Here is a 144,179-nt window from a genome sequence, read left to right on the forward strand (position 1 = left end):
CATATCGACAGGAAGCGGAGCGGCTGGAGCTGTGGTGCGGCCGACACAACCTGGAGCTGAACACGCTCAAGACTGTAGAGATGATCGTGGACTTCAGGAGGCATCCTTCGCCATAGCTGCCCCTCACGCTGTCCAGCTGCCTTGTGTCAACCGTCGAGACCTTCAAGTTCCTGGGAATTACAATCTCCCAGGACCTGAAGTGGGCGACCAACATCAACTCCGTCCTCAAAAAGGCCCAGCAGAGGATGTACTTCCTGCGGCTTCTGAGAAAGCATGGCCTGCCACCGGAGCTGCTGAGACAGTTCTACACAGCGGTCATCGAATCAGTCCTGTGTTCTTCCATCACAGTCTGGTTTGGTGCTGCTACAAAAAAGGACAAACTCCGACTGCAACGGACAATCAAAACTGCTGAAAGGATTGTCGGTACCCCCCTACCCACCCTTGAGGACTTGCACGCTGCCAGAACTAAGACAAGGGCGTGCAAAATCCTCTCGGACCCTCCCCACCCTGGTCACCAGCTCTTCCAGCTCCTTCCCTCAGGTAGGCGCTACCGATCAATGCAAACTAGAACTAGTAGACATTCCAACAGCTTCTTCCCTCTTGCAATCAACTTCTTGAACAGCTAACTTACAATTCCATTACAACAAGCTGGCAATTTTTTGACTTGAGTTCGTTGTCACATTTCTGTATTATGTATTACTCGTGCACTCACTGTAGTTGTCTCGCCGTGCTGCACTATTTGCATATAGTGGCCACTCATGCCAGAGTAGCATCTGCTCCATTTGCACACTGATTGAGGAGTATCTGTAACATTTGCACAACCATTGTCCCAGATTATCGCAGTACTCGTCACTTTAAACCGCATACACTCCTTGAAGTCTCAGTGCCCTTTGCACAATGGTCATTGCACCGGACTATTGCGATATTAGCCATTCGAACTGAGGACTCTACATCTTTTTGCACAATTGTTGTTTGTTGTTGTTTTTTGTCAATGTCTTTATGTCTCCAAAGTGTTCTGTAAATTGACTGTCTGTTGTACTAGAGCGGCTCCAACTACCGGAGACAAATTCCTTGTGTGTTTTGGACATACTTGGCAAATAAAGATGATTCTGATTCTGATTCTGATTCTGATTATCGGAAGCTAACGCTCATCTGTGCATCCAAGAAATCTCGATGGAGCTGTCCCTACTTTTTGACTTTGACAAGATAGTGTAGTAGTTCGAGCGCGGCTTGTCGGCCGAGTCATGGACAGAGAAACTTGGTGTGTGTGGGGCGGGGTGTTATTATGTAAATTTGCCAAATTGTTACATAACAGTGGGGGAACACTCAAATTGTATATTTTTAGGTGAGAAATGAACTATTTGTAATCTGATTTGCACAACATTTTATATGAAGCAGAGGACAAGATTCACCAGCCTGTTTAAGTGTTAAGTGTGGAGTGTATTTCCGACCTTATTGCCTCGGAATATCTTCCCGTATCTGACAATGGCAATCTTGCCAGTCACATTGATTCCCATCTGGCTCTTCAACTGGAAAAAGTCTTCAGTGCGGCCATAGTTGACGTACACCAAGTCCCCCTGGACACAATGGGAGTGTGGGGGTACTTCTAACTGACTGTGCTTGCTTTTTGTCGTATCAGCATGGCAATGTTAATTTTCTTCTCGTTTGTGTGTGCACCTCGGGTTGTCCTTTGGCAGAGTAGGCGCTGTAAGGAGGCACAATGTTGGCAACATCTTCATAACCCTCAGGAGTGGGCTCGGCCAATAATGTGGTGAAAACCTTAGTAACAAAGATCAAATCAGGTGACATGTTACTTGCTTAAAAAAAATTTGAAAATAAATAAATAGTCTACAAGGAGTACATTTGGAAACTATACATCTTAGATCTAGGGGAACTGGATTTGTATTGTGTGTGTGTGCGCGAGGTCATTGCCCTTTTATTGATTTTGGCAATGGAAAAAGGGGTGTTCCCAGGGCAATTAGTTATTTACCAATGTCTCTAACACAGGTTGATATTATTGGAAAAGTGATGTTAAATTCATATGAAAGAATGGTGTCCTTTCCCATGTCCAAAAGGCAGCACCTTCATCTCTCCTTGACCCGATGACGTTTCCCACAAAGGTTAAGGAAAGGTGGTATAAAGGTGAGTACATCTGGCTTCCCGAAGAGACCCAGAGTTTTTATGATTTTGCCATTACAATAGCAGATATAAATGCAAAACCATAGAATTTCTGTAACTGTCCAAATATTACTGGAATGTCCACATTATTCAACATCACAGGTGTCACATTCACAGTGTATGAATGCACATTACCTCATGGCCTTGCGCATCAACTATTGCAATGTAATTGGGTTGCGATACGTTGGGGTAGGACAGCAGGACATCGTACGGCACCATCTCTACTGAGTCCAAGCCAAATTCCTGCCACTCTTTCTGAACCTGTTCCGCATACCTCAGATTCTGCTCTGTGCCGGACAGGTGGGGGAGACGCGTAAATTTCCTTAAAAGGGGGTAAAAAAAAGTCATTCCTCATATTTGTCTTGGTCTGATCACTGATAGATAGATGGCTTCTTACCTGAGATGCTCTCTGATCTTACTAGGTAGCATTTCATCCAGAAACTCACGCATATATTGCCCGGAGGCACTGCTTGCATAGTTTGGATGAGTGGACTTTGCAACCCAACCTACAGTGTGGGCACAATATGTGTTTGGCAGTTGATAAATACGACACCTACATAATATGCACTTAATAAATAACTTGTTCCTCCTGTTATTTTGCAGGCCAAATTGAGCAGTGTCGATATTTTTAAAATGCCTTGTTTTCTATATATACAGACCCTTTCCAAAAAAATTGAATATCATGGAAAAGTTTATTTATTTCCATAATTCCATTCAAAAACTTAAACTTTCATAAATTATAGATTCTGTTTTTTTTTTTTTTTACATCATTTGGGCTTCCAGCTCAGATATACATACGATTAAGTGAATCTAATGGTCATAACATAGCAAACTTTTTCCTATCCTGTCACGATGAGTAAATCCTAAACCATCGCGATACAGTGTCTCGCGAGAGGACTCGCCGCGCAGGAGCCTTCTGTTCGATTCCGGCCTAGTGCAACTATGGATTATTTAAAAAAAAACTCAATTAAGTTTTAATAGGAAACTGAAAGCATGACTAAACCGGTTTTATTTTTATATGGGCCAAGTGTACTGCGTCCTCCTCGTTAGTATAGTGGTAAGTATCCACGCCTGTCACGCGGGAGACCGGGGTTCGATTCCCCGACGGGGAGACTGCCTTCCCCCCACCCCTCCTCCTAACCGTACGGGCACCTGAATCATACCAAGTGATTAAATTCGGATGGAGTACACACGCCCATCCAGCAATTGTGAAATGTACACGAGAGGAGAAACCTCCAACCATGCATCCTAAACTAGCTTGTGCACAGTATGTATTTTTTAATAAATTATTATTATTTTTTTTTAAATAATCTGCGTTCGCGTGACTCACCTGCGATAAAACCCAAACAAAACAAAGCTGCCACTGCCGAAATCCACCGGATGCAGCGAACGTATCTGCTACTTTTTGTCATGTTTTGCTGGACCGACACGCTGCACAAACTTCAATCCAGACAAGTGGCTCATACCCTGGGATTCATTTGACCGACTAAGAGGAGGGTGGCGAACCATGTAAGCAGCCTTTCGCCGCGTGATTCAGACTGAGAGAAAATGCCGTGGACACCGCGAACGACTTTTTTACGTCATATTACGTCACGAAAGAGAGACACAGAGAGAGAGCGAGAGAGACGACCACTATCAGTACCACTCGTTTATGGCCACTAGAGGGCGTCATTTCCCCACTCAAGTCGACATCTTCGCTGTCTATTACGTACATGTACTAACTAGTACGCCCTTTGTCCTTAACACAATTCATTTTCAACAAACCAGGGAGAGACTAGTTAATGTTCGGACTTGAAACGTTTCCATAGTTACGCATACAGACACAAAACAGGCTCAAAGTAGGCATACAAGATGAGTGTTTCCCGACCCTTTATCGAACCAGATACACATTTTACATAAAAAAAAAAATTAAACAAAAATGTCACAAATAATATACTATGACTACCTGTTTACTAGAACACAAAACTGATATACTCACAGGAAGACAACAACAATAAAATGGCAAATCTGCTTTTAATTATTAATTTTCAGTCTGTTATTGTCTTTTCACAGTAGTTTGATAAGATGATAACATATTACAAACGATCAGATTCAAAGAAATATAACCACTTTTGTTATTGTACCTCTTTACTGTTAAAACGTTTGACAGTCCTGCTGTGTTTTTCTCCCTCGGTCTAAAATATGCAGTCCCGGTGTTAGGGTTCAACTGGCTGCCATATTGACTGGCTCGAGATTCCAGCTCTGGTCGTTGGGGGCAATGTCAAACCAGTAATCTTGTCCAGCCTGTCTGCACATTCGTCACACCGCTACAACAAATTTGTCCAACCGTGTAAGTGTTCAGGTTTTGAATAAATGTGTAACACATCTCCTCTCACCCAAAGTCATCTGAGATAGGCTCCAGCATACCCGCTACCCTAGTGAGGGTAAGCGGTATAGAGAATGGATGGAAAAGTAAAATACAAACAGGGATACTTTGAAGCTGTGATGAAAAGAAGTAAAGCTAAGTGATCGGTGCAGCCACCTTAGCCTCTACGCCACAAGTTGCCGCACTCTGAACAGCTCATATTATGTATCACGCTAACCAGGTACAGCGGTGGGGTGGCACGAGCTAATCTAAAAAAACTTAACATGATTGTGTCGGTTTCACCTCATCAAAGTTTGTAACTGACACTCCCACGGACTTCACAGTGCGCCGAAACCAAAGATGACACTTGCAGCTGTGCATAGATGTGAAAATAATTGATCTAAAAATAAGCATAAATGTGTTTGAAGTGATATTGTTATCCACCCATAATACATCTGACACGGAGGGGACAATCTGCTTAAAAATTTTTAACGTCGGTTGATGTCAGAAAATTTTGATCAAACGTCATCCCAACTTCAACTTCCATGTTAGCAACCCCAAGATGCTAACAATAAGTTTTCAGACACTCTGCGTATGCTGCGTATGGCTTTCGGTTAAGAATTTCGATTAAAAATATGTCTTTGGCACCGAACTGTCGGATTCTAAAAGACGTATAAATACGTCTTTAGCCCTGAATGAGTTTGTATCAAACTGGTAGTCCTTTGCATTCATCGCTACACAAGAAGTAGCTCTGAGTTTCAAAAGGGTTGGTGACCCCTCAGGTACATTATCAAGAGTCCTATAGAGGGTTGGGAGGATTACTTTCAAAATGTCTTCCGATACAGTTATTAGTTACCTGTTAAAGAAAGTAGTAATGTAATCCAAGTACCAAAATATTAAAGCAATGTAACTTGATGGATCAATGCAATGAAAAGCTTTTGTCTATCTGTATCTGGGACGAAAACTTTAAACAGACTGATTGTGCACCTTCAACAATGTCCAAACATGACACACAAATTAAAAGACAAATACATTCTATGTTATGACAGTAGTACGGGTATATAGAAATTCAGAATTATTGTTGATATATTTTTAATGGAATGGAGATTTAAAGGGTAAAACATAAACCTACTCCTCCTCCTACTCCTTTTCGAACATGTATACTGTATACGTCAGTGGGTAATTTATTACCAATAATTGGGTTGACTACTGACTATTTTACCTTCTCTTTTGTCTTTTCATTGGTGCTTGTTTTTTAAATTATTGTTTGTTTTATCTTTTTTTTTTTATCGAGTTGACTTATAGTAAATATTGCTTTATTTTTTATTCATGTTTAAAATAAACAAAAAAGTAAAAAAAGGTAATTTGCTGCCAGTGCCATCTTGTGGTATTTCTTGGTAATTACAAACATTTCTGGTGCTGTTCAAAATTGTATGCTTTTTGCAGCTATACTGTTTTGTTGGATTTTATATATTTGGATTTGATTACTCCAATACCAAATCTGCTTTAAAAAAAAAAAAGACAAAAATTAAATATCAATACAACTTCATATATTTATATATATATCTGGTCTCTGGTTTTTATTCCCACTTCTTGGATCACTGTAAATATTCACTGACTACTGTGCATCTGCACAGTGATGCTTTTATCCCACTTTCCAGTTTATTTAACAATACTTGTGTCTGTAAACTAAATGCACATGTATGCAATGATGATGATTCCTAACAGTTTTGTCAAGTTTGAATCCGAATTGACAAAGGGTCCTCATTCAACAATACTAGACCTGAATCACAATTGCGCTGTAATGTATATTGCTATTATTAAAGCTGTATTTCTCCCAGACTAAGATAACACCCTTGACCCAACCCAGCTGTGTAAGTGGAGGTGGTGTTTCATGTCGTGGATTGGAGCGTGAAGAGAGGGAGGGGTGGGTTTGGGGTCTCTGTGCACGCAGGAATGTAGGGAGGTAACAGCTCTCTGTTGTTTATATACTGTATAGCCATGGAGAGAACCACCTTTCAACCTGCCGCCTACTGATAAGCTTATATATATATATATACATATATATATATATATATAGTCTGATTTAAGGGCTCATTCATTTTTGTGTTTGGTCCATCTTTTTAAATTCATGCGTTATTTATTTTTTATTTTTTTTGTATATTATGACACACATGCAGATTATAAAAAACATGTAGATCTCACATATTTATGTATTGAGCTGTTCATTTCAATGTCAAATCTACTTCCTCAAATACAACAGCAATGACTGAGCTTTAAGTGCTTTTTTTGGTCATCATATAATAAAAGTTTGATAGTGAGGATACTAAATAGGTAGGACCCTGTCTCGCGAACATGTGGTGGATATTTCTACAGGAGGTGGCATTGCCGTCACACTTGTACATGTTGAGTCTGCTTTGAGCACTGCTCTCTTGGTGTTGGAAATTGATAATCTAACGTCAGTGTGCTCAAGGGTCCAAGTGATGTGATTGGGCCAGCCAAGTGCCATTTACAGTTTAGTTGAGGGTTGTCCAACTCATTGTTGGTCAGGGGTCGCATGCAGTCTAATTTGATCTCCAAGGGGCCGGACCACTAAAATCATATAATACTAAATAACAATAAATTGTTACGTTTGTTTGAATGCAAAACAAAACCCTTTTACACTTAATGTCATTTTTAGTAATTTTGCAAAACAATCTTATTGCAGGCGGCACGGTGGCCGACTGGTTAGAGCGTCAGCCTCACAGTTCTGAGGACCCGGGTTCTATCCCCGGCCCCGCCTGTGTGGAGTTTGCATGTTCTCCCCGTGCCTGCGTGGGTTTTCCATCGGGCGCTCCGGTTTCCTCCCACATCCCAAAAACATGCATTAATTGGAGACTCTAAATTGCCCGTAGGCATGAATGTGAGTGCGGATGGTTGTTTGTTTGTGTGTGCCCTGCGATTGGCTGGCAACCAGTTCAGGGTGTACCCCGCCTCCTGCCCGATGACAGCTGGGATAGGCTCCAGCATGCCCGCGACCCTAGTGAGGAGAAGCGGCTCAGAAAATGGATGGATGGAATCTTATTGCACTTTAAAATTAAATCAACTTATGAAGACCTAGGAATTGAATTGCTATTCCACTTTCTACATGAGCATAATAATTCTTAAAATTATCCTTAGCCCCCCCCCCCCCAACCACAATGTCTTATGCATTATTTCCACTTCATATTCATCCTGCGGGCCAGATTGTATTCTATAGCGGGCTGGTTTTGGCCCATGGGCCATATGTATGACACCACTGGTTGAGCCCAAGTCACTGCTGTTATTGGTGGCCATTTTCCATGGGGTCCTAGTGCTTGTCGTGTCTCCGTTTCTTATCGTGTTACATTGTTTTTGGATGGTAAAAACACAAACTACAGGGGTGCTCCCGTGTCCCCCTGTAAAGGAAGCCCATGTACAGCACAAGTACCAAAAGCATTGGGGTTGGATGCGAGAGGCAAAATCCTGGTACATCGTCGCCGTAGGAAAAGAAGCAACACAACATACAGTACATGTTACTATGGGCAATAGTCAACTAGTGCACAAGTTTGACTTCATTAATAATTTGTAGTTTTCTACTAGTACGCCAAAGTTGTCCGACTAATTAGGACAAGGCGCGTACTAGCACATGGACGAAATTGATAGCGAAGATATGGACCTAAGCGGCAATATGGCGCCCACTGGTGGTCGTAAACTGATAGCGTTCGTCTCTCTCTCTCTCTCTCTCTCTCTCTCTCTCTCTCTCTCTCAGGCAAACATATACACGCGCACACACACACCGGCACTTTGGAGAGAGGGTCGGGGACATCATGGTCGTGTCGGCGCGGAGCTGGCTCGCAAACGAGGGAGGAAAACACTTGGTCCTGGTAGGGAGGGAGACACCTTTGTCAACCTTTTCCGTGAAGTGACTTTATACTGTGGTTAAGGCTTGAACTGTATTTTTGTCTACATGTAGATGCTGTGGTTGGGAACTAATACCTGGCTCTTTGTCAAAACATTCCTGATGTACTCTGGTGGACAGCAGTATCACTACCTCTACAAGATGCTTGGGGTAATCACACACATACACGCACGCACGCACGCACACACACACGGACACACACACACACACACCGAGGTAAGAATTTGATGCTCGCAGGCCCATGTGAACGTCGGTGTAATTGTTGTCACACGTTCATGGCAGTGCGGCTGCGTGTGTTTTTGATCACCACAGACAATGTCAGATCAGGGTTAAAAGAGCACTCAGTGTGTTTATGTACCTGAGTTAGTGTAGTTTAAAGTGAGGCCCTAGAGACCTGTTTTCCGACAGAAGTGGAAAAACACTCAAAATCAAACCAAAATCCGTGCAGGATTATTATTATTTTTGTTTGTTTTTGTTTTAATAATGTGGGAAAATAAGACATGGCAGCAAGCAGCATGTGCGAACTATTCATGTGCGGCCTGACCGGTGGGAAGTACGGGGGAAATAAGGGCAAGCGTGGGCATGCCACTGGCTTTGACTAAATGCCTTGACAGAGGGCTTCAGTCTGTGTGTGTGTGTGTGTGCGTGTGTGCGGGCACAAATTAGGGCTTCAGTGTTTTAACGCTACTGAAAGAAGTTGCGATTTAACCTCAAAATCATCTTATTTGATTCACCTGTATGGTGTGTATGTGAGATCTTAGCTCCTTTTGAGGTTTTGCCGGCAGCTGTTTTTTTCCCCTTCTTCTTCCTCTTTGTGAAATACCTTGAAAGAAAAAAAGAAGTACAGAAGTAAACTCAAGATCATGTTCACTTTTAATCATCACAAACACAACCCCCCCCCCCCCTCGGTTACTTCTCTTTATCTGTGTACCTTTGTCATCCGGCGGCTGTAATATGAAGAGACGGCACCTGTGGAGAATGGCTTTAAACGAGCAGGCTGACTCGAAAACCGATGCCAAAGCACAATAAACGGTTGGCGTCAAAAAGCCCTAATTACTGATCGGTGGCTGGTTGCGTGGGGCCAGATTACACAGCTGACACCCGTCATGTATCACTTTAGGTGAACAGCACCGTTTTCACCCTGGTCAGGCGATCCTCTGCTTCACAGAATCCTAACGTAGCGTAGACACTGACTGGCGATAAACATTTAAAAAGTGGAATCTACCGATTTTCTTCACCAATTATTCACAAGGTGCTGGAGTCTATCCCAGGGTTAGAGGTGGCATCTACCGGGACTGATGACCTCACAAATCACAAATGGGGAAACATTCTTAGGTCCCCGCTGGTTTAGTTGTTTTAACGTTTTTGTTGCAATCATTTTGACATAGTACATCAGTAAACAGTAGGACAGTTAATAACAATAAGCTACAACAACATCTCAATTTTGCAAAATCACCTCCACAGGACAAACATACTATTAACTTTGGGACAGTTTTGACATTTGGCCAACCAGAAGCGACACACAACATATTAGAAAACTTTGTAGAGGGGTGTTGCATGGGCCAAGAAAGAACCCTTTGATTTGGGGGATACAGGAATTTATTTGCACTGTTACTGTTACTATTGACATAAATGGAATCCCTGAGCCGTCACAATCATTATGGTACTGCAGCTTCTGCTCGTCTGTTCCAAGAAATTGCCTGCTAAGTAGCAAACAGATGGACAAAGTCCGCACATTATATTGTCACTATAGCATTGCTGTTTTCTAGTGGTTCAGATTTTGAAATTACACTGTGTTCTCTGTATCGTGAGGATTGCCAGTTTAATGTATCAAGCAGGAGCAGGTTGTCAGCAGGTTGACACAATTGGCAGCTGTACAGTGGAGCATTTTTTTCCCTCATTTGTTTGCAAGCACATTTGCCTCAAAATCAAAGCGTTTGAATCTCGGCTTTGACCTTCTCTGTGTGGAACTTTTGCGTCTTCACCCCGTGTTTGCGCGGCTTTTCTTGGATGGATGGACGGACATCTTAGAGACAAGCGCCCTTACATGGCCACTGGAAATGTTAGTAAAATGTGCATTCAAAAAAAACCGCGAAAATAGAAATCAGCATCACCTGTCTGTCCATTGCACCCTCTGACTAAAACCCAGTTTCAGGAACCTGCATTACTATGCGTGTGTGTGTGTGTGTGTGTGTGTGTGTTTTCCTCCAGCTCGGACTGTGCATCAGCAGGGCTTCTGCATCCGTGCTCAACCTGAACTGCAGCTTGGTGCTGTTGCCCATGTGTCGCTCTCTGCTTACCTTTGTCCGAGGAACACACGCGGTAGGAAGCGTCCCATGTCATGACTTTACATCAGATACTGGACCCAGTATTTTTTTTACACTTTGCTTTAATTTCTCACTGCATAATACACAAATCTTAGCGATCGGGCATATGCAGGGGTATCAATGAAGTGTACAATTTGGTGCTGAACCAAATAAGGATTGTTTAGGCAGAGGTATGTACTTAACTGAGTCTCATTGTAGTTGGGACACCTGACTCGCAATCCAGTTCATCCCAAATGTGTTTGATGAGTTGGTGATCATCCACACCAAATTCATCTGAGCAGGCCATTATGGACCAATGCTGGAACTGAAACGAGCCTTCCTTAAACTGTTACTATAAAGTTGAAAGCAAACAACTGTCCAATCTTAGTAATGTTAAGTACTCTAACCGCTGCTTGATTAAGTCACCAGTGAGTTTATGTGTATACATTTGACATACTCGTTCTCAAGGTATCAACTAGAAAGACCCGCCGACTGCTGGACAAGCGCAAGACCTTCCATGTGGCTTGTGGGGTCGCCATCTGCATCTTCTCAGGTAAATACACAAAAATCAAAGTATTCCAACTCATTTTCTGTATGTGTGCGTGTTTGCGTGAGTGGATAATTGGATGCATGCTGGATCAGCATTCCTGCAGTACCATCTACACGTCCCTCCAGCTGGTTGGGCGTGTGTTCTCAGTTTTCAGTATGTGTGTGTGTTCTTGTGAGTCTTCTCCCAAGACATCACTGGAGCTCCTCGGAGCTTTGTTGGTTGCTTTCTCTTAATCACCGTTGAGTAGTTTGTCCTGTTCCATCTGTGTTTTCACTGTTTCACGGCAAGCTTTGCTTTAAAAGAAAAGATAACCTATGTGCTGTGTGTTTGTCCGAGGTGGAAGCTACCTTTGGCCAAAGTGCCAAATGCAATCAGACGACCATGCTCACAATAATTAAACTACATGTGGCAGAAATTTGACCAACAGTATTTTCAAAGATTTAAAGACCTGCAGAAGAAAATGTTTGTTCGACTCTTCTCATTTTTTTAAGGTCCCATATTTTGGCCATTTAGACCTCCAGAGTGACTTTCCAATATGGACGTAGTATAAAAGTGTTAATTTCATTAAAACCCCCACCTTGGTTTCGTCATAAGAGTGTCCAGAAAAGGCCCCTCTGACAGTTACTTCTGTTTGACCCAGTTTTGTATCTGCTTTCTCCATATTTGGCTAAGACGGCCCCTTTCCTCTGATTGGTTGTGTCCGTGTAGTAGACCCACTTGTGAGAGCACACGTGTTTATTATGTTGACGCTGCTGACTCGGGGGCAGAGAGGTAGGCGGAGCTCTTCGCTAGTGACGTAGATAAGCTCAAGAAATTTGAATGACCTGATTTCAGGCCTCTCGGCAGAAAATTCATCTGGATCTCAGGAATGCGTGGATGATTTTAATTCATATTTCACATGTTTACTGAGGCACCATTGAGGCAATATATCATCCCAAGTATTTGAAAAAGTTGGTTTGGTAAAATATGGAACATTTGGGTTGACTGTCTTGCTCGGCTTGTTTACTCAGAAATTAACAATGTCTCATATAAGTAATATATACCGGTACTAGTGAATACAGTTATATGGCAGTAGAAAGAAATTGAAACATTTGGTTAGCCTGATCAAAACTGGACTATAGAAGGAATGCATGCAGCATTTTTTTCAGTCCTGGCAGGGGGCTTTTTTTTCAATCCCCTAAAGAGAACATTTCCGGGGGAAAAGGATGTCACAACATGACACTTGGATAACGATATATAGTTCCAAGGAGCTATTGCAGTATGTAAACTGGACCGGGAGAATAAAAGTTATAGTTCCTCCTCACACAATTTGGACGTGAGAATAGAATCAATGCAGCTGGCAGACCAGGAAGGACATGGTCAATTCCTACAACACACTTCCCAAAACAGATACTGTACCACTGTCCATGTCAATGTTCACCATGGTTTGCCGCCAAAGGGATATTTTACATTTTGTGACACAGTTTTTTTTTTTTAGCTGGAAAGAACCCAATACTATGAAGCAAAAAATGGGTGTAGTACTGAAAGTGAATAGCTGATGTATCGTCCGGTTATAGTGGTAGCTTAAATGTAGGCTCCTAGGTGTGAATGAAGATAGAATTCCATACACCAGCATTCCATGACCAAGGTGTGAACAGTGTCTCCTGCTGGCTTTATGGAGTTGTTTCAGTCTGGGAATGTTACGCCATTGTTATGTCTCACCACTCACACACTGCAGCAGCTGTGTAGAAGCGGTTCTATTGTCATCCTGGCCTCTCATGGGTACATTTACACCATCACATTATGCAGACATTACTTGAGTGCAAGGACTGCAAATATAAAAAAAAAAAAAAAAAAAAAACCTGGAAAAAGTCTACCATTATGGTGAATGAGCCAAAACTTGTAGTTTGAAATATATCTTTTGTGACACATCTTGTGAGTAAACTAATAATATACAGAACTTTTCCAGCATTTTTAATTAGCTGTTTTTCATAAACCTTTTCAAATAGGTTTTTGCAAAAGGTTGATTAAAACAAGTGGAATGGAATCACAGATGAGTGTGTGTGTGTGTGTGTTACTGTGGTTAACTGATTTCCATGAAACTTTGAAGTAAAAGGAAAAAAAACCTTTTTATTTATTTAGGTGGCTCTATGATTTGTTTTCTTCACGTGTTTAGTTGTTGACAGGGTGTTGGCAAGACTACAATTTTGAAACCATAGACGCATAAAAAGGACCTGCAAGGACAGACATCTGCTGTTCAGCATGACCTCATCTCTAAATCCTGTCACCTTTCTTTACACTTCATCAATTACACACACACACACACACACACACAACTCCCTCAAGGCAAAGTTCTTGCGTTCTAATTGAGAAATTCCAAAGTTGTGAGCCAAAAGACAATGAGAACGAAAAGGGGGGTGAAAAGTGAATGAGGAGCTTTGCACTGAGGGAAGAAAGAATGTCTGTCTGTGTGTGGAGGGGGGGCTGTGGGAGTGGGAGAGGATGTCTGTTTGAGAAAAAGGATCCTTGTGTCTCATGATTACACCCTCTAATACCATCAGCTGTTAAACGGCTGCGTGGTTAGCCTATGATGTCAGGGAGTGTAGGTGTCTAGATGTGATTGTGTTCAAGTGAGTCAGGAGAATGTTTTGCTGACTTTCTGCTGAATGGACAAAGAAGTGTGTGTTTGCGTGTCCGCTCCCACTTCATTTGGACCTTCTCTGTGTGTGTGTGTGTCTGTAAAGCAGAGACACCCTCCATGCCTGCGCTGATGCTTGTGAGTGATTGAGCTCCAACATTATTGTATAATCTTCTCGTTCTAGTTGTTCACGTCTCTGCCCACCTGGTGAACGTTGTCAACTTCAGTAGCAGCTACTCAGAAGACTTTCCTGCTCTTAATTTAGCTCGCTACAAAGGAGAGGTGAGAAACTTAACATCTTAGCACGCCGATGTATTGCAAACAGCTATTGAGACCATATACTGTATCTTGTATTTACTGTATATCTGCATGGTTGAGCCACAATCCCAATCCTCATCCTTCTCAACAAAAATGAGTTAATTCATACTGACCACATTTCCAAAAGAGCATAAATACCTTCACGTGATGAATTATAAAAATAATAATAATGCATTTTTCATTGAGGAAAAAATAAAGAAATAAAACAAAACATCGGGAATCTTTCATAAAGGTGGCCAATCAGATAACTCTATTATACAGATAATAATAATAGGCCGATATAGTGAATATAAAACGTCTACACACCCGTGTTAAAATGCCACGTTTTTGTGATATAAAATAATTGAATTCATTTCAAAACTTTTTCCACCAGTAATCTGACCTATAACCTGTATAACTAAAATTTTCAATCTTTCAATCAAAAGGAGGAAGTAAAACCACAGTGAAATGATGTGGTTAGCACAGAGCACAGATTTTGTCAATTATTTTTTACTTCCTCTTTCAAAAAGAAACGTTTTATCAATTGAGTTGTGAGGGTTATAGGCCAAATTAATGGTGGAAAAATTTTTGAAATTATTTCTTTTGGGTATAATTTTTCTGCATCGCAACACCTGGCCTTTGAACAGGGGTGTGCAGACTTTTTATATCCACTGCATCTTGCAAGGTTCTCCTTGTTGAGGAAAACATTTTCAAACAAAGTGTTGTTTTCCTCCAGTCTTTTTGCATCTATTTCCCATTACGGTATTTTAATAAGCATAATAAAAATTAAAAAAATGGAGTTGCGCATTTTTTGCCGAGGTGGGTCGATGTTACGCTATCACTTATGACTGTGACTCGAGTTTATAGTACTTAGTGTAAAATTGTAAGTAATTAATTCCTTATTATAAACATGTAGACTTCAATCTTCTTGACGAACACATTTGTCGGCAAATGAGGCTCAAAGTTCTGATAAAGATGATTATTTATATTTTGACTGTCGCTATCTCCCTAGGACCCAAAAGTAATTATTCTGACCACAGGTAAGACAATACTATTTGTTGTCTTCATGCAGATCACGGATAGACTGTATTAACTGATCTCATCGGCTCTGATTGGCTGTTTGATTGACTTTTAGTTCCAGGAATCACTGGTGTTCTGTTGGTTATCATCCTTTTCTTGATGTTCACATCCTCTTCCCATTGCGTACGGTAAGTGATCATCACAGCATAATCCCTTTTTTTTTTTTTTTTTTCTTAAAACTTTCCAAATCTAGGCAAACGTCTTATCAGCGTCTTTACTTGCTTTGTCTGTCTCCATCTTTTCTTTGTTGTGGCGTCGCTGACTCACATTGCGCGTGTGCAAAAGAGAACAGAGGTCTGTTACCGAGCAAATCTCTATCTACTAAGTGTTTCACTCATGGCGCTGTCATTACTGAGGTCACAGTGGGTCACTCGCTCTGCGTGTGTGTGTGTGTGTAAGTGCGCTCTCTTTGCTGCCTTCAGCAAATGAAGAGAGGTTAAGAGGAATTTCCAGACTACTTAAGGGGAGAGATAAGGGTTTTGGTTAGTGGACCGAGATGTAGGATGACACCACACAAACCTGTGGAATAACCCACGTAATTATTCCTAGTCGTCTATTGTCTTTAGTGGACTGTATTATTTTTATACTTAAATCGTTGATGTAGACTTAAGATAAGTATGAATGAAAATGTAAAATCCTCAGTGCAGTAAACAAAGAAATATTTTGAATTGCTAACCTAAAGCGAGGAAGACAAAGTGGGTAGCATTTTGACAAACAATATCTGCTCGTGACTTATGTTGACAGTATGTGAAGATGAAAGAACAGCGGTTGAAGCTTCTAAAGGAGTTGAATTCAAAGCGGTGACTGGGGAGTTTGGAAACACTCATTGTGTGCGGTGTTTATGGACCCTGAGGGTCGTTGTGTGTAATGACCCCTCTAATATTGACCTCTGATGTCTTGCTTACTCAGGCTCTGAGCTGGGAGTCTGTGCGTTTGCTCGTGAACAAACTCAATTCGCTTCCTTCTTTTGTTGTCTTCGCTTTTTTTTTTTTTTTTTTTTAACTTCTTTGTCCCTCATTCAGCCCCTCCACCCCCCCCCCCCCCCCCCCCCAAAAAAAAAAAAACCTACAAAAAAATTTGAACAAATGTCTTTGGACACTACTTACTTGAAAATACAACACCTACTATTTTGCCTTCTTCATTATTTCAGAATATACAACTATGAGATCTTCTGGTACACACACAACCTGTTCATCATCTTCTACATCATCCTTATGGTGCACATGGTCGGGTAGGTATCGATTAGTTTCAGACCACTGAGTGTACATATAACACGACCTGTGTTTTTCTACAGTTATCTCCAAAGAAAGTATGTATGACTATAAGCAAATACAGAACCCCTTCAGTCAGAAACGTTACTACATTTACTAAATAATGCCTTTCTCAGCTTTTTATAGACGCATGGACGGCTGTCATGCAAAACATGACAAAGCACATTTCTTGCTGACTTATGGTGCACAAAATGTCATGGCAACATTAACATGATGAAGAGTAAGTGGTTTATTTTGGAAAAACAGTCCATAACTGCCTCACATCAAATTTACTGAGGTACTTAGTATTAATTTCCAAGATTACTGTACTTGGTATTTGTTGTATTTATAGTACACGGACACTATTAACAACCTGTAATCAATCTTCTAACATATGCATTATGATACAGAATACTGCAACATGATTCCTGATTCGTGCTAAAGTTCAGGAGTGTGCAGAGACCTTTGGAGGGGCAGGTGCTCAAAATTAAAAGGGGGGCACATGGAATAAGAGTTTGTAACGCCTTAGCATAGCATTGCAGGCTATTAATGAAAACGGAATAAGAAAAGACACTTGGCTTAAGGACATCAGGAATTGCAGTTTCTAGCAAAGGTGCGCACCATTTGCTTAGTTGTTAATCAGAATGATAACAAACCCAGCAATTAGTATTTTGTGTGCAAATTACATCTATTTTGTGGTCATATATTAGCATTTTGTGTGCATGTCACAACTATATCGTGGCCAAAATAAAATTCCCAAGTCATGGCCGGAGCTCTGTACAGGTTAGTGGCTTTATTCTCATTGTTCAATGAAACACAATTGAGAAAATAATTTTAGAACGTGGTCCACCTCACATTCTCCATCCGCAGCATAACATTGTTTCTCTGCCCTCAATTACTTTGTAATTATAGATTATAGATTTTGTTTCAAAGACTTTTATTAAGCGTCGTCTGCAGGACAGTAAATAAAATATCTCAACAACACATTCACAACACTCCGGATCGTGACTGAATTTATCAAACACTAACCCAGTCATTCCCAACGAATGCCCGGTCTGCCCAGTTTGAAATCCTAAAGCTGACCAAAACCTTAAATCAAAACTCTGATCAACGTATGAGGCAAGGATCAATAATTTTCCAAACAATGTTCCATAAACATGTGCAAAGCAGTGAGTGGCTTTGTTTATTACATTCAAATAGTTGGCAGGCAAGCTAATATACTGTAGGCAACAACATCAGTCTTTCATCAGGGTTCCGATTTGACCTTATGACACATCGTGTATCAAAATGCAAACTTTTGATCAAGTCAAAAAGGCAGGTTCCCAGGCACCTTAAGCCCCCCTTGCATGCTCCTTCTAAGGTTGTTCAGTCCAATCCATCTATTTGTGTGTACATTGGATTCCATTTTTCAATGACCCACCCAAGTGTCATTGAAAGAAAAATACTTTTTTTTATATTGTAACAACATATTGCAATTTGTTGCACATATTGCACTTTGTCTTTGTTTTGATCATGAAAGCTCTCAAAACTACATTTTGGCGTGTGAACGCCATGTCTTTCTGTTGTGTGAAGGTATAAAACTGGCAAAACTGATCATCTCTATTTTCATCTTCCAAAAAGAGGCGCACTAAAATATCAGACCAACATTGGGGCCCATCCCCCTGGGTGCTTACGAGCCAATCACAGCAGCTCAGAGCAACAACGGGAGGAACTGGAGCAACGCGATGATGCGGAGATGCGGTGCAGGGAAGAGGCTCACTTCCAGCCCCACTGCCCTCAGGTCTGTGTTTGTGTCTGGGTCTCCGTCTGCGTGCATTCCTCTACCATGTGCTGCACGTTTTTGCATGTGCGTCTCTTTTTGCAGTGAGCGTGTGCAGTGTATTTTCTGTCGCGAGTGTTTGAGGGAGTGGGTCCTGTTTATTAGAGGCGTGGGGATGTTAGGGAGGGGGAGTCATCCTTTTTTTGTTTTTCTTACATCAAGGTCTCTGCTTGTGAATGTACTTCCTCCTGTGTGTGATTATGTGTTTGCACATGGTCGTTAAGCTGCAAGGCAGCTCCATAAAATCCCAGTGAAAGCCTCCTCAGGCTTTGGGGGAGCTGAGAGCAATTAGACTGCAACAGGTACCTCCCAAAAGAGAGAATAGGTAACAGCACACGCATTGTTTTAACAAATGTCATCCATCCTTTTTGCCATTGGGGCTGTTTGAATATCGACATCAGCTGGTTTGGTCACAACAATCTGCTTCTCCTGATGGTTTAAGGAATCAAAACATACACCCTTGGCTAATTTACCATTTGAGTGGAACAGTGTTTTAATTTCTACCAAAATTTGGGGAAAAATATGCCCCCCCATAAAAACGTAATGCATGCGGTCCCACAATATTGTATCAGCATATCTCGTGAGACTTCAGAAGTGTATTTTTCACCTATTTTTTCACCTTTTTAAATGATTTCTAATAATATAAGCAGATACATACCCAAATTAAATTACATATCATATTGTGGTAAGATTATATTTAATACTCATAAAAAGTTCTCTTGTAATAATAGTAGAAATACAAAGCGGCTCTTTGTAACACTACATATGACACTATAAACACAGCGAGTGCAGCGAGCGTGGCTTCAGTTCCCGCTCAGTGACAGCACATACGTGTCTTTATATGCACCCTGCAACCGGTTTAAGGGTGTACGCCGCCTTGCGCCCTAAGTCAGCTGGGATAGGCTCTAGCTCGCTGTGACCCTGAACAGGATAAGCAGTATAGAAAATGGATGGATAGATATAAGTGACATGCAGTCCATAGAAAGGCTTTCTGGTTAATTGACTACAATGCGTGCATGTGTGTGTGTGCGCGTGTGTGTGCCCATAGACATGGCTGTGGGTGTCGGGTCCTCTGTGTCTCTACTGTGCGGAGCGTTTGTACCGCTACATCCGGAGCAGTGAACCGGTTACCATAGTGACTGTCATCAAGCACCCGTGTGATGTCATTGAGTTACGAATGCTTAAGAAGAACTTTCAAGCTCGTCCGGGTCAGGTACGATATGCGTTTGGTTACACGCTCTTGTATTCATGTAGTGGCAACTTCCTCATCTTGTCTCTTCATGCTCTTCCTCTTGCAGTATATTGTTCTCAATTGTCCCAATGTCTCATCATTTGAGAACCATCCTTTCACGCTAACGGCGGTAAGCTTCTTCCGACACATTCCTGACATGTGACATTTAAAAACACAAGTACATGCCTATGTATTCACTTAGGTGTGTTATCATAGTGTCTCATTTTTGAAAACATGCTCTTCTTTGCCCCCTCTGCTACTTGAATTAATTTGAATGACAGCAGGAACATCCTGTGACTTGGCCGCACACATTATTTGTCGGGTTCCTGGGAACACACACACTGTGAAATGACTGGTGTAGGACGGTAGAGAGAATCACTCTGACAGAGAGCAGACGGACCCCTGGGGCCAGCATCTGCCAACAGGAAGACTGTAAATGTGTATCTGTTTGTGTGTGTGTGTAATACACTAGGATTAATGGAAAAACATGTTGCTATAGAATGCTATTGCACATGTTATTTATTTGTGTGTTTTGTAGTACTCCCCAACAACTGAGTCATCTGTATTTGGGTCTGTGTGTGTGTGTGTGTGTGTGTCTTAGTCTTTCTTTCCTTGTAATTCACTGTGTGCTTTGTAACTTTGCAGTGTCCCACGGAGAACAAAGAAACATTTGGCATCCATCTACGAGTCGTGGGAGACTGGACTGGTGAGTATACGTATGCGCACACGTACACATACACGCACGCACACACCCACGCACACATTCTAGAAGACAGCTGCGCTGATCAAGCAGGATAGAGATGTGCACAAACCTATCACGTACCTCTCTGTGGTGGCACCAGACACAAACAAAGAGTAAAAAAAAAAAAAAAATTCATGTCAAGTAAATCTGTTCCTTTTCACATACATACGGGGCAATACCCATGCCTTAGGGAGACTGTGACAAGTGCAAACGTGTTGTTTCCACATGCACGCTTGCTTTGAGAAGACAAGAGGGGAAGTCAATTTATTTGTGTTGGCCACGATGACATGTGAAAGTACAACACAAGAAAACATTGCACTAGAAATGTAAAGATACGTACTGAAGCATTTTGATGCTTCTTCAATCAAATATTACAGCATTGCTTTTGTACGTGTTGTGTTTGGATTCCACTAACCAATCTTCGAGTTTATTCGGGGGCTAAAATAATTATTTTTCTATTTTTCTCCTCAGAGCGCTTCACGCAGCTGTTACTTCCTGACATGAGGAGAGACTTGGACATCCTCCCTGTGGTTCATCAGAGGAGCTATCCCAAGTACGTGCGTGTGAGATGTGTGTGTGTGTCTGAGAGAGAGAGAGAGAGAGAGAGAGAGCGAGGGAGTTTTGAGAGTGTTCTCGATGACACCAACTGTTGTAGAGATAATGAATGCTGGTAGACACGCGCATCCACACACATAGACAGACAAACACAGTGAGATTTCAGATGCAGGATGTTTATCTGAGCATGTGTACTTAACTCAGAGTAGGAAGTCAAATTCATTGTGTATGTGTGTGTTTATTTGTGTCGTAAATTGATGTTGTCTCCATGTGTATGTTCAGGCTTTATGTGGACGGTCCGTTTGGAAGTCCTTCAGAGGAAGTGTTCAACTATGACGTCAGCCTTTGTGTCGCGGGCGGAATAGGGGTCACGCCGTTTGCCTGCATCCTGCGCGCTCTGCTGTGAGTACTTCCTAGTCCCCACTGTACGTCACATGAATGGTGGCGATTTTGTTTCAGCTGTCATTTGAACGGTTCTACCTGTCTCTCCTCGCCATTGTGGACCCAGTGACGGCTGGAAGGGGTTCAGGTTGAAGAGGTTATACTTTGTGTGGGTCTGCAGGGAGCTCCAGTCCTTCTACTGGTTCACCGAGTTGTTGTGTGCCCTACATCTTAAGGTTGGATCACACTCACTTTTGTTAAGCGCAACATGGTTGGTCCACTATTGGCTTTAAAATAGTTGTATGTCACTTCAAGTGACTTGAAAACAGTCCATTCCACTATAAGAGATTAGCCAATTCCCCCAAGTTGTTTGGACTTCCCTGTGTTTATATTATAAATATATATATATATATATATATATACAGGTCAGTGAAAGTTTTCCAGCTTTCAAGTGACAATAATTATATAAAAAAAATAGATATAGGGCGTGTAAAGTGTTGTATAATTCTTGAACCTTGGGGTATTTTGATGAAAGCACATGACAGACGTCATTTGTGAAATAAAAGCATAATGTTTCCTTTAAAGTGAAGAGGGAGGTTAGAGGTGGGGGCTGTAAATGCGCTTTTGAAGTCAGTTGTGACAGTGCTGCCACCGTGTGGTCAATGGTTGACATAACAAAGGAATTAAATGAACACTCTCACTCTTTTTGTGTCATCTAGTTATGGCATGAAAACAGACCTGACTACTTTAACTTGAAACTGTACATCAGCCAGGCGGACAACCAGCAGGTAGGCGACGCACATACAAACACAAAACACATACACAGTGTTGATTATTTCCATGAATGTCGGTTGAGCTCAAGATATCCTCTCCACACATCCAGAACTGAGGGCAGAAGCCACGCGTTTAGATGATTTTTCTTTTCTAAATACTCTTTTTACTTTTCGTGAAGTGCATATCTGAGGAGAAGTACCGTCTGCTTGCGTCACGGCTGCTGGTGGGTCGACCCAGGTGGAAGTTACTATTAGATGACATCGGAAGGACCAATAAGCAGTGAGTATGAAGAATGATCATTTTCAGCTTGCTTCAAGGAATGACATTTCTAATTGTGTTTGCATGTGACTTTTCAGTAAGCGAGTGGGGGTGTTCTGTTGCGGACCCAAAAGCATCTCCAGGACTCTTCACAGACTGTGTAACTCGGCTCAGTTCCCTGGAACCACTTTTGAATTTAACAAGGAGTCCTTCAGCTGATTGGGCTTCAGCGAGAAAAGCATAGCTGCATTGGATTTAATCACTCAACATTGGCTTTATGTAATAGAGCCACTCTAAAAGAAAGGTGACTTAAACCTTGGCTATTTACAGCCTGACTGTAGTATTACTTTCCCTGGGGAGATGGTCTCACAGCCTAAACCTGATGCGTTGCAGAGGTCTCTAGAAAGGGATCAGCCTCTGAAGTTCACCGGGAATTGTGAACAACCCATGTCACTATGAACCAACGAGAATGCGCTTCATTTTGGAAGTTGCTATTGGATTTAGCTCTTTGCTTGGATAATGGAGGGATCGACCAAGTGAGGACCACAAGCACAATTCGATGAGCGCATCATACTGCGGGTGTTCCTCTCACTGTGGATCAGTGTGGACATGTCATATGAAGAAGAATTGTTAAATCATCCCACGATGGGAAATTTGTATTATTATTATAATTTTTTTTTTACACTTTATATGCATACCAACACAATTGTATTTATATGCACAAGTGGGGAAAATATTTCATATGACCGTGGAAGAAGAAGAAACCATAAATTGTAAGAAAAAAAAAACTATACACATCTCAAACCAGTTGTTCGAATTAGTTCTTGTTTTCATGTATTTATTTTGTTTCAGCGTATTTTATCCATGGACGACATGGTGCTTTGTGGTAAGCATGTCTTCCTCACAGTTCTGAGGTTCGGGGTGCGAACCTCGACTAGGGCATTCCCGTTGCAGTTTGAATGTTCTATCTGTCCTTGTGTGGATTTTCACCGGATTCCTCCCACATTCCAATAATTTGCTTGTTAGGTTAATTGAAGATTCTAAATTGTCCATAGGTGTGAATGTGAGTCTGATTGCTTTTTGTCAATATAGGCCCTGCGATTGACAGGCAACCTGTCCAGGATGTACCGTGCCTCTCGCCCAAAGTCAGCTGGGAAAGGCTCCAGGTTAACCAAGACCGTAATGCGGACAATTGGTATAGAAAATGGATGGATGTTTTTTTTTTTTCGATCTTAAATGCCTATAGCTCTAGAAAAGAGATGAGGTCATTTGTTTGAAGCAAAAATATTGAAAATATATACAGTAAATCTTGGTTCCCTTATGGGGTATGATGATGCAAAATGTGTGAAATTTAAATTTTTCAAAAATAGAAGGACCACATAGAACATTAGGATCAGGTATAATTTTAATGCAGCAACTCACATACATTTCATGAGTTTGTGAAAGATCACCTGCATTACGATCCTTTAGCACCAGTGCTTCGGTCATTGTGTTCACTTGTGTAAAAACAGGGTCGTTACCTTTCAATTGGTTGATAATAACGTCAATAATAATTATACATTTAATAGTAATTTACACCCATTTAATGTCTGAATATTGAGAATGTTAAGATTCAACAAACATCTTTTAAGGTGAGCTTTTCCACCCAACCCAAGCATGTGATTTATTATTATTATTATTATTGTTTAATTATCATTATTATTGTTTTATTATTATTATTGTTTTCTTTTTCTTCTTCTTCTTCTTCTTCTTATTATTATTATTATGTGGACCTTTATGAAACTTGGTTGCCAGTGTGCAGGTGCATGTATACCCGCACATCCTCACTGTATCTGATTCCTGAAAGTTTGAAATACAAGGGACATCTTCCTGAATGAATTCCAGCTTGGTGTTTCCAAATTTCATGAAGGGTTGTGCACCCAAATCAACCAATTTACATAAGACGCTTTATTGTCACCTAGAACCACTGCCTGCGCAGTGCATTCTAAATACTGTATTGTATTAAAAAAAAATCCTAGGTGATGTTTGTGACATTGAACCATTACAGGACTTTTCACTTCATTGACTAAATCTTTGGTTTTGGTATTCACAAAATACAAAAATTTAGTTTTGCAATGCTGCTAAGACTACAATCTAGATTTATATCACCTGTAATGTGATGGAAATTAGTTCTTTTAATGAGTCGAAACTTTTGATTCAGGTGCATTGACGCTTCACCAAATATGATCTTACGTAAAAATGGAATTATGTAAAATGTCCCATTGTTGTTACTTAAACTCCTGTGTATGTATAGCCAGAATATACTGTGTGTGTGTTACAGAGTAGTCTGATAGGAAGCTGAACCTTCCTCCGAGCTGCTCTGAAGAAGCGGCTGTCGTTCTCCAAAAATGGAGGCCCGCTTCCTCCTCTGGTTCCGTCTCCATTTCCTTCTTGCTACGACAGCAATGACCGCAATGACTGCCGCGATGAACGCACCGATGAGACCGGCTCCCAGCAGCCACTGCCAGATCTGCTGGGCCTGCTGGAGGTAAGGCGTCAGGATTTCTTGTACAAATCTCTGGCCTGTGGAGGCAGAAAGAATGACACTAATTCATATCTACAAGGCTGAAAAATGGATAAGTCACACTTATGTTTTTGACTGACCTGGGTCCAACAAATAGGCATATTCGTATCCCATTGACTTGGTGGAGAGGAAATTGTCTCCATTTCTATAAAGAGGCAGGAATGGCACCATGTAGTAGCCATCATTGTGGCCAATGGGAGCATTGGCAAATGGATAGAAGGCCCGTTCAGGCTGGTGGTTTCGGAGCCAGCGCTCAAAGATGCTGTTCAAAAGAAGATGGTTGGTTACATTGGGTTACAGTGAAGTGAAAAACAAATGGAGTAATGCGTGTGTTCTGGATTTACTCCACCTATCTATGAAAGCGTGGTGCAGGAGGAATATGGGGTCATTGGCGGAACCTTGCACAGAGGACATGGAGCCGTTCATGAAGACGTGCAAGGCGTTGTGTATGGTGCTTTGGCCTTGAACTGCCATGCCTGTGACTGGGCTGGCAAAACCTGAGGGAACGAAGGACCGTGAGGGCAGTTTTTTATATTATGGACAAACGTATCGGGACACCTTACTATTACAACTACAGGAATGTATACATTAGAGATGATCAAACTAGTGGACCCGTTCGGTGTGGACATCGGATTGCAAGTAAAAAATGTAAAACATAGTATGTATTGAACATATTGTGTTTTAAAATGTTGATTTTCTTTTACATTGATTCATAGATTTTCCATTTCCTACACTTTGATACTAATTTGTGATCTCCTCCCTCAGTTTGTGTTCCAAATACAGAAAAGTGATATGTCTAATTTTGTGGCCTTATTTATTCTGAGTTTGTGTTGAAACATTTCGGTAAGTGGGGACGAGCACACTGTTAGGGGGGCATTGACAGGTCATTGTCCGCTGTGCCAGGCAGGACATGTTAAATTGTTGTAGAACTGAAACAAATTGTTATTCTATACCATCTTTTGAGTCTTTCTGACTGTTACAAATTGCAAGTCTATAATAGTGCTGCTATGAAATAAAGTCACTTTTGCAAAGCAGCAATGGGCTCAAGTGGCACGAGTGCTAATTACAGGCCTGTACAATTCAGTTCTTTAGATAATATAAAGTAGTCGTACAGCAATGTTCTAACTACCGTATAGTCCCTGATCAGGTAGTACCATATTTGGAACATTAATATGCTTCCTGTCATTTCCCTTTAAATTAATGTTCCAAGTATGGTACTGCAGTACTATTGTTATTTGTACTGTTATTAAATTTGCTTCATCTTTGTTGCATAGGTGGCTGTCACAGCACATGATTTGGATTCATGGATGGATGTATCGATACATAGATGTGTCAGGCCTCTGATTAATTGTACCCCTCCTTTCATGACCTCATTCAATATAATTGGTGTAGGAAATGGATGGGATCGATTGAGGGACGGACATTTTCACCATCATGAATATCTATCCCTGTGTGAGCTTGCAAATGGGCCAAAAATCCCCCTCTGGATTAGAGAGATTAGCCCGAGGATTATGTTCACCTTCATTTGTTAGGCATGTGAGTACTGTAATACAAATGTATGTGTGTAATTGTGTTTTTTTTTTTTATTTTTTTTATTTTTTTACGGATCTTACCCTCAACAACGTTCCTGAAGCTCATGTTGGCGAATCGGTCCATGGGTCCGGTCTCGTACTCGCGGAGGCCCAAGGCGAAGTCGACATCAGCTGATGTCGGCAGTCGCCGCACTCGGTTCGTATCGTGGTTGCCAGGGTTACGCAGCAGTGGTCCTTCCACTGTAGCATTGCACAATGCCTCGCGACTGTTGTATTCCTCAGGCTGAGTGCAGATCACCTACAGTACATGTAAACAGACAGATACACCAAGTTAATTCAACATTTTTGTACAAACCCAAGATCGGTTCCTAGTAAGTGAGGATGATGGATAGAAATCAAGAAGATGGTAAACGTTAAGTTGTTCATCATTGTTAATGTAACAATACTGTAATATTGTTGTCCTCTTCATGAATGTAAACTAATAGGGACTGAGCCCTCCTAATTGACATACCCCACAACAGTTTATATTTGCCCATTTTAAACTGCACATACAAGCCACAAACTACAACCCGGCAATTTAATATCGTTTCAAATTCATCTAACATTACCCTAAAAGATAAATGGCTTATAGATAATTTGATTTAGAAAAAAATCCCAAAAAGTGAGCCTGACGACTCGCTTGTAACTTCTTCCGCATCCTTGGCTAAATTTAGCTCCACCCCGACATACAAGGCTTGTCTCAGTCCCTCGGCATCCAGATGCCACAAGATGGCGCCAATTCTTTGGCTATTTATGGGCGTTTCAGAAAAAAAAAATACACCCAAAAAAAAAACAACAACAACAAAAACCAAAAACTGCAAATAGGTGTGTTTTTCAGCAAATAAAAAAATTCAGCGAGAAGATTAATTTGTGAGTAGGTAGGCAAATGGCGTATATCAAACATTGTATATCCATCCATTTTGAATAACACTTCTAGTTATTATGGTCATGGGTGAGCTGGAGCTAATCCCAGCAGACTTTGAGCCAGTTAATCAAGGGGCACCAACCATTTACACTCACATTTTCACTTTGGACAATTGAACCTTTTCAGTTAACATAAGAAGCATGTTTTTGAGATGTGGTAGTAAGCTGTATGTAATGTATAGTGTATGTAAATGTCAATTGTATCCCAATTCATGATGTATTTTAGTCATTTAGTCTAATTGGCTTGTTGATCTGATTTTTTTGTGTAAACTGTGCTCTAAAAAGATGACTGAACTATTTTAACTGGATAAGTAAGGGGAAAATTATTAACGTAAATTAACATGGAGAAGTTCATTAAAAATATTCTTGCCTTCCATGATGAAAAGACCGAGGCAGGGCTGATGAGGTTTGGATTGAAGGGGCTGCGGCCCCCCATCAAACTATCTGTGCACACCTCACAGGTTTGGGCGTCCCTCCAGTCCCAGTATGGGATGGTGAAGTTAAAATCTCCTGTTAGCTTCCTTATCTCATTCTCCCAGTGAAGCAGGTAGACTCGATGCCAGGGCAGAAAGGCTGCAGATTCATGGGCGAAGTCGATGTCCGTCCACACGTTCCCTGGCCCTCCCAGGAAGGCGTCCCGCGACACGTAGTAGTGCATCCAGACGAACAGATCATAAGTGTTGATTTCAGCGAACATAGGATTCTCACCATTTTCGCCCATCTCTGCTCTGGTTGCCGTCGTGATGACATAGTCAGGACTGACAGTGTTCTTGGCCAGGTTTAAGTAGGAGATGAACTTTTGTCGGTCAGCAGCTGACAGCTTCAGGATGTTTCGCCGCACCGATTCCCTGTATTCTGCACAGTTTGCTCCCCAGTAGCCAAACTTGCACTCGCCGCAGTTAAAACCGCCGTAGTTTCCCGCACAGCGACAGGTTCGGTTGTAGAAAGCCAAAGGCCAGCGCTCCCTGTCGTCAATCCCACTGTGGGGGTACTGCGGGCCGTGGGGCTCTTCTGACACTTCCACCTCTGTGCAGAAACCGCGGCCCGACAGGGCGCCGCACGCTGAGCCGTCTCCATCCCACACGGGGCAACACTCTTTGGTCCGTAGGGCCTCTGTGTTGGCACAGGGGCGAGGGAATTGGCAAAAGCAGGCCCCGAGAAGCTGCAGAAGAAGCACGGCCGCAAACAGGCTCCTCATGCTCAAGTATTGGCAGTCAGTCGGTCACTGTAACACCCGTCGAAAAGATAAAGTTACCCCGGCTTAGTCAGCCACACACAAACAAATTCATTTGCATCTTTGAAATCCACATTTATTAAAACTACCTTTTGTGCTGTTTGAGAATGTGCTCTGCCAATGTGTTCCCCTCCAAGCCTCCAACCTCCTTCCACCCTCGCTGTCTCCACCCTGCCCACAGTAAACTGTTCGCTCCAAACTCATTGAGCTGATTTAGGGGGCGTCCGCGGACGCAGTAAAGTGTGATCTCATGCACACGCACTCACGCGCGCACAACTTTGTGTCTGCCCTCATACAAAATCACATGCTTAGGATAATAGTCCAGATTCTTTTATTCTGCCTTGAGACCAACTGACCTCTGATGCACTATACCTCAGGCACAAATGTATGACTCGGCGTGCCTATCCAACTTTTTCATAGGTTCCATGTTTATTCATATTGGCAATGTGTGGTTGCAATGGCAGAAAAAAAATTAAAATAAAGTTCAAATTTTGTAAATGTATAGGTCAGGAAAATTTTAGTATTGGTACAGCGGTTCAATTTGAATCAGTGTGAAAGTGTAGTAATAAGCGTGTTAATGGTTGTCAAATATGTGTGAGCATTATGTTTTATGAGGGGCCATTACAGACATTATTTAGGATTAGCTGTCACACTATTCAAATGCTCTCTTACACACTACTAAAAGGCTCTATTACACAATACTGAAATGTTTTCGCTCATAAACGCTTTTCAACTGCTCGTACAAACACGAGTGAAATGCTCTCATACGCAGGACTGAATGTCTTGCGCTCATAATCACTCCTCAAACGCTCTTATTGTCAAACTCGCCCACTCGTGCATGTCAACCGGACTCACACGTGCATGTCAAAAACGCTCGAGCTAGTATGTCAATTGCTCTTACGTGCGCATGTCAAATGCTCACATGCAAATAGTGTCAAGCTTAATTTCGTTAGGTAGTTCAATTCAAAAAGTGAAGTGCCCGCTGAACAGTATTTTCCCAAGTGTTTAAAGAATCCACATACTGTATGAGTACTGAAATAAATGGATTTTTCAACCATATTGTAATCTATTGCGATGTAAGCTAGGTATTATTTTAGCTTGTAATTTAACAGGAAGTACTACCTGTCACAGACAGGAAAGACTTTCTGTCACAAGCTAGAAGACCCCTTCATACCCGAAAAAAGTTAAAAAGCATGCTTCACCATGTCATCAAACTCACTAATGATGGCTCAACAACTCACAAATAGCTTAACCGAAGCAGCAGTTAGGGTCGTAATATTCTGGTTAGTAACATCGCATCGCTATTTGCGATTTCCCCTCCACACACGGACCGGGCAGCGGCACAGCTCCACGGACACTTCCCACCAGAAGAGCAAGTGCACCGCGGTATATGGCACAACAATTAATGTCGAGGTTGAGAAGGTAGTTATAGCTTTATTATCTTTTAATAAACAGCTAAACGGTTAGCTTTCTATAGCTCCACTCCCAACGGACTGTTTGCGCCAGCTCACCACTGACCGTAATGCAGCCAAGCGGTGCTAAATATGGATGCTACATATAACTCGTTATTGTATTTTTTTTCTAAATACACTTTATTACGTCAAGCATACAGTACTCACAAATGGTTAGAGATGTATTTGACTTTGGGGTGACATTTCAGGATGAACCTAAAATTCACTTTACAGATGAACTTAATTTGACCTCTAAACTTTCGAAGGCACGTGTACAGATGTCGAATGTTTCAGTAGTTTTTGTTCAACTTGCTTTTCTTGACGCCTAATGACTGACCAAAAGTACGTGGCCAGTGCGTGGCTTCAAACAGAACTTCTCAGGTGGAAGTAGAAATTTCATCGATTTCAGAAAATAATTCCACCCCTAACTTATGAAATGTGTATTACGCCCGAGCAACAAGGGAGCGGAAAAATCAATTTACAGATTATAAAATATGAGGTCCTTATCATCTACCAAGTTTTGACAACCAAATTCAGCAATCTTCAGATGAATTAGAACATCAAAATGAATGGACCATACAGAAGTCTCTGAAAGTGTCTCTCTTCATGAGCTATACCGCGTGATTCAGCGTGACGCTCGCTTGCACAATGCAGGAATAGGCCTGCTTTCTCCGCTCATGCACTTGACCTCCGTCGGGCTCACGGGGACCACTATACAGGCGGTCTCAGTCTAGAGGTTTGTGCAGACCTCGAGACCTCAAAGCGGTCACATGCTGCCGCAAACCAGGCACGGGATGCGGCTTATCTGCGGCAGCAACTCGCTCGAGCGCACAGGAATGAACATCGCAGGCTAGATCTGACCGCAAGGCTCCTCTGGGAGAACGCGTGTTTGTGCGTGGGAGAAAAAGAAAAAGCCAGCTGTCTATTTTCCCAAGAATGATTCTCTAAAGCACCGGTTCAACCCCGGCAAATGTGATCTCATGACGCACGGCTCAATTGCAAATGTTACATAAATAAGTACTTCTCATATGTCTTGTCTTTGTCTCCAAACAGACACAAGAGGGCAGCGTGGGACACGTGAAATATTCTGAGCATGCTCCTAAAAGCCCACACAAGCAAAGTGCGCCATATTTATTCATGTTCTATCAACATTAAATTTTTTATTGAACTTTTTACCATATGTGCCATAATACTCTTTTTAAGGACAGGAACATTTTGATAAGCACCCAGCGAGCCCTGACGATTGTTTTTCAGGCGGTAAAAAGTGCCACTAGTACTATAAAGTGCCCCCAAAGTACTGGGCCCCCTCACTTCTAAAGTTGTTCCGCCGGTTAATTATTGCACGGGTCGTGCAATTTCTGTCCCCTACGCACGCACGCGTACACATTCACACAATGTTGCTTTAAACTGCTTTGGATTAGCAATTCTTCTTTTCAGTCTTAGCATTTCATTGGCTACATTCAATATGCCAACATCAGCTCTTTTGTTGTAATAATGTATTACAGGATCGATCTATCTATCTATCTATCTATCTATCTATCTATCTATCTATCTATCTATCTATCTATCTATCTATCTATCTATCTATCTATCTATCTATCTATCTATCTATCTATCTATCTATCTATCCATCTATCCATCCATCCATCCATCCATCCATCCATCCATCCATCCACTCACCCATTGGTTTACCTGTTCAGTTTAAACTGGAGCCTACCCCAGCTGACTTTGGGCAAGGGGAGAGGTAAACTTGCTGAAATGATTTCACTGTTTGGTGAGTGTTTTTCTCATTTTGTCTCACTTCAAATGCCAATACAGTATGACGGATGAGTGGCAACCCTGTAAATCAGCTGTGTGTCCATGGCAACTCCTCTTATTTTAAAACAGCCTTGCCTAATTGATGTGTCACCCATGGCACTGGCTGTTGTGGTTGTGATTTGCGGAGGAAGCAGAGTGGTGATAAAGCTTTACACTGTATAGATATTTATATATGCATGCCACTATACAAATTTATTTTACACACATGCACATTCAATGCAGCTGTTGGAAGTAATGACCTTGGGAATATGTGATACACACCAATGTGGTTAATTCACTCCTTTACAAAATATCATGGGCATGTTTAGACCCACAAGCATGGTGAAGTAGTGGATACGGTTAGCATGTCTGCTTCACAGTGGAGAAGTCCTGTGTGGCCAAAATGCAGTGTCGACACCGAGCAGTGACATCACTAAGGTAAACAATATAAAATACAAGATACACCTGAAAGCCAAGCTACTGGGAGTATTATATTTTGGAGTTTCCCAAGTGTATGACTAATAAAGACCTATTCTATTGTATTCTATTCAACGTTACATATTGTTACATTGACAGCATAGTGGATGAGTGTTCTGCGATTGGGGGTTTGAATCTCAGCTCCAGCATTCCTCTGCGGAGTTTGCATGTCTTTACCGTGGTTGTGTTAGTTCTTCCTCCCATATTCCAAAAACATGTTAGGTTCATTGAAGACTCCAACTATTGTCCACAGGTGTGAATGTGAGCGTAAACAGTTGTTTGTTTGAACTGTATGTACCCTGTGATTGGCTGGCAACCGGTCAAGGGTGTACTCCGGCTTGTGGCCATAAATCAGCTGGGATAAGCTCCAGCTCACTCATCCAATTGAAGACGAGCACTATCGAAAATGGATGCATGGATATTGTTAAATCAGCCTGGACTGACTATTTCCCAGACCTTTAAATGAAGGTCATCATTCATTCATCCATCATCCTAAAACAATATTATAACAGAGGTCCGAATAATTTTTTTTTACACAGTACAACAGGCAACTATAACTAATCGATTGATTTTTAAAGTAACAATGTGACATGTCTAATTGAATAGAGCTTTGGAAAGGTCAAAAAGGTTGAATATGTACCCGGTATTGGATGCATCCATTTTCTGCAGTGCCACATGTACTGATGATGCATGATGCACTGCTATATATTATGGATTTACTATAGTAACTTGGTAATGTTCATCTATCATACATCTTAATCCAGTTCCGTTAGGATCAGCACATGCTGTATGATAGTACTGTTTAATCTTCACTCAATTAACAGCAATCCAATTATTGATCCAGTTTTGCATTAACCACAATTCAAGCATCTATAAGTGTGTGTCATCCGTGTGTGTATGTACTGTATGTGAGAGTGGCACAAGTGGAGCAGATTGATTGCCTGTTGGCTGATCTTTTTTTTTTTTTTTTTTTTTAACTCCAAGAGCCAATGGTTGCTAGGGAAACGGGACCCTCCAGATCATTCTTTCCTTTGAGCAGATGAAGTATGAAAAACAAAGACAAGATGTGATGTGACAACAGACCGAACTTCAATCATGTTACGTTATGGGGGACTGTTAGGGAATATTTGTCTTTGCCGTTTTTTTCCACCAACATCTGGCAAGCATCTAAAAAATGGATGATTAACTGTTACTGTGATTAGCCGAACTGTGATTAGTGTAGAATTGAAGATACATTTTCAATTGTATATGAAACAACTTGAAGGCTGTGGCATCTCTAAAGGGCAGAATGATCCATATGAGGGTCTTCAATTGCCTCAAAAGTATACCTTTGTTCCTCCTCATTCACGTAATATATGTATGTATTGCATGAAAGTTGTACACGCGAGTGTGATAAGATGTTGCTTTTATACAACAGTTCTACAAGCACCATTTATGAGTTAACAGTAATAAGTGACAACAAATTATGATTTATTTTATTAATTTTTCGACTCCGCCAACACAAATTGTTCCGCAACTACTGCCGTTGGCTGCGGAGTTAGACATGCTAACTAGCTTAAACGTCAGCGTTAATATTGACAAAAACATTCTAAACAAATCAACTTGTTTTACTGTGTCACTTTCACAGTAAGAGTTGGATGACTCGTCCACATCACGTGAAGTCGCATCACGCTATTACGTCATTTAGTGACCGGAGGGGGGTGGGGTGGGGGAATAAAAAAAATTAAAAGCCATTTGAAGTGATGACTGTGCACTCGATATCTGTGTTCCCATGTTTGCCGAGTAGCTGCTCCTGTTTGGACACTTAAAGTGTCATTAATGTGTTATTTAACGACATGAGTACCCATGGAGGTTTGCAGTAACATTTGAGGCCTTCTCTTCTTGCATTCATCCTCATGTGATGACCATTCATACTTTAAATCAAATGTTATTTCCGGAACTATGTCCATATTTGGGACGCTACGTTTTTTACTTAAATAACCACTGACCATTGATGTAGGCCAAATTAACGCTTGTCCCAGTGCTTTTGCACTGTATATTTCTTCACTCATGGAATGAATGTTGGCCAATCCAATTTCTTGGTTGCCACTAACTGTTGTATAACGGACAATCAAAACTGCTGGAAAGATTGTCGGTACCCCCTTACCAACCCTTGAGGACTTGCATGCTGCCAGAACTGAGACAAGAGCATGCAAAATCCTCTTGGACCCTCCACATCCTGGTCACCAGCTCTTAAAGCTCCTTCCCTTAGGTAGACGCTACCGAACAATGTAATCTAAATCTAGTAGACATTCCAACAGCTTCTTCCATATGGTTTTCATCGTAGCCTATTTGTTGGTGTCAAATCAAGATAAAAAACTAAAAGGGGAGGGAACAAGAGATAGAGGTCAGAATTAGTAAGGCTATCACTTCATCTCAACGCCCAGCCTGCTCGTGTGTGTGTGTCCATGTGGATGTCTATGCTCTTTTAATGGTCCACTAATCTCAAATGCATTTGGCTGGCAAATTAATCCAAGCCTTGTCATAGCCAAGCTCTGAAATCCCTTCTATCCCATATTACCCATTCCCTGTCACTCCCTCATGGTTCCCTCTCACTCTTTATCAGTATCCATCTCCAGATGGTATAGTGGAGGTAGGTGTCTGTGTGTGTGAGAGAGGACGAGAGACAGAGACATTGAGAGAGAGAGAAATAGAGAGAGAGTAGGAGAGGTTGGGTGGCCTGTAATGTGATTGGAGCCTCCTCATTGGTGCATTGAGAGAGAGAGAGAGAGAGAGAGAGAGAAAGAGAGAAAGAGAAGGGGGTTCATTTGTTGCCATAGTGAAAAAGTAGATTAACCACAGCGAGCAGCGATGCCTTGATGTACGCATGAGGCATGTTGTTCTTCTCCAAGTCCGCACACCTGTCCTGCAAGCAGAGGTATGCTTTCCGTTTATTGAACATATATTTATTGGAATGTCTCGGAATGTTATCTTGGACCAAAATCTCTCATCTACGTCGCTGAAGTTGACATATTTCTAATTTGCACCGCCCCCACTCATGTTTGCGTTAGCATGCGTTTTAACACTGCATAGAATGAAAACTAAGCAAAATAATTCCAAATTGAAGTTGGAAGCACACGTACGTGTTCATTTGCACTGCATTGCATGTCGAGGTCAGCGGCTTCTGCTATGACACTTGAAACACTATCCATCTATCATGATCTTTCACGTATAGCGTCACCTCTCGTAATCCGAGGGACAGAGGCACGCATGTCAAGTCTGCCTTTATTTCTCACGGAACATGCAAGAAAGGGCACACACACATTAAAATATTCTGAATGAATCACTTTAAAATCAGTTTTAAAAGGACTAAGTGGGAATATGCAAGGTTCTATCAGCGTCATTCTCCGGGCATACATTCAAATACTGACATACTGATTTCAAAACTAGTTATCCATCAATTTGTTGTGTGTATGTAATTACATGGACGGCACGGTGGGCGACTGGTTAACACATCTGCCTCACAGTTCTGAGGTCCCGGGTTCAAATCCGGCCTCCCTGTGTAGAGTTTGCATGTTCTCCCCGTGCCTGGTTTTCTCTGGGTTTTCCTCCCACATTCCAAAAGCATGCACGGTAGGTTGATTGAAGATTCTAGATTGTCGGTAGGTGTGAATGTGAGTGTGAATGGCTGTTTGTCTATATGTGCCCTGCGAATGGCTGGCGACCAATTCAGGGTGTACCCCACCTCTCGCACGAAGTCAGCTGAGAAAGCCGCCAGAATGCCCTCGACCCGAGTGAGGATAAGTGGTTAAGGGAATGGATAAATGGATTGATGTAATTATATGAGGTGATATAAAATATAGGCGGCACGGTGTACGACTAAGCACATCTGCCTCACAGTTCTAAGGACTGGGGTTCAAATCCCACCTCCGCCTGTGTGGAGTTTGCATGTTCTCCCCGTGCCTGCGTGGATTTTCTCCAGGCACTCCAGTTTCCTCCCACATCCCAAAAACATGCATGCTAGCTAGGTTGATTGAAGAATTTAAATTGCCCTTAGGTGTGAATGTGTGCACGAATGGTTGTTTGTTTCTATGTGCCCTGCGATTGGCTGGCAACCAGTTCAGGGTGTACCCCGCCTCTTGCCCGAAGATAGCTAGGATAGGCTCCAGCATGCCCGCGACCCTAGTGAGGATAAAGCGGTACAGAAAATGGATGGATGGATAATTCATTTATATGGGCTCACAGTCATAATAGCCCTCCGAGGGAAGTTATAACTATAAGGTGGCCCGTGACAAAAATGACTTTGACACCCCTGCTCTGAAAAATGTGAATTTGTTATCATACATTACAACATTTCTTTTCGAAAATAGGTAAGGTTTTAATTCCTATGGCAAATGGGGTTAGAGATGACAGTTATGTTTAACGGGCTTTATGATTATGAAGAGCTCCTTGGAAAAACGTATCTCCTGTAAGGGGTCCCAGGACCAAAAGTGTTCGCGAAACCCTGCTATCGGGACTGTGCCCACGAAATGACATCACCAACTACGCCTCTTGCACAGGTGTTTTAGAGTAATGCTTAAGCCATGCCCCTTGTGCGAACAACAGTTAAAGTTATGACAGACTCGATTTAGACTTGAATTTTATGACTTGGCAAGTCTTGTCTGTTAACATTTGCCATTCATACAACAGAATAAGTCATGTCTTAAAGGTACAATATACAGTTATCCAACTGCTAGCAAGGTTTGAATGTAGCTTCACTTCAATCGCCCCCTCGCGACACGTCCCCAGCTCACTAAACCTGAAAAAAAAAAAAAAGATCCAGGAAGAGACTGGCCTGTCATGCTGTCGTGGCTGCCTCATAGTGCACCTCGGTCAGTCACGAGCGTGCAATGTTACACGGAATGTTACCAGGGTGATGTAATTTTTTGAATGTACAATCAATTAAAAATATAAAATAGGTGATCAACTTACCTGACAACTCGATGAGAATGGTGACGTGACGTATGTGGTGGTTTTCCAACATCAGCCATGTTGACATCTCAGCTCAGATATGATTGCCTCGAGAGAGAACTGTCCGATTCCTTTTTTTTTTTTTTTGCTAATTGGAGTTAAATATTGTGAAGTGAAAATTATAATAGTTTTATTTGCAAGAGGCTGTAGTGCGTCCCCGTGAGGCTCCACATGCGCAGTGAGTGTGTGCAAATGATTGACAGATTAGTTGGTCACGCCTGCTATCTCTACAGTCTCTGATTGGCTAGTTTTGTCACGCCGTGCAAAGTTTTAAAATAATAATCAATATTAAATTAGAGGCATCAAATGGGGCCAGAGAGGGAAGATTTTTCAAAAGTGATTTTAATAATATTCCGCTGTCGGGTCATAGAGACACTTTGAATATAGGCCTATCGACGTAAGACGTATCTTCAGGATTCATACTTTTTGTGACATTTTCGTTTGGTGATGTGCCTTGAGATTTTTCTAATGTAAAATGGGTGCCTTGGCTCAATACAGGTTCAATCAAGGACAACATGGAGACTGGTTTGGTCCCATTAAAAACTGTGTCTGTACAGCTAAATAATGCAAGTACAGATACTAAGTGCAAAGTGGCTAATGCATGCATATACGGTATGTGACTTACTCCGACCTGTAGTTAAGTAGTCTGAAGTGGTTGCCTTAAATATGTTGTATGTGAGTCAACATCACCATGAGGTGCCTTTGAGACAGTCCCATTACACGTCCCAAAATTCAAGATTTTCCACTAAACTTCAATTACACTTTTTCTTTCGTTCATTCTTTCTTTTATTTTATTATTATTACTTTTTAAATTAACTGAAAGCAGACAATATACATACAAACAGGTAAATATTTGAGCTTGTTGACAGGGAGGACAATGACAGGGTGGATATTTTTGGTTAATGTTAGCATGTAATAAGCACATGGTGGACCTTCCTCGAGCAACATGATTCCATTATCAAGCTGACTGTGTACTGCTTAACAAGTATATTTTGATTTCTGAAAGGTATTTATATCAATGGATGACAGAGTGGACATGTTAAGCTTGAGAAGATCCAACTATACAAATAATTATGATAAAAATTATGAAACGTGTACGTATTTGTTCTCCAAGTATTACTGTTCGAGCCTCCAATGAAGAAAGATGAAATGCTTACAGTAACGTCACTGAGAACATCAGAGGGTTTCTTAAAGGGGAAGTGACCGCATAATGACAGGGTGGACAGTAATTTCAGATACACATGGAAAATAATCAATAATATTACCAAAAAGAAATATCCGTAATGATCAAAATGACTTGTTTCATCAATAACTTGTTGTGGACAATCAAACCATGTAAAATGATTTAGTATCGTTTAACCACTTATACAAACTTTATTTAGTAGAGCAGTGTGCGGGACATGCCCAAATCACTCTTAGCTTAGCTTGACCTCTTAGCTTAGCTTGACTTCTTATGTTAGCTTGAACTCTTGGCTTAGCTTGACTTCTTATGTTAGCTTGACCTCTTGGCTTAGCTTGACTTCTTAGCTTAGCCTGACCTCTTAGCTTAGCTTTACCTACATTCAAACTTGGCGCACCTGTTCGACGGCTGGCACTTGTCTTAGAACTTTACGGTAATGAGGTGTTCCTCTAAAATCTAAAATCGATATCGACACAGCGTTTGTTGAACAGTGTGAAATGGTGTGTTGTGTTTGTTTGTGCGAGCAGCGGGTGAAGGAGATGTGTTTAGATGGACAGGCTCAGGTGTGCGTGACTGGAAAACGGAGGAAGCGGTCGCAGTCAGATGAGGCAAAGCTGCTGGCTTTGACATTCAACTGAGCGTCACCGCTGCGATCTTTTTCCCTTCATAGATTGCAAAAATTGCAACCGAATTATCACGCGGAGTGACACGCAAGGAAGGTAAGACTTCAGCTCTTGCAGAAATAGCAACGTCACTTGTAATTAATTTCATATTCACGTGGAGGCTCGCTCTTCTACGCACGCCCAGACTTATTTGACCGTAGTTTGTCGTCACCTTCGTAAAATCAGAATGGGTACAGAAAGGCATAATTGTTAAGAATTTGTATTCGTGTGCAGCTTTACACTCTGTGATGTTGTGCGCCGAAGTGGCACCCAAGTGTGTGTGCAGGATTCCAAGGAGCTCCTCTCTCCCATTGCGGCTGGTTGGGCGCAGCGCTGCACCAGCACCGAGCGTCTTTATCGTTATTGTCACATGCACGGATAAGACGCCTCACGATGAGTTGATAATCACCGTTAAACGTGTGAAATTGAATTAATTGCTTCCAGCTAAGAGGGCGCAAAGAGGGCTTTGCTTGGCTCTCAAACATTTCTGCATCAAGTGATTTTTAGGATGCGATCAAGTCAGGTGGACTCGCACCCACCTTGTCTGATCTTGCTGCTGCACTGTGAGCAGTTCAAGTCCACTCAGCTTTGGGACTTAGTGGAGACAATGCCTGTACGTTGTCCTTTATTTTTATAGTCTTTCTTACATTCCCACGGGGGGCATTTCCCAGTGTGTTTGTAGGACTCTGGTGTGTCTTTTATAGAGACACAATTCTTGGTTATCCTTCAGCAACTTGTTGAATAATAAAAAAAAAAAAAAAAAAAAAAAGGGGGCAAGCAATTAGGGATAATTGCAAAAGACAGAAAACAAATTTATTACTCAATGCTGCAATGTGCTCGGTGGTCCATATGTGTAAAAATATGGGGCATTATTGCGCTCACTCGGCAAAAGGCTTGTGCAAAAGAAAACAGACTGTGCTTATTTTCTCCATAATATTTCCCGAAATGCTACATTATGTTAATTGTTCTCCCTGTGTTTGTGTCGTCTGTACATGTTCCTGTGACTTACTGTTTATGATGCGTGGCGTTCATTTTCATCATAGGTCATAAAAATATAACGTTTTATGTATCACTGCTTATGTTGATTTAAATTCAAATAATTAGTAGGTCCCTCACATTTAAACACTTGAATAGACAGACTGTAAAAGTAATCAAAATGGATCAAGTGGAATTATCTTTATTTTACTGTGTGATTGTGTTTTTTTTGTGAGCAACTGTTCTATTACCCTTTAAACTTGAGACCCCAAAGGAGTCATGTGTTGCATAAACACCGATCCCTTGCGCAGGGTGACAGTTTCATGCTTTAGCACAAGCGGCATTTACTCAGTGACTCATTGGCATGAAATGTCTCAAATAGGTAGTTAAAAGACATCGCACTGTATCTGAAGACACAGAGGTTACCTTGTATTTCCAATTGAATCACAAAATAATGTATACATTTTAATGTAATGTTGACACTTTTGTACCCAACAATATAGTAACACTCTTGACACATCAACGAACAGCCGGAAGTGTAATTTCAGTTATTATTATTGTGGTATGTTCTTTTTCTAAATTGTATTTAGAGGGTTTGGTGATCATCTTGTGTTGCGTTTGAATGTATTTGTCAATGCATAATGGTGTGTGAGTAGTTTGTTTTGGGGGGGGGGAAGGATTAAGGACTGGATTTTCTCTTGCTGTCAGCACCAGCGAGGCCCACGTAACGAGACAGAGACACAAAGGGGGAGTGCAATAGAGAGACCCAGCGTGTATGACTGAATGTGTGAAAATCTTGGAGATGAAACACTAGTAGTTTGTCTTCAGTGAGTGAGTGGGCCTGTGTGTAAGTATGTGAAAGAGGAGCTGTTCTGTTTGACTTGTTCATTACGAGAGCAGCAGTTCGCCAGGCTGCCTTCCTGACACCGTCACGTTAATTACAATTAGCCAGACTGTCCCTTGTTGCCTTTTTTATCGTGTTCTTTACTTTTTCATAAATGGAACTCAGCAGCACAGTGATGAAACGGTGAAGAAGTGGTTAGCACATGTGCCCCACTGTTGTAAGGTTGGGCACATGTAAGGTTCGAATCCAGGCTCCAGTATGTGTGGAGGGTGCATGTTTTCCCCTTGCTTGCTTTGGTTTTCTCCAGGTACTCACACTTCCTCCTACATTCCCCCAAAAAGCACGTTAGGTTCACTAAAGACTCTCATTTGTCTTTAGGTGTGGATGTTAGTGTGAATGGTTGTTTGTCTATTTGTGTCCTCCGATTGGCTGTCTGTCAGTACGGGGTGTACCCTGTCTCTCACTCGAAGTCAGTTGGGAGTGCTTCAGCACTCCTGCGACTCTATAGTGAGGATAAGTAGTATAGAAAATGGATGGATGGATAATTGGAACTCTTCCTCTTTATGTCACGTGCTTCTCATTTTCTCCGTTGACCTCTTTGTCTTATACTTTCACACTTAGTTTCTTAGTTGAGTATTTTTACCCGTCAAATCCCCCCTTTTATTATTTTGCTTTTTTTTTTTAAATGAATAATTTTTTCCCCCCCTCCTCTTCTTGCTGTCACCTCCCCCCAGTCAGCAAAGCCCAGACAACTGTGCCATGACCCTCACCTTGCTCTGCATGAGAAGTGGTTGCTTTGCTATCCTGTGCAGTAAATCATTTGTCAGTTCTCGGGTAGTGAACCGAAGGGTAGTTACTTCTAAGGTTTACTCGAGAAAAAAAAAGTAGCTCTCATCTGTCTGACGGTTTAATAGTAGAATACAATATGCATAAACCTACAGTTTAGGTGATGGGATTTGTAGTCAAGGGAATCTGTTCCACATTATTCAGTTGCAGCGATATTACATTGATTACATTATAAAACATTTATTCATTATCATTTTTAATTTTAGATTTACTGTACTTATTTTTAATTGTATGTTAATAACGGCAAAATGAACATGGCCTGTACAATGAATATACTGTAGGTTAGATGTAGGCAGAAGTTTGGACTTTGGAACAAATTATTCTAAATATAATTGAAAGTGCCACGCCCCCCAGAGAATGCCGTCCTGGACTGCTGCGGTCTGTGTACTTTGTGGCCATTTAATTTTCTTTATGATGTAGGAAAACAAAAAACGAAACGATCCTATTTCATTATTTTGTTTAGATGTACTGTATGTAAGCAAAAAACGGGAACCAAGTCATCGCCCGTGTCTCGTTTGAAAATTGGAAATTGAAAAACAAAAAACTACCCTTTATCTAATTTTCTATTAGGTGTTTATTTAACACAAATCAGGAAATAAAACACGACCGTAATTCTTTTCCTCAACCTTGTTTTGTGCGGCTTTAAAGCTTCATAGGCAGTATGGAGTCCCAGCAGTAGAAGACAAAGGTCTTCCGGGTTATGGCAAAAAAAAAAACACAACAACAACAACGTTTGATAATTTAATCAGTGTAATATTTTTTAAAACAATAAAACTTAAATGCTCTCAGTTCTAATGAGGAAACGGGAGGGGTAGTTATGACTTAGACCTACTAGTGATGTGCCCTGACTCCTTCCATCATATGCTGACGTGCATTATAACAGTTCAATCCCTAATATTGTACATGTAATATATATAATATCTAATATTGACCTTTAAAGGGTCCACTGTAGTTGGACTGGCAAAGCTGCCCAATGTCCATTTACACCTGGATTCACTTCAATTAGTCATATCAATGACTTGCCTGCGTGGAAAACAAACAAAAAAAAAAAAAATCTGTATTTTTCCTCGTAACATAATGAATGTGCAAAATATGTATTTATGCATAATTACAAATGGTCTGTGTTGGTGTTCCATTTGTGTCCTGTAGCAGCTGCAGTGTTTATGATTGACATTTTTTCCCCCCTTCTTCCAGGTTCATGTGAACATGTCTGTCTGTCGCCATTTACTTTGGACATTTGCTCTCCCTTTGAAACGGTGCAGCCTGGACTTCTATCATCTATTGAAACTCATTCAAGATTTCCTGTCAAATTTCCCAAGTCTCACTGCTGCACCTGTCTCTGTTCTGGTGACTTTCCAGCGTTGAAATCTGAAGACAGGAGAAGGAAAAGAATGAGTTAAAACAACCTGAAGCAAGAGTATTTTGCTATGGCTAGAAAAAAATGTTTCCAGGACAAGTAGTTACCTGTGACAGTATCTTTTAAATTCACCTGATTACTGAACAGACCAAGATGATTTTGTGGCTACTCTTCGTTGTTTGGGTGGCACTCGAGCAAACTGACTCTGCCCAGTCTAGTGAACGGCGAGTTGTAGCCCACATTCCTGGAGACATCATAATTGGAGCCTTGTTCTCCGTGCATCATCAGCCTCCTGCTGACAAGGTTGGTTTTGGAATATTTTGTATGTTTCCCATTATAATTTATAAAACAATATATGCGTGAGTAATCTATAGTACTATAAAAGAGCTATAGTCATCATTTTTAGGATGAGGTGTTTACTCCTTATTCCTTCCTGTCCAGGTTCATGAACGTAAGTGTGGCGCGGTTCGAGAGCAGTACGGTATTCAGCGGGTGGAGGCGATGATGCACACACTGGACCGCATCAACGCAGACCCTCACATCCTTCCCAACATCACCCTTGGATGTGAGATCCGTGACTCCTGTTGGCACTCCGCTGTGGCTCTGGAGCAGAGCATTGAGTTTATTCGGGATTCGTTGGTATCCTCTGATGAAGCAGAGGAGTGGGGTGGAGGAAACCCTTGGGGAGGAGGCGCCGGGGGTGCAACCATGAAGTGCACAGACCCCTCTACCACTCCCATGCGAGGGAAAAAGCCCATTGTGGGTTTAATCGGGCCAGGATCAAGCTCAGTAGCCATCCAGGTCCAGAACCTTCTACAACTGTTCAACATACCACAAATTGCCTACTCTGCTACTAGCATGGATCTTAGTGATAAGGTGAGAGATAGTTTGCTCATAAATGACATATTTGTGCTCTTCCCTAATTTTATCTGTACTTTTTCAGAGTCTTTTCAAGTACTTCATGCGGGTGGTGCCATCCGATGCCCAACAGGCAAGGGCTATGGTGGACATAGTCAAGAGATACAACTGGAGCTATGTGTCTGCCATAAACACTGAAGGTACAACATCCAACACATTCTGTACACCCTTTTTTAACTTGTCCATTGTTGCTCCCTGGTTCTCTGGCCCTGCTCATGTGTTGAGATCTAAAGATAAATAACTATACTGTAACCAAACATGTACTGTCGTCGCATTAATCTGCACAGAAACGAATACTTCCTTGGCTTTATTACTAATGCATTTGGTTTTTCACAGCAATTCTGTCTCTCTGTGAAGGACTCGATTTGCATGGCACAGCACCAATGTTAACTTTTCCCCTCACACAAGCCCTCAAAACCCTGTCAAATTGTGAAGGTGTCAACAGTGGATGTCCTCCTCAGATTACCTCACAGATTTTCATTTGGATTTAGATTAGAATAGAAGAAAATAATAGAGTTATGAGGGCTGTGTGACCGAGTTAGTCCACAGCAAACATTTTTTTTTCTTTTGAATGTGGCTTTTGCTGTCAATGAAAGGAAGAGTCACGATATCAGCTAAACTAGAGTTAATCACTCTCTAGGCATATTCATTATTGGCTAGCGACAACATGTTTAAACGGAAATAAGAACAGGTGCACACTTATGCAACCACGTTATTGTAGTATTAGTTTACATTTTTCCATCACTTTCACTACCTGCCCTTACAATACAACATCTACAGTACATATATGAGATTTGTGTGTGTTGATGTGTAGTTGTATGTCCTCCAGCATATTGTGGTGGTACTTGGGAGAACTAAAATAGGAGTACAACAAGATTGATTAATAATGGCATGCAGCCAAACATTTCTGGTCAAGTCATACTTTTGAACATTAAACCATTTGCCCGACTGAGACATAGCCAAGCAATAATATCGGATATGAATGAATCCTTGTCACTCATTGTCAAATAGGAGATCACCATGGTGACCTCAAACCCTTTCATCTTATTAAGATCAGCAAATTAGCACCATCCTCATTTAGCTAATGTACCTTGTTTCCATTTACACCTGGATTCACTTTAATTGGTCGGCTGTGGCTCAGTAGATAGAACAGGTCGTCCAGTGACTCTTGGGTCACTGGTTCAAATCCTAGCTTTGACATGTCGAAGTGTCCTTGGGCAAGAAAGAGACTGAACCCTAATTTGCTCCCAGTGGGCAGGGCAGCAGTCGCCCATTAGTGTATGAATGTGTGGGTGAATATGAGGTTTTGTAAGTGTACTTTGGGCACTGTGATGGTGTAGATAAAGCGCTATATAAGTGCAGTCCATTTACCATTTTGTTTCTGTTAAATGGTAAATCTGTAAAGATCTTTTGCTATCATGCTTTAAGTAACGGGTCCCGCTGCCTGTTATTGGTAGTCTTAATTGGTGTCCTCAAATGTCCGTTCTTGCTGATGTTTGACAGTGGCATTATTAACTCATATATTTGAAAGCCAATAACTACAAATGACATTGCTTGTCTTTAGCGTATATTTCTTTCTTATACTTTGTGTGTGTGTGTGTGTGAGTGAGATGCTTGATTGGATTCCTGTGTAAAACGTTGCTCGTCTCTGAGGGCCTTGTTGTGTTCAGGTGTGAATGGAGGTGATGTGCCGGATTTTGTATTTCCTCAGACAGGCATATTTGACCTTGGAATAGATCTTCAAGGTCAGGCGTTGATTTCTGAAATGCAATCAAAGCAACCAGAGCCACAGAGGGAGGGTGAGGAGAAGATGGCAAAGAGGAAAAAAGAGAGGGAGGGGCGCATTCAGGATGGGGGTTGGGTGGGAATGAAGGGCTTTTATAAAAGTAACAAGGAAGAGAGGAAGGAAGGGGACATGGAAAAGCAATGATACGAATGGTGTGTGTTTGTGTAAGAGTGTATGTGTGGTTTACATGAATGGCGTGCTTGGGTTAGATAGGAGGATGTACAGGAAATGCAGAATGGGGATGAGGGTGGGGATTCACACACAGGTTTTCAACATTAACATCCAGCATATGGCTTTAAGATATGCTAGAAGCTCATATGTGAGAAAGTGAGTAATACACTTAAATATGAAACAACTGAATGGTGGCGGTGCTAATATAAGATAGATATATTACATATACATATGACAATGATTTCTCTTACAGTATTTTTTGTTATATCATCCTATCCTGTAACCTTCCTACAGTTTATGCAATAATAAATCAACTTTTTTAAGGAATAAAACCTCTGCCTCAGTGGTACATGAAGAGCCATGTTTTTAATGTTGTAATTGTGTAAAACATTCGAGAACCACTGCTGCAGTCTATTCTCCTAGAGATAAAATTTACGGAAACCAAAATTGACCCAAATTTTGTTCCATTTATCTAAAGCTTTCAGCCCTACTTTTAATATGCTCATGTTTCCATAGAAACTGGATTTATCAGAATATTTGCTATACTTATTGCTCTTCCATGTGGAGCAGAACAACTGTGCCTCCGTTCAATTGGTCAGATTTCGATCCCAGTCTTGACAACCTCTTAATTTCGGTAAGAGTTATCATTATTGTTCTTCACTATTGAACGGAGTCTCAATTATTTGGATGGATCTGTATATTTAGCATGTGGTTGCTCACTTCACCTCATTGGGTTTTATTGATATCAAATTTGACACATCACCTGTGTAATCCAACAGAAACTGATCAATACCCTCATAAATCAAGTTGTCTGCCTTTTCTCCACCTCCCTTTTATTGCTGCTTGTTTGTGTTTGTTGACTTTCATTCAGCAACAAAGGGTGATGGAAATGGAATGGGTTGCGTCGAAAATGATACGAATCAATCTGGAGAGACACTGACTGAATCTGTGTCCATCTTACCCTACACTTTGGCTGCGTAGCCTCAGGGTATAGTTTTAAAGTGCGCTTTAGTTTCTAGGCATTATCTCTTTAACAAGTGCTCACTTTTAATTAGCTTTCGTTGCAGGACTACATACAGTAAACTTTATCTATGCGTGGAGAACTCATTCTTATACTATACTTTATAACATTGTTTTTCTTCAGGCAGATTCAGATTCAACTGTTACTGTAGGAAAGTGTGGCCATGTCCATATGACTTAAAGGCTACCATGAAGCTGTTCATGTGTCTTTTTGATTGTTCTCCAAGTGGTATGATGCGAATGTGATTGAGCCTGTGTGCCTCTTGTGTATTGTGCTTGAACGCTGCGTACATGTAACTCAAGATGTGATGTGACTTATGAAGAATTCTCAGAAACCTGGTGGAGGACAAGCAAATGTTTACTGCATTGTGTTTTTTTTTACCCCGTGGTGAAGTATTGACGGGGAGAAAGGAGATGAGTGCCCAAGAGAGGAGAGCGAAGCATGTTAAGATGGGGGAGTAGCAGGCAAGATGTGACGAGAGGACGAGAGTAGTAATTGAGAGGGATAAAGGAAGGAGAGAAGTGGGAAAGCGAGCGAAGGAAGGATGTCAGCGGAAACGAGACCCAAAGAATCTGCCGCTCTCTTGTAAAAAGGAGATAGTCAGGCTTGAGGAAGTCGCTTGTTAAGACCGAAGTGCAGCTCCTCAGGCAGATTACATTATATGTATAATATTTGGACTGCATTGACAATTTTGACTGTATATAAAAAAAGAACAGTTTGTGTGAGAAATAGTGACATGGAGTATCTAACAATCAAAGATTTGGAAGGAGTAAGAATTGCTATTTATTTATCAGGCATTATTGAAAAATACAGCCTGTAGCAGTTAAGGGAGTGCACATATGTAGGAAATGTTCAAAGGCAGAAAGAAATACAGGGAGACGCGGTGAAAAAGATGTCTCTCACATAAATCCCTGTTGGGACTCAAGTGAAGTAGGTTACAAGCTTTATTGATTCTGATGACTTTAACTCTATGTGTGTGTGTGTGTGTGTGTGTGTGTAGGGTAGGAAGGTGCACCATCTGTCTTCTGCTCCTCTCACTGAGAGACTAATTACAGGAATTTATACTTAGCTCTGACACACTCGTCATTGCCATGGACCCCTGCATGGGCGCACGCACACACACACGCACACATACACACGTGTGCCATGAGCTGCTGTTTTTCTTTTTTTTTTCTTTTTTTTTTTAACCCCCCTCACTTTTTCTGGGCTTGTTCTTTATTCACAGTTTTATTTGACCACAGATAATTTTTTGAAATCAAATTCTGTTATTGATTACACATAAGAAAGAGAGGGACAAATCATAAGAACTAATCTCTTTGAGTGATGTTCGGAAAACCTTGTTAGAGAGATGGATTTCTGATCTTTTCTTCATTGAGCCACCCACGAAATGGTGAGATGAAAGGGAAAGAGGGAGATTTTAGGCAGGGAAATCCTATCATTTTCTTTGCCAGTGTGTACAACTTTTCATTTGCATAAATTCCAGGTCACCCACTTTCTTTGGCAAAGAAATGGGTGCCACAGTGGGGAGACAATTTCTCTGACACAAATGTGAGATTAATGAATCGTGCTAAGGCGGACGAGTCAGGGAACTGGGTCGGTATGTCTGTCCCATGCCTTCCTCTGACAAGCTTTTCCTCCTTGTTCAAACCTTTTTGTCTTTCCAGGCAATTATGGAGAAAGCGGGATGGAAGCGTTCAAGGACATGGCAGCCAAGGAGGGCATTTGCATCGCTCATTCTGGTAGGATTATGAACACAAGGTCAAATAATAAAATCATTGTAATAAAATTTTTTTTTGTCCAATATCCTACACTGTGCAAACACTTTTGAGATTATATATTGTGCTGTGCATGACACTAAAGAGATTGGAAAGTATTACAGGCTGTGCTTGTTTCTGTCATGTTTGCTTCAGGCAAAATCTGGAGCAATGCTGGAGAGCAGAGCTTCGACCGATTGGTGGAAAGGCTGAGGTCCCACCTGCCCAAGGCCAGGGTGGTGGCATGTTTCTGTGAGGGCATGACTGTCCGTAATATCCTCATGGCTATGAGGCGCCAAGGACTTGTGGGAGAGTTCCTTTTGGTTGGCAGGTCAGTGAAGCTGTTCAGTAAGTTGTGTAAATGGATTCTTGGTTTAGAACTGATCAAATCCTACAAAAAAAATCAACTAACGTGTCCGTTTCCATTCTTTTATTTATTTTTGTTGCTATTTTTACCAGCTGAGCTTTCACAAAAAAGCTTTGTGTTTTCAACACTCACCCATATGCAAACAAGCAGCAGGGAGATGGATGGTGCTTACACATGCATTTACTGTTAAATACTTTTGGATTGGCTAATGCTCTTTACTATCTTTACCGATATGTGTACTACTTACATATGCTATCGCATCAAGACATTTATCAAATGAATAATTTAGTAACTCAGTTAAGTTTATGCAACTTACAAATGCTAAATATACAGATCCATCCATCCATTTTCTGAGCCGCTTCTCCTCACTAGGGTCGCGGGCGTGCTGGAGCCTGTCCCAGCCATCATCGGGCAGGAGGCGGGGTACACCCTGAACTGGTTGCCAGCCAATCGAAGGGCACATACAAACAAACAACCATTCGCACTCACATTAACACCTGCGGGCAATTTAGAGTTGTCAATTAAACTACCACACATGTTTTTGGGATGTGGGAGGAAACCGGAGTGCCTGGAGAAAACCCACACAGGCACGGGGAGAACATGCAAACTCCACACAGGTGGGGCCGGGGATTGAACCCGGTCCTCAGAACTGTGAGGCAGTCGTCCACCGTGCTGCTAAATATACAGATATTTGGAAAAATTGTGTATGTTGCATTTACCTACAGTGGGGTTTGCATTTGTTCTCACTTACAGGGATTCCGCCTACATTTCACATATCAAAGATTTTAAAAAAGTTATGTATTTTGTGCTTCTAAACATTTTAGAATTTTGTTGTCATGTCAACTTTAGTATTATCATGAGATGAATAATGATTTTTTTTTTTTTACCTATATTTCATCAATAAATTTCATGTAATAGATTTGAAACATTGTCACGGGAGTAGCATTAAATTATCTACACTATAATGTAAATCTACTCTTTCCACAGTGATCTACATTCTGTATCTAAGACATCGCAACAGCATCCGTTCGGTTCTCATGCTCTTCCTTTCCGTCATCGTCATCATCATCATCTTCATCATCATCATCATCATCAACATGGTCATCATCGTCACCCTGCTGAGAGAGGTAAAGACTTGGATTCTATGTGGGCTATTCTATTCTGACAATGGAATCTATGATCAAGCAAAGTAACATCATTTAAAGAAGATTATAAAAAAATCTTGAATTTCATCCAATACTCATCTGCTGGACTGCAGATTTTGTATGTAAGTGTTTGTAAGTGTGCTGGCTGTAAATTCGGAAATTGGAATTTACGTATTTGGGGGTGCTGTTGTATATTATTCTCACGCCTACTGTCTTCCTGGCCAATCTGTTTTGATTAGTTCAGTGTATTAAACCTCTGTCTTCAATCACATCCGGATCATAAACTCGCTGCAGACTGGAGGTGGTCATGGGTGGATGCTCGGCTCACCGGAGGTCTGGAGAAGGCAATTCTTATTAGCCCCTTTCGGTCGGGCAGACACTCTTTAATGTCGACATAATTATATTACCACAAGAGCACACAGATGATGTTAAAGATAATTATTCACTTACCACTGATCTGATTATACTAAGTGTTTAACACCTCTCTGTGTGACTTGGCCATCTAGAGCTTCCAAAATGACCATTCGGATCAATAAGAAAATATCACAAGCAGATTAGTGATAATGAGTAAAACAACAGTTTTGTCCTAGTTTACCCTCAGTTTCCTGTAAGTGCTTATGGCAAACCTGGTGTTTTATTAAGGTAAATTAGTGTCATGCCAGTACCTCTTGAATATTAATGCTGGCTACTGGCCCTAGCGAGGTTTTTTTCAAATGATATATAGTTCATGTACATATGAAAAACATTACAGTCACAATTGATTTCAAATAATGTCATTGCATTTACACTTCTTTTCTAGCAACATTAGGGTCACCTAAACTAACATGCTTGAGGCGCTCCACAAACACGACGGATACATTTCGTTCTGAAAGCTCTATACTGTATTTTTTTTATCAATCTGGTTAAGGTTAGGCCAGGGCATATAATATTTTCTTACACACAGACGAAGCAACAGAAAGAAAGCCAAAGACAGACTTTAAGTTACAGACTTCTTGAGTAGGACCCCAGTTGTGTTGATTGCTGTTTTAACATTCTGTGCGCTCCCAGCAGGCAAGAAATCTAATAATGAAAAGCAGAACTAGGACACACCTCTATAGCTATAGAGTAGACACAAATACCCCTTCTAGGTCTTCTACGTTTCTCTCCTGTATCATCAATTTACATGAAAATCAATTAAATAACCTCTTACAGCTATTACATCTATATTAAAAAATATAGATGCATATTTTAAAACTGAAGTTTAGATGATTATTTTGTGTTTCATATTTGCATAGCGACACACTATGACGCCTCATATTCCTTTACTGTATACTGGATCTCAAAAGTTTTCATGAGATTTTATAATTTATTAAGACAAATGGCATTTGAAACATCCAGAATTACCGTTAAGGATTTTCTGGTGTCAAATTGAAGTCACCTTTTTTTGTAAATTATGCCTTGCTGGCTGGGCACGTGCAGGGGTGTTTCTACTCTGTATGAAACGGTCCGGAAAACCTTTACAGACACGCTTCCAGCAAAGTCTACATCAATTAGCTGGTTGGTGAACCTTTCAACCAGTAAAAGTGCTGGGAAAGTACAGTGCAGGTAGTGATGTGCCTCTTCAATCTAACTGCTTGAAGTGTCTTGAAACTGAAATCTTCAAACTCTAGATGCCCGTTTATTGAATATAGCACCACATTTGCTTAAGTAGTAGTCACCAACCAGTCGATCGTGATCGTGTCACACTAACATTTGCAAGTAGCTTGCTTGGCTAGCAATTAAGTGGGCAGGCAATTGTTGAAAAAGACAATAACATTTCGCTCCCAATGAATGAACGTGTTTGTTCATATTACTGAAAGAGAATGTTATCTCCCTTATTTATCACCGAGCTGCTGCAATCGCACATAAGGCAATTGGGAGTCTCACGACACCAGCAGCCACAGCAAATTTAGCGAGAACTACGCAGCCAAAAGTAGATTGTCTACCTGCAAGGTGCTAAATGAAACAACCGCTTCAAGCTCAGCAGCTGATTCCCCCCAAGCCAGTGGACCAAATTAAGAATAAGAGAGCAACCAAAGTGTCATTTTGTGTGTGTTAGCCTTTTGGTTAGACAGAAGAAAGCTCCGTAAGTGGTAGATTTTATTAGGAGTTGGCGATTACCACTGGCACTTTATTCAGAGATGATCAAAACGATGACATCAAAAAGTAGTTGTCAGTGCAACTTACTGCAGCGACTTTGACATGGATTGAGTCGCTCTTAGAGCAACATGGCAAACAACCTTTACAATGAAATGATACATTGCTTCATATTAATGCACATGTAGTTGTCTTTTATTTCCCCTTCCACATTTGCATGTCAGTTAACGCATTTATGATCAAATTGTTTTGGCTGTGATAAGGGTCTTTTTTCAATGTATTTCTGTATGGCTTCTTATTTTGAAAGTATCTGAAAGGTATGGTAGATCTCAGCTCTTTGTCTGACATGAAAGTAGTTGTAGGCTTCGTAAAGGTTTTGGGACCTTAGTTAGTTAGTAAGTTGACTAATATGATGTGTTTTTTGGGTAACTCAGTTTTAAGATGCGTTAACTACTTTCAGAATGGCTGATGAGACTCAATATTGTGTTATTATTATTGGCCAAAAAATGGTTCTGTTACTCAGCAACCTGACTATACTTTAATCTGTTGTCCGCTTTGTCAGCTCATCTTCGCCTCTGTATCGTTATTATTGTTCTCCGTCCTTATCAGGCTGTGTGCCTTTACATGACATATGGTGAACCACCGTTATATTGCATTCATTGTTCCTGCACCTGCTAGTCCGCAGATTTTGAAACAATCATATGGGTTTTTACAGTTTTCAGGCAAGTCCGAATGTAGAGTTACACACATTCAGTGTAATACCATGTTGTTATCATGCTGTCATATATACAATATATAAATGAGCGACACGCTACTATAAAGAAATAACACTAAACAAACATGATAACTGTATATTGCTCTTTAACTTTAATTTAGAAGGGGAGAAAGGGAAAGACGACTAGCGTTCCTCCATCGAAGAGGAGTCTTCTTCCATAATTTTTTTTTCTGAAAATATAGATTGCTCTGTTGGCCATAGTTTCATTAGGGTGATCCTTTTCAATAAATGCTTGCACATGACTCCATTTTCTGCCCATTTTAAAATCATTACACATTTTAAAAGCATTTTTTCCCGACACAAGCCCGGAAAAAAGAGAGAGTGACTCACGTGTCTACAAAGTGGAGAGTTGTTTTATTCCGTAACTTCTGTTTCAATTTGGCATAAAGGTGAGATAAACGGACGTCTCGTGTATCTTTGGAAGACCTGACAGTACACTTGTTTCATTGTGTGACGTACTGAGCCAATGATGGGTATGCAGCGCGCGCGAAGAAGCACAGATTATTCCGCTCGCCCATGCCAAGATTGTGTTCGCAAATTGAAAATAATACATAAATAGATGTAGTTTTTCTATGACAATTTTGGGTGTAACCCAATTAAAGGGCCGCTCGTAACCTGAGGTTCCATTTCACTTTAAGAAGTGTGTTCAAATGTATTTAAAGTGTGTGCGAGGGATAAAATTCTCTAAAAGAAACTGTCATTTTAACCTTTATATCACTTCTCTATTTTCCTTCTGAATCGAACTGATTGTGTTTTGTTTTTGTATAAGAAGTTAGAGCCTTATGGTGTTTATGTCCCACACTACCTTGAGGCACAAGTGTGTGAAAGTCCTTAAAATGTATTTCCCTGTATCTCACACCCAATAAATCTAAGTGAGGGCAGTGCAGGGAAACATACAGGGGGAGATGGTTGTGGAAAAGCAAGGACAATGGGTGATTGAAGCAAGCTGAGATAAGAGCTAGATCAGTTCAAAAGCTCAAAGTCGAGCTGAGTGTCATGGATGATGAAAATAAGAGTTAATTTTTTGCTCTCTTTGGTTAGTTCATATCAATTGGATTGAATTTAAACAGTTCGGCAAAGTTAAAATGAAAATGACACATCTGGATGTTTAGCACCAAAGTGAAGTGAACCGCTGACACCCTGTTACCTACTAATCTCCCCCTTTCGCCTTCACACTCTCTCTCTCTCTCTCTCTCTCACTCCCTCTTTCTCTGTGCGTGTGCTCAGTGCTACAATATGTGTGCTGCATCACAGCCCCTGCGCAGCTTGTTACTATAGCAACCACAGAGCCTGAAAGCAAGAAAATAGAGAATGTGAGAGAGAATGTTAGAAAAAAACAGACAGATAAGAATCTTGTGTACTATGGCAATAAAAGGTCTTCACCACGAAACCTTGATTTATTTATTTATTTATTTATTTTTACCTGTGAAAATTTAACTGTTCACACACTTAAAGGACCCTGTTCTGCCAAAACTTGCAGCCCAGAGAGGAGCAAGTTGGTGTATTTAGTGAAGAAAGAGGGAAAAGATCAAGGCTCTGTCTGTGGCATGTGGTACCACTGAGATGTGGGAGAGAGAAATTAAAGTCGAGAATAACACAGCTAATTTACTGTAGTTGCCTCGTTGTCTCTTGGACACACACTTGCATGCATACACATGAGTGTGCGCACACACACGTACACGCACACACACGATTCTGTGGGTTGATAAATGTCTCGTTACTGCGCATTCACTACATGCACCACTAATCCCTGCTGTCAAACACACAAGTTTTGTGTGTGTGTGTCTGTGTGTGCGCATGCCTGCGTGTGTGCGTGTGCGCGCAGCTTGAAACTATCATTTTTGCCAGCGTGTGAAGAAGGCAATGTCTCAGACTGCTTCGTCGAAGGCAGCCACGGGTCCATCATTAGCTTCAACAAGATTGTCCATTAAGGGCTTCTGCTTGCATGCATCTAGATAAAGGTTTGCTGTGTTTGTGTTCATACACAATAGCGGTGGGAAAAATAATAGATTCTTAAATGATGCTGATGTAAAAAAATTTAATCAATTACATTTCAATAATTCATTCCTAAATGCGCTATACACTATAATGATTATTAATTAATGTAGTGATAGCAGAAGTGCCTCGAAATGTCACACACTGGCACTATGAATTCATATACCGTATCATGTTATATCATTACTAGCAAAGCTCAAACCAGCTAAACAAGATTTGAATTTTATTGTTAATTCTGTTTAATCCAACTTTTACTTTCAAATTACGGTTAACTTCCCACGTACTCGTGGTTTGCTGTTTACAAATCTATTTTTTTTTTTTTTTGTGTAACCCATCCACAACTATTTCCTGAAAAACTTAGTTTTGTGTGTTTTGTGCTCATTAAGAAGTACATTGAAGTGATACAACTCAACTGTGAGACTAAAATATTGTATGTCCGGGAGGAGCTAGTTGAGCTTGTGTTGTTATTGAGAATCTGCGACGTGTGTGTTTTTGCTCAGCTGATTGGCTATTAAAAAGCTCAAACTAACAAATGTCAGAGGTTTAGTTATTGCTTGACATTTGGTATTTTTAGGGGTTGCGAAGCGGCGACAATCAGCACATGCCAGCAACGTTACACATCTGCTGCATTTTTCAAAAATCAAATAATCTGTAAACTGTAAATTTTTAAGGATAATGTTGTAAGATCTTTTTGAAATGATATGAAAGTGTTTTGGATCCTGGTCTGTGGTATTTACAGTTTAAACTATTAATATAGGCAATGATAATTTTTTAAGGAGGAGTCAGTTACTCACGGTTTTATTATTCGCGGCAGAGCTCGGCCCCTACCACTGCAAATAGCGCGGGTGTACTGTATTTACGTACATTGTGTTGCCTCGGGCTGTAAATCGTAGTTGAAATAAGCAGGGATGTCAATTCATGTTGTTGCTGGGTAAACACTGTTTAATAAAGTACATCCACAAATGACTCAACAGACTACAACCCCTTGAACCTGAACCAAAGAATGGATTACCACATGTAACTAAGTTTTTCTGTAAATGAACAACACGACCTGGTAAATGCCCTTTACATACTGCGCCGTTGGGTATGTGAGTATTTTATCAACTAGGAAAAAGTTCATCCCTTAAGATAAATGGTAAGAAATTACTTCAGTAAATAGTTACATTACTTATATTTAAATTCACATTCAGTTGAGTCCCAGACCGGAACAATCATTTTTAAACTCAAGTACACGACCTGAAGTTTGAGCTGACGGAGGTCCCTCAGTGAAGCAAGACAGTGTAAGGGAAGGGAGCAGAGATGAGAGCATAAGTAACCGAGGGAGCCAAAGGCCACCGTGGTGATGAAGATTAAGAAGTATCTCGGAGAGAGATCAGTGTTATACTGATGTTATATTACCTTACTTAATACAATGCCTGTGGGGCCAAATTTGAAAATGACACCTCCCTCATGTGTAAAGAAAAAAAAAAAAAAGAAAAAAACTCTGTCAAGTGTATTTTATCTAGAACGCAGGTGTCAAACTCAAAGCCTGGGGCCAAAAAAAGCCAAATGTAACTTGCCACATCATCTTACGTAGCCCACGAAAGATATAAAAGTAATTCTGCTTCATGTTTCTTGCTAGATGGATTTGTTCTTTTTATTTTGTAATAAAATCTGTACCAACAATATAATTTTTCCTGTATATTTTCAAATATGGCGGCACGGTGTGTGACTGGTTAGCTCATCTGCCTGACAGTTCTGAGGACCCGGGTTCAAATCCGGCCTAACTTGTGTGGCGTTTGCATGTTCTCCCCTCCTCTTCCTCTCACATCCCAAAAACGCGCATAGTAGGTTAATTGAAAACTCTAATTTGCCCGTAGGTGTGAATGTGAGTGTAAATGGTTGTTTGTTTATATGTGCCCTGCGATTGGCTGGAAAGCAGTTCAAGGTGTACCCCGCCTCTCGGCCAGTCAGTTGGGATAGGCTCCAGCATGGCCACGACCCTAGTGAGGATAAGCGGTACGGAAGATGAATGAATGAGATTTTCAAATATGCAACATAATACAATACAAAGAAGTCCTTACGGTTGCTTTGTCACAGCCCCCTTTGCCATTCACCTGAACCGACAGGACCTGCTTTGACCTGTTTTGCCGGAAGTCAGTCGCGCATATACAAGAACTTTCAATTTTGAAGGCTGTACGGTTGTATCCTCAATGACTTTCTCTCTGCTTTTTCCTTTTGTTGACCTTTATTGACATCATCATGTCATCATTTCCCAACAATTACTTTTATAAGTGATTTATTTAGTCGTTAAAACGTATTGAATGGGATATTTATATTCCCCCCCCCCCCCAAAAGAAATTTCAGCCTTCCTCAAGTTCCATTATGTTTTATTTGATTATTTCCCAGTCACAAATCTTTTATTTAAACAAACCCAAATGGTACACCATTGCGAGTGTAATGATTCACAGGGCTGACTTTCCCACAGCCCACATGGGGTTGGTTCCCACTCAATGACTGCGTGAATTCAAGTACGAATGATTGTCTGTCTCTGTGTCCTGTGATTGACCGGCCTATAGTCAGATGAGATAGGATCGAGTTTACCCTCACCTAGAACAATGTGAGCGGAATGATGGATGCGCAAACGCAAATGGTGAATATATATATATATATATATATATATATATATAATTATTATTTTTTTTTTAATACAAAAAATGCTGATGTAGTTGTACAAGACACTCTGTGATTCCTATGAGCTCACATCAGAACTCTGAGTCAATAATGTAAACAATATGGAAGGAAAACCAGTCCAGCATTGATTAGCCAGTTAGATGACCACAAGTCTGAAAAGTGTGCCTACTGCTGTTCTGCTCAGGACCCTGTTTGTGGTACCCTGCAAGCTGCACCAACATATTCTCTTTCACGCATCCATGGAATAACTACAAAAGACAACTATTGATTTTTCTCAGTCTTTGTAACAATACTATAGAAAATGTTAGCCACAACAAAGGTGATATTTTTAAATGATGGGTGTAATGAAGTAGTAGCAGTCGTGAGTGAACTGGACCAGGTGTCAGGGGACTAAGCGTGGGCTGCTCTTCCTAAGAGTGTCATTGACTGTCATCAAAATGGTCAGACCAATTATATACAGGTCAGACCAATTATATACAGTCACTACACTGTGGCCATACATAGATACTGGCCTTACATCCATTTCCCTGAGGTCAGTAAAAATCCAGCTATTTAGAAGATAGCTCTAACATATGGCTAAATGAGTTTTGATTACTGTTCGGTTGAACTATTCTTTTTGCTTTTCTGTATAGATTTTCAAACGCTATCAGAATATCTTCAAATTACCTTCAATATCCTTTAAATTATTTAAACTACAACTAAACAGTGATACCTTTGCTGCGGTGTGCTCTTATACACCTGTATCATGTCCTTTTGCTGAGAAATATTTACATGAATTATTCAAGATTTTCTCTCCCAACTGTCTGTAAAAGGACTCACTGAATTGTCAAACTCTCAACAGAGCTGTTTCATGCACTGATTGAATCTCTTTGTATTTGTCCACTACTGTAAAACTGCTAATTGTTATTCTTCCAGAAATTTGTGTGAATTCACCCAACTGGAATTTGACAAAAGAAACATAGGACTACACTACATACTGTACATAGCAATCCCCAGATACCGTAACACAGGGGTGTCAAACTAATTTTTGTCACAGGCCACATTGTAGTCACGGTCTCCCTCGGAGGGCCGTTATGACTGTGAAATCATATCAATGTTTAATTGCTTCATCATCATATTACATACAGTATACACAACAAATTGCTGGATAACTAGTTTTGAAAGTCAAGAATAATAGTTTGTTCAACTATTATTCAAGTTAGTGTAAAAAGTGGTTTGGTAACAAAAAAAAAAATGGTTGCCAGATCTCAACGTTATGATTTATTAAATATGACCATTTTAAATTATGGTACAGATTTTAGCAGAAATCATGGAAGTTGACGCAGACAATTTGCTTTTGTGGGCCACATAAAATGCTGTGGTGGGACAGATCTGGCCCCCCGGCCATGAGTTTAAGACCTTTGTCTTAAATTTTCCTTAATTTTTAATCTAATTAATTTAATCACTAATCAATATTACATTTGCGACTTAACCTCTGACTTGGGTGTGCATGTGTGTACTTGTTTGTAGGCATGTGCATGCTGGGGTTTATGGGTTTTATTTTGTATGGCTGTAAGAAGCAAATGTTCCTGTAGAATTTTTGCCAGGTTATCATTGGTTGATATTGTATGGGGAAGGGTCAAGGCATGTTATTGTACCACATCATTAATTACTGCAGTGATCTGTTGGCAGCACTGTTACAAAGGAGATTTAAATATTGTGCCAACACACAATATTTGGCCTAATTATTTTGAGCTAAGCAACACAGGTACAGTGCAGAACATGTGTTTTTGTACACCTCTGGATCAAAGCATTCATGCTGAAGCAATGCAAAACATAATTTAAGTGAAAGTGAAGCAATTAATCAAGTGACCATTTAGCATTCCAAAAGATGCCTTTACTTATTTGAGTGTTAGCTCAGATGAAATATGAAGTAGAGTTTGCCTTGATTTACGGTGTAATGATGCTTTCCCACATTAGTCAAATACTTTCGACTTGAGGAATTTTCTTCTTGGTTTAACGAAGTAATCAATTGCCAAAGAACAATTTGCAAATGGGTTATGGTTTCTTTCACTTTTATTCTTTAGGGATCAAATGGAAATGCCCCCTGCAGGGCTTTGTATATTGTAAAGGTTGTAATGCAGCTGGTGCAGATTAGCAAGAAACATAATATACAATTCTGAAAATCACATTTCCATTAATGGAAGCTCATGTTTGTTTTAGAGTGAACGGTAAAGTGTATGAGAGATGAATATGTTTGTGTGTGCATACTTAAAGCCAGTGTGCTTTTATGAGACAAAGTACAGACAGTTGGTTGAGCGTGGGCCGGGAACCATGGCAACAGCCTCCGGGTCCTAGACTGAGGAAGGTGGAGAGGAGAGAACCGGAATGTCATTAACATCAGTCATTTTGATCAAAAATGGAGCTAGTATTTCATCAGTATTTATGCTTCTACAGTAAGCCTCACACAAGTACATGTACTGTAAATGTGTGGCGTATTGTAATCCCACTCCTATACACTGTAGGGCTCTTATGACGCCCTCCTATTGAAACATTGCCCACACAATTCTATAGTGTCGAGTGCAATTTGAACACCCGCGGTTGTCGTGAAATCCATTACAACAAGCACTTCGTAACCGGCATTGTGTATCAAATCAATAGTATCTTTTTATGGTGGTATGGCATGATGTTCTTAAAAAAACATAAAATGGCAGATGTCGGTCATGCTAAACTCTCTTCTCCCTTCTTTTGTTGGTGCGTAGGAGTGACATCTATTTATACAGAGATTCCCTAACTAACTAACTCTACCTATTATGGACACAACTGCTTGCAAGTCAGTGTGCTCCCCCCCCCCAAAAGAATTACTCTGATTACATTTCGCTCACAGTGAGTGACAACACAATAATTTTTCCCTCGACAATACTCCTTCAGGGCGTGATTACAAATTACAGGCTTCGTCATCACATCCCTTATTGATAATCATATTTTATCATAATGTCTTAGACTGTGACATAAATGAAAATGATTGGTGAGGTTATTGTGGCAATCATTTTTGTCCAAAGGAATGTATGACGAGACACTAAAAACTTCTACGTTTGGTAGATAATTTATAAAGGTTATGAGTGGTTGGCTGAACTTTGTCAGTGCTGATGACAATGAAGCTGTTAGCCATTACTCAGTATGACAGTAATGCAGCTTTGCGTTTCAGTGTGTGTCCATTGCCAGTGGAATTGACCACAACAAGTTTGATCATTAAGTGAAAGCAACATAATTAATTGAGAAATGTAAGGAGGAAAGATGCAGAAAGACAGATGGGGCAATAACAAACTATCTATATTTGTGATAAACACAAAAAAGAAGAGGGGAAAAACAAAGAAACCTGATTATTATGACATTTTATGAAAGAAGAAACAGAAACAGCTGCTCCTAATGTGAATGAAAAAGAACTGCAAAAAAATAATTTGACACTTTTGTCAGACTAATTACCGTACTTGGCGTCTTCATTTTGGTTTTGCCTCAGTGCATGTTCTTTTCATTCTCACCAAGACTATCACAATTTTTTTCAACACCTCTTTCACACATTGCCTTTGTTGCAAGATATAATCAGTTATCAATAATCAATCAATATCCCCAATAGGAAAGGTTCAGATATATTTGAGGTTGAAGAAACCTTTACAATACCCGTAGGTCTATTTAACAATTCGATATGAGTACACAGAATAGGACTAGATCTTTCAGTTCCTTGGGTAAGTAGGCACATCTTGAAGATAACTTCAGGTGTGGAGTGCTGAAAGGGAGGTAAAGTATCTCGCTGGGGTCATCAGGTGGGCATCCTGCTTCATGTACGTTTCGTTGCTTGCCAGCATCCCAGGTACACCCCCCTCAATTCCATACCCTCCATGCCTCCACGTTGGACTCTCTACGGCAAGGGCGTCCTTCCCACTGAGCCATGTATACGCCTGCATATTATCTGTCCCTATATAGGTGCCCAGTTGTTGTCTTTGTGTCTGATCCAGAGCCAGTTGCTGCTTTTTTTCGGCAGCACTTGGCAGGGTCTTAATAGCCTATTTGAGGGAGTGGAGGGATCCCCTCACTCACATTTTCCCCAACAGACTGATAGTGGATGCTGCTACAAATCCCCTGCATCCCACCGGAACTGGTAAAATGAGGATCTGCCGCCTGGTCGCAATATTTCTGAGGGAAACAAACTTTATTTTTGTAATCAATGTCCACTTTCAACTTCCACTATCGAGTAGACTGCAGGATGCTTGCATTCTGTGGTGTTGTTTGGTGCTCTTGAGGTTGGCCTGCTGGTACAAAATGTAGGAAGTCCACCTTTCCTGGTTTGAAGGACCCAAGTATATAAAAGTGAGAAAAGAAAACAAGAAACAAGCAGAAATCAAAGACATGAATGAAGGTTGGCAGTAAAAGAAATTAAGAAACATGGGAAGGAGAAGATGAAAGATGAGATGAATGAAGTAGGGTAGCAAGAAATAAAGGAAGCGTAGGATTGTCTCGCTTAAGGATGTGTAGTTGTGAAGGGAGGGTATTCACTCACTGTACTATCTGTGCATCTTTGAGGAACATTCAACCCAAATAGTCACAAAATACCACAAAACTGCGGCAATGTAATACAACAATCTGTGTAAATTTGTTTTTTTGCCCATTATACTCATCTTGCTACAGTCGGGGTGCCGAGCTAATGCCAAAATCGTTAATTTAACCATTAACCAAGGCTGGTGTTTGTGCAATGGTGGTCTCTTTTTATTTGGGAAGAGTTTAGGACATTTCACAAAGTGATGCAATGGAGCCACATCACATAGGTTATCTGCTAGTCTCTGCTCTTTACATCTCTTTTTGAGTCAAACAGAGAGAAAGAATGGAGTACTGTAATGTGACTGATATGCCTTGCACATCTTAGCTCATCAAGTATATTGTTTTAACTCCAATACAGTCATTGAATCTTACAGCAGCTGACCCACACATTGGTATAAACAGGCAGTTCGAGCTTTTGTGTTTTTTTTTTTTCCCCCCCAAGCAAATATTTGCCCTGATGAAGCTCAAGCTGGCAGACAACTGTCAAATTTAAATTTTCATTTGAATCTACCCCTATTCAAACTAAATTTGCTATGTGAGAGGCTGTATCGTCAATGGCATTTTAATGTGCATAACTTTAAGGGTGAATTGAAAGCGAGGTGACAGGTTTGTTGGATTTATTCACTAGGGCATTTATGAACATTTCTCATTTGAAAAGTAAACGTACTGTAAATGCAAATCCCTTATGGCATGACCTGGTGGCTGTAGTGAAGTACCTTAGCAATGTCAGCATAAGGAGTGTCAGTACCACACTAGCAGGCTTACATTTATTGATTTTGCTAGTGACGATAATTTAAATCTTGTCAGAGGCACGTGGTGTTTGAGCGCGATAGTAGATATATCAAATGAAGCATTATGCAATAGCAAGAATCAATAATAAACAATAATTACATGTGTACATTTAAATTACTTTATGTCAAAATATTCTGAAGAATATGTCTGTCTGTGTCTTGTCAGTGACGGCTGGGCGGACAGGTATGATGTGACAGACGGTTACGTTAAGGAAGCCGCTGGTGGCATAACGATCAAACTACAGTCTGCTGACGTCAAGTGGTTTGATGACTACTACCTTAAACTGCGCCCTGACAACAATCTCAGGGACCCCTGGTTTACAGAATTTTGGCAACATCGCTTTCACTGCCGACTGAAGGGCCACCCACAGGAGAGCACCAAGTACAACCGCACCTGTAACAGTAAGTAGGGGCAGCTTTAACATAATGGGCAAACACCTTGTGTCATCGCTAGATTTGTTGTTTAAGCAATGCAATAATGAATGTACCGTAAATAATTAATTCTCAGTCTCTTTATTCACAATCAGAAAAAACGGAAACTGGAGAAAACCATTAGTAACTAGTTTGTGTTCGAGGTTGCTTATACTCCACTCCACATCTAGTAGTAATACTACAACCACAATATGCGTTACAGTATCTTTTCCTTTCGGCTTGTCCCATTAGGGGTCGCCACAGCGGGTCATTCTTTTCAATGTAAGCCTATCTCCTGCATCCTCCTCTCTAACACCAACTGCCTTCATGTCTTCCCTCACGACATTCATCAACCTTCTCTTTGGTCTTCCTCTCGCTCTCTTGCCTGGCAGCTCCATCCTCATCATCCTTCTACCAATATACTCACTCTCTCTCCTCTGGACGTGTCTGCTCTCTCTAACTTTGTCTCCAAAACATTGAACCTTGGTTGTCCCTCTGATGAGCTCATTTCTAATTTTATCCAGCCTGGTCACTCCTAGAGCGAACCTCAACATCTTCATTTCCGCCACCTCCAGCTCGGCTTCCTGTTGTCTCTTCAGTGCCACTGTCTCTAATCCGTATATCAAGGCTGGCCTCACCACTGTTTTATAAACGTTGCCCTTCTTCCGAGCAGAGACTCTTCTGTCACATAACACACCTGACACCTTCCTCCACGCGTTCCAACCTGCTTGGACCCGTTTCTTCACTTCCTGACCACACTCACCATTACTCTGGACGGTTGAGCCCAAGTATTTAAAGTCCTCTACCCTTGCTATCTCTTCTCCCTGTAGCCGCACTCTTCCCCCACCACCCCTCTCATTCATGCACATATATTCTGTCTTACTTCGGCTAATCTTCATTCCCCTCCTTTCCAGTGCATGCCTCCATCTTTCTAACTGTTTCTCCACCTGCTCCCTGCTTTCACTGCAGATCACAATGTCATCTGCAAACATCATGGTCCACGGGGATTCCAGTCTCCCCTCATCTGTCAGCCTATCCATCACCACTGCAAACAGGGAGGGGCTCAGGGCTGATAACTGATGCAGTCCCACATCCACCTTAAATTTCTCTGTCACACCTAACGCACACCTCACCACTGTTCTGCTGCCATCGTACATTATTATTCTAACATTCTTCTCTGCCACTCCAGACCTCCGCATGCAGTACCACAGCTCTTCTCTGTCATAGGCTATCTCTAGATCCACAAAGACACAATGTAGCTCCTTCTTCTTAGCCAACCCTTTTCCTTGTATGATTTCCTGTACTGTGAGGTTCCACCGCCAAGTCTCCTTCTCTCTGTTCCTGCCAGAAGATGCACCAAGTACTCTCCTTGTTGAGGGCATACCATATTAGGAATAAGAGTTTCATTGACAGGCTTTTTACAATAGCTGGTCACGGAACAAAGACTAGCTGCTCGTGTACATACTATTATCCATGCCTTTTGGATACACACCGCTCTCTGGTTTACCACGGATATCCTTTTTGGCTCTGGCAACAGCCCCTTTCATTTCTCTGTGCTCCTCCCATTCCTCTCTTTTTCATTGGCTGCATTCATAGGTAAAATACAATGAGAGCACAACTTCAAAGGGATCACATCTCCTGTATTCTAATGAAACAGGATGTGAAATCCAAATGAACAGGAGACAAAAAGAAATGAGATAGGCCGGTGAGAAGTGGCTCCTGAGAAGCAACGAGAGGCAGCCAAGTGGTCTTTGATGTTGGAAAAGAAAACCTTGTTGCATTTCATACAAAATACAGAGGGTAATATTAAATCAAGAGTTTGCATATAGCTGCCTTTCTCATTAAATTATTCTTCAAACACCAACACCCCTCCCCCACTTGTGCAGAGCGAGAATCTCTCCGGCAGCAGTATGCGCAGGACACTAAGATGGGATTTGTCATCAACGCTATTTATTCGATGGCATATGGCCTGCATAACATGCAACGTGCACTGTGCCCAGGCTATCAGGTAGGTGCTGCTATGATGGATGATAGAGGCATAGAACAGATTGAGTAGCTAAGACAGGTGTGCATGTAGAAATGAAATTGTATGGAGATTTCAGATCACAATTATCGTGACCAAAATGATCATGGTTATTGGTGTTATTGCTAAAATAAACAATTACATACCTGCACCCAAAGCATTGCAGGTTGTATTTTGAATACCAAATAAACATCAGAAAACATAAATTCACCATCCCCAATAGACTATTTTGAGGGAAAAAAAAAATTGTAAACCACAGCAACCAGAATCATTTTTGTTGTTGACAATCATCTGTACAGTAACTGAAAGCACTTCAAAAGTACAATCCGTACACATTTTCCCTCATCGAGAGGTGAAAAGCAGTTCATTAAGTCAACGGTCTAATAAGAAATAGAATAATATCTTCCTTGCGCTACCCATTTGACTTCTGTAATGCTGTGTACAAGTGGTTTGTTCCTTCTTCAGGATGTTTCCAATTGTTGCATTGGTTATGGCCAGGGAGATAGCTCTCTGGTTTTCATGTTGGATGCACATCTAACTATTATAAATGTAGTCTTCACGGGCAGAAGTTAAATAAAAAAAATAGCAGACATCCAGCACTATTCAGCCAACATATTCATTTTTGTGTAGATATTTGTAAAATTAGGCTTCTCTTTCTTTAAATCAGCTACTAGGTAAGATGTATTTCTGTTGTTGCTTTTAAAGGGCCTGTGTGATGCCATGAGGCCTATTGATGGCGCTACACTGCTGGACTTCCTAATGAAAACTAACTTTACTGGTGTATCTGGGGAGGGAATCCTCTTTGATAAGAATGGAGACTCGCCTGGCAGGTATTAATTCAAGTGAAATGTCATGAATTTGAGCTTGTTAATTTGCGAAAGAAAGGTACGGTAAATGTGGCTCCACCAAGGAAATATGTAACACTACAGTACGTGTGTTTGATTATGACAATGCACTCTACATGCTTTTTGTCCTCAGGTATGAAATCATGAATTTTAAGAAGATGGGGAAGGACTACTATGACTACATTAATGTGGGTAGTTGGGACAACCGTGGACTAAAAATAGACGACGACGAAATCTGGTCAAGCAAGGATGTTGTCATCAAGTCAGTTTGCAGTGATCCCTGTGACAAGGGGCAGATTAAGGTAATGTGACTGATCAATAAAGCCTAAACTAGGTTACAAGGGACAAATCCTTTTTGCAGAGTGAAATGCCACTTGATGGCTTGAGCTATTTAAGAATGAATGCATCATATTTTTACTGCAATTATTTTCAAACAAAGAAATGCATATTGATGTATTGTCGGTTGAAATTTATCTGGCATAAAGTCACACAGTAACATTACTGTACTTTGATTCATTTCTAGGTGATCCGCAAAGGTGAGGTGAGCTGCTGTTGGACGTGTACTCCCTGTAAAGAAAATGAGTTTGTATTTGACGAGTACACCTGCCGAGCTTGCGACCTTGGCTCCTGGCCCACTGATGACCTCACAGGTTAGTCTCTGTGTTTGTGTATCTGTATTTTGTATTTCAGTAACGTTGCAGATGTAACAGATAATGTGTTTCTTATAATTAAAGCAACATTTTATTGCTCATGCAGCCTGCCATGACTTCATATTATTGTGTTCGCCACCCTCCACTGCCGCCCTACCAACGGTTCTTTTTAATTTGCTGCCAATGTCATCACCAGTGTTTTAATTATTCTCCATTTAGAGCAGCATTCAATGCAAACATATTTCTACTGCTGTGAAAATTCATTTCTACTCCACTGCTTTCGAAGAGCATGAATATTGCCTTGTTATTCTTTCGGCACCTCATTATGCTGCTTGCCATGCAATGATTAAAACATGAACAGAATCCTGCTGAAAATTCAAATTGAGCCTCAGTGGCAGGGACGGACGGAAGCCTCTTCACTTAGTGGAGCAGGCATATTTCACAGGGAAAAAAAAGATAAACACAAAGGATTGTGTAATTAGGGGTTTTGTGCTCCAGCATTGTACTACAGTAGATGCTCACTGGCCACGTGGTTATTGTGCACAAGGGTGTAGAACAGCACTGAATTATACTAATATTTAGGTTACCTTATTTAACATAACAAGAGATGCGTGTGGATCTTAATGTTGTGTTGGGTGAGTGTATGTTATAGGAGTAGTCATTACAGTAGGTGTGTACAAACGTCATCTGTTCATCCGTCAAATATTAGGATTTAGTTCTCTCTCTCCTAATCCCACGCAGGCAGGGAGAGAACATGCAAACTCCACACAGGGAGGCTGCATTTGAACCCAGGACCTCAGAACTGTGAGGCAGATGTGCTAACCAGTCGATCACCGTGCCGCCAACGTTAATGCTATTTTATGTGTGTGGCTCAAGTCTGGAAATGAGTCTCATTTTGCCTGCTGTTAGTTAATGACACTGAAATACTTTGACTTTTTAGTAATTGTTCAGTTTCTGTCTTTCTGCAATACACTAGAATCAGGGGTGTCGAACTTATTTTCGGCGTGGGCCACATCGTAGTTACAGTTTTCCTCAAAGGGCCATGAAAATCATATAAAGGTGTCATTACATTATTACATATACACAACTGTCCCTGCATTGATCATTAATATTTACGTTATATACAGCATAGATCATTTTACAATTGAGACTATGTGAACCCAGGATGCACATGTCTGGAAACAATGAGTCCCATCCCTGGAACAATGAGTCTCTGCAACTTATCATCACGGAGTAAAGATACAGTAATCCTCGGCTATATGACGGTTGTTGCTTCAGCCTGCCACGTTAGCAAATTTTTCAGGACAATATATTTTCCCCAAATCACGATAAACGACAGTATTGTTGTTGGTTATTTTTATACCACTGATATAATGATATTATAGAGCATAATAATTCAAGCATGAACAATTAACTTTCAATTCTACAAAATATTTAACATTGGCATTGTATTGTAGAACAATAAATAAAATTTCGATACATAAATACAAATAAATCAAATTCCGGCTCTGCCGGCGAAATTTGCACTTAAACAAATATTAACCATTTGGCACATAATGTATAGAGCCATAAACCAATAAAGTGGCTCAAAAATGTATTAAAGCCTGCCGAATTTGAATGAATTAAAAATAATAATAATAAAACACCATGCATGTACTCAAAAGCATTTGCACAACAGCTGAGGGCTATAGTCCTACCATCTTGTCCCAGGTCTGCAAAGACCCCGTCTTATTTGGGACGTGCTTAGAATGGAAATGGGGAGGCGTCTGTCGTAGATGCCCAAACCAATTTAACTGGCTCGTCAAAAGTTGGTGGAGCAAGTTCTACTCCCTCCAAAATTCCCGAGCTCTTTCAGTATATGCTATTTTATCCTTTGGGTGGCTTGTGGCCAGAAGCTTGCGACCACAGATGGGAGTAAACATGACCTCGTCAAGAAGCAGACTTTCGTTCCTTACCCAGAGGGCAAAATACAATAATCTCTGACTAAAAAACCATGGCCATAGATTTGGAGGTGCTGATTCTCATCCTGGCAGCATCCCACATTTGTGAAACGCCCTGGCACCATACTGAATGTTATAGCTTGGGGGACCACATCTACGGGTAGAAGAGGTGCGATCCTTAGGCCACCAAGTTGGACACTCTCCACACCCTGGCTGTGCTATAAATTCTGTCAAAGATAATTCACAGAACCGGAATTAATGACAGTTTTGGTAGCGTTCAACATTCACCATGAATCAGTTCAAAGTAGTCAGTTGTCATTTGACTTTAAAAAGATCAGTGTTGTGCCTCTTTTTAATGATGGGTTATTGGGCTATGGGCTATTCCTTGCTTGGAGAAAAATGTTAATATTGTAACTTGGACAACTCGAGCTTTTGTCCCATAGGCTACTAATATACAAGCATAACATTGATTTAGAGTAGACACAAAACATTAATTCTCTCATTTAGCTACAATAATGCATTGTTCAAGCATTGTGTAACATTTACTACATAAAGTATATTGTATGTGTTTCGTCACTCACACCATTCAAAGCTATTGTTTTTGATATATGTGAAATGTGTTTTGTAAGCATTTACCTAAATACATATGCAGCTGCTGCTACACTACTGTAAATCTAGACTAGGTGGAAAATTTCAGCAAGCATACAAAATGACCATAATTAGAGCTGTTCCTTTAATTAATGGCTCTGTTGATAATTAAACTCGAGTGACGACAGAGTGAGGAAACATAGTGCAAGGAATAAAGATGTTCATAATACAATGGACATTTTGGAAAAAGGGAGGATATTTTTACAATTAATGTAAAAAAAAAATCACATTTAGTGACCACACAACTCAAAAAGGTCGTCTACTGACATTCGTAATGAACTGTTGCTAAACAAATGTGTTTGCACTTAAACCAGGATGTGATCCAATCCCGGTGGAATACCTACGATGGGGAGACCCCGAACCCATCGCTGCCGTGGTATTTGCTTGCCTTGGGCTCATGGCCACATTCTTTGTCACTGCCGTCTTCTTTAGGTAACAAATCTCTCTGTCCATATGTCTTGTACGTTGTTCACATTCTATTAAAAAATGTAACTCCAATCCAGTGATGGGCAACTGGCGGCAGCCCGCGCCCGCACTCTTAGTGGCCGCTTGATCAATCCCCTTTGTTGTTGAAAAGTGGATCTTTTATACATGCATTTGAGCATGAAATATATTAAGATATTGTGATGTACATTGGTTCAATGAAAAATACACATGCACATATTTTGACCATATTCTAAATGGCATTTGGTTAGGAAGTGAGCGGTCCGATGTGGCCCCCAGGTAGCACTGATTTCAAATTGTGGCCCCTTTATCATTTAATTTGCCCATCCCTGATCTAGTCTTTTTTTTAAATTAAATGGTAAGAAAACATACAATTACCAATCAAATCAATTAAAAGGTTCTCCACCAACATCTTCTGAATCTTCTGAATATCTGCGGGGGGAAAAAAAGGACTATGTTCTGTATGTTTGAATGGTAAAGCATTGTTATTTGTGGAACTGAATGTTTCATCCATCTGTTTAGGTTCAGGGACACTCCTGTGGTGAAATCCTCCAGCAGGGAGCTCTGCTATATAATACTGGCCGGTATCTGCCTGGGGTACCTGTGTACCTTCAGCCTCATCGCCAAACCGCATGTCATCCACTGCTACCTCCAACGCCTTGGAATTGGCCTGTCACCTGCCATGAGTTACTCTGCTTTGGTCACCAAGGTGAGGATTAGAGAAGGTGCTGTGCTCGCCGTGACTATAAAACTACACTTTCTCTCCTTGGTTGCTGTTGGTCTACAGGCACAAATAGGTTTCATATGCTGTAGAGAGTAATATAAAAGGATGTACAGTATATGGCACAGAATGATCTGTAAGTAGCCGGGGAGGAATACATAAAACTGGTCAAGATAGACAAAAAGTGAATGGACATCATCTTGAAAAGAACTGAATATTTACATTCTTCTCCTAGACCAACCGCATTGCGCGGATCCTGGCAGGCAGCAAGAAGAAGATTTGTACAAAGAAGCCTTGTTTCATGTCTGCCTGCGCTCAGCTCATCATTGCCTTCCTGCTCATACTACTACAGCTAGGCATCATTGTGGCACTCTTCCTCATGGAGCCACCCCAGGTGAGTGTGCTCTTTCCAGGGTTTTTATTTTGTAACTACAGTAGGTGGGTGGAATCTTGACAGATGCATGGACACACCCAACGATCACAACATAAAGACAATAATTAATTTATTGTTCATTTGTATAACCCTTAATCACAAAAGAGCCTCAAAGTGTTTCACAGTTGACAACAGACTAATTTACAGTATATGTATTAAAATTGATAGAGAATTCATCACATTTCTATCAATTTTCTAGGTACTCAAAGATTGACTGAACTTTTAACATCATAACTCTTTTCATTACACTGATACTTGAAGAATATTTGACAAAATGTTGCGGTACGGTGGTCAAGTGCTTTGAGCGTCTGCCGCACAGTTCTGAGGACCGGGGTTCAATCCCCGGCCCCGCCTGTGAGGAGTTTGCATGTTCTCCCTGTGCCTGCGTGGGTTTTCTCCGGGCACTCCGGTTTCCTCCCACATCCCAAAAAATGCATGGTAGGTTAATTGAAGACTCTAAATTGCCCGTAGGTGTGAATGGTTGTTTGTTTGTATGTGCCCTGCAACTGGCTGGCAACCATTTCAGGGTGTACCCCGCCTCCTGCCTGATGATAGCTGGGATAGGCTCCAGCACTCTCGTGACCCTTGTGAGGATAAGTGGGTCAGAAAATGGATGAATGGATGACAAAATCTTCCACCAACAAATATGTAATTTTATTTTATTTGTATGTATTTATATTCATAAACAGTAGTCTTCTCTTTTGCCCAAGCCATTAAGTTGTAGTACGTACTCTCTAGCCGTTGCAACAATCCTCCTCTGCTCTACCAACTTGAATTTTATTATTTTCAAGAAGACTTGAAATATCAATACGTTAAGTTTACAATGTACACTCTCCTTCAAAGTATGTTCATCTTTTGATGTCAAACTCAAATGTTTTCAGTGTACAGCAGAAATAAAAGAATATATTAAAAAAACGTACTTTTCAACACGAATGTAGATCTACCATGTTTTGTAGTCTCTCTTTCTACGGCAAAGTAATTCATTTTCACAAGAAGCTTGTAAAACCCTTGCCATGTGTTAAGCAAAACAGCGGCCCGCTTTCATCCCTCCACACAGGTGATCTATGACTACCCCAGCATCCGTCAAGTCAATCTCATATGCAACACCACTAACTTGGGTGTGGTTGCCCCTTTGGGATACAATGGCCTGCTCATCCTCAGCTGTACCTTCTACGCCTTCAAGGTAGTAACTGGTCCATCCTATTCCTACATATTGTTTAAAAAATTTTTTTGGGATGATTTGACTGCTTATCTATAATTTAGGATGTAATGTGATTTAGTGGATTAATACATACTACACAACATATCTAATTTAGGACCTACAAATTAACGGTGGAGTCACAGCTAAGCCTTATTTGAAGTATGTCGTGTTTGAATTTCTACTTAGGAGAAAACTTACACAGGCCGACAAAAAGTATGGAAATGCTGTTGGATGTTTAACCACGACCAATAAAGGAAATGTGATTTTACCAAATGCAAATTAAAGTCTATGTTTGATTATTTTTGGCAAGAGAGCAAGCACGACAAACTCCAAAAACAACTAAGTGCCATGGGCTGTGTTTGATCACTATCATTCCTAATGCATAATGACAGAATTTGCAATAGTTCATTGTCTTGACTTAATAAATGTCCCTTAAGGCAAAATCAACTGAGCAATAACAAAAAACTATTTGTTCATACTTGTCTTTCTCCTCAAGACCCGCAACGTTCCTGCTAATTTCAATGAGGCGAAGTACATTGCCTTTACCATGTACACCACCTGCATTATATGGCTGGCCTTTGTTCCCATCTACTTTGGCTCCAATTATAAAATTATCACCATGTGCTTCAGTGTCAGCCTCAGCGCCACAGTGGCCCTTTGCTGCATGTTTGTACCAAAGGTAAGTTTAGGAGCGACTTCTCACAACTTTGTTACCTTTTACCTTTTTGCAGTACAGTATTTATCCACTACTCTCTATTCTTGTCCATTCATCCCAGTGGCTACAGTACACCGGTATACTTTCCCCCTCATAATACATAACCTTGTTTAAATATTTGCTCTCCTATTTACTGTGATTGGCCGGGGTACCCCGCTTCTTGCTTAAAGTCAGCTGGGATAGGCTCCAGCTCACCCGCGACCCTGGTGAGCATAAGAGATACAGAAAATGGATTGATGGGTGCATGCTCTCCTATTTATTAAATTTTTGGATTGTAGACAGTAATATTCAAATCAAAATGTCCCTTCCCTCTTATGAAATTTTAATTATAGTGACTACGAAGCAATGTATATATCTGATACATTTTTACTGGCACCTTTTGTAAAATGCAGCACGATTTCAGTACAATATTTGAATGTCATCTTGTCAGTGTAATGATACATGATCATACCCTCATACTTTTAAATGATGGTATTTCTTACTTTGTGAACAATTCAAGGTTTGATAAGTGCTCAACAAACTCCTACTGCACATTAGAGTGGATAATAATAGTGGATAATATTTGTGTTGTGTTAGGGAGTGTTGTGATGTAATTCTATTAATTGTACCTAGATATAGTGGGCATATGATGCATTAAGTAAAAATGATTTTCTTCTAGTGAGGAATTATTGTAAAAAGAAAAGGCAATGAATTTAAAAAAAAAATGCAAATACATTTCACATACCTAAACAAGTACAATCTTTGTTTTGATTTTGCATTATAGCATTAAGTGAAATCATCAACTCACAAAGAGGTGTGAAGCTCAAGTAAATCTTAACATGTATTTTATTTTCTGTCATCAAAGGTATACATCATTCTGGCCAAACCGGAGCGAAACGTACGGAGTGCCTTTACCACCAGTACGGTGGTGCGCATGCATGTGGGCGATGGCAAATCATCCTCAGCTGCTAGCCGTTCCTCGAGTCTGGTTAACTTGTGGAAACGCAGAGGGTCCACTGCAGAGACTCTCAGGTGTGTGCGTGTGCGTGCGCGTGCATGCGTGTGTGTGTTTGAGCCCTCTGAAGGATTGATTTACTGAAGCCCCCTGCTCGATTGTTCTTCTGACCCTAACATGAACTGCAGACAATTGGCTAATAGGGACACGGCAAAGACAGAAATGGGAATGAATTGAGTAGTAGAAGGAAATAATGGGGGGGGAAAGTTGGGAAACAAAATCTGAGTGCATTCAGCAAGAGATGAATGGAATGAAGAGAAATGGAAAATGCACAAGATTGAGTGGGGGGACAAAAAGAGAAAAGAAATGACATGTTGGGTGACAGACAGACAGACAATAGCATTTTTGCCAATCTTCAAGCCATCCTCTTGTCATCGAAGGCAATAACCAAAGGCTCAAATACATGAAGTCAATGACTGCGCTGTCTCATGTCAGGTGGTTACATGAGCTCACCCGGCTTGCCAAGCAAGATTTTAATCATGCTGTTATGAGAAATGTCAGCAATGCTTCCATATCTGTTTTTTTCCAGTCCCTTCTGCAGATCTCCATCTATTTGGGTCCTCTCTCTCTTTTATTTATTTATTTATTTATTTTTAAATAGTTGGTGGTGTAAATCGGCATGGTGGTGTGTCGGTGATGGTGACTTTGAGATGCTGTCATGTAGACGGCCAGATACTGTATAAAGTCAATAGACGAGAGGGCGTGATTATTACTTTTCAAAGAAACAGATACTGAGTCGCAACGAGTCACAACAATAGATAGTTTTCTTAAAGTAATATCATACCACAAACATTTATGAGCTTCCATGTTTTTACAGAGCACAACATGTAAAATATGTAAACCGTTCGATTAAATAATTTGTTGAAACAGCTTCATGCAAGTTAGGGTAATGGGCAATGCTTTTTGAAAACATCGAACTTTAACACTGGTGTGTGTTATAGTTTCGGACAGCTTTAACCAACATCCCGACGAATTTTGTCACATTGATGGAATGTTTAGAAGCAGGTTTTTTTTGGGGTGTTTTTCTTTGTTTTTAAATGCTTTTACTCATGTAAAGCACATTGAGTTACCTTGTGTATGAAATGCGCTATATAAATAAATTTGCTTTGCTTTTGATAAATATCATATTACATTTGCTTTATAAATGTCGTGTTGCTTTCGTTGTCTCAGCCTGCTGAACTGCCCCCACAATACATATTTTTTTATCTTGTTCCCATTTATAGTCTGAAATCGATCTTGTTTTTCAGCTCGAACGGCAAGTCGGTGTCTTGGGCCCAGACCGAGCGCAACAGTTCGCACGGGAACCACTTGTGGCAACGTCTGTCTTTCCATATCAAGAAGAAAGAGAACAATCAAACTGCAGTCATCAAGCCCTTTTCCAAGACATCTGAGGAGCGTTACTGTAGAGGAGCCGACCTGCCTCCACACATGCCCCTGCCTTCCCTTCCCTCCGTATCTTCCCTGCCTTCTCATAGCGATGCTGGTGTCGACAAGAACCTGTACGACGTATCTGAAGCTGAGGAGAGATACTCCCTCACTTATCGACCACAAACGCCCTCCCCAATCAGCACGGTGAGCCAGAGACTCGGTCCAGGTTTGGAGGAAGAGTCTCAGATGGCAGGTGTCGCCAAGTATTCCAGCAGTACTTGTAGCCAGAGCAGCGGCAGCAGTTATGGCTACGTCAGCAGTAACTCAGGTGTGGCCGGGAGTGACGGCCGCCTGATCATCTTGGAGGGTCGCCCAGTGGCGTGCCAAAGCAACCTGATGGATCAGATCAGCTGCGTGGTGAACCGCTTTACCGCTAACATCAGCCAACTCAACACTATGATGCTATTGTCCTCTCCCACGCACCCCAATGCACACAAACACTCGCCACCACCGCCGCACCCCACTGACCCCTATCTTCTTCCTCGTGAGATTCAACCACCTCCCGTCGTCACCACCTACGCTGACGTCCAACCCCATCCCCATCCCCTCGCCGAGTCGAGCTTGGGGCGCCGGGGCGGCTGTCCCGTTCACCCAGTCCCTCTTCTGCATTCGCCCTACCCTCTTCCACCTCCTCACCCCCAGTCCTCTCCTTCCATTTCCCCCATGCGAGGTGGCTTGGTCACCTGCCTCATGGACTCCCCACTGAGGAGGGTGGAATTGGAGGAGGAGCTCATTGCTTTGACTCCCCCGTCACCCTTCCGGGACTCTCTGGCATCTAGCAGTAGCTCGGCTGTGTCTGAGATAGATCTGTGTCTCCCCCCGGTACCTTCCCATCCGCCCCCATCCCCTCCTTCGCCCACGTACAATAGACTCAATCTCAGAAACTACAGCCAGAGTTCCTCTTCACTGTGAGGTAGACATGACGCAGGGGAAGAGGAGCAAGTCAAGAAAAGCGGATGGATCGACTGAAATCCATTCATCCCCACGAGGGTGTGAAAGTTTTGTGTTTACATGTGTGCAGCGAGATCATATTTTCATATTGATGTTCCCGTACATCAGAAGTGGAAATGTGGTTTGAAAAGTGTATTAGGATTAGATTGTGGCCTTAAGGTAACATGGCTGTCAGCTAATTAGAGATAGCAATTGTGCACTCGAAGTGCGTGTGGATGTATGTATACCTCCATGAGTGTGTTTTACTTGTCTTAAGGAGAAATGGGCAAAGGGAAATGTTTGTGGACCAACTAAAAGTTCCTAAAGGGCACATAAACTGTACAGTTGATCTGCTGTACCGCAGTCAAACACGCACAGTCTGTGTGTGGGGACTCACGCAACAAGCAAAACTGTAAATATTTCGCAAGTTATGGGTCGCAGAAGTTCATTGTGTTAACACACAGCTGCAGTATGTCATTTTGCACATTAGCGTCTTTGTATTACATCAGCCATTATTCTGTTTCACTTGATTCTTGAAAACTTTTTTTTTTTTTTTTTTTTTTACCTGAAAGCAGGGAAGGTGAATCAACAAGAACTTGTTAGACGTCTAATCTTGTTGCTAATTGACTAAAATCTTACCTCACCACTTAATAACAACGTTACGCTTGACGTCAGTCTTATAGACTCTTATCTATATGTTTTATGGAAATTTTGTATAATATAGAGAGTTTCCATAAAACAAGATAGCAGGACACCAGTATCACTCTCCTTCATAATATTTGACTGAATTCATTAGGTTCTCTTCCAGTTCTTTGTTGAATAAGTTCACCTCATAAGCGTCTGTCAGTCTGTGGCACAGGTGCAAAATGATTCCCAAGTCTCAGTGGCAGACAAGCCTTGATAAAGCCTCCTCTCTGCTGCATGCATGTTAGCAGAAAGAACTTTAGGCCAATTACATTATATGGAGCGGGGGGAGGGGGGGGAATCTAAGCATTCTCAGTTTGACATTTTGGGTCATGGAAAATTACTTAAAGAAAAGTGTTAAATGAAGTACTTTATACCACTATTACATGGACTTCTATGTAGAGTAAAAAAACATAAAGACTGTTAAGCAACAGCGTGATTAATAATCATTCATTCATGATAACATTTAGTTGAGTTTAGTTCAACAATTTTTTTTTTCTATTTTAAATCGTTGTTTGTTTGTTCACTGAACTAAATTGATAAGGTTATTCACCCAGCAAGGTGAGCTTGTGTTCTACCTGTTTCCAACATCAAGCTACACATAAAAGAACTGCACTTGGAAAGACAATGTCAAATTTAACATTTACAATGACTGCACATCAACAAAGAAAAATAATTCAGTTAATAGTATGACTCAAGAAACTGTGCTCACCACTCTGAATGTGTCATTGAACATTCCAATTCAGATTTTATTTATTTAATATGATTATTGTGCCAAAGGGTTTGGGGCGGGGCTACCTTATTCGCTTTGATAGTAAATATGTGGTTTCATTCATGGTATTTTGATATGTTAAATTCCATCATTCCGTTCTTTTCATTGTAAAAGCAATAGCATCCAGAGCGTCGGAGTAGGTTTTCTAATCATTTTAAAGAAATATTTCTGTATTTTCTTGAGGACAATTTGCCAAGGAGCAAGTATTGCCAAACTCCCTTGTGTTTACTGAAAATCTGCACACGGTGAGACAATGAGTTGTGTATTTCGAATCTAATGCGTGAGATAGAGAGGTAATTTTATGGCATTTTATTGTCTCTACTTGGATGGCATTCTTTAAAGACAGAATCGCTGGAATCAGAATCATCTTTATTTTTGTTTATGAAGATTTGAAAATGAAGCAAAGAAAACTCATGACAGTTTATTTCAGTTTGTGCGTCATCATCATCGTTATAAATATCATTACCGTTATTAACATGTCTTTATATGTATCATGCATTATCATCATAGCAACAGACCATGGCAGAACAATTAGCCAGTGCTGTTGTGGTGGTGTGATTCGGGAGGAGACGGTTTATAGGCTAGACGCTGAGGGTGTTCATTACAGAGAGGGAACTTTGCACTCATTTCAGCCCTTGAGCTGCTTGTTATCAGCCTCTCGTGTGGAACTATGTGCAGCCTCAGCTGGCAAAGACAGAATCAATGTTTCCTTTCGTACAGCGACTCCGTGATGGGACATCGGCCTATATTAAAAAAAATAATAATCACCTGACTGATCAGAAAGAAAATTAATGAAGGGATGATAATTTTGGAAGGAAATCAAATTTCCCTTGATTAAAGTCTCCTTTCCCGGCATACGATCCCCTGATGATGTGCTACCAGAAACCTGTAGCACGATTTATCTTTGTAACTGCACTCCAAAGAATTGGATTGATAATCCTTGTGCGTACTTTCCAATCCAAAAGCACTCATCTGCTGATCAGAGAAAAACAATCTCTAGGTTATGTAAAAATCACACTGTTTGCTTTTAGCCCTACGCATTGATGATGAGGAGGCTGTTTTTGCTACAATACAGTTTAAAAAGCACACAAGGCAGGTTGTAACCTAATGTAAGGATGTTTCCTCCTGTGTTATAATTGGCCAAGTGTAACAGTGTTCAGTTGTTGGTTATCTGGAGGTTATTTAAGTCAGTTTAATTCTAACAACGCATGGGTGTTTACTATACAACCCAGTTATTTAACCCTAGCGCATATAATTTCTTACCAGTGGTGCGTGCTGGGAGATGTAGGCTCTTTCAACCCACTGACATATATGCTGCATTTGAGACTTCTATGAGATATTGTAGCTACTTCAACCTCAAAACAAACAAACAAACTGACACACAGCAACACAGGGGAGGGACAAAATATGCATGAGACATTATCGCTCAACAATACGCCAATATCAAATAATATTGATCAATACTGTCTCTGTCTGGCATTATTGTATTCTGTATGTAGTTGCACACTCAATAATGAATCTTACTGATATGCGAATTTAACGGCTGAACCTCCATGATCTGCCTAAATCAAAATCTAAATTTGGACAGCCAATCAAAACTTGTTTTGTCATATTTTTAATAATTTGCTCTTCTGTAGATCGCTACTGTTTTCATTTTATTTTGACAGAGTAAAGAGTCACAAAACTGTCAAGATGGGGCTGATTGTGTTTGTTTTCATAAATCAAGTGATGACTGTGAAGTAACTGGCATTTGTGCTGTTTTGATAAAAATGTTTTGTTTTGCTCCTGTAAAACTGCCAAATTAGCTTTTCAATAGACTGAGGTCCATTAATGGTTTATCAGAGAAAACAAAACATTTCCGCCATTTCCGCCCACTTGTGTAATTTGGTATGCTTAATATGAGAGAAGACATTTCCCTCCTTCAGATGTATCGTACTTTTTTTTTTTTTTTCCATTTTCGCATTGCTGTATTAAGATATGATATTGCAAGTTATTCTGCAAATACAAACCCAACTTCCCCGTTCCAGTGGTTGCTTTACGCTGCAGTTCTGACGACAAGCAAAAAATCCGAAGGCAGCCTAGACCTTTTAAAAAATACATTTGTTGATGATATAGTGATGTATCTACTTACCAAACTGGTTAAATGGAGATATGTTGTACAACAAATATAGTTCATGCAGTATATTATTTTAATGTTGTATGACCGCATCGCATTGAAGTTTGGGTATATCCAGATTTAACCCGGAAGACTTTTCTTACCAATGTGCTTTTCCAGCTTTCCAGTTTTCTGGAATTCAGCAATAGACCTCCTGAATTGTTTGCCACAAGTTTTAAAAGACACCCAGAGTGTTTATATTCAAACAGTATTTCAATATGACTGACCTAAGAATTTTTGTGTGCAGACAGAGGAAGGAAGGCATTTGATGGGAAGTGAAGGAAAAAGACTGAACACACAGACTTCCCAGTGTTGTCCTGAATATTAAGTAGGTAAAGGCTGCATTCATGTTTGCTTTTGCAAGACAGGCTGAGTGCAATCCAGGGCAGAGGTGGTGACGCCTAGTTGTCTTAAATATGCCAACAGCAGTATTTTTGTATTGTCTGTGTACTGCTGCTGAAAAATAGTTTACTTTTAAACTGACTGAAGCTCACTTTTATTGCTTTTTAGCTGTAGGTTGAATACGTTATGTTATCACTTAAAATCTCTTATAAGAGGTAAAGTGTAGGTTATTGTTTTAACAGAGAGAGAAGGCAGATCTCGAGTGATTTTTTATTTATTTTTTGCTATACAGTGGAACCTTGGGTTATGAATTTAATTTCTTCTGTGACCTCAATTGCAACCCGAAACGTTTGCATATCGTGGTAATGCTTCCCAACGAAATTAATAAAAATGCAATTAATCCTTTTCAACCCGAAGACGAAGTTGTATGTAGCTTATTTTTATGAGTTTGTGGTTAAAATAAATGCTGTAGAATGTAGAAAAAAGTGCAAACACACTTTGTTGTGAAGAAATAACATGGTGTATTCGCTAGCAAATGACATGGCAACAATTTAGCTTTTTTTGTATACAACACTGCTTATGTTCGCCATAGTTACAACTAGGCCATACAGCTTGACGAAGAATTTGTATAACACTTTTCTCAACACCCAAAGATGTGGAACATAGGTGCACACAAACAAAGAGCCAAGTTAAAAAAAAATAAGCCACGCAGCTAGGCAGGAAGCAGTGCATTCCCTCTGCGGAAGCTAGCAACGGCTAGCAAGCAGTCTCAAGCTAGCTCCAAGCCATTGAGTGCCTGCTGAGGTTCCACCTTTGGCCACAGAACTTGGTGATAGTATTAGCAAGGTCTGATTAAGTCCACTTCCCTTCCTTGCACGCTAACATGCCATCTCACTGCGTGAGTACACAGCATTGTTTACATTCACCATTGATACCGCTAGCCGATAAATAGTCGCCATATCCCACAATGGTCGCATTGCATTGTGGGAAAACTTAATTGCTTTGTGGGCTGTAGTGGCCATTATCCTGCTCGCGGTATCCATGGCACGCATTGAGACGACACGCTAACATGCAAGGAAAGGAAGGGGATTTATTTAGAACATGACTCCTCGCTGACACTACCACAAGTGAGCTCCCATACCGTGGCCGAAGGTGGAACCTGTGAGACACTCGATAGATGTGACCGGGGTTGAATCTGCTAGTTAGCCATCGTTAGCTTCCGTGGAGGGACTGCTTCGCCAGCCATGCTACATTTATTTAGTTTATTTTTATTTTTTACTTGTCTCTGTATGTGTGCCCCTGTATTAACCGTCCGTCTTTGGGTGTTGAGAAAAGCGCTTTACAAATTTTATTCTTAATAACACAATTGCTAGCAGTTTTCACTTTCTTTGGAGCCATACCATTACAGCGCAATAAAAAGCACAACTGCACGTCCGTGCCAAGACGGTTCCCAAATCGTAAATAGTGCATTAACCGAGGTAGTTTTTCTTTGAATTTTTGTGGCGTAACCCGATCAGTTCATAAACCAGGTCATTCATAAATTGTAACCCGAGGTTCCACTATATTTACATATCTAATGTAATTTAAAGTATAACAAGAAAAGGAAAATGTGAAATTAGAGCTTATGGGAAAGGCATATCCACGTTATCAAATGGATGCTAAATAGTTGTTGCTATGAGCACAAACATATCCCCCAGTCGTTCTTGAGCTTTCAATTGTGATGAGATTCTGTTTGTTTGACATTGGAGCTACCAATAAGAATATGAATGTTGCCTTTAGGAGAGATGTTTACACTTTCCTGCTCACTGGAGTGAATCAACTTCATCATAGGTAGTTCGTTCATTTCGACATTCTGATTTCTACAAGCTTGTCAAAATATGTTTTGTGTTTTGTTTTTTTCTGTAACACTAACACATGGGGGGTGAAGCGAGAGCGGCAAAGCACATCTGCATTTAAATAAAGTGGCTGTGTTATGTTTGAATCTTTGCAACGCAGCAAGCAGTTAGTTTGGGCTTCATTTTGATTATGTGGAGTAATTGTTACTTGAAGAAATTCAGAGTCACTCAAAATGCTAATTGTACATGAAGTCATTGCATTTACTCAGCACTGGACCAAAACAACTGATACTAAAATAAATGCTAACAATAATTGCTCCCTGGTATTTGATGTTCAGATCGTACATCAAGTATTAAGTGCGTATCCTCAGTCTCAAGTGTTCTTCTTATATTTGTGTCCTTCAGATAAACTTGCCCACACAGTGCCAATTTTAACTCCCTCAGCCCCCATTTCAAGTGTTTTGTTTCTTTTTCTGAATTTTTGAAGTAAGGAGCAAGATTTACAAACCATCTGCTGTTAAAAATAATGTACTTAGTGTATTTTGAGAAGCGATTAACTTGTTCTACAACCCCAATTCCAATGAAGTTGGGACATTGTTTTAAACATAAAATAAAAACAGAATACAATTATTTGCAAATCATGTTCAACCTATATTTAATTGAATACACTACAAACACAAGATATTTAATGTTCAAATTGATAAACTTTATTGTTTTTAGCAAATAATCATTAACTTAGAACTTTATGACTGCATCACGTTCCAAAAATGCTTGGACATGGTCATGTTTACCACTGTGTTACATCACCTTTTCTTTTAACAACATTCAATAAGGCGGTATGGTGGATGACTGGTTAGAGCGTCAGCCTCACAGTTCTGAGGACCCGGGTTCAATCCCCGGCCCCCGCCTGTGTGGAGTTTGCATGTTCTCCCCATGCCTGCGTGGGTTTTCTCCGGGCACTCCGGTCTCCTCCCACATCCCAAAAACATGGATTCATTGGAGACTCTAAATTGCCCCTAGGTGTGAATGTGAGTGTGAATGGTTGTTTGTTTATATGTGCCCTGCGATTGGCTGGCAACCAGTTCAGTGTGTACCCCGCCTCCTGCCCAATGATAGCTGGGATAGGCTCCAGCACGCCCGCGACCCTAGTGAGGATAAGCGGCTCAAAAAATGGATGGATGGATGGAGGGAACATTCAATAAATGTTTGGGAACTAACGACACTAATTTTTGAAGCTTTGTAGGTGGAATTCTTGATGTACAGCTTCAGCTGTTCAACAGTCCGGAGTTTTCGTTGTCGTATTTTACGCTTCATAATGCGCCACACATTTTCAATGGGAGACAGGTCTGGACTGCAGGCAGGCCAGTCTAGTACCCGCACTCTTTTACTAAGAAGCCACACTGTTGTAACACGTGCAGAATGTGGTTTGGCATTGTCTTGCTGAAATAAGCATGGCCGTCCATGAAAAAGACGTTGCTTGGATGGCAGCATATGTTTCTCCAAAACCTGTATGTACCTTCCAGCATTAATGGTGCCTTCACAGATGTGTAAGTTACCCATGCCATTGGCACTAACACAGGGCCGCACCATCACAGATGCTGGCTTTTGAACTTTGCGTTCATAACAGTCCGGATGGTTCTTTTCCTCTTTGGCCCGGAGGACACGATGTCCACAATTTCGCAAAACAATTTTAAATGTGGACTCGTTGGACCACAGAACAATTTTCCACTTTGCATCACTTCATCTTAGATGAGCTCGGGCCCAGAGAAGCCGGCTGCGTTTCTGGGTGTTGTTGATAAATGGCTTTTGCTTTGCATTGTAGAGTTTCAAGTTGCACTTACGGATGTTGCACCGAACTGTATTTACTGACATTGGTTTTCTGAAGTGTTCCTGAGCCCATGTCGTGAGATCCTTTACACTTTAATGTCGGTTTTTGATGCAGTGCCGCCTGAGGGATTGAAGGTCACAGCCCTTCAATGTTGGTTTTCGGCCTTGCCGCTTACATGCAGTGATTTCTCCAGATTCTCTGAACCTTTTGATGATATTATGGACCGTAGATGATGAAATCCCTAAATTCCTTGCAATTGTATGTTGAGGAACATTGTCACAAAGAGGTGAACCTCGCCCCATCTTTGCTTGTGAATGACTGAGCAATTCACCTGTTCCCAATTAGCCTGTTCACCTGTGGGATGTTCCAAACAGGTTTGATGAGCATTCTTCAACTTTCTCAGTCTTTTTTGCCACCTGTCCCAGCTTTTTTGAAACGTGTTGCAGCCATAAAATGATTATTTGCTCAAAACAATAAAGTTTATCAGTTTGAACATTAAATATCTTGTCTTTGTAGTGTATTCAGTTAAATATAGGTTGAACATGATTTGCAAATCATTGTATTCTGTTTTTATTTATGTTTAACACAACGTCCCAACTTAATTGTAATTGGGGTTGTACATGTACTAAAACTATTTACCGTATTTTCACGACTATAAGGCGCACCGTATTAAAAGGCGCAGTCTCAGTTACGGGGTCTATTTCTGTATTTAACTCATACATAAGGCACACCGTATTATTGGGCGCAGGCATGGTAAAACATACGCTAGCTTAAAACATATGGTAGCATGCATCCACGCTAAAACAATGTTTTTAAAAAGGCAGCGGGAGCAAAACTGAGTTCGGTTGTACTTTATTGAAGTATTTAACAATGTACTCGCGTTATTTTTTTATCAATCCTCATCCACAAATCCATCAAAGTCCTCATCTTCTGTATCTGAAATGAACAGGTGGCCAAGTTCTCAATCAAACAAGCCAGGTTTGAGTCAGTCTCGTTGCCGTGCGACTCCTCAGAAATGATGCCGGCTTTTACGAAAGCTCGAACAACAGTGCAAGCAGACACGTTAGCCCAAGCTTCCACAATCCATTCACAAATTGTGGCGTAACTCGCCCGGCGCTGCTTTCTAGTCTTAGTAAAATTGTGTTCGCCATCTGTCATCCATCACTTCCACGCCGCTCGCAACTTCACTTTGAACGCCTTGTTTACACCGATGTCCAGCGGTTGGAGTTCCTTGGTCAAGCCTCCCGGAAAGATGGCAGGCTTCCTCACTTGCTGCACATGGAAGAATTATTGCACTCAGTCGAATGGTGACTTGAGACGCTTCTCCCGGCTGTTCTTTGCCCATTAATGCATTGCTCGAGTTGGTCTTCCAACTCGGGCCACCTCGCCTTGTTCCCGCGGAGTCTTCTTGACTTGGCGAAACTCGTTTTCCTGCTTCCTCCACTTGCGAACCATGGATTTGTTGATCTTGAATTCTCTCGCGGCTGCTCGATTCCCATGTTCCTCCACGTAACTGATAGCTTGCAGTTTAAACTGTGCTTCGTAAGCGTGTCTCTTCGTAGGTGACATTTTCGGGAGTCCTTAGCCAAACCGATGTTGTTTTGCACAATGCACACCCCGGCGCTATATACCTACTGGGGGCGTGGCTTTAGCGTCCTCCTTCACGCACCCTTCTCCCTTTACGTCTGCATGCTGTCCTCAACCACGTCCGCTTTTCCTCTGTATAAGCAGCGTGTCAGCAGGAAATGCTCCCAGTCAGTCAAGTGGTCAAAAAAAAGTATGTGGAAAAAAAGTCAAGCGGAGCGTTCATCACGCAACATTTATATAAGGTGCGCCGCATTATAAGGCGCTCCGTCCATTTTGGAGAAAGTTTAAGCCTTTTAAGTGCGCCTTATGGTCGTGAAAATACGGTAAACCTATTGTTTATTTAAGGAAATCTTGTATTGTTTATTCACCATTGGACATTTGATATTGTGGGGATTCATTTTTAGGAAACCTTTTTAAGCTTTTTCATTTTGATTTTTTTTTCTGATGACTGAAATGTAGAATGTAATTAGATGCTATATGTCTGTGACACTGGAAGATGGATTTATATTTAAATACTGTATTTGATTACCTATTTCATATATCCCCATGGATTTGTAAAGTGTGAAATGTTGAGACTATATGGTTGTAGCTGTATGAAAATGGCAGTATATTTCTAAGTGGCTTTGTAGAGGAGGGCATTGTTACGCACCGGTGTGAGTGTGGAGTTGTGTTTCAAGCATATTTGACATTTCTAGAGCCTTTGGATTGTTCTCCAATACTACAAACTGACAAAGCAGTTCACTCAGAGAATAAAGTGTCCTCTCATTGTGTTGTTTTTGTTGTGAGTTACTCTACACTTCTACACAGCTCACAACACGCCTGACAACCATTCTTTAATGAAACCTCAAACATTCCATTTATTAAAGTCCATTCAGACAATACAATTACCTTGATGTCCTTTGTTTTTGCTCTTCGTGATCTCATTTCACCCCATTATATTTTCACCTGACACCTCCTCTCTCCCCACTCCCATTAACCTTGGCCTAGGCATTGATCAATACAGATTAATGATATCTCCAAATTGTTGCAATTGGGTTGCTGACTGAGTAATTGGAAAGAACAATTAAAAAAAAATAAAAAATAGGCAAGTGGAAAAACAACATAGGAGGCAGTTTTGGTTCCCGCTAATACACCAGCAGAAATACAGTTGTATTCAGATTGAGTCTAGAAACATGAGTAAATCTCAAAATCCTTATGGTTTTAATTTCCTCACAGTGTATGCTACAAATGAATTGGCAACACTGCACATCTATGCCAAATCAAAACATGAAGAAAAATATCCTGAGTGTGCGGTGTCTATATTGTTCCTTATAAACTAACATTTACTGTAGAAACTGAAAATAGCTTGAAAGTGTACCTTTCCTGGTAATACCTAAAGTAATAGTTGTATAACCACTGTTTCTGAGAGCTGTTTTACATTTGTGTTTTATTGAGTCAACGAAATTCCGGCACCTTGTGAGCATTCCACAGTTCTTTTGCATTTCTTTGTTTTGCCTCAGAAACCGCTTTATTCATGTTACCTCACAAGTTCGCTTATGAGTTGAGGTCGGGATGGGTCTGCCATAGTGTCGCTTGCTTGCTTACTGGTGTGTTTGGGTGTAATCCATCAATACCTTAGGTATATAGCACCTTTCACACTTAAAAAACACAACATAACTTGCTTCAGAGAACAGGTAATTAAAGACAACAAACTTAACAAATTCCTCCTATCCAACCGCAGTCTCTGACCCCCCATTCCCAGGGCTAACCATGTCCCCGTCCCACGGGTAAAGCAGTTATAGTCTAAAAAGACGATTAAAAGACATGACACAGCCGATGAGATATGGCTACATACAATAAGGACCGGCACCATTTCACAGTCTTGAATTCAGTGTTTGGGAGTTGTCTGGCAAACTGTCTGTGACACCTCGACCACAAATAAACAATTCTGCTTTTAGCAGTCCGCCAAACGTTGAGGTATTTCTATTTAGGTCAGCAGATGTGTCCTTTGGTGAAATTGTACCTCATTTCTTTTTTTCAGCAACGGCACTTTGCAGGCCATATTCTCCAACAGCTTGCCTTCACATATGCAAAATCCAGTCGTCCTGGGCTGGCAAAGCAGTTAGTTCACAGTTGCCAAATGTTGGTCAGCTCCAACACCGATGTGAAGCGGCTCTTAGGAACACTGATTATACAACTAAATTTCCATTTAGCCTAATATTTAATTTTCTTCCCTTTTTGTAAAATAATAGCACCTTTTATTATTTGGAATGGAATGTGCAATGTTCCCCGGGCATTTGCATGATTGGAACTAAAATCTATTCTGAGGATGTAAAGCTCACTTTTTTTTAGACACACTTCTTATTCTGAACACAACTGTATGTCAGGAAGCATGCAAACAAACATGCGCAGCAGCTACACTTACTGATGGCTTTAAGACTGAGTCAATACCTAATTTATTAGTCCTCAGTGATGTATAATTGTGTGTGTGTGTGTCTAGAGGCACTATTTATTGATTTGAAGCTGTAGCATTTTTAGTTTTTAATCAAATGATTCTAATGTGATTTCATTGGCTCTCCAAGTACTGTTTCTGTTTGTGGCAGTGACTGATCCACAACTGCTGAGGATGTGCTAAAGAAGAGTACCGGTAGTTGAAATTAAGCGAAACCTTGAAAGCAACACACCTCAGGCTTGATTGTTAACGATATAAATTTGTGGATGCACGGTGACTCACTTGTTCATATATTTGTGTGTAGAACGTGCGTCATGGCAGCATCATAAACAATGAGAGGCACCGTTTGCACAGTGCTTTGTTCAAAGAAATATGGCCTTCCATATCATATGAACAGTATTCTGAAGTGTGTAGGTGTATGGGTCTGGTCGGAGCTAAGTGATTGTGAAAGCACTTCATCTAAATGAGAAGGACGTAACACAAGGGTGAAGTGGCTGCTCCCACATGTTCATGAAATGAAATTGCTGTTCACCATTGCAGTGCTAACAGATGTCAGTCGACAGTAGTACAAAGAAGCACTGGTGATAGATTATTGAATGAACGCTATCATTGTTTCAGAAATTAATTTTCTCTGCAAACGATGATGCAACAGGCCTAAAAATACAGTGGACCATCTGAGGTTAAACCCAATACCTAAGAAGCTCGCCGACCTTTGATTGAGATTTAGAAGCATTCTTTTGCAATAGGAAATAATTTAAACATGAATAATCTGTTCCAGGATCAAGTATTCGTCATCCATAAACCTGTTGGTTTTAACTATTTTGTTTGACTTTTGAGGAACTATACAATGTGAAAGATTGTTTTCATTTTTGTTTTAGTTATACCTCGTAATTGCATTAGATAACCATGCAAATGAGGATGTTAAATTTCTAATGTTATGGGGGAGGGCTGGCTCAAGTGGGATGCCCAAGTACGTCAGTGGGCGCTGTTTTAGCCACACCCAAGAAATCAGGAAAACTGAAATGGTAAAAAACAGTTTAACGCTATATCGCCACAAAACAGTATAACAAAATTCTCAGTCTTTGGACATGTTTTCAGCAATTATGCCCGAACATATACAGTACAGTATATTGAGAAATGAATATCTGAACTCACGTGCGGGATTTTTAAATACAAATTTAATGAAAATCCATCTGGTCAAGTCAAATTGTGGCATTATTTGGTTTTAATGCTGTACATGAAGTGAAGTATACATTCATTCACGTTTGTTCATTTACGCTTTCATTTCGGGTAAATGCAAACCATCAACATACAGGGATGATTCACCAATTTTATAGGCGAAGGGCCAGCCACTTTGGAAGGCAACCCAAAATATGCAAAACCAGATGGAGGGATGCCTGTGCTGCCTCACACCGTAGCACACGCATGCACACATGCACATTTGCACACACACGCACACAACATAAATGTTCACAGATGCAAGAATTGAATCAAAACCCAGGAACTGTTTGCGGAGGAGAGAAGCGTATGTAAGCTGCATGACAGGGCTAAAACGTGTGTGAGTGTGATTGTAGGAGAAAAAGAATCCTGTCTGGCTTGAGGGGAGTCGTGCACTCTGCAAGCTGCTGGCAGAACGACGTTTGCTCCATAGATGCACACAACTCTCGACAAAGACAAAGTTAACTGTTTATTACAATCGCCAGGCTGCAATCTAACGAGCTAGCAAGCTAAGGACTGGAGTTAAAAGGCTCACTCAACCGGGCTGACATCGTTAAAATGTCAGTGCACAAGAGTTTTATGTGTGTGTGTGTGTGTGTTCCCCACATAACACACACACACACAGACACAGACACACATATGGCAAACGTAACTGTTTCTAAACCATAAGCACAGCGGCACACGCTATCGATATTCAGCCAGTAGTTGACTTCAGCAAACTCATTTTCAGCGTCATTTGATTGACAGATGATCTTGGTTGTTAGGGTTGTGGTCTCACGTCACAGTCCAGCTTTATCCTATATTTAACCAGGTAAAAGCTTATTCAGAGATAAAATATTTTCCAAAAGCCAAGAGGCAGCAGAAATTATATACAGTACATAACATGACAACATTCATACAATAAATAAATAAGAATGATATTAAAATGTATGACATCTGATTTCAAAACGGTGACAAAGCCCATGTTTTATACATGCTGGTGTTTTTGTATTCATTCAAATTTGGCAGGCTTTAAGATATTTTTTGGGCCTCTTTAGTGGGTTAATGACTATAGCGATGTGCCAAATGTTTGATATTTATTTAATTGCAGTTTTTGTGAATAGAGCCTGAGTCATATTTATTTATAGTTCTTTATTTATCTAATTTATTTAATGTATTATTCTACATTACCATGCCAATGTTCTTTAGAATTTGTTCTTACTTGAATTATTCTTTAATATCATTATATCAGTGGTGTAAAACAAACCGTCAACGATACTATCGTTTATCTTGATAGTTTTGGGGAAAATACAGTATATCCTCCTAAAGAATTTTCATATGATTGATTTCATTGACTGGGTCACTGATGGTGTAGTAGTACACTCGCCTGACTTTGGTGCGGGCAGCGTGGGTTCAGTTCTCACTCAGTGACCTGACTTTATGTGACCTGCGACTGACTGTGTGTGCGTGCTAGTAATATAGTACATCCATCCATCTATTTTCTGTACCGCTTCTCCTCACTAGGGTCACGGGCATGCTGGAGCCTATCCCAGCTTTCTTGGGGCGAGAGGTGGGTACACCCTGAACTGGTCGCCAGCCAATCGCAGGGCACATATAGACAAACAACCATTCGTACTCACATTCACACCTACGGGCAATTTAGAGTCTTCAATCAACCTACCACACATGTTTTTGGGATGTGGGAGGAAACTGGAGTACCCGGAGAAAACCCAAGCAGGCACGGGGAGAACATGCAAACTTCACACAAGCGGGGATGGGATTTGAACTGTGAGGCAGATGTGCTAACCAGCTGTCCACTGTCCCGCCCATGTAAAGTAGAACACTTGAAAATACGGGCCTCAAAAATATTTATACCTGTGAGAGGTTATTCCCAGTTCCCTTGTTGTAATTGTATGGTGTTGTGTGTAACTAAATGCAACACAATGTCCATGCTTCCTTGCTATTTCGGTTTTCTTGCCGCCAGACTCACTGAATACGACGACATTTGCACCCACGAGCTGAACATGTGTCGTATTCATATCTATAACGTATATGAACAGCAAGGATGCCTGAACATTGTGCTGCATACAGTTGTGAAAATCGGTTGAGAAATGAGCAAGTTACGATTTAACTTGAATGTGCATACAATGTCTTTGATGGGAACGTCGCCCCTGCCAACATGGCCGCCACGTATTCACGTCTTCTTGCCGTGCTGCTAACTTTCTTTTGCTGTTTCTGTGCGCCTGCGCAGAAATGACAGTCACGTGACGGCGAATAACGAAAGCAAACGCCGAAACGAACAAACAACATTTTTGAATTAAGATAGATGCTTCCTGTAGTTGCGGCTACTCAAAACAAGCTAAGGTAAAAATGAAGTAATGAAGAAGTCTATTTGCGCTACACTAACAAGTCTTCATTATTTGACGACAGAAGCACAAACTCTTGTTATTTTCGGACTGTCTCGTTCTACTTCCGTGCACATATATACTCGTAGGCTGTTTATCTTGGACGTTGAGGTCACGGTCTTTGTTTTTGTGTGTGTCTGTTTTCAAGTTGTGCCTTCCTCAAATTAGGTCGCGCTGTCAAGTCAAGCAGGAAGAAGAAGAAGTACACTTGCCCTACTTGGCGTGTGTGTCAAGATGGGGCTGAGCGGCGTCCTGGCGTGTGTGTTCGTCGTTTGTACTGGGCTGTGTTGGGGGGACACCCCGGCCAACTGCACCTACGAGGACCTTCTGGGGAAGTGGGTGTTCCAGGTGTCCGACCGAGGCCATGACAAGAGCGTCAACTGCTCCGCTGAAGGTACATCGCCGAAATATTGACAGTAGACCAGAGAGGCACAGTGAGTGACAACTATTGACCTTCTCCTTTTCAGCCTGGAGTAGAGAAGCACGTCAATAGTTGTCACTGGAGGTTGTTTCCACAATGATGTGAGGCTAGTCTGAGCTGAGATGACGTGTGCGTTCATTTAAACAAAAAAGGAGGTCACCACCTGGGTTTCCCTAACAACCAAAAGCCTTCCAATGTACTGCATTAACTAAAGGAGACAAACTGGCACCTAGCCTGGATCAGGCAAGGAAAACAACCAAGGAGATAACTCAATCTGATATTACGGGGTTTGTCTAATGCATTGTTAAAAATCAATTTCTAAGGTTTAGGGTTTGAATCCCTAACCCTCTGGTCTGCTGTGTGCTGCTTCCTCCCACATGTGTCAAACACAAGGCCTTAACCCCCCCTAAACCCGTGTAATATGATGGAGTGATTATTAGGATTGTCACACAGAACATATTGGGTCAAAGGTCGAAAAAGTGTAACTGCCTTGTGCTGTAGCCGCAGACGCAGTCCAGAAACAAACAAACGCTGTGCAGTTCAGATTCTGGTTAGTGCACGTCCTGGCTAGCGTGATGCTTTTCGCAGAACGTCAAACATAACTCATTTACAACGGTGTCATGTGAACGTTGATGTCAGTGTAGCACAAATAAATAGTAGCACGCAACAGATACAACTTTCTGCGGCACTATAGAACAGCCTCTCTCGGGCTCTCCAGTTTAATGGTGATAATAAATCAATGCCATTGCTGTTTTTAAAGGATAATCATTTGCGCTGTTAAAACTGTTACTGTGTTACTTGTCAGCATCCTTTATTTCCTAAAAAAAATAATATTTTAGCTGCTGTTGTTTTTTTAATGTCATTACATCAGTTCCTGCTTAGACAAATGCTAAGCAGTTTGATTTGCATTTTGTTCCCCTGCCGTACCAAATGTGAACCAAACTCATTAAAACCAAGGTACTGTATGTACTGAACTGTGATTTATAGCATCCTGTTACATCTCTAGCGATCAAACATTTATTTGGTTTCACCTCTGTTAACACGCCCTCTGAGGGCGACCTAAATACGATGTGGCTCATGACAAAAACAAGTTAGCTTTAAATTGTCCATAGGTATGAATGTGAGCATGAATGTTATAGCAAAGTCAAAAGATTAACATATGTAAAGTACAGGAAAAAAAGACACTACACAGTCCAGGGTGTACACCGTGGTAGAGTAAATGGATGGATGGATGAATGCGGTAACATGAGCTATAGGTGGTTCAAGGACAAATCAGGATGCAAGTGATGGTTTTGACTAGCCAGTAGACACTTGTACTTGTCTTTTTCAGCCACAGGTGGGAGCATGGTGACGGTGACCCTTGAGAAGCTGTCTGTGGCCAATGACGACATGGGAAACAGCGGCTTCTTCACCCTAATCTACAACCAGGGTTTTGAAGTAGTCATCAATGGCTACAAATGGTTTGCATTCTTCAAGGTAAGAGAAGCACTTGTATGATTGTTACTGAATATATTGTTATGGAGTCAAGCCGACATTGTTGGGAAGAGCCAATCTGTCTTGTTTGTCCTGTAGTCCACGTTTGCAAGAGGCCTGATGTCGATCTGATGATATCGGATTTCATGTTTTTTATTTATTTTTTGACACTGTCGTTAAACTGCCAGACGAATATTTCTAACACTGTAATTTACAAATGTCCTCATTCATCAAGGTTCAACCTCCTCAGTATTATTAATACCAATTGGTATTTCATAATACAAATTTGATCATATAAAAAAAATAAAAATTGTTATTCTTGAAATATCATTATGCTTATCATCCAGCGACTTGAAAACACACTATTGTGCTTGTTTCCGCTTTCTCTCGAATGACACATGACGCATGTCTGGAGAAAATAGTGCGTTCCTTTCGGCTTCAAAAAACCCATGTGATTGCTCAACTTCCTCCTTGTCTGCTGTTGGTTCCCTTTGGTCATACAAAGACATTTTATTCTAATAAATCCTTACAAAATGTAGTGTATGTCCAAAGATCAACCTCAAGGAAGCACATTCACGTTAGTTTGTGTGCAACGTTTTTATATTTTCTTCTCCTTTTTCAGTACACTGAAGAGGGCCCGAAGGTGACCAGCTTTTGTGACCATACCCTACCAGGATGGGTGCATGATGTTTTAGGCAACAACTGGGGGTGTTTTGTTGGAAAGAAAGTGAACCCAGTACCACCGCAAGCTTACTATAAACCAGTCTTGAGCTCCAGGTAAATGATACTTTTACAAAACTACAAAGACCATTGAAACATATATTGATTGACCAGCCACAACTTTGTGACCACTTATACAATGTAAGGATATCCATTGCAAGAGCTGAATATGTTTTTTAATGGCGCTTTTTACCACCAAGGGCAACCATAGCCATGGAAACCTGAAGCACCAATCTTCTTTAACATCAGTAGCCCACATAGACTTTTCCTCACTCTGTCTTTGTGTTTTAAATCAAAGGAAGCGTTTTTTTACTTCTAAAATGTCAGCAAATGTTTATACTAATGTTCAGCTACATTTGAAGTCTTCCGCGCAGCCTTATGTTGCGTCCCTCTGCATGATTAATATTTCCTTCAGCAAGCATGCAGGAGATCTTTAAAATAAATAAATAAATAAAAAGAATGCATCACCATCAGCTGCGTTATGCTGTTTAAATGTACATTATTCAAGAAGTAGTTCACTCTTTGTCAATAGTACATTTATGTGCGTTCTTGAGAAGAGAGTATGGTTGTTGTTGTCACATGGGCCACTGATGAGTTGTACTTTGAAAGAGGAGTTATGTCAGCGTTATCGGCTGCACAATCAAAACTGTGGTTCCAAGTAAAGATATTATCAAATGACACGATGAAGCCTCAGATGACCGTATGACATTTTGTGTTGGTGCTTTGTTTCACATGAGAGCTGAGTGCTGGCAGCAGTACATGGCCTGCTATTTTTCTTATCTCTTCAGGCTCTTCAAAAGGCCTTACACACCAAACCAAGGTCTCATTGAGTCCATTAACTCAGTCCAGAATTCATGGAAGGCCGTGTCCTACCCAGAATATAAGACTTACTCACTGCAGGAGCTGCACTACAGAGCCGGAGGACCCGCCTCCCGCATTTCTGTGTGAGTTTTTACTCTTATCTCATACAGTTGAAAAACAACCAACACTTACATTTCAGTATTTGACAAGCACTTTTCCAAAATGCAGTAGACACCCAATACATAAATAAATACATCTTACCTTGTCATTCTTTGACTATGTTTAGACTGCATCAATTAATTGTTTTAACAGGAGAAAATTAATACTTGTAAAATTTGCTATTCTGGGTGAAGGCATAGATCAGGTTTTAATCAGAATAACCAAAATGGATTTGTTGAGTTTTGGAAAAGAGCTCTTCATTTGTCTTTCTCACACAAATAAAAGGTCCTCAACTTTTTTTCTCCCTTTTTCAGTGAGGCACACTTTCTTCACATTGTTCTTCCCCCAACCTCCTAAATTGTGAAACTGATCTTTAAACCTCCATGTTGCATTGTTTTCCCCAGATTATTGATTAAATAATAACTAATTTGCATTAGTCCATATTTTTGTTTGAGGTGTCATTTAGACAGATGTGAGGCCATCAGCATTTGACAGTTTAGGCTTTTCAGTTATTGTAAGTATTTTGTTGCCCATAGCTTGCCAATTGACACTGGAGCAGCGTTGCAAAATTGCCACCTGGCAAGAAGTTCCTCTGTCCCTGACTGCAGTTCAGTGCCAGTTTGAGAAGCTTTATGGCCATCACACTGCTCCAGTGCATAGCACAATTTATGCTATCCATGGCAAGTTTCTCAAAAGGAGACCTGTTCTTGGCAGACCATGTAGCAGTAACTCTTAGAGCAGGCATTCAGGCAAAGCCAGAGTCTTCAAGTGGCTCGAAATGGAAGATTATGGTGTTTAAGAACCTGAAGTTGGTACCGGTAAAGATTTAACACTCTCCAAAGCATACACTGAGTCGGACCTTTGTTGATGCTGAGTTCCAGTGCAGCGCTCTGGATAGACTTTAACTGGTTTTGTGCAAATGCCTGTTGTAACAGTTCAGTGGTGGTAATGTAATATCATGCCTTCCGCTGCATGGTTTGTCAACAACACATGCTGTCTTTAAAAAAAAAAAATTAAATAAAAAAAACTTGCCATGGATAAATGGTGTAAATTGTACTACATGTTGGAGTACTGTAACGGTCTAATAGCTTCTCAAACTGGCACTAAACTGCAGTCGGGGACAGACAAACTATTTGCCAGGTGGCGATTTTGCAATGCTGCTCCAATGTCAATCGGCGAGGCACGGGCAAGGGAATTATATGCTGACAAAAACTGCAAAGCATAAGATGTCAAATGCTGATAGACTCACATCTGTCCCAATGAAATCAGAAATAGAAAAAATGAAGTGTATTGCGACTTTTGGGACACTCGTATAATATCTTTCTTTATTTTATTGTTTTTTTTTTTCGCGCTGTGCTTAAGCCATGTTCACCCTACGCCTGTGACAGCCCAAGTAGCCAAGTTGGTGGCAGCTCTACCGCAGCACTGGGACTGGAGGAACATAGATCGCATAAACTTTGTCAGCCCTGTGCGAAACCAAGGTGACGTTCACGTTCTGTTAACCCTAGTTTCTCTTATTCTAAGTGGGGTCATCTTCTACACTTGTTCTTGTTAAATTCTTGGCATGTACATTATTCATGTTTGAAATATGACGAAAATAATGTTCCGTTAGCCCAACTCTGGGACATTAGGTAGGAGAAGATTGTTTGGTCAGTGTGGGATGAAGTCTTGCACATGGACGTGCACAGCATGGCTAGCGGCAGACGCTGAGCAGCAGCTTGCTCGCTTCCCGCCTGGCATGCCTGACTCGTCTGGGCGCTCTCTTGTGTTTCTGCACAGCTCGGTGTGTGAGTGGAGGGATTAAACGTGCTCAGTAGTTGGAGTGTCTCAGAGCGACTTTGCAGGGATGTGCTTTAGGATCTGGAGAGGGTTGGAGTGTTTGACTGGAAGCCCTCTAAGCTTTTGTGTTCTACTGCAGCGCACGAGCCTGTAAAGTCATGTGGATGCTCATTGATGGTTCACTTCGATTCACAAAGGAACATTTCTTAACATCCTGTTTCCCGTGGGCAGGTGTCACCGCAGAGATTGTTTTGACCTCATTTATTTCTGCTAATTATTTTATGACAGAGAGCTAGTTTCTTACGTTTGATGGTAAACGGTGTCGACTCGGAAATTTACTGCAAATGAATGTGAATTTTCCTGTTGCCTTTTCACCTTGGTGCCACTCATATCATTTTTCAATAAAGTCTGTTCCTTTTCTTTGTTTTTTTTGTCTACCATCCTTAAAAGGATTGTTTACTAAGATGTATTGCAACAAACGGTATGAGTATCTCAAGACCTTTCTTAGATTCAGAGGGAATACACTACGATTTTGTGACACCAAAAGTAACCAGAAACTACAGTAAACTTTAGTGACTAGTTTATTGTAGTTTATTATATTATGTTATGTAATAGTCTTTGAAGGCTAATTTTACTAACCTGCACAGACTTATTTAATTCTAAAAAAACAATTCCTTTTTCCAGCTTCATGCGGTAGCTGCTACTCCTTCGCCTCCATGGGAATGCTCGAGGCTCGCATCCGAATCTTAACCAACAACAGTGAGGCTCCCATACTCAGCCCCCAACAAGTGGTCTCCTGCTCTAAATATTCTCAAGGTATCGTAACTGTTTCAGAGGCCTGTTACGAAGCAGCATTGCTGAAGCTGAAGTACTACTGCAATCATGTGTAGTATTGCTAAACCTAAGGTCCTGAATTTGACTTTGGTATTCATGGGTGAATTGTACAAGGAGATGAAATTAGTTGGTGGTTGGTTTTAATTGTTGGGGATTGCTATGATAGGCTGTGTTCTACTTTTGTAATACTTCTGGGCAGTTATTAAATGTCTCATCTTTGACCCAAGAAGGGCCTCAAGTATTTCTTCCTCTCTCATATTTCAGGTTGTGATGGTGGCTTTCCATACCTGATTGGGAAGTACGTCCAAGACTTTGGTATTGTGGATGAGTCCTGCTTTGCATATGTTGGAAAGGACACTCCCTGCGGCGTCCCTAAAAACTGTGGCCGCACTTACGTAGCAGAATACAGCTATGTGGGAGGATTTTATGGCGGCTGCAGTGAGGCTGCCATGATGCTGGAACTGGTCCAGAATGGCCCAATGGCAGTGGCCTTTGAGGTATAAACTATTCTCGTCTTTCTTCCAAGTACATAGTTCATTAATTGAGAGCCTGAGGATATGCAATGGGATTGCTGTGTACATGATGCAGAGCAGGGATAGGTAACTATAATGCCAAAATAGGCAATGCAAAAGTAACAGTACTGCAGTGTTGTATAATGAAGTGATGTATGAATAGCAACGGGCAGTTACACGGGTTAATCCTGCCTTCTGGCATCTAGTGGAAGAGCATTTAATTGATGTGTCTGTTACGAAACGTTACTGCCGGAGATAGATAGATAGATATACACATACATAGATTATTTGCAGTCGTAAGAACGTAATTCCACCCCTTGTACTGGGATGCAGAGCGGAACCACTTGCCAACCTGCAGTGTAAATCCAGTAGGGGTGGGTGATATGGGGAGAAAAAAAATCTCTATTTTCTGTTATTTTACGATAAAGTTTATTTGACAATATCCTTAAAAAATGGTGTCAGTCTCTTCCTACTTCCCAGGACATTTATCGATAGACACAGCGTGTCAGAACAACAGCTCTTGTTTATTTTGTAAAGTTCTTCATATATCTACAGAAAAACATTGCTAGCTCCTCCTTTAGCCTCACCAGCAATCGGGATGACTTTGAGATTGCAGTTTTCTTTGTAAATGTTATTCAAAATGAATAGATCCTCCGAAACAGCACCGTATATTCTCTTTATTCACTTCACTTTTAAACTGGCCGCGTTTGGGAAGCCAGCACATACATGGAGCGACCTGTGTCATTTTCCCCTTGGCCAACAGAAAACGTCACATGCGTTCCATTGAGGTCCATAGTGACAATTCACCCACTTGTAAGCTGCTAAACTCCAGAAAAGGTTGCTCGGAGTTGACCCACTAGTTTGACAGCGAGTTTGTTTTGCTTTCCACTGAGTCACATTACTGAATTATGTCCGTTGATTCGCCGAATGAGGACTTTTATGCGCATCCTCCTTTCTGTCTTCGTCCTATGCCTTCTATGGACCCGTTTGGTTGTTTTCTTTACGAGAGTATGAATACTCGATAATATAAAATTCCACATCATCAAAGCAACGGTCAAGATTATATCGAAGGTCATACAGATCGCCCACCCCTAAAATCCAGCCAATGAGAATACATGAACACATTCTTTGCAGGTGTACCCAGACTTCATGTACTACAAGGAGGGCATCTACCACCACACGGGCATCTCGGATTCCTTCAACCCCTTCGAGCTGACCAACCACGCCGTGCTGCTGGTGGGCTACGGCCGCTGTCACATGACCGGCCAGAAATACTGGCTTGTCAAGAATAGCTGGGGCACCGGCTGGGGAGAGAACGGCTACTTCCGAATCCGCCGGGGAAGTGACGAGTGTTCCATCGAGAGCATTGCAGTCGCAGCCAAGCCCATCCCCAGCCTCTAGAGGTCTTTAAAATATATATATATATATAATTTTTTTTTGCACTCTAAGTAAGCGCTAGTGGGATTTCTCATTCAGGCTGCATTTTCAACCCTCAGTGATTTTTCAGTGCATGTGTGGGTTAACAGTTTAATTAATGCCTTAACAGTATTCTTAAACGGAAATCACAAGTATGCTGGTTTTACTTTTGGCTGGACTTGTGAACTACGACTTGAAAAGTGGGGCATAATAAAAAAAATGGATGGAATGTTTTTACGAATCCAATTGGTTTCTCCTCTATGATTGTGCACTTTTAGTCTGGGTTGTGCCTAGAGATGTGAAGCTGTCATTGTGTAAAGGGATTGACCAAGTGAGTTAGGTTTCTAATATCTGCCTGTCAGGTTATTGTTTGTTTGTCTCAGGGAAGTATGGTGGATGTTGAATCAGTTTTAAGTCATATGCACCTTTCATAATCATAATAAAGGGAGATAAAAATCAGTTTAAAAAGAAAACAATTTTATACATAATGCTGTGATTGAAATCTAACTGCTTTTTACAAATTACAAGAACAGTTTTGATCAATGCAGGTTTTTTCTTTTGTTCCACTTTGTTACATTACATTAGAGTGCCAATATGCATGCATCAATTATCAGACGAGAATTTGTAGCATGATCTGTATTTTTTTTGTTTGCTTTCATACTACACTCACTGTTGTAGTATGCAAGCAAATGACAAAATACAAACAAGTTATTGTGAATTTGCACATACATGATGTAATGAGATGCAATCCAAGAGTTTTAACAAAAAATGATGTGTCTGAGCAGTATGAATTTAATTAAAAAACTGCATTGCATCACACAGGTCTTTCTAGTGTTTTGTAGTAGAGGCACTGTGTTGCATTTGGGTATTTAATTTGATCAATTTTTTAATTTTTTTAGGAGGCCATCTTGCTTTGGGTGAGAGAGGGTAGGTGTGGTACAGTCAACCTGGCCAATCGCTGTATTTTTATTTTTAAATAAAATAGGAACGAGTTCACATAATTGTAAAAATCAGTACTTCTACTTTTAAGTCTTTAAAACACGCATCTGTAGCTCCATCATCATGTCGTGGCCGGTAGGCATTTATTTATTTTTCCCGTAGTTTTATGTGATCTCGCGCCTTGAGGCGCATACCGTGGGACGGTGCAACCACCCAGGCTGCCCCACCGCGTCGTCACAAGGTCCAACCGCCTCCGCCCTCCCCCCCACCCCCTCCCTCCCCTCCCCTCCCAGTCCAAGTTCACCTCCCCTTTCCTCACAAGCCCACTCCCGACTCTTCACCTCACTCCGTCCCGCGGCCACTTCCACTCGATTGGATTCATGCTCGGCCCTCGCCCGCCATGCAGAACAACCACGCCAAGGAGCACCTCTACAAGATCCTGGTCATAGGAGACCTGGGCGTGGGCAAGACCAGCATCATCAAGCGCTATGTGCACCACAACTTCAGCCCAAACTACAGAGCCACCATCGGGGTGGACTTTGCCCTCAAAGTGCTCAACTTGGACCAGGAGACTGTGCGCCTCCAGCTGTGGGACATCGCAGGTACCACTCTTCCACTTTTGCACTTTTCTACTTGTACTTTTCCATACACACTGGATGGCCAACTGTTAGAAATAATGTTTATATACTGTATTGGCAAGGGAATATCTGAAGTGCCTTCAAATAGTGTTTTGCACAAGTTGAACGTGGTTATTTAAAATAAATGCATATAATGCTTTGACAAAATCATTAAGATAAATAGCATTTTTTTATCTTTTTCACCAAGCATCACATTACATCTCGGAGACATTTGTTTCAAATGAAATCCATGTTAAACCTTAAACAATCTGCTATGGAATGGGATTATTCTCTTCAATGGAGTGAGTACATTATTCGCAAATGACATTACTGTATGTGGTGCACATGTGATGTGCAAGGAGGGAGGGGATGGCTATAAACGTGACTGTGTCACCTTGCACGTTTACACTTGTTTCACACATAAGTGGCCACTCCTCCGTGGAAAATGCACAATTCATATACAGCTCTGGAAAGACTTAACCTCTGCAAAGTTACCAGTTTATGCCAACAAATCTTCACTGAGATGCAAAGAAGCTGTGAAACAGACAGTATGCCATTTTATGTAAGCTTCTACATGAATTTGACACAAGCCCAACAAACGGCATTGGCCCTAAAGTCCATCCTTGATGTGAAGTGCTCTTATTTTTCTTTTGTTTAATTATTTAAGCTTGCTTTCTTTGGATTCCACCCCCCCCCCCCCCCCCACTGTATTTAACACAGCACCACTCTCCACGGTAATAACAGCAGTAAAAACGACTAGAAAAGTCCTCAGATTTTCACGTTGGACTTGAGTTGTTCTGATAATGAATGACGGTTTGTGGCTGAGAGAACAGAACCAAAGGTTCCAGCAGCAGGCTCATCTCACGTGAGTGTCGGCTGAGGTTGACCTGCTGCTGACGGCCCACCGCTGCAATTTCTCCGCTAAGCACAAGCGGTCATGTGTCTCTGCCTCATGTGAGCCAGATTTGAGGCCCAGCCTATTGGATACTGAGAGTGTTTGTTGCGCCCTTTTTTTTGGGGGGGGTGGGGGAGAACTGTAAAAGTTCTGCGTAGCCTTTTATCAGGTTACTCAGTTAGTTGTGCGAGAACTAGTGAGATCTCTTTGTGATGGGGTCCTTCACTTTGGTGGGATCATCCTTTAGAACAGGGGTGTTCAAACATTTTCCTCCGAGGGCCACATAGAGAAAACTTGAAGGATGCAAGGGCCACTTTGATATTCTTCAACTTCAAGTTCTGAATCACTTTAAAACCAATCCATGATGCACTTACAGGGAATATATCATACTGTTTTCGTAGTTACAAAGTTTGAATAACTGCTACATCACAGTTTTCTGTTAAAACATCACATCACATCACATCCACCCCCAAAATCTGAATGGTAGCCAAAATCTGTTCATCCACTTCCATAAACTAGCAATTAGCCTGCTAACGACCAAGCAAACCTTTGACTTTTATTAACTCAGGCAGGTGACATTCCAGTTATACACAACCAGCCATAAATTTATTATTACCTACACAATATAATAAGATCCCTAGAAGGGCTGTCAAATGTTTTGCCTTTACAAAAATAATAATGTTTGGTTTCATTGACATAATATTATATATATATATATATATATATATATATATATATAATTTTGTGGTTGTAGTTTGCATTGGGGATATCGTCATCAGTAGAGTGATGTCTGATATTTCTTCTTATTCTCTCGTATAACTAATTGAGGTAACCAAAATATTGGGCACAGCGCTTATTATGATGATTACCTCAATAATAAATACGGACCTATCAAAACTGAGAATTATTACCTTTTTCCTTTTAACAGTTTAGATATTGCTCTTGTATTGGATCTCAATATATTGTGCAAGGGGTCATAATTTTGTGGTGGTAGTCATTATAGCATTGCTAAATGTGTAATGTAGCAGTAGTAACAAAATAATCATTGTTTTTATATGAGCCATTCAATAACACTTGATGCCTGCCGTGTAGACTCCACACAGGAAGGTCGGATTTGAACCCCCAATCTCAGAACCGTGAGGAGCCTGTGATAACCACTTGGGTACTGTGCTGCCCGAATAACTGTAGCCCTACATGTCTTACGTCATAGGTGTCAAACTCAAGGCCCGGGGGCCAGATGCAGCCCGTCACATCATTTTATGTGGCCCGCAAATGCAAATTATGCTCGTCAACCTCCGTGACTTTTGGTCAAATCTGTACCCAAATTCCAAATTGTCATAATAATAAACAGTTACGTTGAGACATTGCATTTTTCTGTTACCAAACCCTTCTTCTACAGTAACTTAAACAATACTATTATCCTTGTCTTCTAATTTCAAAACTAGTTAGCCCTCAATTTGTTGTGTAATGGTAATAATATGTTTTGGTGATGATTAAACATTTATCGGGTTTCACTGTTCTAACGGCCCTCTGAGGGAAATCATAACTACAATGTGGCCCGAGACAAAAAAGAGTTTGACACCCATGTCTTACGTAAATGATACAGGCTTCATGTTAAAATATGAATTCATCAAACTTCCAACAACATATTTAAACGTATATAACGGTCGATTTTATCACCCATTTCCTTTAATATGCGCACTGTTTATGCCACAACACGTTTAACTTTTTACAATCCTCTTTGAATCTTTTTGTCCCATGACCAAATCTGCATGCATGCATGCATGTTCACACCGCACACAGTTGTTTGACTGCATTTGAGCATATTTGAACACACAAAATGGCTTTTCAATGCTAGTGAATGCCATTTTTCAGTCTGAAAAAAAGCAAAACCTTTAACTTAAACTGAAGTGTAACAAACTTAGTTTTTACACATCTGGTCAAAATTTAAGTTGAGTTAAATTGAGTTTGAAACACAACTTGAAAACAATTCAGTGGCAATAGTTCAATCAAAATGATGTCAAATTAGAATATAACATTGATCCAAATGTCTGTTTGTACGGTCTGTTAATGTGTTTTCGTGTGCATATGCCTGTGTGTGACTATCTTCTTTAGGTCAAGAGAGATTTGGCAACATGACCCGCGTATACTACCGCGAGGCAATGGGCGCCTTCATAGTGTTCGATGTGACAAGGCCCGCCTCCTTTGAGGCAGTCACCAAATGGAAGGAGGACTTGGATTCTAAAGTGACACTAGCCAATGGGAAGCATGTGGCCACGGTGCTCCTGGCTAACAAATGTGACCAGGGACGCGATGTACTCACCAATAATGGAATAAAGATGGAGCAGTTCTGCCAGGAGAATGGCTTTGTGGGATGTTTTGAGACATCGGCTAAGGTAAAAAAACCAAACAAACACACAGTTATTTATTAATTGAATCAGTCTATTGTTTTTAATCTGTCTTCTGCTCAAATATCTGCTCAGGAAGCTATGAGTCAGGTTGAGTCTAGAGAAAAACGTGGACTTATGTGAGGTGTGTGTGACTTGAACCGACACAATGACACGATCGCAAAAGCCCAGTATGTCACGAGTGATGTGCTGCAGGAATGTCACAGCCCGGTGGTAAGGGAGGAAAATAGAACAAGACGTGCACGTAGACACGCACACACTTAAACACCCAGCGGTCACTTGGCACACCTGCACAAGCGAACGAGATCCAATCTAGCAGCTGTAAGAAAAATATCATTTCAATATATCAAAACACATCGGTGCCTTGACTCCCAAGTTTAAGCCGTTCGTATAGTATGTACATGAATTGAAACGTTAGCATATTGAACATAATTTTCCCATAAGAAATAATATAAACATAAATAATTGGTTCCAGCCTCGACAAAAGTTACTATTTTAGTAAAAGCTTGTACACTTTGAACACAATATGAAGCTGTGCAGTACTGTAAATCAAAGGACAAGGGTTGACCGATCACAAATCTCTTTACTAACCAAATAACAACTGCAACAAGTGGAAGTGTCCATCTCATTCATAAGCGGCTGCGCAGCCGACACCCAATCAGTGTCGCGAGTCCCTTTGGCGCCGGTTGGAAATCACAAAACCCTTGAACTTTAACAACTGTGTTGCTACAGTTATGAAGAATAAACAATAAAATCCACTTTCCCTTGACTTCTTCACTTGCAGCATGTAAGTGCCTCGCCTCCTCGCAAAGAATAGTCTCGGAACTGCCATCACCTGCTAGTTGTTTTTCGTTTATCCAAAAGAGCGACAGCTTTTCAACTTCGTCCAGATTTTCTCGGCCCTTTCGAAGGTACGTCACTCCTTTCTCAGAAGCAACACAAATGTCATTTCCCCCCCAATCCAGCCATCTATTTTCCGTGCCGCTTATCCTCGCTAGGGTTGCGAGGGTTGCTGGGCGCCTATCTCAGCTGACTCTGTGCGAGAGGCGGGGTACACCCTGAACTGGTTTCCAGCCAATCGCAGAGCTCATATAGACCAAAATAAAAATCATTCGTACTCACGTTCACACCTACGGACAATTTAGAGTCTTCAATTAACCTACCATACCAACCTACCAGGAAACCGGGGTACCCAGAGAAAGCCCACGTAGGCATGGGTAGACTTGTAAACTCTACACAGGGGAGGCCGGATTTGAACCCAGGACCCCCAGAACTCTGCTAACCAGTCGTCCACCGTGCTGCTCATTTTTCCCCACAATAATGGCAATTGTGGACTTGTTTCTTCCGTACTGCACTGTATATCAGATCAATTTTCCCCATAGAAATGAATTGAAATGGGATGTATCCGTTCCAACAACCAAAATGTTCCTACGTTTTAAATTTTTTTTAAATGGCACTATTGTAGAATATAAACATAAAAACATAATGAAACAAAATAAAACAGAATGTAAAGGAATAAACTGTTTTTAAAAGTGTAATTAAGCCGAAAGTCACACACACTCACACACACGCGCACACAAATTGTAGTACATTCCTGTTTTGAAGCTGACGAGGGAGCGACGTCAGGAGCCAAGAGTCAGTCTGGTTGGCCGATTACAACGCGATTAGTTCCGTGTTGAGCGTCTCCTCCATGCTTCTTGCAAGTGCTTTTATTTTGTATTTGTATCAGTTTTGCACCACCACTGTCTACCTGTATCAATCAGACCAACTTTTTGATGCAGAAAAAAATGCTTACATTGTAATGGAACCAACTAGTTCAGAAGGGAGAAAAGTATGGCTGCCCCCTCCATTCTTGAATCTGGCCCTCCGATTATATAATTAGGAGCAGTAATTTTGCTATTTGATATTTTTATAGATTTTGTATTCAGTGAACTCATTAAATAATTCATTAATAGATTTTTTTTTTAGATAATAAAGTGAAAAAAATTTACTTATTTTTTGATGATTACTTATTCTATTAAATGATTGGCAATAATAATTATCCATCCAGGCCATTTTCTAGACTGCTTGTCCTAATTAGGGTTGCTGAAGCCTATCACAGAGCAAATTAGAGTTGAATTAACCAACATGCATGTTGTCGGAGTAACCCACACAAGCAAGGGAGAACATGTAAACTCAACACTGGAAACCCACCGCCGAGATTTGAACCTTCAACCTCAGAACTGTGCGGCAGACGTGCTCACCACGTGGTCCCTCTGCAGCTTAATTAGAATTAAATTCATTCTAAGTAATAACATTAATCATGAGCGAATTTTTAATAAAATTAACAATTTTACATATTTGAAATACACAATTAAACAGTATTTTGATTGTTGAAAGGGTCCTCAAGTGAAGCGAGAGAATACTGTCTGTGACAATTCTATCTGCTGTCTCATTTATATGCTCTATGATGCAAACTGACCCAAACGAACCTCGTAAATGTCTCATAAATATAAACAATGTCAAATAAATGTGAGGAAAATGAAGAACAGCACCTGGAAAATATACCTTGTTTGGATTTTTAAACCTTGTTTGGATTTGCAACATTGTTTTTGTTGTTGTTACTTTTTGTGTTGTGTTTTTTTTTTTTTGCTGATTTTGTGCAAGTAGTCATTGGATTCGATTAGGGTGAGAATCGCTCATTCTGGAATGTAATTGCACATCTGGTAAATGGCTCACTTCTGCTTCAAGAAGCCTTACACCGTATCATCATGCAGCCCTCCGCATACTCGTTCACCCTCTAATGATGCAGCATCAGGAGTCCAAATTCGAGGCACTTTTTTTTTTTTTCCAGGCCATTTTTCTTGACGGCCATTCTACCACCTGAGCTAAGCAGCCGTTGAAAAGAGGTGACAGCTGTGTCAGACGTTCGCCAGCCAATCGTAGGGCACGTACAAACACCACAATGGAAGCCGAGATTCAAATTCAGAGACTCACCAAGGCAGATGTACTAATCACGAGCCTACCAGCCAGATAACAAACAATGTTAATAAACAATGGCCAGAAAGAGAGTTTTTACATAAAAACAGGGCCCAAGACGGCAACTTCCAGTCCATGTTCTTCTTCTCATGTTCTGATTCTCTTAACAATAAAGCCATGTTGAGGTTTCTCTTTTTTTTCTAATCATTTTTTCAAAAACAATTTTTATTTTTATTTTTTGGGGGAAAATGTGGGTCAAATAAGGAATATTGGGAGTGTCATGGCGTTAGAAGTTCAACTGTACTAACTGTGTCAATAAGTTAGACATTTACTCATTGAAGTCACATTATTTTGCATTGATATATTATTGCTTGATCCGCACCCTTTCTCCATGCTTAGGAAAACATCAACATTGACGAGGCAGCTAACTGCTTGGTGAAACACATAATTTCCAGTGAGAACGACATGCTCCAATCGGAGGACCCGGATACCATCACCCCCCAGTTAGATACGGACAAAGGCGGGACATGCTCCTCCTGCTTCAGATCGCAGTAATGGCTCCAGGCGCGTGGGCGACCTCGTGTACATTACTCCACACAAAGTTGGTGTGTTTGCAGAGAGCTTGTTGATGCCTTCCCCCCCCCCCCCCCCCCTCCCGATAGCTCACTTTGGCTGCAGGTGGGCTAGAGCTGAAGGAATGGACGGATGCAAAGAAAGATGGTGAAAGAACAATAGACCAGGCTGCGTCTGCCTGTCAAAGACAAGGTCACTCATGTCTTTTGCACTCCCGCTTCTGTAACCATGGAGACGCAGTTACTCAATGAACACATGCAGAGAGCGAGTGCAGCAAATGAGAGAATGTCTTTGTTAAAGGTTCAGATCTTCAATCCGTGTTGGGTGTCACTTCTTTTGACCTTTCCATCGCAGTCTCTCACCCACTCTTTGGTTTTCTTTACTCGATTGTTTTGTCTCTTTATCTTTTCCGTCCCCTTTCTACTGACTGCAAATAGAGAATGTTCAATATTTCCTTTGCAATGATCCAAAGCAGCTCTGCTCCAAATTCAACAAAACTACAGTGGATAAGTAATATATTATGTCATATTTTGAAAAGAGGCTCCAGTCTGCAACTGCTGGCCTTTCTTACCAAATCAACAATCACACGTGTGTAATTACAGTGGCCTTTTTAAAAATCTAGTTTTACCAAATATTTTATTTATAAATGCATTTAGAGGAATATGAAAACATTCATAATATTTTTATACTCAGGATAGATTTGAACATACTGTATTATTCAAAATTTAATAACAATGCCTTGTGTTTTTCAAGAATGTGAAATAAAACCAAGATAAACACATTTTATTTTGATCTGCTGATCTACATTATATATATATATATATATATATATATATATATGTATATATGTATATGTATATATGTATATATATATATGTATATGTATATGTATATATATATGTATATGTATATGTATATATATATATATATATATATATATATATATATATATATATATATATATATAATATTGCCAATGTCCATAATTTGTAACATTTCTAATTATGTGATGAATGATTATATAGCCATACAAATATGTACATATTATATTCAGACAGATTTTAGAACCAAAGATGTGTCCAGTTATCAACAAGAATAAACCACAACATTTCTTTATGCCTGATTATTGTCTGTTTATTTCAATTTGAGTTTAGTATTTATTTCATCACCATTCAAGCAATTTGATCTAAAAAAAAAAAAAAAAAAAAATTTCAAAATCATTTGGTATCTAAAAGACTGTTCAAACTTGTGCCCTGTGTGTACCAACGTTTTGGATCGCTTCAAATGTTCAGACAAATGTTCAAATGATCACTTCTACAACATTCTTAGGTAATCACAACGTCCAGTCACTGGTGAGCTACAGTATTTTGTGGTGACCCCTGCCATGTGACCCTGAAGTTGAAGTTATTTTCACCATGACAAGTGAGACGTGCTCACATACAAAACCGCTAACCACTAACTATGCAGTCACCTTTTACCATGTGCCTGGTTGAGGCAATCATAAGAAGATAAAGAAACAGAGGTGTGGACTCGAGTCACATGACATGAACTCGAGTCAGACTTGAGTCATGAATTTGATGACTTTAGATTCGATTTCTACAACATAAATTCACAATAAATGTGACAGCTAAATAATGTGCACATTCCAAGAACCACTGTTATCATATACAGAAACGACAACTATATTAAACGTAGCAATAAGGACGTTAATTATTGCAACAACAACAACAACAAAAATCCACATTGTATTGTGGGAATCACACGGCTTGACGTCACGTATGCTTGTTTGCGTTAGCATTAGCAGCTAGCTTTGTGAACGATCACGCAAATAGTTAAACGGCAAGGTGGCTGTGCGCTGTCTGGGCTTCCTGTAAACTATAGTCTGGTTTAGTCAGTGTTCTCAAGAATCAGTTATACTGTATTTCTGTTTTTGTTCACTTTAATTACCAATCGATCGGAAAACAGCTAGCGTCTGTTCGACATGGAACTTTTTTTTTTTTTTACATAGTGCCCCTAGTGTTCTGAATGAGATACTACAGTTGGATAAAATTGTACCTTTATAACAAGATGACAAAGTTGTGTTCCCTTTTTTAATATAATGTCTTATGTTTTCGATACTCACAAGAAAGGTCAAGTTTAAACTGAAATATATTTGTGTTTGAAATTGCCTCACTAGAAATGCTTGCATACAAGAAAATGCAGCTTCCTGCTGTATGAGAATGTGAATTTAAGACAAAGTTCAAAGAGTAAACCAATTGGTCATTGATTATTAAGTGAAATGTCTCAATTTCTCTTGTATTCATAATTGCTCCTTAACTAAGAAAACATATATTTTATCCTTATACTTGATGATTCCATTTTCTGAGCCGCTTCTCCTCACACGGGTCGTGGGCGTGCTGGAGCCTATCCCAGCTATCGTCGGGCAGGAGGCGGGGTACACCCTGAACTGGTTGCCAGCCAATCGCAGGGCACATACAAACAAACAACCATTTGCACTCACATTCACACCTAGGGGCAATTTCGAGTCGTCAATTAACCTACCATGCATGTTTTTTGGGATGGGGGAAGAAACCGGAGTGCCCGCAGAATACCCACGCAGGCACGGGGAGAACATGCAAACTCCACACAGGCGGGGCCGGGGACTGAACCCCGGTCCGCAGAACTGTGAGGCAGACGCTCTAGCCAGTCGTCCACTGTGCCACTTTTGAAATATATTAAATATATAAATGCAGTACATAATATTTGCATATCAATTTAATATAAATATTATATACATTCAAATATAGTTTTATTTAGTGAGTAAAATGACTCGAAAGGACTCGCAACTCAAAGTGTAGGACTTGGGACTTGACTCGGGACTCGAGGGCTTGACTTGGTCCCACCTTTGCAGAGAAGAAAGAGTGTTTTTCCTTGTCTTGCGCTGCGATTGGAATTTTTTTCAGCGGTGTGTCAAAAGCCAAACCCTCTTTTTTGTACACACATGCACATTTTCAGAAAATTGCACAGAACATTTCTTTTCTCTCTTCTCAGCTGGTTTCCTGAGCAACAAGTTGTTGCTCGTTCTGCAGCCAGCCAGATAGACAGCCAGACAGACAGAATACAGGCGTCTTAACATGGGATTTAAGTCACAAGACTGAGTCCTAAGTGGCATGTGATCTCATGCTAACTTTAAGCCTTTCACTCGAAGGCAGTTTTCCATACTCCTCTGCTTTGAAACACATGATTGCATTACTCAGCTCTCCTTAACTGTCAAAAAAAGCTGCACCCTGACATTGTCTGAGTTTAATGGTTAATCACTAGTTTTCAAAGCAAGTGAATACAGTAATCCCTCGTTTGTTGTGGGGGTTAGGTTTCCGACCCCCTCTGCAATAGGTGAAATCCACGAAGTAGCGGCCACCGCTATATATATATATAAACTGTATGAACCTCCCAGACTCGTATTAATCTTCGCCACACTCCTATTAAACTCTACCATAGTCTTACATAGTCTTTTTTTTTTTTTTTTATATTATTTTAATTTTTTAGGCTAGGAATCCTTTATTTTACCACAAATTTTTTTACAACATACACTCAAAATCCTGCAATATGCTAAATTATGTGTGATATGAATATGGGGGAAAAAAAGTTTGCAATGCACTTAATCCGCAATAGGTGGACCACGATGTAGCGAGGGAACATTGTAGTCTTTTGAAGTCCAATACTGTAAGAGCATTTCCAATCATACTCACTCCAATGGGAAAAGGTCTTGGGATGTAAAGAATGCTCATTTCACAGCGATAGCGTAGCTCTTATCCATAAAATGCTTTGAGGCGTGCAGTGTGAAAGAGGTAGAGAGAAAACACACACAGTGAGCTCAGATGGAGAATGATGTGGTCGATAAAGTCAGTAGGAAGTGGCGACTGTGGCAGGCGTACTCTGGCTGGGAATTAAACACACACTAAATGAGAATCAATAGTCAGAGTCCAGGGATCTTCAGCTTGAATGAAAATAGCTATGCCTCCTGTGTGTGTGGGTTTGTGTCTGTTTGATTTCCATGTGTATTAGGTTTTTTTTAATACGCTGGGGTGCGGTGGCCGATAAGTATGAGATAAATTACAAAAGAAATTTGCATTTCCCATTCCATCCATCCATCCATCCATCCATTTTCTATAGCACTTTTCCTTATTTTCCAATTTATTTGATTGGGTGGGCTCGCATCTCTCTCAGCTGACTTTGGGTGAAAGGCACTGTACACCCTTGAATGTTTGCCAGTCAATTACAGGGCATGTGTGTCCCTTTTTGTCAATCAAAAGTGTTGATGGAGGCTAATAAATTTAGGAGCTTTAAGAAAGTAACATATTGTTTTGCAACTTTTGTGGGAGCCCGTTTTGAAGGCTTAGAATGGCAAATGTTGGACTTTAGTGCACGGTAATGACAGTGCTCCATATACCAGGGATGGGATAACGTTTGTGCTGAAGTTCCATGTTTAATTTTTTAAAATAAACGGATGGACTACGTCACAGTGGCAAACTCTTGGGATGTCCCCTCACTTGCACTCCGCCTCGAAAAGATCTTTAAAATTTACATAGCCACTCCCACCACATGCCGGTTGCACAGCCGGGTCCACGACACTTGTCCTGCTCTCTTCTTCCCCTCCTGTTCTGTCTTGTCTGTCCTGTCCTATCGTATATTGTCCTGTTCTTTCCTCACAGAGTGTAGCACTACTGTTCCGTATAAAACTCAACTCCATGTGACGTAGTATTCATACAATGCTTTGTTTTGTTTGTTTTTCTGACAGCGAGTGTCCTGTTTTTCTCTCTTTCTGTCCTCTCCTTTTTTTCTGTCACTTTCCTCTCAGACCTCTTCCTTTTCGACTGAAATGTTCAATAAAATATCCATCACAGAAAAACTGTCCCAGCATAAAAGGGATACAGATCCACCATTCTGTATGACCCAGCAGCCGAACAAGACAGGTCAAAAAAAGAGAGAAAAAAAGATAAACTCATTTATTTCAGCAATAAAATAATAATTCATTCATTTAATAAATTGTATGGAAATGTTTAAATGTATGTATATAAGTGTTTAATTCCTTTAATTACAATAAGTCAATAAATCAATTACGCAATATATATAATTTGTATGTATATATAAAATTGATTGTTTTTTTACACGACTCTTTACAATAAATCCATTATATTTTTAAGAAAAAAAAATCATTGTTATTTTGTAATTGCTTTGTAAGTCTTAAAAGCAAGAGTATGTAACATTGTCCTTTTCACCCAAGTCACTACTAGAGGAGATGACACAAAGTTGATTAAGCCTATTAGCTGATCTAACATCTTGCTATATATTTCAGTATTTTATTTTAATAATTGTATTTATTATTATTACTTTAGTGTCGAAAAGACCTGTGTACTCGGCAGGAAAACTCTTGAGGCGAGAGTTGTGTACAGTGCTTCGACAAATTTGCAAACTCGTTCAAATGATCAGACAATATTTTTTTTCGTTATGAAACTGAAAATTAATATTAGAGCATAGGATTTAGTAAATCCTATACTATAATAGTAATTTCCTAAAAAAAAAAAAAAAAAAAAGTAAAGTAAATACTACTTACATTAAGTGGTTTGTTCTTTTTTTAGTTGTCCAAATTGTTACTGGTTTGATTTTATTTTCATGCAAACTTAAAATAACTTTGCCTTGGAAATGGACAACATGCATGTTACTGTATATTATTTTCACAACAGTAGTTAACATGTATGAGGAGATTTGGAGCAAATGACAACAATAACAGCAACAGCTATTAGTGATATGAATCCCACAACAATGATTGTATTCCCCTCCTAGAGACCTAGGCCTAGAGACTATGATATAGTTTGATATGGAAGATGCTCATAAGTGATTCGTTACTGTATGATGTACCATGCATAGTAAAGTTATGTTTAGATTTTCACAGGCCATATTAAATTTGGTATTTGAAGTGTCTAACTAATCAGATTAACACTGATGGACATTGAAAGACAGTCACTTACACAGTAACTGTGAAAATGTCCTATATGTAGCCCACAGTGAACAAAATGAAACTTGAATGATTGTTCTTGACAGGTACTTTATCACTAATATATTTTTTTATTTTAATCCAAACAAAAACAACATACATATTCTCACAGCTAACAAGAAAAAACTTCTAAAAATTGTAGATTTCTTTCACTGGACAGTGACAAAATGTTCCTATTTTGTGTCTCTAATCTGTGTTTTAATGGGTTAACAGCATCAGTACCCTTTTTTATTCTCCTCAGTGAGCCAGTCACAAAGTCACAGGCACTGCATTTTGCAATTGCATCACTGCAAACCCGTTCAGAGTCACAATTTTGTTCTTCTAGCTGTAGTGCAACTTCTATCTGCTGTGAGATTGTTTCCTGTTTGCACAGGTGGTGTGTGTTCAAGGTGAGATTGTGGTTCAATGATCATCAATGTCAACTCACAGTAGGAGAGCTGAGAGATGCTGGCTGCTCGAGTGCCCACAGGGCGTCTGTCTAATTTTGACCAGGTATGCACCAACACACTGAAATCAATAAGAATGCGGCTGATTATGTTTTAGCACTTCCAGGCCATTTTATTTTCGTCATATTGCATATCTAGTTCAATCATGTATACATATAGTCTGTATGATGTTTGGTTAACTAAGGACATTTATTGTAAGAAAATGAAATCTTCTTCAATTCCTCACTTTTCCATTTGCAGCAAGACTGGTGTCATTTTGGTGTGACAGCGTTGCACGTCAGTGAGTGCAGCGGAGGGAGAGAGCAATGTTCCAATGACCTTGAATTAGCACCTATCAAATACAACACCTGCAAACAGTGACAAAGTGAGATTGGATTGTGGTGTGGAATTAATCACTGTCATTATCAAAGCAATGCTTGAGAGAAACTTTTTTTTCGCAAACTTTTGGAGCATCTATCTCTGAATATAAAATATAACCCCAATCGCAAGGCAACAGTAGCATTCTACTCTAGTATACAGTACTGTGAACCCACGCTATTCTTGGAGGAAAGCGACCAAGCAAATAATTGATGCCTCCTCTCAATTTTTTTTTTTTTTATATAATGGGCATTATTAGTAGTATTAACCCTAAATATAACTATGATCACTAAAGACTTAAATATCATTTCAAACCCATCCTTCTACATTATCCTAAAAAATAAATGACTTACAGATGATTTGTTTTCCAAGTGCAAGGACGCTGGTGTGCATGTTAACGTCTTCCACTTCTAACCTTTCTCTGCATCATCTTCTGAAGTTTACGCCCCTGCCCTGTTGGCGTCAACCCCGAAAGGAGCCTAGCCTGCCTGTTGGACCGCTACTCGAAACTTCCATCACATTATGTTCACTGTCAAGCCAGCTAGCTAGCAGCTGGCAGTTGATGGCCAACTCTTGCTACTCTTCCGCTAACATGCTGCTTTAGATGGAGCAGGGCATTTTGGTGGCATCTTGTGGCATTATAGAAAGAACAAATTGGTGAGGAATTTGTGAGGCTCTGAACAAATGGTTCTTAGGTTTTACAGTTGTAGCCCTCACTGGCAGTACTCACAAAACCGTTGAACCCTCAGTTCACTGGGGAAAAGAAAACCGAAACCGATTGGCGTAGGAACGCGCCCTCAAAACGCTTCAGTAGGCACAGCGACTGGATCCCGTAGCGTCGAAGCGGCAGCCCGGTGGCGTTGAGCAGGCAGGACCCGTGTCGTTGAAAGAGTAAATCCGTTTGCGTTGAAAACAGTAAAAATCCATTCGCGTGGAAAAACCAACCAATCCGTTCGCATGGAAAAACAGGTACCGATCCCCAAAAAAAACCTCTTCTTCCCCCACCCATCTCCCGCTCTTTTTCCCCACGACCCACCTCCTTCCCCCAATCCCATTGGACGCACCACCCATTCAATCAATCATTAAAACAAAAAATCCCCTGAAATGTTCACAGACCCCTCGGAACGCAGGACACCCCAGTATCCATCCACACAAAGTTGGATGGATACTGTTTTCACAACAGCAATTCAAACAAATACAGTTCAACACATTTTAGTCAGTACACTACACTCTCCCCCCACAAAAAAAAATGGTCATGCCCTCATGACATGTATAACAACATAACCTTTTATGAACAGGAGAAACACTCCCCTCTCAAACCAATCCACTTATAAAAAGTGCTCTTGTACCTCAAAGGTGATGGAGATAAGCCATCTGTCTTATCATCAACCTTAGCTAGAGAGACAGTATGAGTACTAACTGCCACAGAGCTTGGACTCCCTAACAAGTCATAGGTTAGTCGGGTAGGAACCCTTTTCAGTCTTTGAGGCCGTCGTGCCTCGTCTGAACTCTCTGTAACACTGTCTTGTCTCGCAGTCGTTAGATCGAATGTCTGTGCTTCAGTGTCAGTACTTTCAAAAATCTCATCTTGCACTACGGATCCATCGTCATCTGTTGCCGCAGATGCCTCAACTGTAACCTCATCCATCTCTTGGTTAATTGGAGAGACAACTTGATCCAAATCCAGGCTGACAGGTTCTGATTGAACAGTTTCCTGAGCTTCCGGTTGTCTTGACTCACATATGGAGTGATAATCATACCACACACCCATTTCATCCTCTTTTGAGTCAGATGCAGACTCAATCTTTTCAACATGATCAAGCGCTGGTACACCAGAAAGATTACAGTTTTCAGCCCTCTTTGCTTTGAGTCTTTTGCTGGCTCTCCTTTTGCCTTGAAGTGTATCTTCGTTCTTTTCCACATTCAATTTCACTTCCTGTCCAATGGGCAGAATGTGATTTCGGTGCAATACTTTGTTAGAGCCTTGTCTGTTCTCTGGCTTCAACTTGAACACAGGCAAACCAGGGAGTTGACTCTCCACAACGTATGGTGTAGCTTTCCAACGATCAGCTAGCTTGTGTTTTCCTTGCAGTCCAAGATTTCTGATTAACACCCTGTCACCAGAGACTAATGGACAGAAACGAACTCTCTGATCATAGCGTTGTTTGTTCCCTTCATTTTTTTTTCTAGCCATGCTCTCGGCGAGCTGGTAGGCAGTTTGTAATTCTCGTTTCATGTTTTTGACGTATTTCAGATAGGACTTGGTGGATGTACCATCACTTGAGACTCCAAATGCCACATCTACTGGCAGTCTAGCCTCTCGACCGAACATGAGAAAATATGGCGAGTGGCCTGTTGACTCATTTAGCGTGCAGTTGTATGCATGCACCAGCTGACTGATGTATTTACTCCATTTACTTTTGTCCTGTGCATCAAGAGTACCGAGCATGTTGAGAAGAGTTCTTTTGAAACGCTCAGGTTGCGGGTCACCCTGCGGGTGGTAGGGTGTGGTTCTAGACTTCTTTATACCAAGCATACTCAACAGTTCATGAATGAGGCGGCTCTCGAAATCTCTGCCTTGATCCGAGTGTACTCGCTTCGGTAGACCATAGTGGACAAAATATTGTTCCCACAGGACCTTAGCAACTGTTGACGCCTTTTGATCCTTAGTCGCAAAAGCTTGAGCATAACGTGTGTAGTGATCTGTAACTACAAGAACATTACAAATGTTTCTGGAGTCAGGCTCAATTGTCAAGAAATCCATACAGACAAGATCCATCGGCCCCTCACTGGTAAGATGTGACAACTCAGCAGCTCTCTTGGGCAGCGTTTTCCTCTGAATACACCTTGGACAATTTTTACAATACGTCTCAACCTGTGTTTTCAAATCTCTCTCGCACCAACCCATAGGTTTTGTCAAACCCAAGGTGACCTGACTGGTCATGCAAAGACTGAAGAACAGTTTCTCTGAACTTCTGTGGGAGTAAGAGTTGTTGTCGAACTGGTTTGTTGGGAGGCTTACTGATTCGGTACAGTACAGAGTCCTTGACCTTTAACTTTTCCCACTCTTTTAACAACAATGACACATCCGGATGTTTTCGTTTGTTAGCCCGGTCCGCAAAGTTCTGCACAACAGCACACCACACTTCTCCGATGCATGGGTCTTCCTGCTGAGAATGTGAGATGTCAGCTAAAGACATTTGGGGCAGTGGCTGAGTGCTTACAGAAGACACACTACAATAAGCTCTGGGTACAGCATGCTTGGATGAGCCCAGGAGATCCACAGCTCTGCAACAGTGAGGATGAGGTGTTCTAATTGACGACATGTGACAGACAGCTTGGATGCTGGTAGGAGACATGGACACTTCCTCTTCACCAGACACATCGCTGTCAGCATGAGGACGCCGTGACAATGCATCTGCATCAATGTTTTGTTTTCCAGAGCGATATTTCAGGCTGAAATCATACATTGATAGCTCCGCTAACCATCTATGTCCTGTTGCATCCAACTTAGCGGTGGTTAAGACATATGTTAACGGGTTATTGTCTGTGTGAACCTCAAACTTGACTCCGTAGAGATAATCATGCAGCTTGGTAGTGACAGCCCACTTTAAAGCCAGAAATTCAAGTTTATGCGTGGGATAATTTTTTTCTGACGGAGAGAGGCTCCTACTTACAAATGCAACTGGGCGCAAACCTTCTCCTCGGTCCTGATAGAGGACACCTCCTAAGCTTTCTCTACTTGCATCAACATGCAGAACATAAACCAGATTTGGGTTTGCGATTGCTAGGACAGGTGATTCTGTAAGACTGACCTTTAATGTCTCAAAAGCTTTCTCACAGTCTTCATTCCACCTTGCCCCAAACGGATCTGAGGGGTGGTACCACTCTGTTGTCTTCATGTCTGTTTTTGAGTTCTCTTTCTCTTTCTCTTTGTTGTTCTTTTCCATTTTAGTCTTTCCTCCTGGCCTTCCAGTCACAATGCAGCCCTGCAGTAGCTGATTGAGCGGATGACAGACTCTGGAAAAATCTTTCACAAACCGTCGGTAGTATCCGCAAAACCCAAGAAAAGAACGGAGAGCAGTGATGTTCTCTGGGCGTGGCCACGACTTCACAGCTTCGATCTTTGAAGGATCAGTAGCAATGCCATTGCTAGAAACGACGTGCCCAAGACAGGTTACAGAGGGACAGCAGAACTGACATTTATCCAAAGATAATTTAAGTCCCTCTTCCTTTAATCTGTCAAGCACTTTAAGAAGGCGCTGCTCATGTTCCTCCAATTTTCTCCCGAAAACAATGACATCATCAAGGTACACTAACACTTCCAGCAGATTCATATCACCAACCGTCCTTTCCATGATACGCTGAAACGTGGCTGGTGCTCTGCAGATGCCTTGTGGCATTCTCTCAAATTGATAAAATCCTGCCGTACAGGTAAATGCCGTTTTTTCTTTGTCAGCATCACATAAAGGGGTCTGATAGTAGCCACTTCGGAGATCAAGCACGCTGAACCATTTGCTACCACTCAGGCATGTCAGGCCATCCTCCACACGTGGGACTGTATACTGGTCAGGAATTGTTCTCCTATTTAATGTCCTGTAATCCACGCACATACGTATGGTCCCATTTTTCTTGCGGACCACAACGATAGGTGATGCATAGGGGCTTCTAGACTCTGAAATTATTCCAGCTTCTTTCAAAGCATTTAAATGTTTTCTCACATCGTCCAAATCCTTTGGAGGTAAGCGTCTAGAGCGTTCTCTGAATGGTTTGTCCTCCGTCACTCGAATGCTGTGTTGTGTGCTCTTTGCACAACCAACGTCAAACTCACTACAGGAGAAAACCTCTTTCCTTTCCATCATTCTCTGACACAGCCTCTCCTTCCACTCAGGAGGCACAGGAGAATCTGCGAAGTTGAAAGACGAGGGGGATAGTTGAGATGTGGACGGCTTTGATGACTTCTTTTCAGGGACTGCATTTATTACATCCACCCTGTGCAAATGAGCAATTTGCATACCACGTTTCAATGTCACAGAATGATTTGATACATTTCTCAAAGTTACTGTGATACGACGACAATGAACAGCGCTTGCTTTATCAACAACAGGCATCACGAACAGTTCTTCAGGGAAGTAACCCTCCTCTGGGCGTTCTACAAGAACAGCCTGACCAGAAAACCCCCCGCAAATTTTGGCACATCAACCACTTTTGCAACGCCACCAGGAGACAGCACTAAAGGCTTCTCTCGAGTGAACCAGACTGTTCCTCTTTTTAGGTCAGCTGTGTCATCTGGGGTGCTCCGAAACTTCTCATAAGCCTCTTTTATTGCTGGGTGAACAGACATGTTATGTAAGAAATTATCGCCGTTTTGTGTCTTGCAGGAATGAAATAAGCTCCGAACTATGGAGGTGTTTGTGCCAACCACAATAGAAATCTCACCTTTCATGGCTGGGTCTGGACACACAAGCACAAGTGTTTCTATGGTCTTAGCTACACCCACTACATTTCCAGCAAACTCAAGTTTCAAACACATATAACCATCATATGGATATCGGTCTGCACTGAGGCCCCAAATCTCCAAGCACTCAATAGGGGTCAAGGGCAGGCGTTTCAGATACTTGTCATAAAAGGAGTGGTACTCACTTTTCGGAGATTCTCTGGGTTTTCACACTCCCGCTGAAAGTGACCATCTTCACCACATTTGTAGCAAAAAACATCTGCACCATATTGAAAACTGGGAGTTCTCTCTTTCCCACTTGCATATTTTACAGCAGCTTTTTGAGTGTGGTTCTGGATTGCATGCTGTGGTGGACTTTCTGATGCGGCGACAGAGACAGATAGCAGACGTGCAATATCACTTTTAAGCCCCTGAATTTCCTTCTTCAGACTCTCTATGGCATGGTTGGTCTCCACTCCAACAGCTACTGATGGTGCAGACGCTGGTTGTTTTGACACCACTGACGCCGTAGCACAACCTGCACACTTAACCGCAGATGAAGAAACAACATTCTTCACTCTTTCTCTTTAGAGAACCATCCCCTCTTCTTCTCTTACCTCACGAAGGAGCTCTGTGAAGCTTGGAGCGGGCTTTAGCTTGTAAGTCATCCTTATACGAAGTGCAGCAAGATCATGAGTGAGAGCACCTCTAGCAATTTGCTCGATGTGTGTCCTGTTCATGTCAGTGACGTTGATCCCACCTCTCCGATGAACAGCGTGCAGCAGTTTGTCTAACCTGAGTAAGTATCCTGACAACTTCTCAGTTTCTTGCTGGAATGTGTTACAGAACTTTACCATGAGATCAGCTGCACTATCTGTGGTCCCAAAAGCTGTTTCTAGGGCCTTAAGATACTCATTGGCAGTGGCACTGGGGTTAGTGGCTCTTAAACCCCGGACAATATCTGCTGCAGGCCCTTTGAGACTTTCAGCGATTCTCTGTTTCTTGACAACATCAGAACATTGCCACTCATCCAGCAGGTGGGTGTTCTGTTCCGCCCAAGAGTCATACTCCTCTTCTCCAGGTAGCGTTGGCTTTATGCCCGAGAAGAAGCGAAGTTTACGATAGCCTTCTCCGTCCATAGGCGGGGCTTGACATTTTTCCACAAGCAAAGAGATGGCATTGACAAGCTCTGTGTTCAAGTCAGGAACAGCGGGTGGGGCAGGCGTGGTCTTAAGCAAACCTGTCACATCATCTAAAGTCTTTCCTTCACTGGCTAAGAATGATACTAGCTTGGATTGGAAACCTCTTTTGTCACTAGTCACATGGAAAATCTGAAAATCAGGGACACTTACTACCCACAATTCTGACGGGTCCCCAGCAACCAACTGTTCAGGTAAGTCAGTTTTAGTCATGTCATCTGTGGTCTCAACTAATACGGACTGATTGTTGTTTGTGCGTGTTAGACACCGTCCTCTGATTTTAGTGCGACCAAAAATTTTAGCTTCATCAAGTACCTTATAAATGTTCTCATCAGTAACATCAAGAGAAACCCCACTAAGCACAATCGAATTCTTAACATCAATACCTTTGTCGTCACACCATTTGATTATTTGTTCGGACTCCATGTTTTGTTTTGAGTTTTTTTTTTTTTTTTTTTTTTCAAAACCAGTCACACAAAACCCACTCAGTATTGTGATTACAGTGCTATTACAACCCCGGTCAACATTGACCGAATTTCTTCTTCTTTTTTTTTTTTTTCTCTTTGCTCACAAATACAATAGTGAACAATAACAATCCCGGACGAGCCCCCACATGTAGCCCTCACTGGCAGTACTCACAAAACCGTTGAACCCTCAGTTCACTGAGGAAAAGAAAACCGAAACCGATTGGCGTAGGAACGCGCCCTCAAAACGCTTCAGTAGGCACAGCGACTGGATCCCGTAGCGTCGAAACGGCAGCTCGGTGGCATTGAGCAGGCAGGACCCGTGGCGTTGAAAGAGTAAATCCGTTCGCGTTGAAAACAGTAAAAATCTGTTCGCGTGGAAAAACCAACCAATCCGTTCGCGTGGAAAAACAGGTACCGAACCCCCCAAAAAAACTCTTCTTCCTCCGCCCATCTCCTGCTCTTTTTCCCCACGACCCACCTCCTTCCCCCAATCCCATTGGACGCACCACCCATTCAATCAATCATTAAAACAAAAAAAACCCTGAAATGTTCACAGACCCCTCGGAACGCAGGACACCCCAGTATCCATCCACACAAAGAACCAAACAAACTTTTAACTAGTTTTCACAACAGCAATTCAAACAAATACAGTTCAACACATTTTAGTCAGTACACTACACAGTGAGCAGGTGAGTTTGCAAATGGTGAATCGCCAGCATGCAAGCATTCATTGTATTGCAAAATATAGCCCAATAATAAAAGCTCCACAATTAATTTTGTTTACGGTCAATGGAAGTTTGGTAGCACAGATGGTGTTGGATTTTGCAATGGGGAAGGAAATGACTGTGCTGAACACTTATTTCCAAAAGAGAGAGGAACACAAGGTGACATACGAGAGCGGAGGCCTGGAGACGATACAACCTGAGAGGGATTGGAAACTACTGGGTGGTGACAGGCGAGAGCATAGCCAGAAAGCATCAATGTTTATGCATAAGATGTCTATGGGAGTGAGAAAAAGGAAAAGAGGGAAGGTAGAGCGGATGATCAAATTGTGGATGTTAAGAAAGGAGGAATGTTGTGGGGACTTTAAGAAGGAGCTGACAAAAGCTCTGGGTTATCTTGAACAACTGGTAGTTAATTGGGTTGATACAGCAACAGTGATAAGGGAGACATGGAGGAAAGTGCTTGGTGTATCTCATGGACAGACAAGAGACAATAAAGGGACTTGATGGTGGAACAAGTGTGCAGAAAAAGAGGTTGGCAAAGAAGAGATGGGATAGTGACAGAACTGAAGAGAGCAGATAGATGTACAAGGAAAGGTCGGTGAAGAGGGAAGTGACCAAGGCCAAACAGAAAGTGTATGATGAGTTAAATAAGAGGTTGGGCACAAACGAAGGCGTAAAGGAGTTGTAAAGGTCGGTGAGGCAGAATGATCGAGCTGGGAAGGATTTGCAGCAGGTTAGGGTGATTAAAGACAGAGATGGAAATCTACTGATAAGTGAGGAAATTGTGCTGAGTAGATGAAAGGAAGGAATACTTTAAGGAGTTGATAAATGAGGAAAAGTAAAAATAGAAAAGAAGACAGAGGGGTGGAAATAGTGAAACAGGAGGTAGGCCAGATTCAAAAGGATGAAGTGAGGAAAGCTCTGAGCACCATGAAGAGTGGAAAGGATGTTGCTCTTGATGACATACTGGTTGAGGTACAGAAGTGCCTAGGGAAGATGTAGGTGGATTTTTTTTTTTTTTTTACAAGACAGTTCAACGGGATCTTACAGAATGAGAAGATGCCTGAAGAGTGTAGAACAAGTGTGCTAGTGCACATTTTAAGAACAAAAGCAATGTGCAGAGCTATACAACTGCGACTGATGCAGCTCTGTAGCTGTAGTGCCTCAGTACAATAAAAAGTTGGGGAAGAGTAATGGAGGCCTGTTTGAGACAAGAAGTGGAGATTTGTGAGCAACAGTATGCAGAAGGAGCTGCATTGTGTCTTTGTGGATTTAGAAAATGTGTATGACAGGGTGTCAGGGGAGGAGCTGTGTTATTGTATGAGGACATCCTGGCCCCGCCTGTGTGGAGTTTGCATGTTCTCCCCGTGCCTGCTTGGGATTTCTCCGGGTACTCCGGTTTCCTCCCACATCCCAAAAACATGCATGGTAGGTTAATTGAATAATTGAAATTGCCCCTAGGTGTGAATGTGAAACGTGGGATCCGGCGGCGCAAACATGGTTCCCGGCGGAACTTATTATTTATTTTTTCTTTGCGTCAACCTATTTTTTAAGTCGACTTAGCCGAGGTATTAGATTTTTTTTTTTTTTAGGGAGCAGGTGGAAGAGAACCTAGCGGTGGATGTATACACTGGAGAGGCAAGGAATTGAAGATCAGTCACAGCAAGACAGAGTAGTAGCGGGACATATTTGTAAATGAAAAGGAGGCCAGTGGAATGGTAAGGTCAGTACAGTATAGAGATACCTTACGAAATCATTTGGATGTGAAAAGGATGGCCATTAGATATATATCTGTGGAAGAATGCTGGAAATGGAGCCTCCAGGTCGTAAGTAAAGAGGAAGACCAAAGAGGAGCTCTAGGGATGCGGTGAGGGAATACTAGCAGATAGCTGGAGTTCGACCAGAACATGCAGGGGACAGGGGGAGATGGAAGACGTTGATTCGCTGTGGCGGCTGCTGAATAGGGTGAATCAATGAACTCATTTATTGCAGAGGTTTCTTGTCGTCCTAATGGAAGGAACAGAGATAGTTACTTAATTTGATGTCATCGCTGTGATATTTTTTCTTCTCTTTGAACCGAGCCCTCTGCGCCACTTGCATCAGTAAAAGTCGGATGTGAAAGACAAATATGAGTGCAATAATTGTAACACAGATAATTTAAGGTTCCTCAGGGAGCACCAGGTGTGACCACACTTTAATAAACCGCTCAATATCCATGTTAGTTCTGGGATCAGCACCTTGGACAGCAGTATTGGTGCATTACTTCCACATTGGTGCTGTTCGGGGACATTATGAGAAGAGCAATATTTATGCTACTGCTGTCTAATGCTGTTTTTCACGTCATGTTTATTGGTGCACAATTTCCTCTGGTTTAACATCTTGCCCATTTTATGTCACATTGGAATTTAACTATCTCACAAATTAGGAGTTGAAAAAGCCAGTGGGAAATGTCTAATTTATGTCTCTCTGTCATTTTAATAGTTTGTTCCCTTTCAGATAGTGTGCCACTGTTTGGAAGTGGTTGCTACGTCCCTCAGCTGTGGGTCTTATGGGTCAAGGCTATGTGTGTTTGTGTTTTTGTGTGCTCACGTAAAGTTTGCTGACTCTCTGGCTTGGCAGGCTAAAGGCTACATGGCATAGTTCCCCTGTGTGCCAACTGTGGATGTGTACACAACAGTATACATATTCATGTGACCTTGTCCTATTTGGCATATTCTTAAAGCCAATTCATTCCCACTAAGCCTCTGTGATTTTGGTTTTATTATACACTGGCCAAATGTAGACATCCAGACAACAGAAATACATAAAAGAGGCATGAATTTTAACACTAGTAGCATTTATGTGTAAATCTGGTCAGATATCTAAGGGAGGTGTCATGCAACTGTGCCAAACAAACATGTATCAAAAGATGGGGGGATGTGGAAAGACTGAGAGAAGGTGGGATGGTGGATGAGAGGTAAGTTACCAGGCAGTGTGGGAGTTTCAACATGTCTCTCAATTCTATGTGTGTGCGTGCGTGTGTGCATGTTTGTGCGTGTGTGGGCGATTCGTGAACAGAGCATGAGACCCATTGAGCGCTTGCATGGAGGCAGTCGTCATGGCAACAGAGGAAGTCATTTTGTTTTTTTTCTCTCTCTGCAAGACTCTCTCGCCTGTCCCAGAATCTTACATCTCACTCGCTCTACTGCTGTTGTCTGCCTGTGTCCTTGTGAGTCTGTATCCATGGTTTCAATACTGTTTCTAGGGATGTCCGGATACAACTTTTTCAATACCGATCCGATACCGATATTGCAGCCTTGAGTTTTGGTCGATACCAATATTGGTCCTATCCGATACCAGCAATAGCCATAAATAATTTCCTTATTTTGTAGTATGGAATGTTAGAAAAGGCTTGATCAAGTGATATTACTCCAACAGAGAACAATAATCAACAACAGTAGGGATGAGAAAAACTGACCCATTTATTATTAACCATTGGATTCCATAAAGTAACTGTTGTGCACGTCTTGACCTTTGAGGGGCAGTGTGATGCATACAATGAGCTACAGACTTGCAGTAACGAAGAAAGTAGGAGTCATGTTCAAATGTTGTTATTGTGACTCTTTTTTGAAGAATACATGCCAGAGACTATTGCCATATTGCGTGTTTGTATGTGTTTGTAGAGCATTTGTGTACCAATATTCATTATTTTGAGAGATATAAGTGCCACGAGATCAATGCTAATTTTCATTGTTTGTTTCTACTGTTTTTTTGGTTTTTTGGGTGTATGTGGGGGCGGTACCGTGACAACAAACACCTACCCAACTGACACTACTGGAACTACTGTATATTTGCTAACTTAAGCGCCACAAAACATATTTCTCCCAGCTATCAAGCAAAGACTTACATTTAACAATAATAATAAAAAGGTTGTACTGAAATATCATTAAATGGGTATATTGCTATTATCAATGTGATGACAATGTTTAAAACATTTTAAAATGTCCAACTATACCAATGTGTTCCATTTCTAACCCTCTGCTCTTCCTACTCAAAGGGACTACTTGTAAACTGTACCGTGAATTTTAATCTCAGCATTTAAAACATCTCTGAGGAACAGTGGGAAACGCAGGCATGGTGATATCATGGGAAAAAAAACACACACAGAAAGGATTGGTTCTCACTAAAAATGGTGGCATATTGGGACATCAGGAGCTATAACTCATGCACCACACCTTTCTTTTAGATAGACAGTACACGCACACACACACACCTTTTTTTCCAAAGACTAATACACAGCAACCAAAAACACTGACATGGTTTAAAGAGCCACAGAAGACCAAAGTCAATTCCCGATAGCTCATCTCATCTATAAGCACCATCTTAATTCCAAATTCTACATCTAGTGCTCTTGAGAGAAACGGCCGCGATTAATCATCAGAAGCACAGGGAGTAGATTATGGCTTTATGATCAATGAATGGAACACGTCACATGCAAGTTCATGGAATGTGACCCACGTCACTGAAAACATCTAAATCTCTTTGCAAGGTCCATTCTGTAACAGTCTGGCGCCAGGTTTACATTTCTAACCAGTCAGCTGACGCACAGGTTCAAGAATACGCCTAAGAAATCAAGACAATTGCATTTTGCACAAATAAGGCCTTTGGCAGGGCCTTTCTGACTTAACACATGTAGCTTAGTGATCATGTTCGATAATATTGTGAAAATGACCAAATGAGGTCATCACAACCAAGTTGCACACTGCATGGCGAAAAAAATACTGAATATAGTACAGAGGCACACCGAGATGGAAACAGGCTCACATAAGCGGAGTAAGAATCCAAACCAAATCCTCTTATTCACATGGCTAAATAAAGATTATTAGTTGAATTAAGATTACGAGCTGAATTCAAACTATTCTTTGTTAATTGGCAGCTTTTCATTTGTAGCTACGAAATTGCATCTGTTGTTTCATGTAATGTTTCCCTTTTTCTGACAAAAGAGCATTAAAATATAATTGCGTTAATATTCCAGCAACCAGCGCCACAGAAACTAAAGTTTTGTTTTTCTCACCTCTACCACCGGCGCATGAACCTTTAACTTTATTTTGCACCTTCATCAAGTCTCTCAAACACACACCTGCGTGAACACACACACCTACACACGCACGCACGCACGCACGCACGCACACACACGTGTGATTTATAGCTTTAGTAGCAATGATCTGCATCTCTGAGAGAGACAATGCCGGAGGAAAAGTGCAAACATGGAACCCGACCTGGCCACCTGAGCTCTAACACTGCACTCATCTATTCATATTTACCACAAGAATGTAGACAAAAGAAAATGTATGAATCCTATAAGGACCATGCCACGACCTCTGTGAAACGCATGCGGGCACGTGGTATTTGAAGAGACGAATCATCGTGGGGGCACATGCTAAATAACTGGGGTTGGCTTGTACACAAATCTGGTCGATACGGTAGGTAGGTAGTTATTTGCTTTACAAAATGGTGTGGAGAGCCCAATCTGCTCCCCAGATCCTCAGTTTGACACCTGATTTTGATTGAAGTTTAGATGTTCCATTCTATTTGACTTTTCTTTTAATCCTAATCCGTTCTCCTGACAGAACAGGCTCATGTGTTCAGAGACGCAAAATAATTGTTCAAGCCCACTATCGTCTCACTTTCATGTCTTTCTCTCTCACTGTCCTCGTCTCGTTGCCTTTGTTGGGGTGCCAGAGACTGGCAGATGCTCTTGCTGCACTGCTTCATGTACATGTTGCCTCCTTCTGCAACTGCAATTTACAAACACACACACACACACAAACACACATTCATGGTCATGAAATATCAAAGCTCAATGTTCCCTTGAACTGCCGTCACTATATAGCCTCTCATAATAACATGGCCGTGTTCATAAATTATATATGAATGCTCTATACACCTTCATATTATGCTGATACTCCGAATGGGCCCTGGTGAGGAAGGGCAGCATCTCATTATGGCTCACAAAAATGCCATTATTTCAAAAGCCACGAGAGATCAAGGAGACAGAAGAAGGCATCATTTGTTTTTCTTTGTGTGATTGGCACAGCTTTTATCATTAGTTGTCACTGTCAAACTTCATTCTTGATTTTGGACACCCAAAAACATTGCCTCAAAAACAAGGATTTTCCCATCTAAAACATGTTTTACCAATGCTCAAGGTTTGATGTTCTGAGTGGGATTTAATCTTCTTGTTTGAATTCAAATGTATAATGCGGGGTTCAGGGGCGTGCAGAGACCTTTGGAGGGGCAGGTGCTCAAAATTAAAAGCGGGGCACATGGAACAACAGCTTGAAACACCTTAGCATAGCATTGCAGGCTTTTCATGAAAACAGAATAAGAAAAGACACCAGGAATTGCAGTTTCCAGCAAAGGTGCGCACCATTTGCTTAGTTGTTAAGTAGAATAATAACAAACCCAGCAATTAGTATTTTGTGTGCAAATGACACTTATTTTGTGTTCATATATTAGCATTTTGTGTGCATGTCACAACTATACTGTGGCCAAAATAAAATTGCCCGCAGCTCTGTACATGTTAGTGGATTTATTCTCTAGAACTGTTTTTGTTTTCAATGAAACACAATTGAGAAATTTATTTTAGAAGGTGGTCCACCTCACATTCTCCATCCACGGCATCATATTGCTTCTCTGCCCTTAATTACTTTGTAATTATATAGATTTTTAATTTTTTTTTTTACAGTGTAAAGTTAGACAAATTAAAGAAGCACCTTCTGCAGGACAGCAAATAAAATATCTCAACAATACATTCATAATACTCCTGATCTCGATTGAATTTACCAAACTGTTATCGTATCAAGGAAAATGCATTGATGAGAATTGCACAACTTCTATTGAGTTGAAATACAATGAATTTAAATCACAACTGGCCAGATAAGTAACTGTCCTACGATGACACAAAAATGATAGGAAGTGAAAAGAAACTGAACCAGTTTTAAAATATAAATTAAGATTTGAACGCCTAAAAGTTATTGTTACATTGGATTACTTGCTGATTTTCGTAGTCGTCTTTCAAAGCAAACAAGTTCCCTTTGTGTTTTAAGCAAAACAAGACATTTATGGACTTCAGCTTTTGGAAAAGTGATCGACATTATTGCCTATTTTCTGACATGTTTGGAATCAAACACTAACGCAGTCATTCCCAATGAATGCCCGGTCTGCCCAGTTTGAAATCCTAAAGCTGACCAAAACCTTAAATCAAAACTCTGATCAACGTATGAGGCAAGGATCAATAATTTTCCAAACAATGTTCCATAAACATGTGCAAAGCAGTGAGTGGTTTTGTTTATTACATTCGAATAGTTAGCAGGCAAGCTAATATACTGTAGGCAACAATATTAGTCTTTCATCAGGGTTCCGATTTGACCTTATGACACATCTTGTATCAAAATGCAAACTTTCCAAGGTTTTAGAAGGTCTGGACTGGACTGGAGTGGACCGTCGAGTCACACAGACATCTCCTTGCCGGTAGACTTTCACAATCACCGACTCACTCCACGTTATCCCTCCTAATGTTAACATGACCTATTAATTTGCCATACATTTGTCTACATTAACATGTAAAAGAGTTACTTAACTCTTAACTGTTTTTTTCGTCCAACATTTGATCGGCCTGAGCGTAGCTCGGAAATGTGTGCCATAGCATGTTAAAAGAGCATTTTAATAATATTAATGCCTGGAAAATTGTGTTTCTGTGTATGAATGAAGGGTAGCAGGGGAAATAATCAGTGGTGCCTTGTTTTCTTGTTCAGTTACTGCGCCATTGATTCTGGTGAAACTAAATGTTTATGTCTGATAAACATGAATCTCACTCGTGGATGAGCAGCCCACATGGGCACGTGGAGTCACTCACCACAGGCCCTCGCCTCTCACATGCACGCTCTCTTTATTCAAACGCTTATAACTTTATTAATTTCTTCATAAATTATGACTTAATACGTTTTATTTAACATGGGCACATTAGATTTCATTGATGAAAGGCCCCACACAGGCTTACACACACTCGGGCACGTGTTTAAAAATAAATAAATAAAAAATTATAAAAGGGCACCTTGTGCATCAAGTGCAAAAGGCCCCTCTGAACGCCCCGGGCCGGGTTCAACTGGATCATTTTGAATGGGTCTTCAAGCCATGCTTTCTGTCCTCTGTCAGGTGGACACATGTTCTACTGCGTTATTGACAAACAACTCACATTTCTCAAAGCAGCAGCTGTGATTCAAGACGATTTGAGGAGCAAAGTAGGACAAGCGAAACTCCTGACCTACATGAAAGGTTCTGTTGTACTTTGGAGGTCAGTAAAGTATTTGGTGTGATTAGGACTTTCTGAGACATGTTTCATCATTGAAACACAATTTATGCATGCAGAACCTCCCTTGGGGCAAAGTCGTCGCCTGTTTCAAAAATCTTGGCTCTATTCTCTCTTATCCGACTATTCCTTGTGTTGCAAACACAAAATCCAATCATGTACTGTATGAGCACTGGAAGATTGATTTTGTCCAGAGGAAGTTGAGCAGGGTTGAGTAGAAGCACATGACTACATGTGTGCGTTGAAAATGTATATTTGAATATTAACTGATGACACTTAAATCTGAATCTTTTTAAGACAGCTACGTCTTAAAAAAAAAAAAAAAAAAAAAAAAAATAATCATTTAGGATTGTTGCATTTATTTATAATGACATTTTTTGTAGGTACCACACTTTGTATCGTCAACGCGAGCGTACAGTATGTGTTGTCTTTTAATGTGTTTGTGCGCATTGTATGCTACGGTGACATTAAAGCCTTGTCTGACATTTTTGACATTGATTTTGCAGACTAAATTGCCATAAAGTCAGACCGATCACGCGCCTAAGTGAATGTGAGCTTGCTCATACTTGTGTAAAAGTCATTGTGTCTTGTTAGAGATATTCTGTCAGCTGCACACAGCTACAGATGGATGCATGAATGCTATGACTAAGTATTCACAACAACATTATAGTGCCGCAAAAAGGGGTCTTATATCTTCCCAATATTGCTCTGCTTTTTTTTTTATTTTTTATTGCGTGCAATACTGGCACTTTCTCTCAGAGAATTCAAATTCAATAAAAGAATTAAATGTGTGGCTCATTTCTCAGACAAACCCCTTCTTGGTTCTGAAAAATTGCACTTTTTCTGCGGGAGCATCGAAGGTGATATCATGGACAGGAAATAAATGATACAGCGATGATACCATGGCATGATCAGAAAGCTAATGGATTTCTCTCCTGTGATACCAAAACTGCTCCCAAAGCTATACACAAAACACCATCAGATTGCCATAATGATCAATGGAGATGATCAAGGAGAATGCCAACAGCACAGACCTCCACTAAGGTTACATTGTTAATTTAAGTAAAAACAATTCATGCATTGTGTTTGTTTGTCCATCTGTTTTATAGTCAGCAGGCTACGCCCTGGTTCATGGAGTATGACAAACAGACGGGAGGTGACATTTTGATTTGGTTGGGTGGACCGCTCCAATGACCATAGCGAAGGAAGTGACACAAATGGTAAATTATCTTAAATCTTAAATCTTATACAGATCCTCATCGAAATTCAACTTGTTCTGCCTCGTCTCATGCCATCTCTCCAAAGTTTTGCAGAAATCGGTCATGTATTTTTTTTTGTATAATCTTGACAACTGCATGTGTATGATCATTCAATGTCAAACGTCAAAATGACTGCTATAAAAATGGGTCATTCTAAAAATTTCTGAGGATTTGCACTTTCAAAATGGTGTAGTTGAAATTAAACCGCAATCTGTGTTTTGTTCAGAGTCTACATTGAGGTCTTTTCATACTCCCAGAGACAAAAAAGTATTACGCTAATTGATGCTTGATTGACTACGTTAAACCTAATTAAACTGTGTTAGATAGTTTCATATGCAACATCAGAGAGCCATAAATGCTTGCAGGATGGACGGGCAATGGCCGAAGGACATCTGGACAATAACTCTGTCCCTAATCAGTTGAAACAGAACAAATCCATAAGTTGACCACAGTGAGTCATCACAGAAAGACTTTTTCCATCTTGCGTGATTGCCTTGGAGCTCCGTGCTAGCTCCCATTTGTCACATCGCTGACACATAAAAGCACCTTTGTTCAGTAGTGTCGTTGTGTTAAGGCCTATTTTAGTAGGGCGAGCTCGGCTAAATTATTCTCTAACCCCCTGGAATAATTTGGTGGGTTTATTTTGTTGTAAAAAAAGAAATAATAAAAATAATAATAATAAAATGCTGGGATCACAACTCAGTCAGCACTCGGCTAACATAGCACTAGCTAGCAACATGTTTTATTTTTATTTTACTCTACTGTCGCTCCACCGAAGTTTGTGGTCATGTTCTGAGTAAGTCACGATGCTTTTCATACAAAAATGTGGGAGCAACTACTCCAATTAGGTAGGCCAGTAGGCTATGCTAAGATATGTAATAGCACACTTGGCCCAAATGAGAGTCTCAATTTATGCCTCCATTAAGTTTAAATGCATTCAGCCAGTACATAAAAATAGGAGAGTAAAATGGTCAGAAAAAAATAAATTCTGAAGTGCAGCAATATCTATGAATGCTTGATTCCCATTCTTCACTTTGTAACCTGACTTTGACTCACAGACTGAATTTCATGTTTGCACGCCATTCTTTCCTTTACATTGAGGCTTACTCGGCATGTCCACTAAAACTGGTATTTAGTGAAACATTTTCTAAGCTACATATATTTGGCAGGGGTAGCACAGTGGACGACTGGTTAGCACATCTGCCTCACAATTCAGAGGACCCGGGTTCAAATCCAGCCTCACCTGTGTGTAGTCAGCATTTTCTCCCCCGTGTCTGCGTGGGTTTTCTCCGCATACTCCGGTTTCCTGCCACGTCCCAAAAACATGCATGGTAACTGTGGATGGATGGCTATATCTTGCAGTGTTACACTGCTAAGATTCTTCAACCTGGACAATTGAAAAAAGAAAATCACACGTTTACTTTCAACATTCATCCAGTACAAATGACATGTGCGTTCCCTGGTCACAGACAGCTTAATTTTTTCGCTCCTTTCACAATCTTAGTAGGCTGTTTACTGCAATCACAAGCCATAAATTGAAACCAACCGTGACATCAACACGCCCACAAAGCTATAACAAAACAAAAAGAGAATGGGTGCCTCAATAAAAGAGTGCAGCATTATCATTGTTGTCAGTTGGCTTCATATCTGATTGTTTTGACAAAGTTAAATCCTAACATTAAAATTGTGTAATGTCAAAACAGATTGAAGGATCCTGAGTTCAATACTGAATTGTAAGCTGCGTCATGCACCACCATCCATCGATACCCATTTTCCGACACAAGGTCACTTGGATTCTGATATGGGTGGGGGCAAAGCACAGTGTACAGCTCACCAGCCAGTGTGGGCTTTTGTGTGTGCCAATATTTGTGTCATTAGGGAGAATGGATGTGATCATAACCTGACAAATGGAAAATGAGCTGCCTCATAAATCACCTGCTTTACAGCAGCTCGCCCAGCGCCCATCGCGGGCCCCAGTCTGTCATCTTGCCTTCCGTGCGCTCACATGAAGCTTGAGTTGTTTGCTTACAATTCTATACTGTGGACATAGGGATGAGAATTTCCCAACACACCAACAAAAAAAAGATCTTTTCACATCATTTTTCTGCAATGCAGTATCACAGTTTTGTATTTAAATAACTTTCCGCAGAATCAACATTGTAGCTTTCCATCAGAATGAGTTGGAGAAATGGGCACTGTGTAAATGTTTGTTCTTCTTAGGGAAGTTAACACTATTTTCTTTTGCTTACTGAGTTGAAAGGACTATAAACTCATATTTTAGGTCCTCGTCAGGCAGCTTCTCTCATCCCTTGGCTCACTGAATGAAAAGAGCAAGGACGATCTTGTATTTATTGGATGTATTAAACTGCTCTGCTGCTTAAATCACGACCTGTTTGTAAGAATTTCCCTCTAAAATAGAACTTTATTACAATAAAGCTGTGCAGATTTATAATTGAAACGACAATAAATTAACACTGCTTAAATACATAATCCAAGTCTTACATCGATTTATGGTCCTTTAGCCTCTTTCTACTGTTTTCCCTGTCTGCTTGGAAGGTCTTGTAAGTTTTATTTAAATGTGGGAACTTAAAATGTAACTATAGCCAAGTTCCACATTATTTAAAGACATCTTTATACAAAACCTGAACAAATCAAACCAAAATCAATCCATCCATCCATCCATTTTCTGAGCCGTTTCTCCTCACTAGGGTCGCGGGCGTGCTGGAGCCTATCCCAGCTGTCATCGGGCAGGAGGAAGGGTACACCCTGAACTGGTTGCCAGCCAATCGCAGGGCACATACAAACAAACAACCATCCGCACTCACATTCACACCTACGGGCAATTTAGAGTCTCCAATTAATGCATGTTTTTGGGATGTGGGAGGAAACCGGAGTGCTTGGAGAAAACCCACGCAGGCACGGGGAGAACATGCAAACTCCACACAGGCGGGGCCGGGGATTGAACCCGGGTCCTCAGAACTGTGAGGCTGACGCTCTAACCAGTCGTCCACCGTGCCGCCTCAAACCAAAATGTTCAAGTTATTTAAGAAAATTAACATTCTTTAAAACTGTTGAGCGCAACTGAAAACTGCCAATAATATTTTTGCACATCCCCGGCAGTTGTTTTTTTTTTTGGTGACATTTTTGAAAGATGACTTGTTGGATGTGTCCTAGGTTTAAAGTAGATCCAAACTAAATTTCACTTCGCACTTTTTAGCACTGACAAGGTTATTCTGGACACAAGGTTCCCAATATAACACTTTAAATGGAAGCAACCACTGTTTTGGTGAGATTTGTCATGTGTATGGGAGAATATTTGATGATTTGTCATGTTGGAATTGACCAAGGGCCTGGCTAACAGTAGCCCCTTTTAAAAAAGTCAGGATTTATCCAGCACTGAAAAGAATAGGGTTTGTCGTGTCGCCAATATTATGGCTTCAGAGGTAATATCATTCTTTTAAGGGGACTCCAGGATACAGGTGTCACCCATTTGTCTCACCCTGTTGTGTAGAAAGCAAGTACGCAAACAGTTTTATATGTCACAGAAGATACTGGTGTTGACATCATCACACATCAAATTGTCTGATCAGGTCAGGCCAGGGGTGGGGCTACATAACTGAATATTTTTTCCCCCTTAATAAATGAAATCAACATTTAAAAACAGCATTTTAAGTTCACTTGGGTTATATTTGTCTGATATTCACATTTGTTTGAAGATCTTAAGCATTAAAGTGGCGAAACTATGCAAAAACATCAGAATTTGAGAAGGGGCATTACTTTTTTATGGCACTGTATTTTGTGCTCAAATGTCACATCAGTGTAACTTCACTGTTTGGGGCCACAATCTGAGATCTAATTTGCTGGTTGCCATAGTTACTCATAAATATTCACCCAAATATTATTTTATAAATCACTTCAATGTCAGGGTGACACAGTGCCAACACAAAATCTTTGATTGATAACAGTGCAGTACTTTATTCTTAGCGGAGGCAACTGCAACTGCCAGGTGGCCGTTCCACTGTTGGCCATTGGACAGAGCCAGGAGTACTTTAAAATTCCCATTAAAGTCAAACTAATTGGCTGCAAGCATAATCTCCATCCAAAGACTGTAGCAAAATTGAACATACTTTCATCTGAACAGGTCCCAGAAGAACAGACCACTTCTTGTCACATCTAACTTGCTCTCTCTACAACTTCTCTTTTTCTTGCTTACCTATTATTAACTTGAGATATAAAGCACTACAGCAGCTTTAGAGGCATACTATTGTTTGATCTATACAATCACACTAGAATGTACTTCATTCAATTAATGCAATGTCAACTTCAACTTTCATTAGGGCCGTTAGTGAGCTGGAACCGATGGAGCTGACTTTGGCGAGAGGCCAAGGTAAACTCCTTGACCAATCAATCGCAGGGCATATTTTGACAAGAGACCATTCACCCTCACACCTATGAACAATTTAGAGTATTCATTGAACCTACCATACATGTTTTGGGGAATGTGGAAGAAACCCACACAAATACGAGGATAATATGGAAACTCCACCTAACCACCAATCCACCACGCTGCCTCCAATGTCAACATGTTTCTGGAAAATAATCGCAACAAATATAATATGATGAACTGGAGATCTATCAATATTTTACATAGCACACTGTAAAAGGAACATGTAGTTGTTGAGGCAAACTCCACAACACATTATCCCGGATAAAGACTGACATCTAGTGGCTTGTCTGGAGACTTTAACTGCGACTTTCTTCATCTGCATGCATCTCCATCTTTTTTTTAAATTTTTTTTTTACTTTTCCTTTGAAAATTGCCGTTGAGCGTCAATATCAGAATGAGAATCATCTTTATTTGCCTATTCACTTAATGAAATTTACCAGTTTACCGGTAATTGTTGAGCTCACACTTTTAAAGCATTCCTTCAGTTTTCTTTTAGTTAACTGTTTTCTTTCCGAATTGTTATAAGTATTTTAGATAAAGTAAGACAGACAATTTATGATTTTCCTCCTCCTCCTCCCCCCCCCTCCTCTTCCTCCGGTCTAAGTTTAATAGTTCCATAACTATCAAAATTTGTGATTCACTGTGCACTTGGTTCTGTATTTGTTGTTTGTTGTCTTTAGTTATCCAAACTTCGTGCCAAGAGTGACCCACTGGAGTCAGGTATGAAGTTGGAGTTTGGAAAATCAACACTGAGCTCTAGTTGTGGCTTATTGTTATATATAGGCATGTCCTACTATACATAAACCAGCATTGTGTGAATGGGAGACTGTTCAACTGCTTCATATTTATAAGAACAATCCCCTTACATATCATTTTTGTTTCAACAAACTGTACTTGCTTGTGGTGGTGTGCTAGAGTGGAGCCACATCTGGAAACAATAGAGCTGTAGATGCTGTCACTTTGCTCTTACCTCAGGCTTTTGAGGGAGCCCTTAAACAAACACTCATTCACTCACAGTAAATTACAGGAAGGCAATCTGAGCTGCAGACCCAGATATTTGGAAACCCTCGCCAGCACTCCCACAACACACACCTCAGGAGTTATAGTTCATTTAGTACATTGCTGGGTTATGGCTGAATGTCACGCCAAACAATATCTTTTGGGGACTTGCTGAGATGTGATTGATGGGCCATAAATGACCCATACATTTTTAACTAAATGAAAAAAAAAATCCCATCTCTAATTTTTATGGTAATTTATTGATTATGGTCACAGTATATCAGTAAAAATTGTATAAAAAAATCAGTGCAAGAGTTATACAATGTCACATTTTATTGAGTGAAATAAGTAATTGATTCCGTAGCAAATCATAAGTTTGCACGGTAAGTACAGCGGTAAGACGTTACTTGTAGTTAATCACAAGGTTTGCTCACAGCTCAGGCGGGATTACGGCTCACTAGTCTTTACAGGAAATCATTAATTCCTTCAAGTTTCTTGGCTGCCGCTTGAAAACTTAGATTTTCAGTTTACTCCACAGGTTTTCTATTGGGTTGAGGTCTGTGTAGAGACTTCTGAGCCACTATTTTGCCAGCATCTGTGATGGTATGGGGGTGTGTTAGTGCCAAATATGTGAAGGCACCATTAATGCGGAATGGTACATACAAGTTTTGGAACCACATATGCTGCCATCCAAGCAACGTCTTTTTCAGGGACATCCCTGCTTATTTCAGCAAGACAATACCAAGCCACATTCATTACAACAGCGTGGCTGCTAAGTAAAAGACTGAGAGTACTAGACTGCCCTCCCAGCAGTCCAGACCTGTCTCCCACTGAAAATGTGTGGCATATTATGGAGTGTAAAATACAACAAATACAAAATACTGTTGAACAACTGAAGTTGTACATCAAGCAAGCATGGGAAAGAATTGCACCTCAAAAGAGCTTATGGAGTGGCCACGTTTTTTGGAACGTGTTGCAGGCATCAAATTCAAAATGAGTGAATATTGACAAAAAACAATAAGCTTGATCAGTTTGAACAACAAATATATCGTCTTTGTAGTGTATTCAATTGAATATACTGTAGGTTGAAAAGGAATAGCACATCATTGTATTCTGTTTTTTACTTACATTTTACACAATGTCCCTCCTTCATTGGAATTGGAGAGTGTGCTTTACGCAACAAGTTTTTGTTATTTTGCCTGATCGTCTGAGAAGTACCACAATCAATGAACAACCACAAAAATTGGTTCAATTGGTATACACACTCAGACACACACACTTTATTTAAAGTCCTAATGCATCCTATGGCTTATTCCTTATGATGATGGCATCATGAAAGGGGTTTTTAGACCGTAAATTGAGTGCTACACAACACATACATGCATTTAGGGATGTACAGTACAAACACACAGACAGCATAACATTTTGGTAACCAAAGCTTTTTTATTCATCTTCTGATAGAAAAGTGTCATTTAAATAACAAAGGAGCTTTAAAAATTATGTCACTTTTTACAAGGATAAATTAACATTTTTCCTATAATACACTGATGATCCATCAACACTTTTTAGACCTCACAGGCTAAGATCAGCACTGGTGAACTAAACCCAACATTGATTTATATCAATGGCATTTTAACATTTACATATCTTATTGCCAGGGATTTCTTTTTTTTTTAACGAGGCCCCTGTCAATGTAACTTGAACTACTGTGTCACTCTTTAAAACATCATGGGAGGCACAGTGCGGTCATACGGGAGGTGGTCGCCAAACGTTATGAGAAAAGGGAAACTGCATTAGCTCAGGCGGATGGTGGTCATAGCTTAACTTAATTCACTTTAGCTCAATGTAATGTTTGTTTGACTTTGGAAATTTAATTAGGGTGCCAAGGTATGCTGCTTCGGGGACCACTGGTGGCTACTCCAGGATTCTCAGGTTCACCACAATATTTAGAAATATCTACAACAAGGTCTGATTTCCCTTGGTAGGCCAAGACACAACACAAGCCTGTAAAATGATATCCTCACCTACTTCTGTGGATTTACCTCAAAATCCATGTGACAGCAATGCGAGGCACTTTCTGGTTTCACATGACACATCATAGGCCCCTGTGCACTTGAATTCCCCACGTTTCACTCTCGCTTGTACGAGAACTAAATGTGACACACATTACAAATATACATTCAAAGACTCACTGAAACGCAAGCACTTTGCTAGATTGTCGTGCAAACACACTAAGCATGTACACATTGATGAATGCTGCACTAATACTTGATGAGTGAGATTGTTGTGAATTCTTTGATTTTATCATTCTAAAATGCATTGAAGAACTTTTTTTCTCTGGGAGTGGTTTGATTGTCTCGGATGACCACAATGCAGTCCTGACACACGTCAGCTGAACAGATTGTTTCTTGCTTGGTGGAATTTGGATGACTCAGTTGACCCTGAAAAGTCAAAGTCAAACTGATATTGATATTGATATTTTTCCACAAAGGAGATGACTATATGGTCATAGATTATCTGTGGCAAGTGAATTGTGTTGCTCTTCTCCATGTTTAAATGCATAGTTGCACAAGGGCATGTGTTTGCAACAGCTGTACAATGTTGAACGATGAGTCTTTTTGGCAAGTGATTGTCGAATAACATTGAAATCTGGCTAATGTTTGGAAAAGCCAGCTTTAATTTCCTGGACTGCCCATTAACTTGTGAGCATATACAGTCCTTAATTTCCAAGGAGACTGAACATACACACTGTAACTATTAAAAAATAAATAAAAAATGATGGCCAGGTAACAGAGGTTGAGCGTCTCTAAAATAAATTGCTCCATAAGCAACTACAGACTTGTGCTTTTTGTGCAAACAATTTGCTATGTTGGCATCTTATTGAAATGTAACTGTTGGCCTCCTTGACAGTTCTCAAACAATACCTTTAATACCCTAAGTATGTATCCAAGGAAAATCTAATGGCTAGTAATTACTCTTAAAATAGTTAGTTTTTGTCTTTGTTTTTTTTGTTTTACTGCTGGCTTCCAATGAAGATTATCTTTATTCACCATACAGGCAAACGTTTCTCACGCATGGCAAGATTTTGTCACAAAGGCCATACTCGATATTTAAATACACGCACGGCTCAACCTATTGTCATGTTTACATAGTTGCCTCTGATACATTGCTTCATCATAGAAATGATGCTCGACGGTGTCATTATTGCAGCTTCCTGGTAACTAGTGGATTTCTGTTCTGTTGAGTTTCCATGCAACAGTCTGCTGTTCAAATTAATGCACTTGTGGCAGGCACACACACTTCCTGTTCGTGCATTATTACAACGTGAAGCTGGTAATCCCCCAAATTTGAGAGCAACACAAAAATCTGCATTGATCAAATAGCGTAAATAAAATAAGGTGGTGGTTTAAAATGTAAACACTTTTGAACTGTAACAGCCATTTGACACGTGTTACTAACTTTTGGTCTGGTATGTCTTTTCAATTTCCCATTCCATTTTGACATAGAAAGACACTAGGCTCTTTGGGAAACCTCAGCCGGTATCTGAACACCATCTGTACAAGAACTTATCAATGGCCTTCACAGGCCTTTAAGGTAGCGGGGTTATTATACCCAGTGGGTTCAGTCTCTGCTGCTGCGCAGAAAATAGAGGCAGAGGTAGACGTGGCACTACGCAGCTTATTTTTTTTGTCAAATCTTCATGTTAATGCTGCAATGCTGCTTGCTTTGTATTTCTTCCTGCTCCAGTCATCGTTTTCTCCATCTCAAAGGGCTATAAAAATACTTGAGAGGTCAAGGGGTTGCTAAACATTTGACAGCGCCTTTCACATCCAGTGGTTTGTGTTATATCCTCCTTTTGTCAGGGTGAATGTTTGTGGGAAAAAGAAGCAAGTCCATTCTTTCTCCTCACACCACCGTCTCGTTGCCTGTCCCTGGTTTAATCCAGCCCTTGCCTGGTCCTCGCTTGGCTCCTCGACCCACCCTGCTGTCCTTGAGTAAGCGGGTGGAGCAGCGTTGCCACGTGTGGAGGGTCTTCGCTGACCAGATCCACATACCCGAGGTGATGCCCACGAGTAGTGACATGAAGATTCGAAGCATCTCTGATGCAACGTACGAGTCTTGCGTGGCGGCTTTGAAGTCCCCCCAATGAGAAAGTTGGTAGAGGTAACAGCCAATCACAGTGGATGCCGGAACTGTGTAGAGCACGGAAAACACGCCGATCTTCACCATTAAACGCTCAAGTTTGTCTGTCTTGGCGCCGTCCTTCTGCAAATTGGAGCGGATCTTGAAAAGAGCTACAAGGCCAGCGCAGATGAATAGGGTACCTGCAGTTCAACATAGAAAAACATTGAATGATCATTATGTGTAAATACCGTAATTAGAGGATGGCCACTATTTAAGTCACAAAAGTCTTTATTGTACTAGGTACGTTTTGAATTACCTATAAGAAGGTAGGTGGCGAGCGGTGCCACTACAAAGCCTGTAAGCGCCTCCTGCTGCAAGTTGCCAACATAGCAGAGGCCAGTCAGATCGTCAGCATCCACCAATCTCATTATAAGAATGACAATGGTTTTAACAGCCGGGATAGCCCAAGCTGCTATGTGGAAGTAGGAGCTGTGCATTTCAATAGCCTCATGGCCCCACTTTAATCCTGCAGCCAAGAACCACGTTAGGGTCAGGATCACCCACCTGGTTTGAGAAGAAGGAGAGAAAATTCAACAATGCTTGATTCTTGAGTTTTACAGTGCAAATGCAGCTATGGCCATTCTGTGTTGCTCTTCGTGGCAGTAGATAGTAAAGGGTTACACAACAGATGGCGGTGTCATATTTAAGGCCAGAATGAAGCCCTTTGGGTTTGCTTTTCCTGGAAAGGGGAAATCAAGGGCAAAATGCAAAAGGAAGACTTTCAGCGGTGTTTTTCAACGCCGGCACAACAAGTTTGTGAAAAGTGGCTTCAGTCCAATGATAGCTTTTATACGTGTCAATTAATCCATCTGGTGCAAGGGTTCTGGGACAGGATGGCAAGATTTTAAACAAAACAGGATGCTAGTCTTGTGATCCAGTTGGTTCTAACAAAAGTTGGCTTGTGTGTGTGCACTAACCAGAGAGAGGAGGCCATGCCAAAGAAGTAGAGCAGGAGGAAGACGATGGCACAGCCAGTGCTCTTTAGTCCTTCCTGCACTAGAATAGGAACTTCTGTGGCATCCAGGTCACATGACACACGTTCCCTACCCAGAGTCAACCGCACCTGAAGGGGAGATAAACATACATTGTTAATATAAGCACTTGCAAAACAATTTGTCTTATATTGTAAAATGTCTCTGCAATTACATGCACACCATTGAATTATCTTTAGATCATGTAAATGTTATGTTGAAGTGAGGAGCATATCACAGAAAAAAAAATCTAACTAAATTAGTTTTTGACCCTGGCTGTGTCATGAAGGCAATACAAGCATACTGTACAACTGAGGGAATCGTTTAATCTTAACAACTGATTATCCAGATGAGTAACAAAGCTAGGTAGAGCTGCACGACTTGAGTTATTTGAAAAAAATCCGCCTTCCCAAATGGAGTAAATGGACTCCATAAGCGCTGACCTCTGCCAAGGCTGACAAAATAATATGAGATAAATTCCTCCCTTCAAACGTTGCAGTTACTGTGACGCTGTACGTAGGAGAAACGGAACAATTCAATGGGTGAATTGTTTTTCTCATTGCACAGATTCTTTTCCCAGTAGTACGTTTTGATTTTCAATGGTTGCATTCAATATAGTGTTCTGTTGTGGCAACGCACATTTACAGTGGCACATAATGTATCTAGCACCATCGCACATGGACCTCAATTTTCACAGTGGTGACTTTGGGCCAATCTACACCCCTCCACATAGTTTTATGGGAATTTGTTAAGGAGTTTTTGAATCATTCCAGTATCAGTCATACTCAGTGAAATGAAGATAACCTGCTTTGTGCTTGGCTGAGGTACTTAAGCGAGAGGTCAGTAAATGTAACAATATTCTTAGAATTGGTGGTGTAGTGCTGCACTGCCTCAACACAGAAGTAAAGAAGAAGTAGTAAAT

The 144,179-nt window shown here is 40.8% G+C and overlaps 7 protein-coding genes and 1 non-coding gene across 15 annotated transcripts in view; 5 read left to right on the top strand and 3 right to left on the bottom strand.

Moving 5' to 3' along the window:
* Positions 1 to 3,748, bottom strand: part of naalad2 (N-acetylated alpha-linked acidic dipeptidase 2) — a 13,148-nt gene extending 9,400 nt beyond the window's left edge. Inside the window, exons 1-5 of the mRNA XM_061782183.1 lie at positions 3,509 to 3,748; positions 2,576 to 2,684; positions 2,314 to 2,500; positions 1,678 to 1,779; positions 1,452 to 1,577 (exon numbers count right to left, since the gene is read on the bottom strand). Coding sequence (XP_061638167.1) covers positions 1,452 to 1,577; positions 1,678 to 1,779; positions 2,314 to 2,500; positions 2,576 to 2,684; positions 3,509 to 3,590 — 606 coding nt within the window. The 5' untranslated portion in view covers positions 3,591 to 3,748. The remainder of the gene's footprint in view (positions 1 to 1,451; positions 1,578 to 1,677; positions 1,780 to 2,313; positions 2,501 to 2,575; positions 2,685 to 3,508) is intronic.
* On the top strand, positions 3,219 to 3,290 carry trnad-guc (transfer RNA aspartic acid (anticodon GUC)). The gene has a single exon. It is a non-coding gene; the product is annotated as a tRNA-Asp (tRNA).
* Positions 3,749 to 8,296: 4,548 nt separating the features above from the next.
* LOC133482358 (NADPH oxidase 4) lies at positions 8,297 to 24,175 on the top strand. 4 transcript variants are annotated; one of them, XR_009789769.1, is made up of 19 exons: positions 8,297 to 8,406; positions 8,496 to 8,591; positions 10,653 to 10,763; positions 11,216 to 11,300; positions 14,099 to 14,196; positions 15,224 to 15,251; positions 15,347 to 15,419; positions 16,442 to 16,522; positions 18,114 to 18,321; positions 19,409 to 19,573; positions 19,659 to 19,721; positions 20,237 to 20,297; positions 20,805 to 20,886; positions 21,171 to 21,290; positions 21,397 to 21,505; positions 21,989 to 22,057; positions 22,222 to 22,322; positions 22,400 to 23,074; positions 23,154 to 24,175. XR_009789769.1 is itself a non-coding variant. In XM_061782417.1 (18 exons), the coding sequence occupies exons 1-18, from the start codon at positions 8,350 to 8,352 to the stop codon at positions 22,518 to 22,520; spliced, it is 1,728 nt and encodes a 575-aa protein (XP_061638401.1). In that variant the 5' UTR covers positions 8,297 to 8,349; the 3' UTR covers positions 22,521 to 24,175. The 4 variants fall into 4 exon arrangements, 2 of the variants coding, with proteins under 2 accessions (XP_061638401.1, XP_061638402.1); XR_009789770.1 differs by having other exon boundaries at positions 22,400 to 22,605; positions 22,695 to 24,175; XM_061782417.1 differs by having other exon boundaries at positions 22,400 to 24,175.
* Positions 24,176 to 24,480: 305 nt separating this feature from the next.
* tyr (tyrosinase) lies at positions 24,481 to 30,454 on the bottom strand. Of its 2 annotated transcripts, XM_061782419.1 has the most exons (6): positions 28,683 to 30,453; positions 27,730 to 28,584; positions 26,478 to 26,694; positions 25,214 to 25,361; positions 24,945 to 25,126; positions 24,481 to 24,863 (listed from the first exon to the last, which is right to left on the bottom strand). In XM_061782419.1, exons 2-6 carry the CDS (start codon positions 28,555 to 28,557, stop codon positions 24,616 to 24,618), a joined length of 1,623 nt encoding a protein of 540 aa, XP_061638403.1. In that variant the 5' UTR covers positions 28,558 to 28,584; positions 28,683 to 30,453; the 3' UTR covers positions 24,481 to 24,615. The 2 variants fall into 2 exon arrangements, with proteins under 2 accessions (XP_061638403.1, XP_061638404.1); XM_061782420.1 differs by having other exon boundaries at positions 27,730 to 30,454.
* A 4,653-nt stretch (positions 30,455 to 35,107) lies between these two features.
* Positions 35,108 to 86,611, top strand: grm5b (glutamate receptor, metabotropic 5b). Of its 2 annotated transcripts, XM_061782586.1 has the most exons (19): positions 38,521 to 38,920; positions 39,015 to 39,206; positions 43,009 to 43,474; positions 43,613 to 44,047; positions 44,115 to 44,229; positions 48,732 to 48,806; positions 48,978 to 49,152; positions 63,424 to 63,659; positions 65,555 to 65,676; positions 66,397 to 66,521; positions 66,670 to 66,838; positions 67,060 to 67,186; positions 70,089 to 70,206; positions 70,741 to 70,927; positions 71,175 to 71,333; positions 72,430 to 72,555; positions 73,070 to 73,252; positions 74,133 to 74,299; positions 75,530 to 86,611. In XM_061782586.1, exons 3-19 carry the CDS (start codon positions 43,325 to 43,327, stop codon positions 76,620 to 76,622), a joined length of 3,762 nt encoding a protein of 1,253 aa, XP_061638570.1. In that variant the 5' UTR covers positions 38,521 to 38,920; positions 39,015 to 39,206; positions 43,009 to 43,324; the 3' UTR covers positions 76,623 to 86,611. The 2 variants fall into 2 exon arrangements, with proteins under 2 accessions (XP_061638571.1, XP_061638570.1); XM_061782587.1 differs by lacking the exons at positions 38,521 to 38,920; positions 39,015 to 39,206 and adding an exon at positions 35,108 to 35,235.
* Positions 86,612 to 91,693: 5,082 nt separating this feature from the next.
* ctsc (cathepsin C) lies at positions 91,694 to 100,810 on the top strand. Of its 2 annotated transcripts, none has more exons than XM_061782629.1 (9): positions 91,694 to 91,835; positions 92,045 to 92,270; positions 93,628 to 93,773; positions 94,393 to 94,547; positions 95,279 to 95,434; positions 96,813 to 96,931; positions 97,914 to 98,045; positions 98,328 to 98,560; positions 99,710 to 100,810. In XM_061782629.1, the coding sequence occupies exons 2-9, from the start codon at positions 92,111 to 92,113 to the stop codon at positions 99,974 to 99,976; spliced, it is 1,368 nt and encodes a 455-aa protein (XP_061638613.1). In that variant the 5' UTR covers positions 91,694 to 91,835; positions 92,045 to 92,110; the 3' UTR covers positions 99,977 to 100,810. The 2 variants fall into 2 exon arrangements, with proteins under 2 accessions (XP_061638613.1, XP_061638614.1); XM_061782630.1 differs by having other exon boundaries at positions 91,700 to 91,835; positions 92,025 to 92,270.
* A 444-nt stretch (positions 100,811 to 101,254) lies between these two features.
* Positions 101,255 to 109,178, top strand: rab38a (RAB38a, member RAS oncogene family). Of its 2 annotated transcripts, XR_009789875.1 has the most exons (4): positions 101,255 to 101,532; positions 104,558 to 104,838; positions 105,635 to 105,761; positions 108,208 to 108,345. XR_009789875.1 is itself a non-coding variant. In XM_061783116.1 (3 exons), the coding sequence occupies exons 1-3, from the start codon at positions 101,331 to 101,333 to the stop codon at positions 108,361 to 108,363; spliced, it is 639 nt and encodes a 212-aa protein (XP_061639100.1). In that variant the 5' UTR covers positions 101,255 to 101,330; the 3' UTR covers positions 108,364 to 109,178. The 2 variants fall into 2 exon arrangements, 1 of the variants encoding a protein (XP_061639100.1); XM_061783116.1 differs by lacking the exon at positions 105,635 to 105,761 and having other exon boundaries at positions 108,208 to 109,178.
* Positions 109,179 to 139,522: 30,344 nt separating this feature from the next.
* fzd4 (frizzled class receptor 4) overlaps positions 139,523 to 144,179 on the bottom strand; it is an 8,841-nt gene continuing 4,184 nt past the window's right edge. The window contains exons 4-6 of the mRNA XM_061782682.1: positions 143,204 to 143,349; positions 142,543 to 142,790; positions 139,523 to 142,426 (exon numbers count right to left, since the gene is read on the bottom strand). Of these exons, the coding sequence (XP_061638666.1) occupies positions 142,008 to 142,426; positions 142,543 to 142,790; positions 143,204 to 143,349 (813 nt within the window). The 3' untranslated portion in view covers positions 139,523 to 142,007. The remainder of the gene's footprint in view (positions 142,427 to 142,542; positions 142,791 to 143,203; positions 143,350 to 144,179) is intronic.

The sequence above is a fragment of the Phyllopteryx taeniolatus genome, chromosome 8 (genome assembly GCF_024500385.1).
Source record: "Phyllopteryx taeniolatus isolate TA_2022b chromosome 8, UOR_Ptae_1.2, whole genome shotgun sequence".
Lineage (NCBI taxonomy): Eukaryota > Metazoa > Chordata > Actinopteri > Syngnathiformes > Syngnathidae > Phyllopteryx > Phyllopteryx taeniolatus.

Excerpts from the sequence above, each read along its gene's own strand:
- LOC133482358 (XM_061782417.1), top strand. The coding sequence starts at position 8,350 with ATGGTCGTGTCGGCGCGGAGCTGGCTCGCAAACGAGGGAGGAAAACAC. Across the intron at positions 20,298-20,804 it reads AGTCGTGGGAGACTGGACTG|AGCGCTTCACGCAGCTGTTA; the intron begins GTGAGTATACGT and ends TTTTCTCCTCAG. Across the intron at positions 22,058-22,221 it reads GCCAGGCGGACAACCAGCAG|TGCATATCTGAGGAGAAGTA; the intron begins GTAGGCGACGCA and ends CTTTTCGTGAAG.
- tyr (XM_061782420.1), bottom strand. The coding sequence starts at position 28,557 with ATGAGGAGCCTGTTTGCGGCCGTGCTTCTTCTGCAGCTTCTCGGGGCC. Across the intron at positions 25,127-25,213 it reads CACCACGCTTTCATAGATAG|CATCTTTGAGCGCTGGCTCC; the intron begins GTGGAGTAAATC and ends TCTTTTGAACAG. Across the intron at positions 24,864-24,944 it reads TGCCTATTTGTTGGACCCAG|GCCAGAGATTTGTACAAGAA; the intron begins GTCAGTCAAAAA and ends CTGCCTCCACAG.
- grm5b (XM_061782587.1), top strand. The coding sequence starts at position 43,325 with ATGATTTTGTGGCTACTCTTCGTTGTTTGGGTGGCACTCGAGCAAACT. Across the intron at positions 44,048-44,114 it reads GCATGGATCTTAGTGATAAG|AGTCTTTTCAAGTACTTCAT; the intron begins GTGAGAGATAGT and ends GTACTTTTTCAG. Across the intron at positions 66,839-67,059 it reads GTGACAAGGGGCAGATTAAG|GTGATCCGCAAAGGTGAGGT; the intron begins GTAATGTGACTG and ends ATTCATTTCTAG.
- ctsc (XM_061782629.1), top strand. The coding sequence starts at position 92,111 with ATGGGGCTGAGCGGCGTCCTGGCGTGTGTGTTCGTCGTTTGTACTGGG. Across the intron at positions 95,435-96,812 it reads CCCGCCTCCCGCATTTCTGT|CCATGTTCACCCTACGCCTG; the intron begins GTGAGTTTTTAC and ends GCTGTGCTTAAG. Across the intron at positions 98,046-98,327 it reads CTGCTCTAAATATTCTCAAG|GTTGTGATGGTGGCTTTCCA; the intron begins GTATCGTAACTG and ends CTCATATTTCAG.
- rab38a (XM_061783116.1), top strand. The coding sequence starts at position 101,331 with ATGCAGAACAACCACGCCAAGGAGCACCTCTACAAGATCCTGGTCATA. Across the intron at positions 101,533-104,557 it reads CCAGCTGTGGGACATCGCAG|GTCAAGAGAGATTTGGCAAC; the intron begins GTACCACTCTTC and ends TATCTTCTTTAG. Across the intron at positions 104,839-108,207 it reads GTTTTGAGACATCGGCTAAG|GAAAACATCAACATTGACGA; the intron begins GTAAAAAAACCA and ends CTCCATGCTTAG.